Source organism: Tachypleus tridentatus, chromosome 9 (genome assembly GCF_004210375.1).
Source record: "Tachypleus tridentatus isolate NWPU-2018 chromosome 9, ASM421037v1, whole genome shotgun sequence".
NCBI classification, from domain to species: Eukaryota; Metazoa; Arthropoda; class Merostomata; order Xiphosura; family Limulidae; genus Tachypleus; species Tachypleus tridentatus.
Window position 1 is genome coordinate 15465371 of NC_134833.1, and position 126178 is coordinate 15591548.

Sequence of the window (126178 nt, forward strand, 5' to 3'; positions counted from 1 at the left end):
ACGTATCACACCACCAGTTTTTAATACTGTTTTAACACGTAGCACACGACAACTTCCTTGACTCTACTTAAACACGTAACACACCACCAGGTTTTAATGGTGTTTTAACACGTAGCACACGACAACTTCCTTGTTACTACTTAAACACGTATCACACCACCAGTTTTAATAGTGTTTTAACATGTAGCACACGACAACTTCCTTGTTACTACTTAAACACGTATCACACCACCAGTTTTAATGCTGTTTTAACACGTAGCACACGACAACTTCCTTGACTCTACTTAAACACGTATCACACCACCAGTTTTAATGGTGTTTTAACACGTAGCACACGACAACTTCCTTGTTACTACTTAAACACGTATCACACCACCAGTTTTAATGGTGTTTTAACACGTAGCACACGACAACTTCCTTGTTACTACTTAAACACGTATCACACCACCAGTTTTAATGGTGTTTTAACACGTAGCACACGACAACTTCCTTGTTACTACTTAAACACGTATCACACCACCAGTTTTAATGCTGTTTTAACACGTAGCACACGACAACTTCCTTGTCACTACTTAAACACGTATCACACCACCAGTTTTAATGGTGTTTTAACACGTAACACACGACAACTTCCTTGTTACTACTTAAACACGTATCACACCACCAGTTTTAATAGTGTTTTAACACGTAGCACACGACAACTTCCTTGTTACTACTTAAACACGTATCACACCACCAGTTTTAATGCTGTTTTAACACGTAGCACACGACAACTTCCTTGTCACTACTTAAACACGTATCACACCACCAGTTTTTAATAGTGTTTTAACACGTAACACACGACAACTTCCTTGTTACTACTTAAACACGTATCACACCACCAGTTTTTAATACTGTTTTAACACGTAGCACACGACAACTTCCTTGTCACTACTTAAACACGTATCACACCACCAGTTTTAATACTGTTTTAACACGTAGCACACGATCAACTTCCTTGTTACTACTTAAACACGTATCACACCACCAGTTTTAATGCTGTTTTAACACGTAGCACACGACAACTTTCTTATTACTACTTAAACGCGTATCACACCACCAGTTTTAATGGTGTTCTAACACGTAGCACACGACAACTTCCTTGTTACTACTTAAACACGTATCACACTGCCAGTTTTAATGCTGTTTTAACACGTAGCACACGACAACTTCCTTGTTACTACTTAAACACGTATCACACTGCCGGTTTTAATGCTGTTTTAACACGTAGCACACGACAACTTCCTTGTCACTACTTAAACACGTATCACACCACCAGTTTTAATGCTGTTTTAACACGTAGCACACGTCAACTTCCTTGTTACTACTTAAACACGTATCACACCACCAGTTTTAATGCTGTTTTAACACGTAGCACACGACAACTTTCTTGTTACTACTTAAACACGTATCACACCACCAGTTTTAATGGTGTTCTAACACGTAGCACACGACAACTTCCTTGTTACTACTTAAACACGTATCACACCTGCCAGTTTTAATACTGTTTTAACACGTAGCACACGACAACTTCCTTGTTACTACTTAAACACGTATCACACCACCAGTTTTAATACTGTTTTAACACGTAGCACACGACAACTTCCTTGTCACTACTTAAACACGCATCACACCACCAGTTTTAACTGTTTTAACAAGTAAACAACTTTCGTTACTACTTAAACACGTATCACACCACCAGTTTTAATGGTGTTTTAACACGTAGCACACGACAACTTTCTTGTTACTACTTAAACACGTATCACACCACCAGTTTTAATGGTGTTCTAACACGTAGCACACGACAACTTTCTTGTTACTACTTAAACACGTATCACACCACCAGTTTTTAATAGTGTTTTAACACGTAGCACACGACAACTTCCTTGTTACTACTTAAACACGTATCACACTGCCAGTTTTTAATACTGTTTTAACACGTAGCACACGACAACTTCCTTGTCACTACTTAAACACGTATCACACCACCAGTTTTTAATACTGTTTTAACACGTAGCACACGTCAACTTCCTTGTTACTACTTAAACACGTATCACACCACCAGTTTTTATTACTGTTTTAACACGTAACACACGACAACTTCCTTGTCACTACTTAAACCGTATCACACCATCAGTTTTAATACTGTTTTAACACGTAGCACACGACAACTTCCTTGTCACTACTTAAACACGTATCACACCACCAGTTTTTAATACTGTTTTAACACGTAGCACACGACAACTTCCTTGTCACTACTTAAACACGTATCACACCACCAGTTTTTAATACTGTTTTAACACGTAGCACACGACAACTTCCTTGTTACTACTTAAACACGTATCACACCACCAGTTTTTAATACTGTTTTAACACGTAGCACACGACAACTTCCTTGTTACTACTTAAACACGTATCACACCACCAGTTTTTAATACTGTTTTAACACGTAGCACACGACAACTTCCTTGTTACTACTTAAACACGTATCACACCACCAGTTTTTAATACTGTTTTAACACGTAGCACACGACAACTTCCTTGTCACTACTTAAACACGTATCACACCACCAGTTTTTAATAGTGTTTTAACACGTAGCACACGACAACTTCCTTGTTACTACTTAAACACGTATCACACCACCAGTTTTTAATAGTGTTTTAACACGTAGCACACGACAACTTCCTTGTTACTACTTAAACACGTATCACACCACCAGTTTTTAATACTGTTTTAACACGTAGCACACGACAACTTCCTTGACTCTACTTAAACACGTATCACACCACCAGTTTTTAATAGTGTTTTAACACGTAGCACACGACAACTTCCTTGTTACTACTTAAACACGTATCACACCACCAGTTTTTAATAGTGTTTTAACACGTAGCACACGACAACTTCCTTGTTACTACTTAAACACGTATCACACCACCAGTTTTAATGCTGTTTTAACACGTAGCACACGACAACTTCCTTGTCACTACTTAAACACGTATCACACCACCAGTTTTAATGGTGTTTTAACACGTAACACACGACAACTTCCTTGTTACTACATAAACACGTATCACACCACCAGTTTTAATGGTGTTTTAACACGTAACACACGACAACTTCCTTGTTACTACTTAAACACGTATCACACCACCAGTTTTAATACTGTTTTAACACGTAGCACACGACAACTTCCTTGTTACTACTTAAACACGTATCACACCACCAGTTTTAATGGTGTTTTAACACGTAGCACACGACAACTTTCTTGTTACTACTTAAACACGTATCACACCATCAGTTTTAATGCTGTTTTAACACGTAGCACACGACAACTTCCTTGTTACTACTTAAACACGTATCACACCACCAGTTTTAATGCTGTTTTAACACGTAGCACACGACAACTTTCTTATTACTACTTAAACACGTATCACACCATCAGTTTTAATAGTGTTTTAACACGTAGCACACGACAACTTCCTTGTTACTACTTAAACACGTATCACACTGCCAGTTTTAATACTGTTTTAACACGTAGCACACGACAACTTCCTTGTTACTACTTAAACACGTATCACACTGCCAGTTTTAATACTGTTTTAACACGTAGCACACGACAACTTCCTTGTCACTACTTAAACACGCATCACACCACCAGTTTTAATGCTGTTTTAACAAGTAGCACACGACAACTTCCTTGTTACTACTTAAACACGTATCACACCACCAGTTTTAATACTGTTTTAACACGTAACACACGACAACTTCCTTGTTACTACTTAAACACGTATCACACCACCGGTTTTATTACTGTTTTAACACGTAACACACGACAACTTCCTTGTCACTACTTAAACACGTATCACACCACCAGTTTTAATACTGTTTTAACACGTAGCACACGACAACTTTCTTGTTACTACTTAAACACGTATCACACCATCAGTTTTAATGGTGTTTTAACACGTAGCACACGACAACTTCCTTGTCACTACTTAAACACGTATCACACCACCAGTTTTTAATACTGTTTTAACACGTAGCACACGACAACTTTCTTATTACTACTTAAACACGTATCACACCATCAGTTTTTAATAGTGTTTTAACACGTAGCACACGACAACTTCCTTGTTACTACTTAAACACGTATCACACCACCAGTTTTTAATACTGTTTTAACACGTAGCACACGACAACTTCCTTGTCACTACTTAAACACGTATCACACCACCAGTTTTTAATAGTGTTTTAACACGTAACACACGACAACTTCCTTGTTACTACATAAACACGTATCACACCACCAGTTTTAATGGTGTTTTAACACGTAACACACGACAACTTCCTTGTTACTACTTAAACACGTATCACACCACCAGTTTTAATACTGTTTTAACACGTAGCACACGACAACTTCCTTGTTACTACTTAAACACGTATCACACCACCAGTTTTAATGGTGTTTTAACACGTAGCACACGACAACTTTCTTATTACTACTTAAACACGTATCACACCATCAGTTTTTAATACTGTTTTAACACGTAGCACACGACAACTTCCTTGTTACTACTTAAACACGTATCACACCACCAGTTTTAATGCTGTTTTAACACGTAGCACACGACAACTTTCTTATTACTACTTAAACACGTATCACACCATCAGTTTTAATGGTGTTTTAACACGTAGCACACGACAACTTCCTTGTTACTACTTAAACACGTATCACACTGCCAGTTTTTAATACTGTTTTAACACGTAGCACACGACAACTTCCTTGTTACTACTTAAACACGTATCACACTGCCAGTTTTTAATACTGTTTTAACACGTAGCACACGACAACTTCCTTGTCACTACTTAAACACGCATCACACCACCAGTTTTAATACTGTTTTAACAAGTAGCACGTCAACTTCCTTGTTACTACTTAAACACGTATCACACCACCAGTTTTAATACTGTTTTAACACGTAACACACGACAACTTCCTTGTTACTACTTAAACACGTATCACACCACCAGTTTTTATTACTGTTTTAACACGTAACACACGACAACTTCCTTGTCACTACTTAAACACGTATCACACCACCAGTTTTTAATACTGTTTTAACACGTAGCACACGACAACTTTCTTATTACTACTTAAACACGTATCACACCATCAGTTTTAATGGTGTTTTAACACGTAGCACACGACAACTTCCTTGTTACTACTTAAACACGTATCACACCACCAGTTTTAATACTGTTTTAACACGTAGCACACGACAACTTTCTTATTACTACTTAAACACGTATCACACCATCAGTTTTAATGGTGTTTTAACACGTAGCACACGACAATTTTCTTATTACTACTTAAACACGTATCACACCACCAGTTTTTAATAGTGTTTTAACAAGTAGCACACGACAACTTTCTTGTTACTACTTAAACACGTATCACACCATCAGTTTTTAATGGTGTTTTAACACGTAGCACACGACAATTTTCTTATTACTACTCAAACACGTATCACACCACCAGTTTTAATGGTGTTCTAACACGTAGCACACGACAACTTCCTTGTTACTACTTAAACACGTATCACACTGCCAGTTTTAATACTGTTTTAACACGTAGCACACGACAACTTCCTTGTTACTACTTAAACACGTATCACACTGCCAGTTTTTAATACTGTTTTAACACGTAGCACACGACAACTTCCTTGTCACTACTTAAACACGCATCACACCACCAGTTTTTAATACTGTTTTAACAAGTAGCACACGACAACTTTCTTATTACTACTTAAACACGTATCACACCACCAGTTTTTAATAGTGTTCTAACACGTAGCACACGACAACTTCCTTGACTCTACTTAAACACGTATCACACCACCAGTTTTTAATAGTGTTCTAACACGTAGCACACGACAACTTTCTTGTTACTACTTAAACACGTATCACACCACCAGTTTTAATGGTGTTCTAACACGTAGCACACGACAACTTCCTTGTTACTACTTAAACACCTATCACACTGCCAGTTTTAATAGTGTTTTAACACGTAGCACACGACAACTTCCTTGTCACTACTTAAACACGTATCACACTGCCAGTTTTTAATACTGTTTTAACACGTAGCACACGACAACTTCCTTGTCACTACTTAAACACGTATCACACCACCAGTTTTTAATACTGTTTTAACACGTAACACACGACAACTTCCTTGTCACTACTTAAACACGTATCACACCACCAGTTTTTAATACTGTTTTAACACGTAGCACACGACAACTTCCTTGTCACTACTTAAACACGTATCACACCACCAGTTTTTAATAGTGTTTTAACACGTAACACACGACAACTTCCTTGTTACTACATAAACACGTATCACACCACCAGTTTTTAATAGTGTTTTAACACGTAACACACGACAACTTCCTTGTTACTACTTAAACACGTATCACACTGCCAGTTTTTAATACTGTTTTAACACGTAGCACACGACAACTTCCTTGTCACTACTTAAACACGTATCACACCACCAGTTTTTAATACTGTTTTAACACGTAGCACACTGCCTGTTCCACCAGTTTTTAATACTGTTTTAACACGTAGCACACGACCAGTTCCACCAGTTTTTAATACTGTTTTAACACGTAGCACACGACCAGTTCTTCCTGTTTCTCTACAACTTGTCTCAACAGACTAGCTGACAACCATAAGGAAAGTGTAAACTTTAACAGTGCACCTTTAGCCATTCACTCTAATTAACCGTTATTTGCATTACAAAAGAAATGGTTATGTTTTAACAGTTAAGATAGGATGCCTTATCAATGAAACCAAAACATTTCATATGTATCGTAAGCTCTAAAACATTTTAAATTAAATCGTTATCAGTATTCACTCAATATCTCAATTGTAGGTTCTGGAAATCGAAGAAAAACCTGTAGTTACTTCTGACGCACTTCAATTTTTTTTTTATGTTTTAGAGTCAAAAGTAAAACAAACGCAAAAATCTGTAAAGTGCGAAAAATGAATCGAAATATTACTAAACATTGAAAAGCTTAAATAACACTAAACATTAAAAACGAGTAAATGGCACTAAATTTTGAAACAATTTATATGATGTTTGTTTTATTTGGAATTTCGCACAAAGCTACTCGAGGGTTATCTGCATTAGTCGTCCCTAATTTAGCAGTGTAAGACTAAAGAGAAGGTAGATAATCATCACCACCAACGCTTGGGCAACTCTTTTACCAAAGAATGGTGGGATTGATCGTGACATTATAACGCCCACCTCACGGCTGAAAGGGCGAAATTGTTTGGTGCAACTGGGATTCGAACCCGCTACCATCACAGTACGAGTCGAACGCCTTAACCATCCGGCCATGCCAAGCGCCAAAGTCTAAGAAATTTAAATGGAACTAAACATTACAAAATGTAAAATAGACTGATCATTCAAAAGTATCTAACTGGCACTAAACTTAAAAAAATATAAATTTCACTGAGCATAAAACAACAATCTGGATCCGCATATCATACACCTCACTGAACTTTAAACGATTTTCTGTCGAAATGGCACAACTTTTATTTAAAAAACAGATTGGGATCGCGTGATATTGAAATGTATGGCTGAGCTCATTACAAACACAGGCATAGTACTACTAATTGAAAGTAGTCCATTTACATTGTGTTCCATAAAATATACTTGCAGACAGAGCATATTGAATCATGGGAGTTTTATTAGAGAATCTAGGAAAGCAAAGACATTGTACATTTCACAAATATTTTACCTTTTTCGATCGCGGTTTCACCAGTAAAGGCACCATCATTGTTATTAAACGATGCTACAGTATGGATACTGATTTACCGATATTTGTTTGTGATCTACGAATATATTTTTGTTAAATTATCGCAAAAATCCTGCTTTTAATTGTTCATAAACCGTTTTTTTAAATAATAACATTTTCTATCTTCATGTGAAATTTCCATTAAGGTACAGTTTCTTTTTGCTCTACCGTTTCTGTTCCTTATTATCATCTGTTAAGAACTTTCTCTCAAATATATTTATATCAGTCACGTAGCACGGATGTCGGTCCTTAAATACGTCATTTAAAGTTTTGTATCTAATGAACGTTTCGAAAGTTTTGTCCAGGAATGTTTTTGTTTGTTAGCGCGTGGCCGAAACTATTAAGCGTATTATTATTTTACTGTTAGCGGTCGCTCACAATTAGGAAGTTTAGTTGTTCGTTTAGTTTTAAAAGGTCACATTATTTACATATATTATAAACTATAATGAATAAGAGAAACTTCGCTAGATGTTCGAGTTTGTTTTTTGAATTCCCCACAAAGTTAATCGAGGGTTCTCTGCGCTAAATAGACCGGTAACCAGCTAACAACAGCTAACTCTTGAGCTATTCTTATAAAACACCCTGGGTCCCCAAGTGCAAATCGCGTTGTTTTTTGTTTGTTTGTCTTTACTTTAATTGAGGTAATGAAGCTTGGTTTATTTTTGAATTTTGCGCAAAGCTACACGAGGGCTATTTGTGTTAGCCGTTCCTAGTTTAGCAGTGTAAGGCTAGAGGGAAGGCAGCTAGTCATCACCACCCACCGCCAACTCTTGGGCTACTCTTTTACCAAGGAATAGTGGAATTGACCGTCACTTTATAACGCCCCCATGGCTGATAGGGCGAACATATTTGGTGTGACGGGAATTCAAACCCTCGACCCTCAGATTATGAGTCGAGTGCCTTAACCACCTGGCCATAACGATCCTAGCTTTGAGCCAGTGAGGCGTGAAAAATATAATTTCAAATCCTCAATCTGGCATGGTAACCAATGTGATTTTTCTGTATGTGTGTGACGAAACGTAAACCACGGAGTCTCAAGTCCATAGTCCTGCACTTTTAAAAGCAGATGTTACGATTCAACCAATAGCTTAAAGCTTTATCACAGAAATAAAACAAACTATTTAATGGGGACAAATAAAATGGACAAGTACTATGTTTGTTTGTAACCGATATAATGGTTGATAAGAAGTAACCATCTTATTTAAGTAACCAGCATATTTAAGTAACCATCTTATTTAAGTAACCATCTTATTTAAGTAACCATCTTATTTAAGTAACCATCTTATTTAAGTAACCAGCATATTTAAGTAACCATCTTATTTAAGTAACCAGCATATTTAAGTAACCATCTTATTTAAGTAACCAGCATATTTAAGTAACCATCTTATTTAAGTAACCATCTTATTTAAGTCCGTTGTCATATTTATTTATCATACAGTTTATTAATTATATATATTAAAACGGCTCGTTTGGGTTGAGAAATTTTTTTACGTAAAGGAGCGAACAGCGTTTCGACCTTCTTCGGTCATCGTCAGGTTTACAAAGAAAGAAAGAGGTAACTGACCGGAAGCTGACCACATGTTTGAAAGGGGTTGTGTAACTGAGTGTCGGAATGTAGAGGGCGTGATTAGATGTTTGAATATATAATTTTATATTATTTATTTTATTATTATTATTTATCATATTATTTTTAATATAGGTATAAAGATGTTCCTTTGTACTGGTTTATTTTAGGCTTGAGTTGTTGTATAAGTAAGGCTACTTTAATATTGTTCGCTCCTTTACGTAAAATATTTTCTCAACCCAAACGATCCGTTTCTTTTTTTTTCTTTTTTTTGCATATCCTTAACGTAACATATCAGAATACATATATAGAGAGCCAATGAGCAACAAGACGTAAAAGTTACAAATCGCTGATTTGTGCGAAGAAAATGCCAACCAAATAGAACAGCAGCTATTAGAAAAAATAAAATAAAAAACTCGGGAAAATCCCAAAGTTATTCAAGCTTAAAGCGATAACCTTCAAACCTTTTAACACAAATGTCGATAAAAGATTACATGAGAAAAACAAAAGCGGAAGCACTTCTTTCTTTTCACACGTAATCAGCCACCAGAGCTGATGTCTGTCTGTGAATGTATCGGACAACACCGAGAAATACGTTACTTCATGAGTCAATTGGTTCTGTGTATTACAGAGAAAGTTCTAGCCTTTTATTCAAGTTTCGCTAGTGAATTTGCCTTTAGTTAGGGAAATGTCAGATACTGAGTTTAATTTTACATTCATGGTCATTATTTTTATCGTCTTGTTACCGCAGCGGAGATGTCAGGGTAAGGTTTTGTTGGTCAGCGTCTGTTGTTTTTTTAAGAATATAACTTGCGGTTTACACTTGTAACACAATACTTAATGTTAAAATTTACCTATGTTTTAACACTGAGTTTAAATGACTGACACTAGAAGTTAGTTTCTTATTTTATTTCAAGCTAAGAGCCTGTATAGTTGGACTAATATCCTCTATTGTGAGGCCAAGAAATTCTGTTATGAGGTTAAAAACCTTAATTGTGAGGCTATGAATCTCTATTGTAAAGCTAAGAACCTGTGGGGCTGAAACTCTATCGAGGGCTGAAGAAACTCTATCGAGAGATTATGAATCCCTATTGTGAAGCTAAGAATTTCTATTGTGAGGTTAAGAACCTCTATTGTGAAGCTAAGAACTTCTATTGTGAGGTTAAGAACCTCTATTGTGAGGCTAAGAACTTTTATTATAACGCTGACAATGAATATTTATTATGACATTTATGCTTGTATAAAATCGAACTTCTGTTTACACTTTCTGTAGAACTTTTTACATGAATTACTTGCAATACGAACAATAAGATATGTTCATGTCGTCTAACTAGCTTGTTTAACATGGTGATCTGTAGTGTCTCTCTTTGAAATGTGTTTTGACTGAAATATTTAATTACCAGGAAATTTGTTATCTGTAAAGATGTTCACATGTTTTATATATATATAATCACTTTATTATTTCGTTTACTTAAACATTTTTTTTATAAACTTAGAAAACATCATTCCAAGGATTCGTATCAATCAAGATGGTACACGAGTTACTTTAGAACTTCCTGTTCATAACAGACTGATTCGGTTAAACCTAATATTGACGACTGGATTATTCCAAGACAACTTTGAAGTTGCGTCTAGTGACCACTCATCGAACTACAAGGTATCACTGATGTCTTTAGCGATCAAACATTATTTTTTCAAGCCAATTTTCATGTTTGTTGTGTATATAAAATAATAATATGTTTATTAGCTAGTTCATAAGTTTGTTCAATTGGTTTGTTATCAGACACAAAACTAAACAATGGATTGTATGTTCTTTGCCTACCACGGGTATCTAAACCCCATTTTTTAAGCGTCATAAGTCCGCAGACTTATTGCTGTGCCACTAGAGGCGCTAACAATTACTGTTTGTTTGCGTGTTTTCTTATAGCAAAGCCACATCGGGCTATCTGCTGAGCCCACCGAGAGGAATCGAACCCCTGATTTTAGCGTTCTATTTGTTTGCAGTTTTTCTGTAATTAAGCGCAATGCTACACAACTGTCTATCTGTGGTGTGCTCACCGTTAGTATCGAATCCCGGTTTTTAGACTTACTGCTGTGCCATTTGCTCCCAAAACACTACTGAATATAAATCATTTGTAATCATTTTAATCTTATGAACTCTTTTTATTTAAAGCAAAAAGTAAAGAATGTCAAAAACGTATTTTCTAGAACTATTGGTGTCTTATTGGACTTTACGGACTTTCAATACTGAAACCCAGGGCTCGATTTCCTGTGGTTGACAAAGCGAAGCTTATTGTGTAGCGTTTCGTTAAAAGGAAAACTGCTGTGCAGACATGGTTTTACAGTTGTTTATTTGCTGTTGAAAAATATTTATCCGCTTATAAAAAGACATATTATATTCGAACAACAAATATTTCCCATAAAAAGCTTGAAAACCTCACTACTTTATTCTTTATCGCATTAGACCAAATACGAGACGGAAACTATAGAGAGGTCCGGCAAGAACACGACACGTAATGTAAGGGTAGCAGGTTCGAATCTCTCTACTACCGAAAATTCTCGCCCTTTCAATCGTGGGGGTGTTATAATTGCACGGTAAATTCCACTATTCTTTAGTAAAAGAGTAGCCCAAGAGTTGACGGTGAGTGGTGATGACTAGCTAGCTGCCTTCCCTCTAGTCTTACATTACTAAATTAAGAACGGCTAGTGTAAATAGCCCTCGTGTAGCTTTGCGCAAAATTCAAAAAACAAACAAACTACAAAGCTTGTAGAGTTTACCGAAACCAAAAGGTTATCAACTTGTCTTGTTTATGTCCAGGTAATCCTTGGGAGGATGGGGATATACCTTCATTAAAAGTAGCAACATTTTTATTAGGTTTATGCGAGGATACATACAAGTTTTCTGTTTCGCACCTTGTGGGTTTTTTAATGGGCGTTTTTAAGCCTTTTATAATTGCATCACCATAGAGAAATTTTAACCAAATTACACATGGACCTTCCTTGGGCCACAAAGCTCTTTTTGTTTTGTTTTTTGTTTTTTTATAATTCTAAGGCATTCTAGTGTGTTTATGAATCGGCGTGAAGTTTATTTTGTTTGTGTGATTGAATTTCGCCTAAAGATACACGAGGACTATCCGCGCTAGCCGTCCCTAATTTAGCAATGTAAGACTAGAAGGAAGGCAGCTAGTCAGCACCACCCACCGCCAACTCTTGAGCTACTTTTTATTAATGGATAGTGGGATTGAGCGTCACATTATAACGCCCCCACGGCAAAAAGGGCGAGCATGTGTGGTGTGACGGGGGTTCGAACCCGGGACCCTCAGATAACGAGTTGAGTGCCTTTACCACCTGGTCATGCCGGCCTCCAGGTGTAAGGAAAATAACGTTTCAGGTTCCAAGTTAACAATTCATTAATTATGAATTTACATAACTTCCTCCAGAGGAAGGGGTACTCCGAGTAATGTTGATTGTTATCTTATAACAACACTCAATGTAAAGAACTGAGTAAAACAATTTGTTAAATCACTTATTTTATATGTAAAATGCACATAGAGGGCAGCAGCAGCAATTAGTGAAATGCCTCCTAGTGACAAAGCGGAAAAATACGGACTTATAGCGGTAAAAACAGAGTTTAGATACACGCCTGAGGCACAATACAGGTTTGTTCTTAACTAGAAACAAACAAACAAAATTGAGGAAATGATTATTCATATATTTATTTCGGACGAAGGGGTACCCAAAAACCTTGGACTTACAATAGATCTGTTGAATAAATAGTTTTGGTAACTTCATCAAAAGAATGTCTAATTATTGTCGCGTGAAAATAAAAACGAAGGTAAAAATATTAAAATCTGTTTTGGTTTTCAAGATACAAAAGAGATAATTCCTATTCCTCTCTGCCCGACATGGCCTGGTGTTCGACTCGTAATCTGAGAGTCGCCGGTTCGAATCCCCATCACACCAAACATGCTCGCTCTTTCAGCCGTGTGGGCGTTATAATGTGACGGTCAGTCCCACTATTCGTTGGTAAAAGAGTAGTCCAAGAATTGGCAGTGAGCAGTGATGACTAGCTGCCTTCCTTCTAGTCCTACACTGCTAAATTAGGGACGGCTGATGTAGACAGCCCTTGTGTAGCTTTGTGCGGAATTAAAAACGAAACAAAACAAACAAACTCCTCGTGACTTGATGCCGTATACGAACCAAAGTCGACCCTTTGTACTGCTGTGCTTTCACTCATTGGTTCTTGGAATTGTTAAAGTAATCATGTGACTTGTTCAGAAGACAAGAAAAGTAGCTATCTGGTTCATCAGCTCTTGTGAATGATAGTGAGGTTAAGTCAAATAATCAAAATGATAATAATACTATGTTATTAATTTTTACGTTAATGTATGACATAAATAAATATAATTAAAATTACAATTTTCTTGTGTAATCTGATTTACGCTATAGCAGTTATTTTTCATAGAAACTGATGATATATGTATGTAGCGGCCAGAACACTACCAGTCTGTTGTATTCAAGTTGGTCTGATGAGCTCTGGTGTTGAACGAAAGACCTTAACGGCAATATTTGAGTCATATCGTTGGGTGGTTTTAAATCACGAAGCAGTGTATACGGATTGGTCCAAATGCTAGCTGTCCAAGACCAGCACACTAATTATTTAGAACAGTCAACTTTGGAGATGTATGTACATTATATAAAACATTGTACACAGATTAATAAAACTACAACGAATGGATCGTGATGCCGCTAAACACGCACCATACATTCTACTGTTTATTATGATGCCGCTAAACATGTGCCATACTTTCTACTGTTTATTATGATGCCGCTAAACATGTGCCATACGTTTTACTGTTTATTATGATGCCGCTGAACGTGCGCCATACTTTCTACTGTTTATTATGATGCCGCTGAACATGCGCCATACTTTCTACTGTTTATTATGATGCCGCTGAACATGCGTCATACTTTCTACTGTTTATTGTGATGCCGCTAAACATGCGTCGTTCTACTGTTTATTGTGTGCCGCTGAACATGTGTCATACTTTCTACTGTTTATTATGATGCGGGCCTGGCATGGCCAAGCGCGTAAGGCGTGCGACTCGTAATCCGAGGATCGCGGATTCGCGCCCGCGTCGCGCTAAACATGCTCGCCCTCCCAGCCGTGGGGGCGTATAATGTTACGGTCAATCCCAATATTCGTCAATATTCGTTGGTAAAAGAGTAGCCCAAGAGTTGGCGGTGGGTGGTGATGACTAGCTGCCTTCCCTCTAGTCTTACACTGCAAAATTAGGGACGGCTAGCACAGATAGCCCTCGAGTAGCTTTGTGCGAAATTCCAAAAAAACAAATTATTATGATGCCGCTGAACATGCGCCATACTTTCTACTGTTTATTATGATGCCGCTGAACATGCGTCATACTTTCTACTGTTTATTATGATGCCGCTAAACATGTGCCATACGTTTTACTGTTTATTATGATGCCGCTGAACATGTGCCATACGTTTTACTGTTTATTATGATGCCGCTAAACATGTGCAATACGTTTTACTGTTTATTGTAATGCCGCTAAACATGCGCCATACTTTCTCTTGTGGACGCGTTATAAAAGAGACAGTAACTCTTATTAGTCGAATCACTAAGTAATGACAGAACTCTTGTTGTGACAGATCTATTGATTGGCTGTTCTCCCACTATGTCTGCGGAGTTGTTCTGTTAGAAATTGGGTTTCGATTCTCGTAGTGAGCAGAACATATAAAGCTTTGTTTAGCTTTGTACTTCATAACAAAACAAACAAACTACCTTCTTAAAATTAGAGACAGTCATATCTAAACCATAATGGTTTCCTACTTCGCTTTTTAACAGATGTACAAGGTGAGGATTATTCCATCGTCTTATAAAGCTATTTAAACATTCATAAGGAAACACACGTGTATATAGTATGGATCAATGAATGTTGACTGTTCTTAATTAATCTATTCCAGCGTCGAATGGTGAGCAATATTGGTTTGTTTTCGGGACTTAACGGCGAACGAAAAAGACGAAAACGAACCAAATCATTTATCTCCACATTAAAGTGTTTTTCGAAAATAAAACAGACATAATTCTTAGGTTAAATGCGTGAGCCCTCGAATTTAAGGTATAAAATATCACACATTGATCATTAAGAGACTGTGAAACGGCTAGTAAGAAATAGTCATACCCTATGAAAATATTGTGCAGTCCTTCAAAGGCAAATATAATATTTGTATACATGCAACCAAATAGGTGAGTAAATAAGCTGTAAGTGAATGTATAGGTTGGTGAGATAAAGTGTAAACATTTCATTATATTAATGTTTCTTTTCGTCTGTAGGTGTTTAGAAAAGCTTCTAGCATAGAAGTAAGTCGATCTTTGAATAGATACAAAATAGATGAAGTAAATGGTTAACAAGATGAATGTTTAATTTCTCGGGCGCGTTACTAAATTATATATCTATATTAGTCAAGTACTCGTGGCGTCAGTGCATTAGATCCGCGTATTACGTATTCGGGATGTCATATCTGAGCACTGAAAGAAGAATAAAAATAAAGTTAACCATGACGGGAAACGGAAATGAAACAGGAAAATCATGACCACTATTGCACATCTACATGCACACAGGATAAAAATTTCGTGAAGTTGGGGGTTGCATATCATGTAATAAAAATTTTTTTTCAGTATCATATAAGCAAGAGCTCCATTATAGTAGTCCCTCCCCCCGCTAGTACAGTGGTAAGACTACGGATTTACAACACAAAAATTAGGGGTTTGATTACCCTCGGTAAGTTCAGCAGATAACCCAATGTGTCTTTGCTAGAAGAAAAACATACTCACACAAACACCATTATAGTATGATGGTATATATCGAAACATGGAAAAACAATATTTTCAAAAAACAACAAATATTTTAACGTTTATTTTAATTGTTTGGAAATTATTAACTCAAATAAAGAGACTATGTATGAGGTTTATCTCAAACTAATGTCGATTGCAACTATTTTGCTGGTTGAACTGTGGAAATTCCGGATACGAAGTGGGGAGTTTCCAGACATTAAAAATACTTAATTCATAGTTTGTCGTGTTCTCAAAATAAAAAAAAAAATCAAAACATGGAAAGAAATGTTAAAAGATTCGTCACTCACCTTAATCAAAGCCAAAAAAAATGAATGAAGTTTTAGTAGGTATTTTTCGAAGAATGAGGGTGGACCACAAAGACTTAACGTTACATCGGTAAGGTAAGACAAATAAAAGGATATGTTCACTGATTGGAAGGATTGAGAATGGGCCACAAAGACGTAAGGTTATATTAGCAAGTAAAGACAAATGAAATGATATAATCGCTGATTGGAAGGATTTAGAATGGACCACGAAGACTTAACGCTATGTCAGTAGGGTAAGACAAATAAAAGCCTGTATTCACTCATGGAAAAGAATGAATATGGACCACAAAGTCTTAACGTTACATTGGCAAGGTAAGACAAATAAAATGATATATTCGCTGATGGGAAGGAATGAATGTGGACCACAAAGCCTTAACGTTACATCGGTAAGGTAAGACAAATAAAATTATATATTTGCTGATGGGAAGGAATGAATATGAGCCACAAAGTCTTAACGTTACATCGGTAAGGTAAAACAAATAAAATTATATATTTGCTGATGGGAAGGAATGAATATGGACCACAAAGTCTTAACGTTACATCGGTAAGGTAAAACAAATAAAATTATATATTTGCTGATGGGAAGGAATGAATATGAGCCACAAAGTCTTAACGTTACATCGGTAAGGTAAAACAAATAAAATTATATATTTGCTGATGGGAAGGAATGAATATGAGCCACAAAGTCTTAACGTTACATCGGTAAGGTAAAACAAATAAAATTATATATTTGCTGATGGGAAGGAATGAATATGAGCCACAAAGTCTTAACGTTACATCGGTAAGGTAAGACAAATAAAATTATATATTTGCTGATGGGAAGGAATGAATATGAGCCACAAAGTCTTAACGTTACATCGGTAAGGTAAGACAAATAAAATTATATATTTGCTGATGGGAAGGAATGAATATGAGCCACAAAGTCTTAACGTTACAGTGGTAAAGGAAGACAAATAAAATGATATATTTGCTGATGGGAAGGATTGAGAATGAACCACAAAGACTTAACATTACGTTGGTAAAATAAGACAAATAAAATGATATGTTCACTGATGGGAAGGTGAGAGGAAATGTTTTGAGTTATTAAATTATTTATTAATATAATGAAAAGGTTAATTATGTTATAAATAGGTTTATAAAACCGTGGAGATCCATGTGTTTGGACGACAGTTTTTGCTCTTTTTTTCTTTTTTTTTGCAAGGCTCAATACTTACATCAGACTGTTCGTGAGTTCAGTATGAATAATTCATGCCTCCTATTTTCTCTGAAGTTTTTCAATAAATTATTCGTGTTGTCTCATCTCTTGTAAGTTTATCAACTACTGATTGATCTCCATCTTCATGGTTTTGTCTGCTTTCAAACTTATACGAACACATTTACGAAATTGTAAAGGCATGAAAATAATAAAGCACAGTATTTTGTTGTAAGTACGTACGCTGTTAAGAAATGTCAAATAATTCATAATATGTAAGACGATCTCAGAACTGTTCAACATCACAGTGATTGTAAACAGAGTTGTAATAGTTAGAGTTTTCGAAGAGTAGGCTTCACGCTTGTTCGTCGCCAATTGATGTTATTTGCTTCAGGAAATATCATATCTAGGCTTAACTGATATATGTTATACGTATAACATTTCGATCAGCAACTTCATATGGCTTGTACTGTTTCAACTTTATTTCAAGTTTCTTTGTTTTTGGTAGTGTTTGTTTTTTATTTCGGTGATACGTCAATAAACGTGTGGTACTCACACAGCACATTGTTTTGAATCTTTTAAAATGTACGTCTGTGTTTCTTACATCTTAAAGTTTGTGTCGACAGTTGAATTCACGGATATGTGCGCGAAATTTAATTAGGCGTTTTTGTTATTCCCTGTTTTGCTTTTTGTGAACATAGTGAAAGAACGTGGTTATACGTAAAACCTGGAACCACGTTTAGACTGTACACGAGCGATCCCAGCTTCCTGAGAAAGAACAGAAAGTCTAAAGCAAGTTTCAACATTATAAAATGTTTATATCGAATGGCATGGGTGTGTTAACACAAGCCTTAACTGGTGATTTATTGTCTTTCAATTGATTCAATAGATTTATTCTTATTGCAAGTTATTAAAAAAAAATTATCTGTTTGTTTTCTTTGGAATTTCGCACAAAGCTACTCGAGGGCTATCTGTGCTAGCCGTTCCTAATTTAGCAGTGTAAGACCAGGGAAAAGCAGCTAGTCATCACCACCCACTGAAAGGGAGAGTATGTTTAGTGCAACGGTGATTATAACCCGCAACCATCGGATTAGGAGTGCAGTGCCATAACCACCAGGCCGTGCCGGGTCAGGAGGCGTTATAATGTAACGGTCACTCCCACTAGTCGTTAGTAAGAGAGTAGCCCAAGAGCTGACGGTGGGTGGTGATGACTAGTTGACTTCCCTCTAGTCTTATACTGCTAAATTAGAGACGGCCATTGCAGATAACCTTCGACTAGCTTTACGCAAAATTCAAACATAACGCCCCCACGTCTGAAAGGGCAAACATGTTTGGTGAAATGAGGATTCGAACCTGCGACCGTCGGATTACGAGTCAAGCGCCTTAACTACCTTGCCATGCCGGGCGTATACATGATTCAACTAATGCTTGTTATATAAAAAACACAAAAAGACCTATAATAATCACCACTTTATGCTAACTTCTTGTAATTTTTCATTCGAAGCTTATTTGTGTATGTTCCACAGTAATATAATGAACCGATACACCTTGTAATATTGTTTTTATTTCATTGATACTTATACAGCTGATGCACATTGTATACTTGTCCGTATTCCACTGTGACGTGTACAGTTGATACACCTTGTATATTTGTCTCTATTCCATAGCGACGTATTACAACTGATACACATTGTATACTTGTCCGTATTCTACTGTGACGTGTACAATTGATAAAACTTGTATATTTGTATGTTTTCCATAACAAAATACACAACTAGTGCACTTTTGTCATACATTGATTTTAATATTTACCTACACAGTAATTTCAAACAATTTCTTAGGGTTAAAATAATCCAGAATCGGGACTTTTAAAGTGAACTAAAAAAGAATAATGAACATTCGGTAAGTAATGATTTAGACTCTTACAAACACAAACGAAATAGTTATGCGATATGATTTTGGATTTACAAAACCTGGTTAATAAAGACCTTTTATTAAGGTTGTCCAAACATCCGCATGATGACGTTATGAATGCAGTCTTGTTCAGGTTTTTGTGAGAACATTAAGCTATGACGTCTTTGTTTCAGTACAGCTTCGATTAACTCTTCTCAGGCTTACTAGATCACTCAGCTGTAAACATTTTTATACAAGTCTACAATAAACTCTTCTCAGCTATAATCATGTTTATAGAAGACTTTGAAAAACTCATCTAAGCTGTGATCATTTTTATACAAGGCTCTGAGAAACTCTTCTCAGACTTATCAGATCACTCAGCTGTGATGGTTTTTATACATGGCTCCGGAAAACTCTTCTGAGCTGTAATCATTTTAATACACGGCTCTGAGAAACTGTTCTGAGCTGTAAGCATTTTAATACAGGGCTCTGAGAAACTGTTCTGAGGTATAAGCATTTTAATACATGGCTCTGAGAAACTGTTCTGAGGTGTAAGCATTTTAATACATGGCTCTGAGAAACTGTTCTGAGGTTAAGCATTTTAATACATGGCTCTGAGAAACTCTTGTCAGACTTACTAAGACCACTCAGATCTAAAATTCCTGCTTGTTGAGGTGTAACAATATTTAATACACTTCTCTGACGGCTTTCACTGCTTTTTGTTTTTCTTGTTTGTTTTGTTTTCAAGTGGAAAGACCATCCGTTTTCAATATTGAACTACCTCGTCAGATATGGGGTGAGACCCTGAATCACGCATCATATGGTATTCAGCTGTTTGAAGTAAGATATTCAAAACTTTGTATCGTATTTTTGTTTTGTTTTTATCCGTAACTGTCCACCAATTAAATAATTATAATTTAAAGTCAATAACACTGAAAATTAAAAGTACCGAAATTGAAAATGGTACCTGACTTCATTCGCGTTTATTGTTTTATACTTTACAAAGGGGGCGATCAGGGAGCTTTTATGTTTTATATTTTGCTGCCTGGCATGGCCAAGCGCGTAAGGCGTGCGACTCGTAATCTGAGGGTCGCGTGTTCGCGCCCGCGTCGCGCTAAACATGCTCGCCCTCTCAGCCGTGGGGGTGTATAATGTGACGGTCAATCCCACTATTCGTTGGTAAAAGAGTAGCCCAAGAGTTGGCGGTGGGTGGTGATGACTAGCTGCCTTCCCTCTAGTCTTACACTGCTAAATTAGGGACGGCTAGCACAGATAGCCCTTGAGTAGTTTTGTGCGAAATTCCAAAAAAACAAAAAACAAACAAATATATTTTGCTAGGCTTAGGAAACAAAGATAAAATACTGTGTGGTACAAAACTAATACAGAGTGGTTCTACCTTAGAGCTACCTTGTCTATGGTCCTGTGCAGCATTCAGACTCGTGTTATTAAATAACCATTTAAAAATGGTCTTTTTTAAAATTTCAAGTTTAAAGTTTTATTCTGCAACAAGCTCGAGTTGAACCTGTTTCAAATAGTTAGTTTTGTTATTAACTTTAGAGGTAGTTAGTTCTGTTAGTTTTGTTATTAACTTTAGAGGTAGTTAGTTCTGGCAAACTTATCTGATTCATTCAGAGCTAGACGCGTCTCTGTTGATCAGGAGTTTTATAATTCTTATATTCCAGGACTACAATCTTTGGCCCGGCATGGCCAAGCGTGTTAAGCGTTCGAATCCCGGTCTCACCAAACATGCTCGCCCTCCCAGCCGTGGGGGCGTTATAATGTTACGGTTAATCCCACTATTCGTTGGTAAAAGAGTAGCCCAACAGTTGGCGGTGGGTGGTGATGACTAGCTGCCTTCCCTCTAGTTTTACACTGCTAAATTAGGAGAGGCTAGCGCAGATAGCCCTCGAGTAGCTTTGTGCGAAATTCAAAAAACAAACAACAACCTTTACAGTTTCATCAGGATTTCTTTCTACAAAACCACGAGACGCAAACTTGAATGAATCTACTAAATTAGCGCTATGTTCGACATTGTCACTAAAGAAATCACGTAATAATTGATATTTGTAGTTGGGAATTTCCTAGTAGATTTCGAGAAACGTTTATTTGCCATAGGGGAACACCGAACAGACGTAAATTATTTATGGGAACAATTGATTAATATTTTAACTGAAAGAAATGATAAAATCTGAAAGTTTTGTGTCTTATAAATTCCCTTAAGGATTTCTTATTTTTTAATAGTAATTTGGCAACATAACACATTTAGGGTTACACAGCGATTTCTCTCCTCTATGGTAGCCATTACTGTTATGTGCCAACATCACTACTTTCTTTGACCAATCCTGAAGCAAGCGAGGCGGTAATATCAGTGACGTAGAATATTCAAATTGATTAAAATTTACAGTATCGAACGCACTGAATATACGCATACAATTCGTGTACAATAAATAACGATTTAATAGAACAAAATGTAAATAAACAACATTCGCGTGATATATGCGATATTTATTGTTATATTATGTATTTTGTGTACACTTTAGACGGTTAAAATTATCGCCTTTATTTATCTTTCGTTTGGTTTAGCCTGACCTTAAAATGTTGAACAAAGTTTTCTTCACCGACTCAGACAAAGGTTCATCGCTTCATATCAAGAAAGATTCCAATGGGCTTTTGAAAATTGTGAGTTGAACTCGTTTAATAAATAATGTTAGCGAACATTATAATTATATATTATTAATATAATACCTGAATTGTAAGGCTATTCTTGTTAAAAATTTCTAAGGTACTTAACTAAACGATTTTTTCTTTCTTCTATAGGCCTTTAATGATATTGTAAACAACCTAGGTGTTCTGCAGTGTATATCGTGTTGTATGTTTCTTGAATAAGTACTTCTAAATACATTCTACCCAGTGTAAGTGTGAATGGTATATTAAATTAGCTATATTAATTAATGGGCTAGTTTTCAGTCCTCATCTACATATGTAACTCGCTTTGATTAGAAGTTAGAGATAATAAACGACTTTTCTTTCAGGAAGGCGTACTTGGTGACGGTTTGCGAGTAGCTCCTAGCAACGATACTGTTTCCCTTAGCAACGAAGGAGTTGCTGTTCATAAGGTCATGACAGTCAAAGAAAATTCTGTCACAATGCCTGACACGTGTAAGTTAACGCACGAGTAAAAGTAATTGATTATTATAACCTCCTTCTATTTAAATAAAATAAACAGAAACATAACTCGATTCTACTGTTATGCAACGAAACAAATAAAGGACATTGAATTATGTTACTCTCGTCGAAAGTGGTATTTGCTCTAATTCAACTTGTTTAATTTTGGCTTTTTAAGTTTGATTTTTTTTTCTTAATATCTGAATTGTTGTCAGTGTGATAAAATAGATCATGGAAGACATGTGATCTGTTATTACATTTATTTCACGGCGGTTATTTTGGTAAAAACATATTTTCCAAACAATTACATTTACAAACTATAATATCTGTCAAGGGCTTTGTTATGTGACAGGAAATTCATTTCTACTTCAGGACAACTTTTAACCTCATTTATCGACAAAACAATTTTTTGTAAAGATGAATGTAATTTTGTCTTCTCTAACTCAAATATCAAATAGCGTAGTTTAAACGTTTAAATATGTAACTACCGCTTTATATTAAAACCTTAAAAGAGGACTACATTACAAATCATAAGCTCACAACAAACTGAGCACATAAGTTAGTAGCTTTGCACCATGAAACACCACACCCCCGCTAGTATGTCTTCGGATTTACAACGCAAAATCAGGGGTTCGATTTCCTTCGGTGGGCTCAGCAGATAGCCCCATGTGGCTTTGTTATAAGAAAACACAAACCAACACAACAAGCTTCTAATATAATCATCATCTTTTATACAGGCTTATAGTAAAAATATTTAACAGTTATACAGACTTATAACAGAAATATTTAACAGTTATACAGGCTTATAGTACAAATATTTACCAGTTATACAGACTTATAACAGAAATATTTAACAGTTACACAGGCTTATAGTACAAATATTTAACAGTTATACAGGCTTATAGTACAAATATTTACCAGTTATACAGACTTATAACAGAAATATTTAACAGTTACACAGGCTTATAGTACAAATATTTAACAGTTACACAGGCTTATAGTATAAATATTTACCAGTTATACAGACTTATAACAGAAATATTTAACAGTTACACAGGCTTATAGTACAAATATTTAACAGTTACACAGGCTTATAGTACAAATATTTAACAGTTATACAGGCTTATAGTACAAATATTTACCAGTTATACAGACTTATAACAGAAATATTTAACAGTTACACAGGCTTATAGTACAAATATTTAACAGTTATACAGGCTTATAGTATAAATATTTACCAGTTATACAGACTTATAGTACAAATATTTACCAGTTATACAGACTTATAACAGAAATATTTAACAGTTATACAGGCTTATAGTACAAACATTTACCAGTTATACAGACTTATAACAGAAATATTTAACAGTTATACGGGCTTATAATACAAATATTTAACAGTTATACAGGCTTATAGTATAAATATTTACCAGTTATACAGACTTATAACAGAAATATTTAACAGTTACACAGGCTTATAGTACAAATATTTAACAGTTATACAGGCTTATAGTACAAATATTTACCAGTTATACAGACTTATAACAGAAATATTTAACAGTTACACAGGCTTATAGTACAAATATTTAACAGTTATACAGGCTTATAGTACAAATATTTACCAGTTATACAGACTTATAACAGAAATATTTAACAGTTATACAGGCTTATAGTATAAATATTTACCAGTTATACAGACTTATAACAGAAATATTTACCAGTTATACAGACTTATAGTATAAATATTTACCAGTTATACAGACTTATAGTATAAATATTTACCAGTTATACAGACTTATAACAGAAATATTTAACAGTTATACAGGCTTATAGTATAAATATTTACCAGTTATACAGACTTATAGTATAAATATTTACCAGTTATACAGACTTATAACAGAAATATTTACCAGTTATACAGACTTATAGTATAAATATTTACCAGTTATACAGACTTATAACAGAAATATTTAACAGTTATACAGGCTTATAGTATAAATATTTACCAGTTATACAGACTTATAACAGAAATATTTAACAGTTATACAGGCTTATAGTATAAATATTTACCAGTTATACAGACTTATAACAGAAATATTTAACAGTTATACAGGCTTATAGTATAAATATTTACCAGTTATACAGACTTATAACAGAAATATTTAACAGTTATACAGGCTTATAGTATAAATATTTACCAGTTATACAGACTTATAACAGAAATATTTAACAGTTACACAGACTTATAGTATAAATATTTACCAGTTATACAGACTTATAGTATAAATATTTACCAGTTATACAGACTTATAACAGAAATATTTAACAGTTACACAGGCTTATAGTACAAATATTTAACAGTTATACAGGCTTATAGTACAAATATTTACCAGTTATACAGACTTATAACAGAAATATTTAACAGTTATACAGGCTTATAGTATAAATATTTACCAGTTATACAGACTTATAACAGAAATATTTAACAGTTACACAGACTTATAGTATAAATATTTACCAGTTATACAGACTTATAGTATAAATATTTACCAGTTATACAGACTTATAACAGAAATATTTAACAGTTACACAGGCTTATAGTACAAATATTTAACAGTTATACAGGCTTATAGTACAAATATTTACCAGTTATACAGACTTATAACAGAAATATTTAACAGTTATACAGACTTATAGTATAAATATTTAACAGTTATACAGGCTTATAGTACAAATATTTACCAGTTATACAGACTTATAACAGAAATATTTAACAGTTATACAGGCTTATAGTATAAATATTTACCAGTTATACAGACTTATAGTACAAATATTTAACAGTTATACAGACTTATAACAGAAATATTTAACAGTTATACAGGCTTATAGTATAAATATTTACCAGTTATACAGACTTATAACAGAAATATTTAACAGTTACACAGGCTTATAGTACAAACATTTACCAGTTATACAGACTTATAACAGAAATATTTAACAGTTACACAGGCTTATAGTACAAATATTTAACAGTTATACAGGCTTATAGTATAAATATTTACCAGTTATACAGACTTATAACAGAAATATTTAACAGTTACACAGGCTTATAGTACAAATATTTACCAGTTATACAGACTTATAACAGAAATATTTAACAGTTACACAGGCTTATAGTACAAATATTTACCAGTTATACAGACTTATAACAGAAATATTTAACAGTTATACAGGCTTATAGTACAAATATTTAACAGTTATACAGACTTATAACAGAAATATTTAACAGTTACACAGGCTTATAGTACAAATATTTACCAGTTATACAGACTTATAACAGAAATATTTAACAGTTATACAGGCTTATAGTACAAATATTTAACAGTTATACAGACTTATAACAGAAATATTTAACAGTTACACAGGCTTATAGTACAAATATTTACCAGTTATACAGACTTATAACAGAAATATTTAACAGTTACACAGGCTTATAGTACAAATATTTACCAGTTATACAGACTTATAACAGAAATATTTAACAGTTATACAGGCTTATAGTACAAATATTTAACAGTTATACAGACTTATAACAGAAATATTTAACAGTTACACAGACTTATAACAGAAATATTTAACAGTTATACAGGCTTATAGTACAAATATTTAACAGTTATACAGACTTATAACAGAAATATTTAACAGTTACACAGGCTTATAGTACAAATATTTACCAGTTATACAGACTTATAACAGAAATATTTAACAGTTATACAGGCTTATAGTACAAATATTTAACAGTTATACAGACTTATAACAGAAATATTTAACAGTTACACAGGCTTATAGTACAAATATTTACCAGTTATACAGACTTATAACAGAAATATTTAACAGTTATACAGGCTTATAGTATAAATATTTACCAGTTATACAGACTTATAACAGAAATATTTAACAGTTATACAGACTTATAACAGAAATATTTAACAGTTACACAGGCTTATAGTACAAACATTTACCAGTTATACAGACTTATAACAGAAATATTTAACAGTTATACAGGCTTATAGTACAAATATTTAACAGTTATACAGACTTATAACAGAAATATTTAACAGTTATACAGGCTTATAGTATAAATATTTACCAGTTATACAGACTTATAACAGAAATATTTAACAGTTACACAGACTTATAGTACAAATATTTAACAGTTATACAGGCTTATAGTACAAATATTTAACAGTTACACAGGCTTATAGTACAAATATTTAACAGTTATACAGGCTTATAGTACAAATATTTACCAGTTATACAGACTTATAACAGAAATATTCAGTTACACAGGCTTATAGTACAAATATTTAACAGTTATACAGGCTTATAGTACAAATGTTTAACAGTTATACAGGCTTATAGTACAAATATTTAACTGCTATACAGACTTATAACAGAAATATTTAAGTTACACAGGCTTATAGTACAAATATTTAACTGTTATACAGACCTATAACAGAAATATTTAACAGTTATACAGGCTTATAACAGAAATATATAATAGTTATAAAGGTTATAACACAAATATTTAACATTTATACGGGCTTGTAATACAAATATTTAACAGTTATACAGACTTATAACAGAAATATTTAACAATTTTACACGCTAATAACACAAATATTTAACAGTCATACAGGCTTATATAACAAATATTTTACAGTTATACAGGCTTATAACACAAATATTTAACAATTATACAGGCTAATAGCACAAATATTTAACAGTTGTACACGCTTATAAAAGAAATATTTAACAGTTACACAGGCTTATAACACAAATGTTTTACAGTTTTAGAGACTTATAACACAAATATTTAACAGTTATATAGGTTATAACACAAATATTTAACATTTATACAGGCTTATAACAGAAATATTTAACAGTTATGCAGGCTTATAATTCAAATATTGAAGTTATACGGGCTTATAACACAAATATTTAACTGTTATAAAAGCTTACAATAAAAATCTTTCGCAATTATACAGGCTTTTAATACAATTATTGAAATGTTATATGGACTTGTATATTTTTAAAACTGTACAGATTTGTGATATGAATATTTTCGCACAGTAACGGGCTCTGATAAAAATATTTGAACATGATGCGAGATTATAATCAATATTTTCGACTCATACGTGTAGACAAAAGTCTGAATTCACGTCACAAATGTCTTCCCATTTTAATCATATGCCGCGAAATAGGTCTGATAAAGGATGTGTTTATCTTTTAACATCAGTTCGATAACTTGTGACGTTCACAGACCCGAATATAGGCCTACGCTGAAACGTAGCGTACAAGCAATTATTATTTTTTTTTCTAAAATCGTTTGTCGACTGTAGATAATCAGTGAAAATATTCTTTAATAAGTAGGCCTAAACCTATACAAGGAAATAAAAGATGGTTTAATACACCCTTATATCCACACTATTTAGCTTCATAATTTTAACTTAATCCGTGAAAAAAATATGTCATTTAAATGTATAACTTAACTAGTAAAATCCGGTCTTTCCTAATATTTGAGAAATATCCTCTTGAGATGTATTAACATTCTTGAATAACGTGATTATATCACGTGCGTATAAAACTCGTTTGGAAACAATTAACATACAAATTAGGACAACTTTTTCGATGGTGTTTTTTTCTTCACTCAGTAAAATGAATTTAATTTTTTCAACAGTTGTACCTGGTATTTCTTTGCGTCGCATACAACCACAACGGCCTGATAATTCTGAATCTGTGAAAGTGGAACTTCTCGCCGTTATGGATTCGGTGCACAGAAAGTTTTTTGCCTCAGAACAAGATATAATCAAATATTTCGGTGTATTTTACAATGCCGTGAGTAATTCCATCTAATAGATAATTTTCACAGAATATTTAGACAACTAGTTACACTCAAGAAATACCTTCGTGATTTTTATTTATATTTTTAAATGTGTATTACTTGGTTCTGAAAAGGCAGAAACAGATGTTTTATGAAATATTATTTAAAACATGCTTTAGTTAAGACATAAACAAAGATTTAACCAAATAGAGTAATTAATGTAAAATGTAAGTATATTTATAGTTACGATTCCTACCAATAGGGTTAACTTTTATAATATTTGTGTGTAGTAAAGCTAAACATATAGCGTATAATGAATTCTACTTAGTGTTACATTTATTTTCCCATTACAAATTTATCCCTATTATAATTGAAATTCTTTCGCAAAATAAATACAGCTAAACACAAAATGAAAACTCTAAGCAGCAGTTCATTCAAGCTATTATAATCTAACTTAATTTCTATATTAATATGTTGTTTCTTAGTACATTTTTAATAGCGGATGAGTATTGTGAGCCCTATGTTACTTTTAACATTATTGTGTATTGGTAGTAGGCAGAGTACAGATATCCCATTGTATAGCTCCATGACTAATTCCAAACAAACAAAGAAACCAATTTTTTTTCTGGTATTTCTTGTTAGTTTTCACATATTTATTTCATTCATATTACTTAGAGCACCAATCATAACTTCAAATACAAAGAGGATGGCCAGTTGAATAAGGTGTTCGACTCGTCTTCTGAGAGTCATGGGTTCAAATCCCCGTCACACCAAACATGCCTGCCCTATCAGCCAAGGGGAGTTATAATGCCTAATATTCGTTAGTCAAGAGTAGCCCAAAAGTTGAAGACGGGTGATGATAACTATCTGCTCTCCTCTAGTCTTTCACTGCTGAATTAGAGACGACTAGCGCAGATAGCCCTTATATTGCTTTGTGCAAAATTCAGACCAAATGAAACGTTTTTTTCAGCCTCGTGTCCTGGTGCATTGTGTCACCAAGGCCAGAAGGTTGCACGTTCATGTGACTCTTTGAATCGCACCGTGTATTTCAATGTTTGATAAACAGGAAAAATTGAGGCATTTTGGCAAGTGATGAATAATAAATCGTACAATAAAGTCTCTACTCCAAGGAATTCGTCCCAAATTTGTTATGCACGTGGAATTGTTCCAACAAATGTTTTAAGAAAATGCAGATGAAAAGAAAAAATTCAACAAGGAAATCATAATATAAATAGTAAAACTCACCAATCAAATAAGCAAAGCGATTACTGATCGTCTAAATCTATTTACGACAGAACAATAGGACCATAAAACCAGTCCACGTTTTTCTCATGAAAATAATTCTCATCTACTCATAAATAAACTTACAATAATAAAGTGTTAAACTTCGCGCCTTTCTTCGTAAGTTGAATATTTATTTTTTATTGTTATTTGAGAATTTAAATTTGCGATTTTACCCTATTTCAATTGCTATGAGATATTTTTATTATTATTTCACACATATAGTCTGTTTTCCTTTCAGTTATCTTGATAATTTATTAACGAAAGATATCATGTTACAAACGAAGAGGGCCCGGCATGGCCAAGCGCGTTATGGCGTGCGACTCGTAATCTGAGGGTCGCGGGTTCGCATCACCGTCGCGCCAAACATGCTTGCCCTTTCAGCCGTGGGGGCGTTATAATGTGACGGTCATGCACATTTCGTGTAACATGTCAAACATCAATCCTCTCGGTGTTGTAAATATTGAAAACTGTGACTCGTATTTTTGTATTACGTAGAACCCTCGGTAAACGTTTCTTAAAATTATTAGTTGACTTTGCATATAAACAAACATTTTATTTTTCTTGTCTTTTAATTTCAAATATTCACTCGGCTCGGCATGGCCAGGTGGGTAGGGTGCTCGACTCCTAATCTGAGGGTCGCGGGTTCGAATCCCCATCACCCGAAACAGGTTCGCCCTTTCAACCCTGGGGGCGTTATAAGTGATAATAAATCCTGCTATTCGTTAATAAAAAGTAATCCAAGAGTTGGCGGCGGCTGGTCAGGACTAATTGCCTTCCATCTGGTCTTACCCTGCTAAATTACAAACGGCTAACGCAGATAGCCCTCGTGTAACTTTAAGCGAAGTTCTAAAAACAAACAATCAAATATTTTCGGGAGGCTAAAATAATGGCAAAACTTTTAAAGCATTACTTTCATATGATGCTGTTCCGGTCACGTGAGAATCTTTAAACCTGTTTTTCAATTTCAAACTCATAAATGTTTAAACATTTTAAGGTAATATACTTTGAGCATCCATCATACCCAATTTCATAGACAAATACTCGTTTTGGTTTAGAAAAGCAACCGCTTCTATGTAATATAAAATAAATACGTATTTCTTATTTTTAGGTAAATCTCCGTTACTTGTCTCTGAAGAATCCTTCGATAAAAATTGTACTTGCTGGAATATCTTATACTTCGGTAAGAATGTCTAATATATCTGGTCTCTGTTAAAATCATGAAAAAATTATTCTGTTTCAATACGTTTAACCAGTTTGAGGTTTATAATTTCTGTATTTAGATATTTGGTGTCAATCATTAATAATCAACAACTGCATATGATTTTTGTTTTCAGCTCATGTTTTTTATTGATAAATTACACAAATAGTGAAAAGTGTGTCAAATTTCTTACAAAATGTGACCTATACTTTTATGTTTTAGATTTTTTTAACCATAAAGTTTAGAAGGATAATTCTATTCTATTCTAATCTATATAAGTCATACTTGTTAAATTGAATAAAGAAGAGAATTATTAATTTAAACAACATAGCAACAATGGAATGACTTAAATTTTATCGGTTGAGATTAGGCTTGGTCAATTACCAAAGTTTTCTTCGCTCCTGTTCGTTTCTAGGCCTACTTAGGGTTTTAAAGTGTCAAAGTTTTAACAAAGTTGCAAATTTATTCTCTGAATCAAACCAGATCCATAATTCTGTTTGTGACAGTTTATTCAATGATCGTTTTAGTTCACTAAAACATCAATACTTCTGTAAATAGACTGATAAGTTTTATCCGTTAAAACATCATTCAAGCTTTTTAATATTTTGAAATATCAGAGCGGTAGATGTACATTAAATCGCTACAACGACAAGAACGTTTATTCAGTTTCTCTGTAAAACTGCATCGTAAATCTATCAGTTTCTCAATAAAACATTGTTTTTTTTTGTACATTAACAGATTACAGAAATGAATTCTCAAATACACAAAACATCTGATTAAATCTCTTTTATTTACTGTATTCGTTAGTAAAGAATGAGACTTTTAGGCCTATGCAAGTTTCTTTTGAAGATAATTATTATCTACACGATGAATGACTTCACTTTTGATTTTTATTGTACTCTATGCTTTGAAATGAAAGACTTTTATCTTTTGAGAAGTGTGAGTGTTTAATATAATCGTTTGAGTCGTATAAAGTATGTATATGTCTGAAATTCGAGTAACAAAAACGAAATATTACACTCTTGTGATTGGACCGTTCCAGTGTCCGCAATACCATTTCAGTGGCGTAAAATAATGTGTAAAGCCTTTTAACAGAGAATTTATCACGGGTACTGTCGTCTTGCGCAAAGTAAATACTCTGATGGCTTCATATGAAATATTAAAACATAAACTTATCAATAACAAAACCAAACATTTATTCTATAAAATTATCCGACGTAGGACTACAAAATACTCTTAGATAGACCTATAAATTATTCTGAAATGATCCTACAAAATAGTTTGAGATAAACTTATACATTGAGATAACCCTATTAAATGCTGGAGACCGGAGCTGTATCCAGGACAGTGAATATTTTGGAATTCAAACCAGTGGCAATAAAGTATATGCAACTGCGATAGTATAATTAATTAGGTTTTTCCCGAACCAAGTGTCAGTTCATTAATCACAAAAACAACCGTGATATAATGGTTTTATTTTCTAATCCAAGATTACTATAAACTACATATCTTTTGTTCGGGCATCTTAATTAAATATAACGCGTGATAAGCGCTTTCATTTCGTAACAAGTTTCTCTGGAAAATTTAGGATAATTGTTCCGCTAAATATAATGTTGGAAAATATAGAACAATTGTCATACGTCGCCTTTGTTTCCCTACGATATAAGTTATTACATAAACGTATTTTATTTATGTGTTGTTTATTTTTTTGTCTCGTTTTGTCTTCAATTAGTCTAAAACCATATAAATGGCAAAACAACTTGATAATGTTTAACATGCAAATGAAATACACTCTATAAATCTGAATATTTAACCTTTATACATACTATAGAGTAAACATTGAATAAAACCAAAGTTAAATAATGAAACCCTTATTTCTTTTAACTAGGACTTCATTAAACGCTACTTGCATGCCCTGTTTTGAGTAAGGTAATGGTTGATACTTTAAACTAATTATATACTATTTGTGTCTTTAAATTCGAAGCATAACGAAAAATTGTAAATGTTTCTCATTTCACATGTTTGTTTTAACTCCCTTTTCTGCCAAATCCCTCTGGTGGAACAGTAGTTAGACTAACCACTTACAACACTAAAATCCGGGGTTCGATTAACGGCGGTGGACAAAGCAGATAGCCCTATATGGCTGTGGCTTTGCTCTAGAGACAAAAAAAAATCCCTTCTCGAACAAAAATTTTAAAACAAAGTATCCCCTGTATACTGTAGTATAGATTCCAGTTACTATCAAATATAGGCCCGGCATGGCCAGGTGGTTAAGACACTCGACTCGTAATTTAAGGGTCGTAGGTTCGAATTCCTGTGACGCCAAACATGCTCGCCCTTTCAGCCATGGGGGCGTTATAATATACGGCTAATCCCATTATTCGTTGGTAAAAGAGTAGCCCAAGAGTTGGCGGTGGGTGGTGATGACTAGCTGCTTTTCTTCTAATATTACACTGCTAACTTAGGAACAGTTACACAGATAGCCCTCGCGTAGCTTTGCGCGAAATTCAAAAACAAACTAACAAACCGTCAAATAAAAATACATGGAAGTACAGCCAATCAACTCTCGAGGCAAAATTGCATTAAAACATAAATGTACCTTTTTCAGGGTGTTTGTTCTCCTTTCTCCCTCCCTCCTCTCTTGGACAAAAATACTGAAACAAAAACTAGAATTGGACAGTTTTCAAGTACCATACACAAATTATTGTAATCCAGCCAGCCTACTTGGAGAAGGGTTGTAACAAACATACACATGTTATAAGATAATATAATAAAATATATTTATAAATATTTCAATAAATTTAGTGAGCTTTTAGTCGGTTTTCATGAAATATGTTAAAGATTGGTATATCAGCATGATTTAAAGATAGATGGCGTTGCTAAAATTCTTGATTTTTAAATTGATAATTTGTATTTAATTTGTCAACTTTCTTAGTTAAAACACGGATATTCAAAGTGTATAATTTCAATGCAATAACAAGCTGTACAACTTTAGCGTTATAAAAGTTCTCAAACTTATAGCTGAGCCACAAATGATTTAATCTAAGAAGTATTTTAATAAATAATAAAGCTACGGTAACTACTGTAAATATTGTAATGAATATTTCAGAAATTGTTGTTTTTTTCTATTGTTTAAAAATATTACAGAAAGTTAAAAAATGATTTTGGAAGAAACAAGGATTACAACTTACTTATCGGTTTATTATAGACAACTCTTGTCAGAATGACATTTTGATTCTTTGAAAGGAGACCTAGGCCGCCTAGAGAAGTCACCCACACTGCTGGCCAAACTCTTAAGGCCAATGAACATAAAGAAAAAATATTCATTTTCCGTTGTTAGACTCAATCACTTATTTGAGTAGAGCTTCGAATGATGAAAATAAGAAAAGGGAAAGTAAAAATAGAAAACTTGTTTAGCATTTAATAGCGAAAATGTGAACATTATGAAATTAGCCTAAGTACTAGCTGGTCAAAAGTTTAAGACCATACCAAAAAGAAGTTCTCAACAGGGTAGGAAATGCCCAACAAGTGGTCTCAGTAGTGAGTTGTACGGCCGTCATTGCGAATAACTTCAAACATTCGCTTTGGCATGGAATGGCTGGCTGGAATGTTATTCCAAGTGGTGAAGATGGCTTCACGAAGATCATCCACTGTTTGGAATTGACGTCCATTTTTATAGACTTCCTTTGCCATCCACCCCCAGACATTTTCAATGAGGTTGGATTCCGGCGAACACGCTGGATGGTCCAAAAGAATCACGTTATTCGCCATGAAAAAGTCCTTTGTCCTATGGACATTGTGTATTGCAGCCTTGTCATTTCTACACAAGCGAGGGCCTTCAGTTAATAAGAATGCTCTCTCCAACATGCCAATGTAGCTACATGCTATTTGACGCCCCTGTACAACCTGAAGCTCCATTGTTCCATGGAAGAAGAAAGCACCCCAGATCATGACGGAACCTCCTCCACTGTGTCGTGTAGAAAATGTCTCCGGTGGGATATCCTTATCGTGCCAATAACGTTGATGGCTACCTGGACCATTCAAATTATTTTTTTTCTTACCAGAGAACAAAACACAAAAAATTCTTCCACTTTGCTACGTCCCTTGTTTGGTGCTTCTCAGCAAAGTTTAACCGAGCTGTTTCATGGTTGTGGAAGGAAGCATGGCCTTTGAAAACGTTTACGGTTTTCAAAGCCTTTCTCTCGCCTTATTGTTCTTGAGCTGCATTCTGCGTCCGTAAGGGCCTTAATCTGGTTCGACAATCGGCTGGTGTCTTGCCAGTTAACCAGTCGAATCCTCCTGCTCAACGCCGGCGAAATATTCTTGGGTCGACCACTTGAAATACTCGTTCCGTACCCTCAGGGTCTTTTAAGAAATTTGCAACAGTAGTTTTACTACACTCAATCTCACCAGCGATGGCCCGTTGAGAGAGACTTTGCTTTTGCAGCTCGACAATTCTGCCACGTTCAAACTCTGTCAACTTTTTAGCCTTTGCCATGTTTTTACCCAATGTAACACAGGAGATGTCAGTGGGAGATGTTGACAACGCTAATGCTTGAACACAAATGACTAAATTTCTTTACGTGTTTACCGATTAACGCTTCGTTTCAGTATGATCTTAAACTTTTGACCAGCTTATATTTAGGCTAATTTCTTTGTGTTCACATTTTCCATATTAAATACTAAAAGTTTTTTTTTATTTTCCCTTTTCTTATTTTCAACTTTTGAAGCTCAACTCAAATAAACAGTTGAGTCTAACAACGCAAAATGCATATTTGTTCTTTATGTTTATTGTCCTAAATATTTTGGCCAGCAGTGTATTTTAACAGCTCCCACCGCTATACGGTAGTGTGTTGTCTGTCTGTCAGTCAGTATACATTACAATGACGTCACATAAGGTACGCTTAACATTGCAATTTGTACTGTCGTGTGACGTCAGTAAACCGTGCGCATGTCATGACTCGCGAGAAGAATTATGCACTCTGTAGGCTACAACACAACATGATATATGAACTTGAAAAACAACAACTAAAAGCATTTATTATTCTTAACTTTTGTTTTATTTCTTCTTTAAAGAGAAGTATTTCAGAGACCTGCAGAAGTATATCTTGTATATTTATATATTGCTATTTCCTATATTATATATATATATTTCTGCAACTATATTTTTTCACATAGCCGTTGTTTTTTTCCTGATTTTATTATTATAGGATACACACATAGTATTAAGATATCCATTATTATTATAGGACATGTATATTACAATTAAAATTTTTATTATAGGCTATATATATATTTACATAATTATGATATCCATTTATATTACTACAGGATATGTATACATCATGTGAAAAGTTAGAACACCCTATGAAAGCCTGTGTATTTTTGTAACATTTTTGGATATATAGATATTTAATCTCAATTTTAACAATACTGATGGATTATAGAAATATAACTAAACAATTGAAACTGAAGAAAAGACTTTTCAAGATCTTCTCTAAATGTAATTCTACAAAAATGCATATTCTAACTGAGGAAAAATTTAGAACACTCCCACATTTATTCCCACTTAAAATGGCTCGACTCACACACAGGTGTATCACACCAGGTGCACATGATTAGAAGATCGTTACTCAGCATTTTGAATGAGGCTTGCCCTATTTAAACCTCAAACATTTAGTTTGGTGTGTTCCTGATTGTTGAAGTGAGAGTGAGCATCATGGTGAGAGCAAAACAGCTGTCTGAGACCTTCAAAAAGAATTATAGCAGCTTATGAGTCTGGTAAGGGATGTAAAAAGATCCCAAAGGAATTTGAAATCAGCCATTCCACTGTCCGGAAAATAGTCAACAAGTGGAGGGCTTTCAAAACAACTGCCAACATGCCCAGGTCTTGTTGTCCAAGCAAGTTCACCCCAAGAGCAGACCGCAAGATGCTAAGAGAGGTCTCCAAACACCCTAACATGTCATCACGGCACCTACAGCAGGCTCTGGCTACTGTTGATGTGAAAGTGCATGCCTCTACAATCAGAAAGAGATTACACAAGTTTAACTTCCATGGGAGGTGTACAAGGAGGAAACCTTTGCTCTCTAAGAGAAACATCAAGGCCAGACTGAAGTTTGCCAGAGAGAATGTAGACAAAGACCAGAACTTCTGGAATAATGTTCTTTGGACAGATGAGTCCAAAATTGAATTATTTGGACACCAGAACAGAAGACATGTTTGGCGTAAACCAAATACAGCATTCCAGGAAAAGAACCTCATGCCAACTGTAAAGCATGGAAGTGTCATGGTTTGGGGCTGCTTTGCTGCAACAGGACCTGGACAGCTCACAATCATAGAATCCACCATGAATTCTACTGTGTATCAGAAGGTGCTTGAGGATCATGTGAGACCATCTGTAAGAAAATTAAAGCTGAAGCGGAACTGGACACTGCAACACGACAATGACCCAAAACATACCAGTAAATCCACCAAGGACTGACTGAAAACTAAGAAATGGAGAGTCCTGGAATGGCCGAGTCAAAGTCCAGATCTTAATCCCATTGAGATGTTGTGGGGTGAATTGAAACGGACTGTACATGCAAGAAACCCCTCACACATCTCACAGCTGAAAGAATTCTGCATTGAGGAGTGGGACACACTTTCTTCAGACCTATGTCAGTGACTGGTAGATGGCTACAAGAAGCGTCTCACTGCAGTTATTTCAGCCATAGGGGTAATACTAGCATTAGGGGGTACGGTGTCCTAACTTTTTCCTCAGTTAGAATATGCATTTTTGTAGAATTACATTTACAGAAGATCTTGAAAAGTCTTTTCTTCAGTTTTAATTGTTCAGTTATATTCCTATAATCGCTCAGTATTGTTGAAATTGAGATTAAATATTTATACATCCAAAAATGTTACAAAAATACAAAGGCTTTCATAGGGTGTCCTAACTTTTTCACATGACTGTATATATATATAATTGTAATATCCATTATTATTATTATGTGATATACGTATACAATTAAGATATCCATTGATATATTTTTTGTTTATAAATTCCGATTTAAAATTATTTAACGTTTATATTTTTATAGAATTCCACCCAGGAACTTCATGTTTACAACAACGACACTGGTGATGGAGTTCTTGCTTCTAAGGCTTTGCGTGTTTTCAGCAATTACAAATCTAAAGGGAAGGAACAGATTTACGATATTTCAATTTTGACAACGGGGTAAGAAGAAAGAGAAAGACCCCACCAAAAGTTTAATATTTATTTGAAAAGTCCCCCAATGGCATAATTGTATATCTGCGGATTTAAAACCCTAAAAGAAGGGTTTTGGTGCCCGTGGTGGGCAGAGCACAGAGAGCCTATTGTGTAACTTTGTAGCAAAAAAAACAAACCATTCAAAAATTTTACCCCCCTCCCTCCAGTGGCACAGTGGAATGTCTGCAGACTCTCACTGCTGGAAACTGGATTTCAATACTCATGGTGGGTAGAGCACAGACACGTGTACTTAACTGTATAGCTTTGTGCTTAATTCCAAAAACAAACAAATAATATTTATTTCTGATGTCTTCCTGTCTGGAAAGTTTTAAGGTTTAATTTTATCATAGAATATACAAAATTTCTACATGCAACTGCGGAGAACGATCAGTCCAAGATTTTAATTTACTCTTTTAAGCCTCGCTAAATTCTAATGTAAGATAATTACTAAACTAGTTTGTTTTATTTATTATGTGGCACTTACTAAACTAGTTTGTTTTATTTATTATGTGGTACTTACTAAACTAGTTTGTTTTATTTTTTATTATGTACTTATTAAATAAACTAGTTTGTTTTATTTATTATGTGGTACTTACTAAACTACTTTGTTTTATTTATTATGTGGTACTTACTAAACTAGTTTGTTTCATTTATTGTGTGGTACTTACTAAACTAGTTTGTTTTATTTATTATGTGGTACTTACTAAACTAGTTTGTTTTATTTATTATGTGGTACTTACTAAACTAGTTTGTTTTATTTATTATGTGGTACTTACTAAACTAGTTTGTTTTATTTATTGTGTGGTACTTACTAAACTAGTTTGTTTCATTTATTGTGTGGTACTTACTAAACTAGTTTGTTTTATTTATTATGTGGTACTTACTAAACTAGTTTGTTTTATTTATTATGTGGTACTTACTAAACTAGTTTGTTTTATTTATTATGTGGTACTTACTAAACTACTTTGTTTTATTTATTATGTGGTACTTACTAAACTACTTTGTTTTATTTATTATGTGGTACTTACTAAACTACTTTGTTTTATTTATTATGTGGTACTTACTAAACTACTTTGTTTTATTTATTATGTGGTACTTACTAAACTACTTTGTTTTATTTATTATGTAGTACTTACTAAACTAGTTTGTTTTATTTATTATGTGGTACTTACTAAACTACTTTGTTTTATTTATTATGTGGTACTTACTAAACTACTTTGTTTCATTTATTATGTGGTACTTACTAAACTAGTTTGTTTTATTTATTATGTGGTACTTACTAAACTACTTTGTTTTATTTATTATGTGGTACTTACTAAACTACTTTGTTTTATTTATTATGTGGTACTTACTAAACTAGTTTGTTTTATTTATTATGTGGTACTTACTAAACTACTTTGTTTTATTTATTATGTGGTACTTACTAAACTAGTTTGTTTTATTTATTATGTGGTACTTACTAAACTACTTTGTTTTATTTATTATGTGGTACTTACTAAACTACTTTGTTTTATTTATTGTGTGGTACTTACTAAACTACTTTGTTTTATTTATTATGTGGTACTTACTAAACTAGTTTGTTTTATTTATTATGTGGTACTTACTAAACTACTTTGTTTTATTTATTGTGTGGTACTTACTAAACTAGTTTGTTTCATTTATTGTGTGGTACTTACTAAACTAGTTTGTTTTATTTATTATGTGGTACTTACTAAACTACTTTGTTTTATTTATTATGTGATACTTACTAAACTATTTTGTTTTATTTATTATGTGGTACTTACTAAACTACTTTGTTTTATTTATTATGTGGTACTTACTAAACTAGTTTGTTTTATTTATTATGTGGTACTTACTAAACTAGTTTGTTTCATTTATTGTGTGGTACTTACTAAACTAGTTTGTTTCATTTATTATGTGGTATTTACTAAACTAGTTTGTTTTATTTATTATGTGGTACTTACTAAACTAGCTTGTTTTATTTAATATGTGGTACTTACTAAACTAGTTTGTTTTATTTATTATGTGGTACTTACTAAACTACTTTGTTTTATTTATTATGTGGTACTTACTAAACTAGTTTGTTTCATTTATGTGGTACTTACTAAACTACTTTGTTTTATTTATTATGTGGTACTTACTAAACTAGTTTGTTTCATTTATTGTGTGGTATTTACTAAACTAGTTTGTTTTATTTATTATGTGGTACTTACTAAACTAGCTTGTTTTATTTAATATGTGGTACTTACTAAACTAGTTTGTTTTATTTATTATGTGGTACTTACTAAACTACTTTGTTTTATTTATTATGTGGTACTTACTAAACTAGTTTGTTTCATTTATGTGGTACTTACTAAACTACTTTGTTTTATTTATTATGTGGTACTTACTAAACTAGTTTGTTTCATTTATTGTGTGGTACTTACTAAACTAGTTTGTTTTATTTATTATGTGGTACTTACTAAACTACTTTGTTTTATTTATTATGTGATACTTACTAAACTATTTTGTTTTATTTATTATGTGGTACTTACTAAACTACTTTGTTTTATTTATTATGTGGTACTTACTAAACTAGTTTGTTTCATTTATTGTGTGGTACTTACTAAACTAGTTTGTTTCATTTATTATGTGGTATTTACTAAACTAGTTTGTTTTATTTATTATGTGGTACTTACTAAACTAGCTTGTTTTATTTAATATGTGGTACTTACTAAACTACTTTGTTTTATTTATTATGTGGTACTTACTAAACTAGTTTGTTTCATTTATGTGGTACTTACTAAACTAGTTTGTTTCATTTATTGTGTGGTACTTACTAAACTAGTTTGTTTCATTTATTATGTGGTATTTACTAAACTAGTTTGTTTTATTTATTATGTGGTACTTACTAAACTAGCTTGTTTTATTTAATATGTGGTACTTACTAAACTAGTTTGTTTTATTTATTATGTGGTACTTACTAAACTACTTTGTTTTATTTATTATGTGGGCCTCTACTAAACTAGTTTGTTTCATTTATGTGGTACTTACTAAACTACTTTGTTTTATTTATTATGTGGTACTTACTAAACTAGTTTGTTTCATTTATTGTGTGGTACTTACTAAACTAGTTTGTTTTATTTATTATGTGGTACTTACTAAACTACTTTGTTTTATTTATTATGTGATACTTACTAAACTATTTTGTTTTATTTATTATGTGGTACTTACTAAACTACTTTGTTTTATTTATTATGTGGTACTTACTAAACTAGTTTGTTTCATTTATTGTATTGGTACTTACTAAACTAGTTTGTTTCATTTATTATGTGGTATTTACTAAACTAGTTTGTTTTATTTATTATGTGGTAACTTACTAAACTAGCTTGTTTTATTTAATATGTGGTACTTACTAAACTAGTTTGTTTTATTTATTATGTGGTACTTACTAAACTACTTTGTTTTATTTATTATGTGGTACTTACTAAACTAGTTTGTTTCATTTATGTGGTACTTACTAAACTACTTTGTTTTATTTATTGTGTGGTACTTACTAAACTAGTTTGTTTCATTTATTGTGTGGTACTTACTAAACTAGTTTGTTTTATTTATTATGTGGTACTTACTAAACTACTTTGTTTTATTTATTATGTGATACTTACTAAACTATTTTGTTTTATTTATTATGTGGTACTTACTAAACTACTTTGTTTTATTTATTATGTGGTACTTACTAAACTAGTTTGTTTTATTTATTATGTGGTACTTACTAAACTAGTTTGTTTCATTTATTGTGTGGTACTTACTAAACTAGTTTGTTTCATTTATTATGTGGTATTTACTAAACTAGTTTGTTTTATTTATTATGTGGTACTTACTAAACTAGCTTGTTTTATTTAATATGTGGTACTTACTAAACTAGTTTGTTTTATTTATTATGTGGTACTTACTAAACTACTTTGTTTTATTTATTATGTGGTACTTACTAAACTAGTTTGTTTCATTTATGTGGTACTTACTAAACTACTTTGTTTTATTTATTATGTGGTACTTACTAAACTACTTTGTTTTATTTATTATGTGGTACTTACTAAACTACTTTGTTTTATTTATTATGTGGTACTCACTAAACTACTTTGTTTTATTTATTATGTGGTACTTACTAAACTAGTTTGTTTCATTTATTGTGTGGTACTAAACATGGATATAGCATTTAAAAAAAATCCATTTCAGCTATCTACTTTATGTTTATTACTGCTAAACGAACCCTCCAGATTTTAACGTTTTAAGTGCGTAAACTTAACGCACAGTGGGTGACAAGAACTGGTTTTGTGCAGATGTTACCCGATAGGCTCTCTGCTCAACATGGATAACCGAGCCCAAGGTTTTAACGTTCCAAGTCCGTAATCTTGTTCAGTCTTTTTTTAAGAACACAAGTTTCAAGAAGCTATTTCTGGCATTTCATATAACATGAGCAAATTTAATGAAATCCCTTACAGGTTAGAGTCAAAGTTTTACAAATATAAAACTGATAATAGTAAAAAAACTTAACCTTGTCCCCTAGTGGCACAGCGGAATGTCTGTGGACTTATGACACAAGAATCAGTGTTTGTCATCGTGATGGGTAGGGAATAAATAGCCCATTGTGCTTAACTTGAAATAAACCCTCCAAATTATATTTGGCTTACTTTATTATTTGTTTATTTATTTTAGTTCAAAGCCATACAATAGGCCATCTGGAATTTGTCCACTGCGAGAAATCTAGCCTCACATTTCAAGACCTGAATTCTGTAAACTTACCCCTCATCCACCAGGAGAAGTGATTTATCTTGAAGTTTAATATTTACACTTTCTTTTCCGATCATCGTTGTTGTTGTTGCTTTGAATTAAGCACAAAGCTACACAATGGGCTATCTGTGCTCTGCCCATCACGGGTATCGAAACCCGGTTTTTAGCGTTCTAAGTCTGCAAACATACCGCTGAACCACTATGGGGCGTCCGATCATCGATTAACTTCTATTTGTGAACAACTTAGCTCAAGGTCAGAGGTCAAGGTCACTGAACTAAAAAACAACCCCTATTTGTTAACACGGAGAATGATTTTCCACTATTTTTGCTCTATATCTCAGTCAAAAATATCGGAATATAGTTAATCTATGTGTTTGTATGTAGAATATTATTTATCATTGTTCTGCCGTTCATAATGACGGACATACAGACACATTTTCATATTTTTTGAGATTAGAGTATGATTAACTCTGTGTGACGGAAGTATTCGCTCTACTAAGTGGCCCTCTAGTTTTTAAATATAGATTCGAATACGTAAAACCGAACGAGCTATATCTATTCTCAGATAGTTGCACTCTAGCTAGGCCTTTTTTAACAGTATTGTTTGTTTGTTTGTTTTTTTTCAATTTTGCACAAAGCTACACGAGGGTTATCTGCGCTAGCCGTACCTAATTTAGCAGTATAACACTAGAGGGAAAGCAATTAGTCATAACCGCCTACCGCCAACTCTTGGGCTACTCTTTTACCAGCGAATAGTGATATTGACTATGACTTATAACTGGCCTGGCATGGCCAAGCGTGTTAAGGTGTGCGACTCGTAATTCGAGGGTCGCGGGTTCGCATCCCAGTCGCGCCAAACATGCTCGCCCTTTCAGCCGTGGGGGCGTTATAATGTGACGATCAATCCCACCATTCGTTGGTAAAAGAGTAGCCCAAGAGTTGGCGGTGGGTGGTGATGACTAGCTGCCTTCCCTCTAGTCTTACGCTGTTAAATTAGGGACGGCTAGCACAGATAGCCCTCGAGTAGCTTTGTGCGAAATTCAAAAATAATAATAATAATAATTGTGCGAAACGAAATTCAAAAACAAAATAAAAACAAACAAAACACTTATAACGCCTTTACTTCTGAAAGGGCGAGCATGTTTGGTGTGGCGGGTATTCGAACCCGCGACCTTCGGGTGCCTTAACCACCTGGCTATGCCGGGCAAATAAAAAGGGAAAAAAAGGTATCGTATATTAATTTAGCTCCAATCCGCAGCTACTGAGGATTCCCTTTTATAATCCCTGTAAAAAGTAAGACTTCCGAAAGCGCTCAGATTACTGAGTTTTTTATTCTTGTTGTTTCATTTTTATTTATTGTTAATTTTGTGATCAAACCAAAATTTTTCCATTAATCATAATTACCTATTATTCTTGTTTTTGTTTGTTTTTTCAGAAGGGATCTGGTGGACACTGTTTACGAAAAAAGAACAGCCAGTATAACTGGTAAGACAATAACTTGAGGAAAAATTGACATTAGCTAGGGATAAGGTCAGCTAGTAACCACTAACCAGTCATTACCTTGGTCAGCTAGTAACCACAAATCAGTCATTACCTTCTTGCAAATAAATGATCTTTTGAATAAAAATATCTTTCACGTCTTGCAACTTGAATCTTATAATAACATATGATTCTTAAGTTTAAAATTCTAAGCCTTAAATATCTTAATGAGACACATGTTCTTTCGTCAACTAATTCCATTAGTTTTACCCAACGCTTGGATGGAGTTTCAAGTTGGTTTGTAAGAAGCCTAGTTTATTGTTTTAGATACGATTCGTTTTTTTTTATGAAAGAAATTTGTGTATTGACCCGAAAAAAAAATTAAAGTTAATGTATTGAAAGGGTGAGGCTGAAAGACGATATTATTATTTAGGGATAACATGGATTGGAGGTGCCTGCAACGAATTGTACAGATACGCAATAGCAGAAGACACCCCTGGATTATTTGATGGAATCGATACACATGTTCACGAAATAGCTCATTTGTAAGTTCACATGAAGGCTTCGGACAACCTGTTTTCTGTTAAATACTTAAACATTTATATCTTAATTTAAAGATATTTCAATTTCGAGACATGTGCGGCCATTTTCTTTCGTTTCTCACATTGCAATTAATATCTCAGTCTTCTTCCCCTCAATCTTTGTTTGTTTTGCAGCTACAAGAGAGCTATCTGCGCTAGCTGTCCCTAATTTAGCAGTGTAAGACTAGAGGGAAGGCAGCTAGTCATCACCATCCACTGCCAACTATCGGGCTACTCTTTTACCAAAGAATAGTGGGATTGACCGTCACATTATAACGCCCCTAAGGCTGAAAGGGCGAGCATGTTTGGATTCGAACCCGTGACCTTCGGATTACGAGTTGAGTGCCTTAACCACCTGGCAATGCTGGCGCCCTCAATATTTTTTGTCTCAATTTCTCAGTCTCTTTAGTCTAGATACACTGGAGTGATAAGAGAGACTTAATCTTCAGTTTTTTTCAGCTAATTCCTAAATTTAATAAATTGTTTTTTAATACACAAGAGTGCAGCACCTTTATTATGACGACATTTGTGAATTTGAAAATATGAGTTGATGTTTCTTAAAATTCATCTATCTCTGAATGCATATCAAGAAATCTTAGTACATTTACAGGGTAGAAAAGAACGGATTTAGTAGGAACTTAAATATGAAGACATGAATTGAAAATTTAAATACTGTTTCGGCCTCTGGTGGACAATTGTGTTTATTCTAAAAATGTCATAAAATCCCTTTTTGTTATTATAATTTATTCATGTATCGCTATTCGGTAAAAATCAATGAACTATATTCTAACTCGCACATAATATTGTGGCCAATGAGTAAATTGGATCTCTATTAAATCACTTCTTGCTGAATTATAACATTCTTCAGTAATCCGAAAATAATATCAATTTTTCTCCAATACGTATATATTTTCACAAAAGTTCATAACGCAACACATAAAAGAAACCACAATACGTAGCTCTGAGTGCAAAATACGTTGGTGTTAGAAAAGGCTTCATGATGAATCATATCCGTTTGGCGCAAATGTTCTTCCATTTTCCTCAGTTTGTTTGTATTTTGTTAAGAAAAATAACAATTAAAGTTTTCATTGTGGTAAAAGAAATAATAATTTGATCGAAGTAGAGTTTTTTCTTCCTAATTTGTAAAAAAAAAAAAAAATCCCAATGTGATAGGCAAAAATGAATATAATTTTCTGAGCCTTCATAACTGAATTATGGAAAATTCAAAACAACTCTTAAGGACTTCAATTTCGCAGACCTGTGTTATGGACACCTGATTAACATAATTAACTGAAATAGAAGTTAGGTATTAGTTAGGTTGCAATACTTAAAACGTGGCCATCCGTACACATCCAAAGTCAATATGCATTTTGTGTTAGTATTGTAAATTACAATATTTCGTGAAACAACCAAACGGAACTTCGAATGATAAAGTGTAATTCAGTTCCGAGTAGCTCGACTCGTAATCTGAGAGTCGTGGCTTCGAATCCCCGTCACATCAAACATGTTCGTCCTTTCAGCCGTAAGGGTGTTATAATGTGACTATTCGTTGGTTGCAGAATAGTTCAAGAGTCAGCAGTGGGTGGTGATGACTAGCTGCCTTCCTTCTAGTCTTACACTGCTAAATTAGGGGCGGTTAGCGCAGACAGCCCTCGAGTAGCTTTGCGCGAAATTCAAAAACAAACAAACAAACAGTTCTGAGTAAAATAATTGGTTGAAAACTTAATCAAAACTCACATAGTTACATTTAACTCCTTGTATTTACTGTGATTCTCGCAAGACTTATCATTTCTATTTCATCAGCACTCTCCGTTAGATATTTTAAGCCTAATATTTATCTTGTAAGACATTCATAAATATATGTTTTGTTTTGTTTTTGCTTCACTAGGCTCGGAGCCATCCACGACGGAGACGGGCCTCCAGTTCATATGCCAGATAGCCCAGGCGCCAAAATGTGTCCACAGAGTGAAGGATATGTTATGAGCTATGTAGACGGCGGGCTTAACAAGTTTAGGTTTTCATCCTGCTCGAAAGATCAATTCCAGTATTTCTTAGGGTAAGGCAGTTTGTTTTTTATATCTCAGTCACGAATAAACGTTGTATTATTTTTAAAAAAACGTATACAGTTAAATTACTTTTTGTTGTGGTGGATGAGAAATGTGTAGCTAAAAATTATATATTGATGTTTTCAGATTAATTTATTATTTGATTTGATACATATTGTGGAGAAGTGGACACATGTCACAAATATTTCATTAATTACTATTTTCCACCACAACATAATTCATTGTCCCTTTGCTTGTACGGCCCGACATCGCCAAGCGCGTTAAGGCGTTCGACTCGTAATCTGAGGGTCGCCGGTTCGAATCCCGGTCAAACCAAGCATGCTCGCCCTTTCAGCCGTGGGGGCGTTATAATGTTTCGGTCAATCCTACTATTTGTTGGTAAAAGAGTAGCCCGAGAGTTGGCAGTGGATGGTGATGACTAGCTGCCTTCCCTCTAGTCTTACACTGCTAAATTAGGGACGGCTAGCGCAGATAGCCCTCGAGTAGCTTTGCGCGAAATTCAAAACAAACAAACAAATTCTTTACGTGTCTCTTTGTTTTAAAGTCATGTTTTTGTTTGTTGTTGGGTTTTTTGTTGTTTTCGTTTTTAGAAGAAGAAACTTTGGTTCGAAATTATTTCCTCGGTTTGACCAAACGTTCAAAAACAAAACACGAGAACGAAAATGTTCCTGATAATTCAGTGTAATTATCATATTTGTACAGAATGTGGATAACACGTAGTAAAGTTGTTTCATTTCATACGAACTTTGAGTCCACACTGACTCTGAAGATATTTACTGTGTCCAGATTAGAAGAAAGCACCTGTCTGAAAAGCGAAACCAAACCAACGCAGATTCATCTGTCCCAAGACCTTCCAGGTCAGGTCATTCCAAATGAACGGAGATGTCAGCTTTTACATCCAGACATCAGAAACATTTCTGTGTATAACGTAAGTGTGAATTTTAACAAATAAATAATAAAATAATACAATAGGTTTATAATAGCAAAAAACAAAACAACAAAAGAAACTTCGGCATGCGCATGCGCCAAGTCTTTTTCGTCGAACTTTTATAACTGGAAAAAAAAAAAAAAAATTTGTCTATATATCGAGTGCGTGTGTTTCTTATAGCAAAGCCACATCTGGCTATCTACTAAGCCCAGAGAGGGGGATCGAACCCCTGATTTTAGCGTTGTAATTCCATAGACTTACCAGTGTACTAGCGGGGGACTGTATATCAGTTATTTTCTGTGTTGAAGGAGTGTACACATTTGCTTCTGGTTAAATTATTTCCATTTTTAAAACTTACGCAATGTTTCGTTTTCCAAAAGTATCAATATCTTTGGTAATTACGCTCATTCAACAAATTGGGGGAAGGGAGGATATCGTTTTCACCGTTTTGTAACAATGCTTGTTAACAATAAAGCTCGAACAGTTTTCGTCTAATATTTATCAAACTTGGTAAAAAAAAAGGTAATGTCTCCCCCCCAAAAAAAAAAACCTCTATTTGTTCATTAAACAGCTGAAAATTTAACAGTCCTATTATAATGATAGCAATTTTTAAAACAGTCAAGACTTCATCATAGATTGAGATGAACTATTTGTTGTTCTTTTTAGTTTAGCGCAAAGCTACACAGTGGGCTATCTGCAAGTTTCTCAACCGTGAGAATCGAACCCCAGATTTTATCGTTATAAGCCTAGAAACTTTCCACAGATCTACAATGGAATAAACTTAGATAGAAAGATCTTGGCACCTGGACCAACATTTTTTAGGGTTAAAAACTGTTTCTTGTACGTTTTAGGTTAGTTACTGGAAAAGTCACTTACATTGAAAGCCATGCGTTGAACTCTCTGAATACCTTTCTAATTTATATTGTTTCATTTTGTAGAGTGACAGAACTAGTAACTCCCTATTTCTCTATCCTTCTTTCCTAGGCCGGCACGGCCATTTGGTTAAGGCACTCCACTTGTAATGCTAGGTTAGCGGGTTCGAATCCCGCTCACAACAAACATGCTCGCCTTTTCAGTCGTAAGAGCGTTACAATGTGGTTAACCGCACATTGTGGTTAATCCCACTATTCGTTGGTAAAAGAGTAGCCCAAGAGTTGGCGGTGGGTGGTGATGACTCATTGCCTTCCCTCTAGTCTTACACTGCTAAATTAGGGACGGTTAGCACAGATAGCCCTTGTGCAGCTTTGCGCGAAATTCAAAACAAACCAATTCTTCCTTCCAGTTCCCATTCAGAAATGTATATGATTTAATAAAATTTGCAAATAACGTATTTCAAAAATGTTCGAACTTGATAAGAAACTCAATAATTTTAAGATGTTATGAAAAACCGTCTGCGAGATTACACAGATCAAACTTGGAAAATAAAATATGTAATCAATTATTAATATTTTATGTGTGTGTGTGTGTGTGTGTGTTTTTCGTATAGCAAAGCCACAAAGGGCTATCTGCTCAGCCCACCGAGGGGAATCGAACCCCTAATTTTAGCGTTGTAAATCCCGAGACATACCGCTGTACTAGCGGAGGGTAATATTTTATGAAAGTTAAAACTAATGAAATAAATACATGATTCACTTTGCCAAATTCTATATATTTGTCACAACGCTAAAGTTATGAGTTCAATCCCTGCGGTGAAATCAGCACAGATAGTCCATTGTGCAACATTGTACTTAAGAAATAAACAAATATAACCAGTTTTTACTGTACGTGCTTGCTATAGTTTGAAGTAGCTGTGAATTATAAACTACAAAAAAGACAAAGGGTTCGTTAAAATTGCAATATAATTTTATTTAGAATTTTTATGAAATAGAACCCTTACGGTCAAGAATGTAAGCTCTACTGCCGACAACCAGAAGAGTCGGACGGTTTCAAGTACCACGTGCATGCTGGTTTGGATGGTACACCTTGTGGAAACAATATGGTACATGGCTCGCTCTTCTACTTATTATAACAAGTAGTGAAGTGTAATAAATTATTATTAAAACTTAGAGATACATTAAGTATGTCAGTTCAAGATGCAACACAAGCACGAATGAATAATATAAACTTTAGGAAAAAAGACAAAAACCACATGTGTGCACCAATTTTTTTTTCATTTACACTATTTTAGTCAGTGATATCAGTACCCTGTTTTTATAATTATAATTGTTAGAATATAATAAATACATACGAGTAATTATGAAAATGATTGTTTTTTCTTTGAATCATATACGAGCAAACAGTTTTTAATAAATCTCTATAATTTTGTCGTATAATAACATAATACAATGTTTAAGGACAACAAAAGGCCTGTTGGTCAATCTCGGCTGTCCCATTCTCTAAGCCTAATGTATTAAATACATTAATTTTAAAACAAGTAAAGGCAGCCCTTATCATTCATATGTATCTACATATCTTAAACTCACTCAAATTCACTGTATCCACAACATTCGAAGGCAAACCATTCCAGAGGCTTTCTCTTGGATTTTATTTGAAAAATAAAATTATCTTAGCTGAAGATGGTTTCTACCTTGTCTAAATCTATAAATTATCTTAGCTGAAGATGGTTTCTACCTTGTCTAAATCTATAAATTATCTTAGCTGAAGATGGTTTCTACCTTGTCTAAATCTATAAATTATCTTAGCTGAAGATGGTTTCTACCTTGTCTAAATCTATAAATTATTTTAGCTAAAGATGGTTTCTACCTTGTCTAAATCTATAAATTATCTTAGCTGAAGTTGGTTTCTGCCTTGTCTAAATCTATAAATTATTTTAGCTAAAGATGGTTTCTACCTTGTCTAAATCTATAAATTATCTTAGCTGAAGATGGTTTCTACCTTGTCTAAATCTATAAATTATTTTAGCTAAAGATGGTTTCTACCTTGTCTAAATCTATAAATTATCTTAGCTGAAGTTGGTTTCTGCCTTGTCTAAATCTATAAATTATCTTAGCTGAAGATGGTTTCTGCCCTGTCTAAATCTATAAATTATCTTAGCCGAAGATGGTTTCTGCCTTGTCTAAATCTATAAATTATCTTAGCCGAAGATGGTTTCTGCCTTGTCTAAATCTATAAATTATCTTAGCCGAAGATGGTTTCTACCTTGTCTAAATCTATAAATTATCTTAGCTGAAGATGGTTTCTACCTTGTCTAAATCTATAAATTATCTTAGCTGAAGATGGTTTCTGCCCTGTCTAAATCTATACATTATCTTAGCTGAAGATGGTTTCTGCCTTGTCTAAATCTATAAATTATCTTAGCTGAAGATGGTTTCTACCTTGTCTAAATCTATAAATTATTTTAGCTAAAGATGGTTTCTACCTTGTCTAAATCTATAAATTATCTTAGCTGAAGATGGTTTCTACCTTGTCTAAATCTATAAATTATCTTAGCTGAAGATGGTTTCTACCTTGTCTAAATCTATAAATTATCTTAGCTGAAGATGGTTTCTACCTTGTATAAATCTATAAATTATCTTAGCTGAAGATGGTTTCTACCTTGTCTAAATCTATAAATTACCTTAGCTGTAGATGGTTTCTGCCTTGTCTAAATCTATAAATTATCTTAGCTGAAGATGGTTTCTGCCTTGTCTAAATCTATAAATTATCTTAGCTGAAGATGGTTTCTACCTTGTCTAAATCTATAAATTATTTTAGCTGAAGATGGTTTCTACCTTGTCTAAATCTATAACTTATTTCAGCTGACAACGGCTTCTTCCTTGTCTAAATATATATTTCCTGATTTACCAACACTATCAATTCCTTTTACGATGTTTAACACTTCAATCTGATCCACTGGAACACTTTTATGGATCTTAACCTCTCCTCATATGACAACCCTTACATCCCAGGTACCATTTTAGTAACCCACTTTTAAACTTTTTTCAATAAATCAATGTCTTTCTTAAGGTAAGGAGCCCAGGACTGAACACAGTACTCTAAATATAGCTTAACCAGCGACATCTGGAAATAATTTTCTCTGACTAAATCTCACTAGAAAGCCTTTCATATGTTAGAAAATGGTAAAGAAAAGTTAATGACATCAAAAAGATCTATTTATGGACTTCGACTGAGTGAAGATTATTGTAAATACCATTTCCTTGTTTTCTGTCCTCAGAAATAATTCATTTCTTGTCTAAACAAATTCACAAATAGCGAAAACTACAAACACTTCCATACACTATACATTTTACAGGGATTTGACCTTTTAATTAAAGTTAGTATACTTGGACACTAATTCAACGTTTCGATCGCATCTTTTTCTGTCATTTTAAATCACATACAATATATGAATTCGATAATAATAAATTCCACTAAAATAAGAATTAAAAAACAAACTTTGTTGAAAAAATAAAAACTCACGAAACCAATTTATTACGTAAGTTCATAAGTCTAAAGGTCAAATTCAGTCACGACAACAGTAGTTTAATTTTAGTTCATTAAAGGCACAAGTGTATCGATATTCTTAGAATTCTAATTAACAAAAGTCCATTTAACTTATGAATTATGTATACAGAAAATCTGTCTCCTGGGAGAATGCGTCCAACCTGGAACTCCACCAACGCAAGAAGAGAAACCAAGTGCTCCACCTAGCGAGAAGAACAATCGTAAAATGTATAGGGTTAGATTCGGACAAGGTTATAATATTGGCAACCCAAGTTTACATAGTGGAAGGGTTAATAAATTATATCGTCGACTGCGATTTTTGTTTCTTCGAGATAATGCATTTTGTCGTAAAATTAATCCTATGTTTTCACTAGTGCAATCGCACGAGGTGAGTTTTCAACTATAGTAAATGAATTATGAACGATATGAAATATTCATTTATTTAAAATAAAAGTGTAATTTTGTTAAATGGTTGCATTTAATTACGACATAGATGTTCTAGTTGACTGTTCGTTTTACTATGTAATCTAGATAATTTAGAAATTACTTACATACTTTTATGTTTCTCATATGGTAACCCAAATAATTTTTAAAATGGAGATTTTTGTGTTATGCTTAAATCTAAAAAAATTTATTTTGCTATTTTTATTTTATATAAAATATATTACACTACGATAAAGATTTTTAACACTCCTACGAAAAGTGGGGCCTAATAGGCCCCAGAGCAACTTGAAAGGTTATTAATATTAGGCTAATAATTTTGTATTTAAATGAAATTACCATTTAAATCCATTAATGAATGGATTAACGAGATTCCCACTGTCCCTATCTACTATCTAGCGAAACCACAGCCAGGGGAACGGGCTTGGAGAAATCAGGACTAGAAACGTCTTTTCGTAGGAGTGTTAAAATATACTGAGGTCTTTTAAACGTTACCAAAAACATTTGCCCCTGAATTAATTTACGAATTTCTAGGTACCGTTTAATCCCTGTGTGATTAATTGTGGATCGCCCTCTATTGGCAATTGGTTTCTTACAAAGCCCGATGGAACTCATTGTGGATTTTACGGGTAAGAGAAAATTGGCTATTTCAAAAGTTACTTTTAAAAGAAATTGACTTAAATAAATTTATGTATCCCTCTTTTATTATGTTAGAAATATATATAACAATATTTTACCATTTTTTGTGCCTTATGAGAAGCAAAGCTATAATAACTAGCTAGAGTACCCGTCCTCTGGACGGACGTTATGTAAGTTCGTGATTAATGAAAGGATATCTTAGGACATGAAAAGTTGTTTCTTTTATATATAATTTTAAAACAAACGCTCTTACAAACAGCAAAACACAAAATGTGAAACTGCAAATTTGCGTGTATCTCCTCATGGATTCAACAAACCTACATGCCAAATTTGATGAAGATCTATTAACAGATGCCAAATAGCGGTAAAAAACAACAACTAAAAAACACTCATTAAAATGGCAAAATGCAAATTTTTTTTAATGGACCTAATGAACCTCCATACCAATTTTGGTAAAAATCTATCCATACTCCACAAAGTATATACATGAACATACAACAGACAGTACTATTATATTTATATAAATGCCGCCAGTGCAATAAATTCGTTTATGACGTATTCGTGACGTTATATTCGCACCATGATATTGGAGAAAATTAAAGTTCTTCGTGATGGGAAACGGAGGCGAAACGGGAAAATCGTGACCCTATTACAAATTCACATTCACACAAGATAAAAATTTCGCAAAGTTGGGGATTGCACATTGTGTAATAAAAAGGTTTTTCCAGTATCATATAAGCAAATGTTCCATTATATTGTAATAACTATCTTCAAAGTTTCAAATATTACTAGGCCCAGTATAGCCGCGTAGTTAGGACATTTGACTCGTAATCTGAGGGGCGCATATTAAAAATTCACGTTCCACCAAACATTCCTGCCTTTTCAGCCGTGGTGGCGTTACTATGTGTGGTCAATCTCACTATTCCTTGATTAAAGAGCAGCATAAAAATTGGCGGTGGGTGGTGATGACTAGATATCTTACTTCTAGTCTTTCACTGCTAAATTAGGGAGGGCTATCGCAGTTAGCCATTTTATAGCTTTGGACGAAGTTAAAGTAAACCAAATATTATTTAAAAATCTAGCTCATCTTAAGCCTTATAAGTAAGTGTGAATTCATGTAATCGTTGTACCACAATGCTGCAATCATTGCAAGTAAAATAGTAATTCCTGTCAGTATGTTTCTAATAAACTTATTTTTAGATAATACACATTAGCCATTATAACTTGTATAATTAAATATCCAGTAACTAAGTCGTTAGACAAATTGTTTATAATTTCGTCATTATTTCAAGCGTTCCTTTAATATCACAAACATCAGTGACACAGTTGCTTTTATTTCAATAGCTGTTGTTTCTTCATTCAATTACTCAATCAGAAGATATAATTTGGTTATTCTTTAATATTTAAACCCTCTATGCAGTTGATTTTTGTGAGACAAGCGGGACTTTTATACGGCACTGGTAATATTTAATAATTTGAAAAGTCTATCTTTGTAACAAACTTACTTTCATATAAACGCCAGCTAGTGGTACAGCGATATATCTGCGGACTCACACCGCTAGAAACCGAGTTTTGATACCCGAGTTGTGGGCAGAGCACAGATAGCCCATTGTGTAACTCTACGCTTAATTACAAACAAACAACTTGCACATAAACTGTCTGGTTTAATGTGTTTTTATTAACCAACAAAAATGTTTCAAAAACCAAGTATCCTCTAGAAACCCCCGAGACAAAGTTCAGTTTTTTAAGTATATACACCGAAACGCTAATGACTCGAATTAAAAATGAAATCAAGTTATAGTAACTTACTTTTAAATGAATGTTTTCACGTTGTTTTACGTAAAATAAGATTGTTTACCACTATATCGACAATTCTCTAGCGATTGCTTGTCTTGAGTAATTACTAATTTTCGTATGTTTTCTGATTCATCATTTCCAAAACTTTGTGATATATTAATTATCTATTAGCAGGGTTGCCTCGGCGGCGAGTGTGTTCCAGGTTTAAGAAGAAGACGTGGAAAAAAACGTTTCTTTTTGCATCTTAACGTGTGATGTAATGACACATTTATGTGCACGTGGTTGTGACGTTAACCAGATTTTTGTTTTAAATATTACTAAAGAAACTTCAATGAATATTTTGGGATGCGATCCAAATTTTTTTATATATTTTCACTGTTTATAATTTTAGTTTCAAAACCAGTTTATCGTGTTACCAAGACTCACGATTAATATAAAACTAAATCATGATTAAAATATAACCCATTGTTTCTCTAAATTCTTAAATGTTCTTTATCTGTTGCTGTCTAGTATGTAATATAGTGACAGTTTGGTTGATAAAAATCTTAATTTGTATACTGAATTATTAGTGTACTTGGTTGTTACAACTTTGCCTTCAGTGATGTATTTTATCTTATACTATTACATCAATCAGTGCTATTTTGGCAATGCATTTAAAAATTGTACTGTTATAGTATTTGATGTTAAATACTGTTAATTAATAGAAATATATAACATTATACACAACCAAGTGTCATCACGTGTAATGAGTTTCTTTTAATCGGTTTTGTTGTTGTTGTAATAACAGAAATTGAATAAAGAAATAAATAAAGAAATGATCATACTTACTCTTCATGTTGTGAAAGAGAAAATGTTTCGGGCTCGGCATTGGCCTCATGGTTAGGGCTCTCGACTCCAAATCTGAGGGTCGCGAGTTCGAAACCCTGTTCCACCAAACGTGCTTGCCCTTTCAGCCGTGGGGACGTTATAACTTCCTATAAATCCCACCATTAGTTTGTAAAAGAGTAACCGTCATTACAAGTTGTATAATTAAATATCCAATAACTAAGTCGTTAGACAAATTGTTTATAACTTTATCGCTCATTTCAAACGTTCCTTTAATATCATAAACATCAGTGACACGGTTGCTTTTGTTTATAGGCGGAATACTTAAATAATTAAATAAAAAGTTGCTCGTCAGGTTAATGGTAACCTATTATAAACAGCAAAACCTATAATGAAGAAGCTAGCAACTTGAAATAGTGAAGTGTGTTACAGGTTCTATGGTACGTTAATATCGCGAGTCTGACTCCATTGTCAGTTAAGCTCACAACTTGGAATAGTGAAATGTACTACATGCTCCACCTCATCCTAAGTTATATTTCTTTCAGGCATTATAATCAGAGAACTAAACTAAGTAAATTAAAAATATATTCATAATAGAAAGAGAGATTGTTTAAAGTTTCTGTACATAGATGAATATAATTTGAATATAATGGTCAGGACAGTATGTAAGAGACATCCGAGATTTATTATCTGTTTGTATTGATTTTAGAATTATAGGGAAAAGTTTATATATTCTCATGATATATTTACCTGTTTTTTTCAAGACAAAAGTTTCTTTGAATACCCAAACACTGGTAACGATTTCATTCAGTTTGCTTCAGCAAATACCAGGACAAATAAAAGTTGTTATTAATTAGTTCCAATAGAGTTTCCAATAAATAGGAGAGCAAAAATATATAATTATCAATATCATTCAGTCAAACGAAAGAAACAACTGAGATTAAACAATGTCACTAATGGATGAGTTATGCAAAAATATTGGTGAAAAATGAACACCGTGCGTTACTCGCATACTGCTGCCATCTGATGACAAACAGAAGCTTCACAAATAAATATTAATCATTGGCAGATGATTCGTTTTGATAGGATCATAATTATTATCGTGCTCATGTTCGTTGAGGAAAAATTGTAATATACCTAAAATTGATGTGTGCGTGTGTGTGTATAATATCGACTAACATGTTAGCGTGTTATAATTTTTTTTTCCATAATCCTTGAGAAAATAGACCGGGTATGAAAAAACATAAAGAACAGATTGTCACAGGTAGCTATTGTTACAGGTTGTTCTTGTTACAGGTAATTATTGTTACGGCTAGCTATTATTACAGGTAGTTATTGTTACAGCTAGCTATTGTTACAGATGACTATTGCTACAGGTAGCTATTGTTATAGATGACTATTGTTACAGGTAGCTATTGTTACAAGTAGCTGTTGTTACACGTAGCTATAGTTACAGGTAATTATTGTTACAGGTAGTTATTGTTACAAGTGGTTATTGTTACAGTTAGCTATTGTTACAGGTAGTTATTTGGTTCATCAAAGACAATCAAGTGAAAAATAAGTTATCTAAAATATAACCCTTCACACCCATTAACACATTAAGGGAAGTTAAACTACCATCTCACATCGCTTGACAAAACATTCTTCTAATAACAGGTCATAGAAATGGAATTAATAACACTGCACAACAATTTTTTTTAAAGTTTTGCTTCCTCAAAAATGTTTGCTGATTGTGACAGGTACCTGGTGGGTATGCACAAATATAGTTTTAATTTTGCTTCATCCCTTAGGAACTCTGAGGAATAGACAGTTAACTGTTTACCGGCAATAATGTATTTAATTGCGTTTATGTTTCTAATACGCTATTAAGCTCAACATAATTAAAAGTGTTTTGCTTCTGATTTTCGTTTGTATTCAATGTCCGGTGCATCACGTTGCAGAGTCCAACAGTAGTCAGCAAGCACCGACGGATTCCAGTTGCCCTGATATCGTTTTTCCATTGAAGCAATGTCCTGGTGAAACTGAAGATTTCGATGAAATGGTGCATGATGGGCAAATTTGGATGTGATTTTCGTGATCAGCAGTCAAAAGTCTATAAGGAACACCCAACAGTGTTCAAGAAGCAAAACCTTTGTTGTGCAGTGTAATCACACTGAAATTGGTGATTCGTTGTTTGTATTTATTTCCTAGAAAATTCAGAATATATTTCTCACACTTTATCTTTCCTTCAAAAACATAAAAAAATCCATTAGCAGTTTATTTATGCTCTCAATATTTTAAAACTCTCAAATCAAGTCACCTTTATTTCTTCTAGACTTCAATGAAAACAGCTTTAATCCACGTATCACTCTTCGTAGTTTGAAAATTTCAACATCACCTTCTACATGCTTTCTCTGATATTTTTCTTGGAAATCAGTATCTTTTGTTTAATAAGAGTAACAAAGTTTTGAAAACTTTGATAAAGAAGAGATAAAATTAAATTATTTTAAACAAAGTATTTTTTAATCTGAAGGAAAAGGCCCGGCATGGCCAAGTGTGTTAAGGCGTGCAACTCGTAATCTGAGGGTCGCGGGATCGCATCCCCGTCGCGCCAAACATGCTGGCCCTCCCAGCCGCGGGGGCGTTATAATGTGACGGTTAATCCCACTATTCGTTGGTAAAACAGTAGCCCAAGAGTTGGCGATGGGTGGTGTTGATCAGCTGCCTTACCTCTAGTCTTACACTGCTAAATTAGGGACGGCTAGCACAGATAGCCTTCGAGTAGCTTTGTGCGAAATTCAAAAACAAACAAACAAACTGAAGAAAAAAAGTGGATTTCCGATTATCCTAAATTTCCTTTTACCCTCACGTTTTGCAAGTAAAACACTTTCACGTATCTTTTAATTAACTTTACAATTACAAGAATTTTCAGATTTTGACCCTTATCAGAGTTTGATTACCCATTAATTTTATATTTCCATACCAATTTACTGTGTACGTGTAGTAAGAAATATTCAAGTAAGTTTTCATGTAGATGTTTCTCACATAGTTAACGAAATCGTAGTAAGCAGGATGTTAAAAAAGCCTAAAAATTTACTGATCTTTTGCTTAGATAAAACTTACGTAGTATGACAACTGTCTTGAAAAAATGATTATACCAGTTTATACCTGGGATAGAATAAGAACCTTTAGGTTTGTGTACAAGATAGTATAAGCTGGATATCTCACTTGTAATAGTCTGTGAAGTAAACAATCTATGGATTACGAGATACCACATTACGACCACTTTTGTTTAGCTTGGAAGTGTGGCCTAGCATTATTATTCTTGTTCTTGTCCTGCAGAATGATTGAAAAATCTCATGAATTTCACACTTCCGTAATTAATGTAGAATATATAATTATTCATGTATGTACCTGAGATAGTATTCTAAATTTCCATGCGAATTCTAAATGGAGCAATAACATTTATATTGACTGTATATCTCAAAATCAGTATCTCAAAGTGCTGTGTGAAATCTCCAAGGTCCGAGATAAACCGTGCAACCTTGATGAAGCTCAGTGCAGTTTGTCACAACATTTCCTGGTGGAACAGATGGCTATTTGTTTTACGATTCAGCCGGATTTAGAGTTTGCAAGAAGCCATTAAGACCAGTAAACACAGTGATGATGTTACAAAACCACAGGTACGTAATGACACTGTGTAGTATGCAGTATGGCATCTTTCTGATGGTGAGTCCATCGTTCGAACAGCGATAAGTCTGCGGATTTACAACGCTAAACTCAGGGTATCCGATCCTCCTCGGTGGACACAGCAGATAGCCCGATGTGGCTTTGCTATAAGAAACACAAACACACACTCTCTGACAGTGAATTTAATCTTTGTTACCATGCACTAAATCATCCATTCGGGACTTAAGCTTGAGAATGTAATATTTGTCAAAGAGAAACTGAAGTTCTCCATTGAACATCTCGGACGAATTTTGGTAAAGAAAATGTCTATTTAATCTGTGGAAGGATTTCGGCCATTTTATCAAACATTTTCAATCAAGTTGTTGCTTAGAATGGAGAGATTCGAGGACAGGCAGTGCAGTACCTATTGTTGAGTTTAATAGTTTCACTATTCGATCCCCTAGAGTATTAGGACAAGGCATGTCTCAATGAATTTCACTGCAGATTCATCGATATGAAGAAACCGCAAAGCAACAAATATGTATCAACCTGCTGTTTCACTAGATAAATCGTAATAGATGCAAAAGGCAAGGAAGTAGAGCAGCCATGGTTCCCAAAGAGTGAACAAGGTTTCTCAAGTTCAGGTTCCATGACTACACAGTCATAGTCATAAACAGTCATACTCCCAAAAGTGTCATGACATAAGTGAAGGAGCACCAATATTAATTTTGAAATACCTGTTTGCAAGAATGTTTTGTCTTATTGTCAAATAGGGCGATTGGATGAGTGTACCTTTCAAGCCAACAAAATTATTCGAAGGTCAACAGTGAGCAGTGTTTGTCAGCACCTACTAGTTGAAACAAGGTGAGCCTGAGTTGGTCAACTAAATCATGGATTTCATGCCACATCTTATATGCTAATAGCAGTAGTTGTGGCATTGGGGCAGCAAGAACCTTACTCAACATTGTTGTATATCAAGTTTTCTATGTCAAGTTATCAATGCTGACAGGTAGCATAAATTTTGTCCTGGTTACAAGCTATATGAGAGTTGAGAGGCATATTTACAACTCTGTCTTGGTGGTGTTGTGTGTCGAGGAGATGTAGATGTCTTTGAAATGGTTTTAAATTAGTATCTTAAGATTAGACCTTCTGTATATATTGTCAGTTAGTTATTCTCGTCCAACAGACAAACTGCATTTCTGCAACAAACCAATCTAAAGCTGCTTTGACTTGGTCTAAGAACAGTTTATAGTATACGAATAGTTCAAGGCACCAATGAATATTAAAATAGTAGGAAAACTCTTCTGGCGAACAAACTCTACTCCGTGGATGCAGTTTAGTGTGTCATCACTTCTATTGTGGTGATAGAACCAACACATGAATCACACTTTCTTCTTTCTGGAAAGTATGATGCACTATCTCAAACAGTTGTCTGTCAGAAAACAAACGTTGTACCAACACTGTAACTACGATAAATAATCTACTCAGCTTTCGCTGGAATTGTAATTGACATGATAACAAGGCAAGGGTAACGAAAACTAGCTTTATAGCTGGCGTCATGGTTACAATGCTGTGTCCAAGAATGATTACACAACATCCAAAGCCTCTGAAGCCTCTAACTGAAGGATGTGCAAATATTCTAAGCTCAATATAGAATTTTTACAATTGGCTGCTCGAGTTTATGTGTTAACCCTTTAAGAACATCTGATGTCGTTATCACCTAGTTATTAAATGTAAGAATCTTGTTTCCTCGTATCATAATATTTGCATTAAACTACACAGTGGTAAACTAGAGGGACGGCAGTTAAACGTAATCACTGCTAATTTTGTGTCACTCTTAGCTGATCAAATAATCAGGTTTTACGTATAGCGTGTCCATCTGCTCAACGTTTTTGCAGCAATGTGAATTATGAATCCTCGGATTTAAATTATAGCAAGCTGACCACTCTCCAGACACTTTGTTTTTGTTTGCTTTTGAATTTCGCGCAAAGCTACATGAGGGCTATCTACACTAGTTATCCCTAATTTAGCAGTGTATGACTAGAGGGAAGGCAGCTAGTCATCACCACCCATCGCCGACTCTTGGGGTACTCTTTTACCAACGAATAATGAGACTGACCGTCACTTTATAATGCTCACATGGCTGAAAGGACGAGCATGTTTAGTGCGACGGATATTGGAACCCGCGACCCTTGGATTACGAGTCGAACGCCTTAGCCCACCTGGCCATGCCGGGCCTATGCAGGCGCAACTAAGACGAAAACAAAATAAAAATTATAATTTTAGAAATTTGCTAAATCTTACAAAACTGTTGATTGTATTGGGTTTATGATTAATAAGTATTTTTTTTTCTTAGAAAATAAAATATAAAGCTAAAAGTAGCATAGATCAATAATATTATCTATTACATGTTTATATTTCCTCTTTTCTTTTGCACAAATCCACACCATACTTTATCTCCATTTTGTCCATCAAGGAAAATAAATGATTCCTTGATTTTTGCATTGTAAATTCGTAAGCTTTCTGCCGACTTACCAAGAAAATTATGTTTAGAAATCGAAAAATTAAAATTCGCATTAATGCCTGTATATGTTTTAGTTCATCATGATCTGTTGTCGTCATTATAAAAATAAATTTAATTCATTTTTATAATTATAAAAGAAATAAATTTTGATAATTAATACATTTAAACCTCACATTGATATACATATTTTTCTATTTTAAAGTTTAATGTGAGAAGGCTGTAATTTATCAAAATAGAAGTGCAGCAAAAACAACAGGAAATAGAACTTTAAAAAAGGTATTTGAAATGTAAATTTGTTTCTTTTCAACTAAAATTAAAAATACGAAATAGAATTAAATTTAGATTGGTACAATCATTTTGTCTAATTTACGAATGGAAAATATTTTTTTTACCATTATTTCTCTTACATTTCGAAATTGGCGGGAGAACCGGATTCTTCCAATAGTTTCACTCACTAGCGGTTACTTATAAGTAACATTTCCATATTGTTTTGCTATCCCGTAAGAGTTAGAAATGATTTTAACAAAAGGAGACTGTGAAATTGGAGTACTTCTTGATAGTTCTCGAAATGGTCATGATTTTGAAACCTCTTTTGAACGTGCTGATTGTTCTTACAAAAATAATTCAGAAAAATTTTATCTAAAAGAACGAAGCTTTAGTCGACAATATGCACCATTGTATGCGCACCGTCTAAAATCGATGACCAAAAACATCACACAAAGAGCAAGAAAAAAATGGGGTGAGTTGACTCATTTTGTACAATAACAGTGTGAACAGTTTATGTAAATCATAGTTATTCATTCGTGATCTTTGTTGGCCTTGTTTTCCTCGACTTGTTTTCAAAATCCAGTTCCCATTTATTTATGGGAAAAGTGACTAAACAGTACACGAATTATAAATGTGTTGTGTTTGCTAGTGTTGAACTTTAGTTATTCAAATGAATCGTCAACAACACATCATAGATTTTTAAGGCAGAAAGCAGTGGCACATTTTCAGGAGTTGCCTGTATTTGTAATTCATAAATGTATGATTTATGATGTATCATATAGATTCAGTACAGTACGGACTGTGAAAATAAATTAGATATTAAAATACTAAATACTATCATTACAAACGTTGCTTAGCAACGGAAAGAGTGCAGATTTAAAACAAAAACGGTGACCAACACAATTTTAGAAATTACCTTTATCTATAATTGTTATCACACACCAGAATAATCAACCTAAGAGAAGGATGAGTTGATAACTATATATGGTATAGGGTCATGGGTAAATAGTAAAATGTTTATCTGAAGTGGCTAAGTTATGTGAAATTATGGATTAAGTGAAATAATTCATATACGTATACTGAATTTGAATTATGTTTCTCGTTTTCTGGTTGGTGAGGGCAGGTTATATAAATTTTAAATTTTGAAGTATTAATGGAGTTAACAATTGTTCTAATATATACATGTACAGTAGTGATGGCTAAATCCTGCCACTTAACCAGAGTAACCCATAAACTGGTACCAGATGCTAAAACTGCCTTCTTTATAGTCTGTTAGTTCAACATAAGGGACAGCTAGTGTATTTGCATTCCCATTGTGTAGCCTTACATGAACGTGTGAAACAAACAAAACTTATTGGTGTCATTGTAGTTTAATTGTTATAAAGATACCTTTATTGTATAACTGTAGTTTCAAGTACTATCATTGCAGTATACAGTTTGGCAAGTTTCCTCTTGACGTACGACCATTTTCCATATGAGCTTTAGATTATGGTAACTTTGTGATATTTAGCATTTGTGGTTATGTTTATGTATAACAGACAGTATTTTCTGAAATAATACTCGTGTAAAAACATCTACCTACTTTAGACATAGTATGAAAAAAAATCTGTTTCTTAAATTTAAAAATATTTACTAGTAAACTACAGATATTGATAAAGTGTACAACATTGAGGTCATTTGGACTTTTGAGATGTTTTTAATTAAAATATTTTAAAAGTCTTAAGCTGAATAAAGTTAGTAAATACTTTAAAACTAATAAGATTTAAGTTTTGCTATTTTTAAAATAATCACTAGTTTCTATTCATTTGTTTTCTAATTTATTCTAATATCTGTGATTGTAGGTTCTGATATCCCAATACAGAAGCTGTGTGATTTAACAGGAAACGGAAAAGTTTGCGTCATTGGAACACTTTTCAAGCACATGGAACTACAACCCAGTATTTTAAAAGAAATAAGTGAAGAAGTGATTAGTTCTTTAAGATTTTGAAGAGCAAAACTAGCTAGTGATGTCGAGAAACCCACTTGTTGAGAAATTTATATGCAAAAACGGCTCGTTTGGGCTGAGAAAATATTTTACATAGAAGAGAGAACAACGTTTCGACCTTCTATGTAAAATATTTTCTCAACCCAAAAATATAAACATAGTGTTGTACATAGATTGTAAAGATATATTTAAAAACTAGCTAGTGTGTACGTGGATTGTATAGACATATTTAGCAACACTAGCTAGTGTGTAATGTGAGATTGTAAAGACATATTTAGCAACATTAGCTAGTGTGTAGCAACATGCTAGTGTGTGTACTGGACTGTATATACATATTTAGCAACACCAGCTAGTGTGTGTACGTGGACTGTATATACATATTTAGCAACACTAGCTAGTGTGTGTACGTGGACTGTATATACATATTTAGCAACACTAGCTGGTGTGTGTACGTGGACTGATAGACATACGAGGGCTGTTCAAAAAATACGCGGACTGACGTCATAAAACAAAATGTACTTTATTTAGAAGTTACAGGTCTGGGACCCCTTCAAAGTACTTTCCTCCCCAACGCACATACTTATCCCAACGGTGTTTCCACTTGTTGAAACAGTCCTGTAATGCGCTTCTTTTGTAATGTCCTCTAGCTCCTTCGTCGCATTTGCCTTAATCTTGGGAATTGTCTCAAATCTTCTTCCTTTCAAGGGTCTTTTGAGTTTGGGGAACAAGAAAAAATCGCAAGGAGCAAGGTCAGGTGAGTAGGAGAGGTGGTGAAGAACAGTGATCAAGTGTTTGGCCAAAAACTCACGAGTTCTGAGGGCTGAATGGGCACAAATTTTGCAGCAACGCGGTGCATCTTCAATTTTCTGTCAAAATCTCGTAACAAGATCCAACTGATATCCCACACTCTTCAGCAAGCTCCTGACAGTCAGACGCCGATTTGCCCGCACCAGGGTGTTGATTTTGTCGACGTGTGGGTCGCCAGTTGACGTGGAAGGACGCCCAGGACGCCATCATCTTCAATGGACTGTCGGCCATCCTTAAAACGTTCATGCCACTTGAAACATGCCGTACGCTTCATAGCAACATCACCGTAAGCCGTGTTAAGTATAGCAAAAGTTTCAGTCACAGATTTTCCAAGTTTAACACAAAATTTCACAGCAAGTCGTTGCTCCTTCAGGTCATTCATTCTGAAATCCGCCAAACGAAAAAATCGCACTTCACTTAAAACCGCGTAGCTAATACACAAATGAAGATATTTGCAATCGGGAAATGGCGTCGTAATCAGCTGATCTGTGCAAACCTAGCGACACCAAGCGGATTCCCCTGGAACCAACTGGAGCCGCCCATTTTTTTAACAGACCTCGTATTTAGCAACACTAGCTGGTGTGTGTACATGGACTGTATAGACATATTTAGCAACATTAGTAAAGATCAGAATATTTGTAGGAATCTTGATGGGTTTTTTTATTTTGTAAATTTGGGTTTGGTGTTTGTATTACAAGACTGCTGGAGAGGTCTGCAGCTCTGGAATAGCTGAGACAGTGTTAGTTACTTCTCTGTAAGACCCTAGGTGTAAAAGAAGAGACTTCAATAAATAAGACTGTTGAGCTTTTAGGTCCATAAAGAGTTTTTAATGTAATAAACTTTGTGGATGATGACTTAGTATACATTCATTGTTTATGAAACCATCTATTTATTCACTTCAACACAACTATTATCATAATTATGGTGCTTTTGTTGTAACGACCCCTCACATGTGTGTGTGTTTTTCTTAGAGCAAAGTCACATCAGGCTGTCTGCTGAGCCCACCAAGGGGAATCAAATCCCTGATTTTAGCATTGTAAATCCGAAGACTTACAGCTGTACTAGCAGGGGGGGAAGGTCCCCTCACATTGTTATGTGAATACATAAGCCAATACCCACTTTCTTTTCCAGTGTTTGGTGTGTGTTTAAATTAGATAAGAAAACTATATATTTAAGTTTAAAATATTTTGTAACAGTCAAAGGCTCTATTTGCACAAATTTTTGGAAGTTATTAAAAGGTTTATTGAAGTTTAATATCTTAAATATGAGATATTGTCAAACATTTCAGTTTTTATTGTTGGTTCCTGTTTCTCATTCTAGTTACTTTTGTTCTGTAAATACGTTACTTACGACCGTATATTTTTTATGTAACTAAATGTTTGAATAACTTGTAGCACTAAAAACATCTATACAATTTTAGTATGTTATGGATTATGTTTCTCACTTTTTTATGTTGTGTTGTGTCTTAAAAAAATGGTCTCGCATATTAATAAGTCAAAACCATGCAATACTAACCTATAAAATGAAAGGATTGGTGTGTTAACAGTTAACCAAATTTCCACTTGAGGAATATAACAATCTGATATTGACTTGGTCATTATCTCTAAGGAATGGTGTGTTAACAGTTGACCAAACATCCACTTGAGGAATATAACAATCTGATATTGACTTGGTCATTATCTCTAAGGAATGGTGTGTTAACAGTTGACCAAACTTCCACTTGAGGAATATAACAATCTGATATTGACTTGGTCATTATCTCTAAGGAATGGTGTGTTAACAGTTGACCAAACATCCACTTGAGGAATATAACAATCTGATATTGATTTGGCCATTATATCTAATTTTGTTTTTTGTTTTGATGTTCTTTGACCTTTCTTCCTGTATATTGCATACTTCCATGGAGAGATTTTATTTACATTTGCCCGAGCTCTCTGGTTACTGTCAATATTGGAGGAGTTTGTTTTTTACATTGATTGCATCTTTGTGGTTACTATAGAGCATTTTTCACATACATTGACCAAACTTTTCTCTGTGTACTCAAAGTTTTGAAAATGGACTAAGTGATATATAACAGGAGTGAGTGATATATTATTTACCTGCTTGTATATATTGTTTATGTGAATGGTTGATTTTTGTTATCAATAATATGTAGAAATAGTTTATTAGGACTAAAAAAATAGTGGATTATTAAAATTTGTTGAACTTTCCTTGATGCCAAATTAGTACTTTTAACATGAAAAAGGTTTCCCTTTTTGTTTGTGCATTTGTCATTTCTAACTTTTGATATTAATCTTTTGGAAAATCCTTTTAAGTTTGTGTGATTTAGTATTTTAGGTTTATATAAAATTATGTTCCTGTGTACTTAATATGTTCCTTTTATTTTTCTAATTAGCATAACATGATGCCTCAACCACTGAGGACAAGATATACAAGTGATAGTGATGAAATTATCTTAGAAGATGATTTACAACGGATAATGCTTCATGGGAATGTTAATGTTCACTCTCTTGTGACAGGTTTGTAAATATCTTTCTGCCAGTTTAGAATTTTTGAAATTCAATTCTGTTTTCAGTATACCAAAGTTTATTCTACAGAAAATAATGTATTAAGAATGAAATAGGGAATTTGAAGGAGAACTTTTCAAAATACCTGAAGATTGTGAATTATGTAATGCAAAATAGTCTTAACAAATCCACTATAACTTCCACAATGCTTAAAATGCTGGGCCAAGACTTTTACGATCATACAACTGAACATCTAATTCAACAAAGTAACTTTGACATAAGAAATCAGGGAAAGAATTATTTAGAAAAACTTAACTTTCTAATATATCATAAAATAATTGACTGATTTTAACTGATGACACTTGTAAAGTTTAGCAGAGTTTCAAACAATCTTGAACATGGACTCTTTGTTAATTGTCTCCAGTTATGTTTTATTAGCTACTATGTAAAGATAATGCCAATTAATGTTAGATGAATATTCCAAATAAAAAAAAAATATATATATATATAACTTTGAATGTTATTATATAATCTACTTAATAATACAACGTTTATAAATCCTGGCTGAGACTCGAGCAATATCCAGTTAAAAACTTTGTTCAAGAGCATCTGGCTTATCTGTCTTCAGTTCTCTTTTTATTTGTTACCAGAAAATGAGGTTATAATTTACCCTAGGTTGGTTAATGGCTATACTGACAAAGCAACCCATTAATTTATGTACAAAAAAGTGATAAGTTGATTTACATACAATGACTGTTGTTTATTATTGTCAGTTTAATTTCTCCCATACATGGTCGTGTTTTTCTTCTACAGTTGATCATTTGTTAACGTACACTTGTTTTTGTAAATAGTGTTTGTTGTCTACTATTGGCAACCGACAATGGTAGTTTTCTGATATTTAGATTCATTTTGAGGAGGAACTAAAATCTGGAACATAAACTATTAACATTTTTAGTAACAGAGAACTTTCTAGTGGCCTGATTAACATATCCTTAAACTGTTAATTTGTTTAGAAATAGAGAAACCTCTAGTGTCCTAATTAACTTTTAAAATGTTTATACATGCACTTCTCCACAATCCTTCATATCTGAAAAATACAAAAAAGCTATTAACAGCTCCTGTCAAAACAATCCACATGAACTGTTAATGGGCTTATGCTATACCTGAATTCTTTGTTTACAAAATTGGACAATAAAAGTTAATTTATATTAACTCAGTTGTACTGTTTTTGTACCAAGTTAATCTGTGGTTGAATTTCAACAGAAAAGTAAGGGCAAATTAACAAATACTGACAATCTTCTTAAAGTTTGGTGCATAAATAGAGTTAAATAGTATTTAATTTTTTTATTGGGAAATAAAATATAAACAATATATTTCATTATTTGTTTAAAAAATTAAAAATTACTAAGTTGCATCAAGAAACAAATTTATACTGATCTTGTTTCATGGCCTTGTGTTGCAGAAGGTACCTCATTAAATGCAATTTAGGTTGAATTTGCTAAAACTGTTCTTGTCAGGTTGAGTATTTCTAAGTAATACCGAGTTTTATAATTTTAAACTTTAAAACATTGAAATATTTCTCAGTTACAAATATTTGATACCTATTTACAGTAATTTGTTTTGAAAATGTCTCGTTACCACTTAAGATCGCAATCCTAGGCTAATTAAAATGTCAGAGACTCGGATGTCAGTTGGGTAACACAATGTTATTTGTGAGCTTGTCTGAGTATACGAAAACATCTGATTGAACAGTCAACAACACGACAAATAATAACAGAATCTAAATTAAAAATTGTTTTTTTATTGGTAACAAAACATGATCAGTAGCAAGCCCAAAATAGCAGGCCTAACCATTTGTGGATGCTTTTGATTGTCTGTGTGATAGACCTTGTGAAGCAAGATGGGCTGATTTCCATGGAAACTTTAAGTAGACAATATTCTAACAGATGAACTTCAGTGTTGCTCATTAAATACTAATTATCATACTTTTATGGAGCTTATGTTAACAGATTTTGAGCTGACACTTTTACATTAAGAAGAATCTGTAAGAATCTCAAACCTCGTTGCAATTTCTTTTCTTTAGCAGATGTGAATGTTTTATCCAATCTTTTACTGTCAAAAATGCCTACTTTTACTTAGCATTTTGACTGTTAATATGTATTTTTGAGTCGCCTCCTGTATCGAGGACTATTTTATATATATATATAACTGATTTATTCATTATAGTTTAATAATCTGGGATTGTCAGAAGGTTTTGAAATCTCCCATATACTATTTTGGCTGTTCCCAGTAAAAGAAACCAACCTAATTCCAGTTTTTCATATCATTAATCAAATCAACTCTCATAAAGATGGATGTGTCTGAGAAGTACATTAGGCATATAATACCTTATGAATTGAAAAAAGACAATAGTGCAGCAGAAACTACATGAAACATTCAAGGTGTTTATGGTGCAGAGTCTCTCAATGAAAGAAAGTGTTGAAGGTGGTTTCAGAAGTTCAGATCAGGTGACTACAGGTTAAGTGATGCACCACATTCAGGTCGTCCTGTTGAGTTTAATGATAATTTGCTGCTGGCTACACTTGATGAATATTGTGCTGTAACAGTTGAAGAACTATCACAGAAGCTTAATTCAACCCATTCAACAGCTTACCATCATCTGCAACAGCTTGGAAAATGGGTCCCCCCATAATTTTACAAAAGCCAACCTTAAAGTAAAAGTGGACATTTGCACTCTCATCAACATAACTCTCCTTTTTTGAACAGTTTAGTTACTGGAGATAAAAAATGGATATTTTATAAAAATATTAAATGTTGCAGACAATGGCTCAGTGCAGGTAAACTGATTAAAGCACAGCCCAAAATGGATCTCTAGGAAAGACTTGTTAAGTGTTTGATGGTATATTGTTAATGTGATCCACTTTGAGTTACTGCCACCCAATGTAACGATTACATCAGACTTCTATTGTCAACAGTTAGAGTGCTTAAATGCTGCACCGAAAGAAAAGAAGCCTGCTTTGATCAATCTACAAGCTGTTGTGTTACACCAAGATAATGTACTGCCCCATACAGCAAGGATCACATCTGCAAAGATTGAAGAGCTAGACTGGGAATAACTTCCACATCCTTTTTATTCTCCAGACCATCTGATTATTATGTATACCAAAGTTTGTAGAACTATCTTGATGGGAAAAGAGCTTGGAACATATGAAGATGTCAAAACTACCCTCTCCACATTATTTTCCTCCAAACTCCAAAAATTTTATATAAGTGGTATTCAGAAGCTTGTGAATCATTGGCAGAAAGTAATTAATAATGGAACATATATTATTGATTAAATAACATTTAAAACCATTTGAAATCCTTTCTCTTTTTCTGAACCTAAAATCAGGCATTACTTAAGGGATGACCTAATATATGTTCCAAGTTGGAAACCCTCCATATGACATATTTTACTTTAATTTGCCCTTTTATTAAATATCTGATGGCTCTGTTTTTTCTTTAAGGTGTTTGCTTCTTTGTGTACTGTTGATAAAAATATCTTGAACTTGCTACCACTTGTTTTTTTATGTTTCTCGCAGTTTTTACATCATTTAAATATTGTTTAATTGTCAGGTTATCACGCAGAAAATAACACTACCAATGTCAGTATAGTTGAGAATGCTCATTGAAATAGTATTTTAAATATGTCCTTTGTAAATCAACAGAACTTTACAATACTGTATAGTGTTTTCTTTTATAACAGTATCTATATAAAGACTGAGTCCTAAATTCTGGGAATGTCCGTAAATATCATAGCAAAACTTTTATTACAATTTACTGCCTTTACAGTAAGTTTAGTTTTTATAACAGGTACAACGTTTCAATCTCTGGTGGTAAAAAAACAAACAAACAAACTTTTTCTTGGAAATAATCACACCAGTGATCAAAACGTACCTGCCCTGAAAATTAAACTTTTTGTGAAAGCTGTAAATTGTAATAAAATAAACTTTTTATCAGGAGGTAAACGTGAAATAATCACAGCAAAAAGTTTGAATTTCATGTTTTTCTTTCTTCTATTCCTTTGTTATTACACAGTAACAAGCAAAGCATGAAATGACATAATTTCAAATGGAGTGCTTGCTTATACAAGTATTATTAATGACTATTAGTAATTAAAAAACAACTGTAGTGTAAAAAGTATTATCAATACATACTGAAGTTAACTTTCTCACAAAAATTGGGTTTCTGTAAAAGGCTTAGGTACAAGGTGAAACAGTAATTCCCAGCCAATAATAAACAACAAATGTTACAGTTTGAACCTCACTGTATTTAGAACTCAATTATAAATAAACTATTCCTATGTCTATTGAAAGACTGCATTAAAAAAGTAAACAAGTAAAGAAAACTTTCAATAAAGGAAGTAAATGTATTACGTATCATGATGCAAGGTTGTTTTGTCCAGATTACTCAGGGTTCATAATTAGGCTTTGCTTTAGGTATTATTTTGTAGCATATAAATATATTTTTAAATAGGAAATGATCATCCATTGTCTGAGAAATTTGATTCTCTGCTATCATCCATCTTCCTATTGCTTTGATATGTGCAGTTGTTAGCCTTGTTTTTTTTTATTCTGTTTTGTACTGTTTATGTCTGCCTGTGTTACTGATAATGGTGACGTTGCCTGTGTTTTCAACTTTTTTTTATATAAATGTATCTTAATTGTTATTTTATATTTTTTTTATATAGATTTTATTGTCATTGCATTTGGTTTTATTCTTTTCATAAATTATAACATTTCATCTATTTTATTTAAGTCTAGTTGGATGCATATGGACTGAGGTGCTATGTGCTGTAAAACCATGAATTAAACAGTAATAAGCTAATGGAAGATGTATTCTGTGTGTGTACGTAGGCTGCTTAAGGGGTTTAATTTTTCAGTAGTAGAAGCTTGCTTTCATTATTTATTGAATAAATTGTTAGGTTAATAAAAGTAACATAAATTTGAAACAAAAACCTTAAAGACAAATAGCTGGATACACAAGAGACTTGAATTTTATAGAACTGCGAGATACTGTTACCTGCACATAATCTGTGAAACACCACGTGACAAGCTGTCTTGTTCAGTGTTATTTTTTTTAGTATTAGTACATAAATATTTTAAACTTGTTCATTTATTTTCTATTTGGCCCTATTTCAACTTCACTAGTTTATGTTAACAAGATAAACATCAACATATTAAGTCTTAGGCTTAAAAGCAAATTGCATAATTTGTATTGATTCAATGAATTTTAAATGTTAGAAGTAATTTGACATCTTAAGATTTTAATAAGTTGATATGAATAATCCCTCGTACACACACAAATACAAAATAACATAAGAAGTTATTTTTGATTTATGTTAAATATCAAGTTACGTTGCAACTGCTGTAAAGTATACTCATTTTCTTAGGCCATTAGTTAGCTATAAAATTCCCCACTCTGAACAAAGTAGGTCATTTTATTGAATGCAAGTTAGTTCATAATTTTTATTCATCCAATCTCTTAATATTTTCATAAGCTTATGGTTTTACTGTATCTGGATAAACAGTCGTTATACTTGAAGGATCTAACAGTTCTAGTTGAGTTCAATGTTATTATTTCCTAAGTAGTGAAGTAAGTGTTATTTATTTCATTGTTTGTTGATTGTTTCTGTAACCTATAGGATACTTTTAAAACCACAAGGATATGATAACAGTTTTATTTTTGCAGTGTGTTATTGTTTTAGTCTTGATGTTGCTAGAAAACTTGCATTGTTTTTAAGGGGAAGGAAGCTTCACTTAATTTGATAAGTGTTTCTGGAACCTTTCATCCAAAGTTTAGAAATAATTGTAATCCTATGTATATAAAGTAATCTAGGCTAATAAATATAATAATCTAAGCTAGAAAATACATTATTATTGTTATTATTGAGTGTGTTTATTGGTAAATTAGCAATCTGTACATGATTTACTCTGTCTGTTACTGTCAGCCAGTTACTTGGCTGTGAATATTGAGTTTTTGTTTCAGTGAAGAAATTACCAAGTGAATTTTCTGTTAGAAGTTTGACTTATCAATGAAAGTTATTTATACTAAATGTAGAACCTGAAGGTGAAGAAATAAAGAATTTTTGTTTAGTGGACTGAACTTTGTGTTATTGTTTCTACAATATATAACTACACGTTTTGAATATTTTGGAATTTTCATAGGTGTTGTTGCTGCTGTTATTGGAGAAGAAAAAGAAGGTGGAAAGTTCATAGTAGAAGATTTGTGTTTTTCATCTGTACCAAAACAGATCGAGCATCCTTTATTAGAAGAAAACCAGTTAGTATAATCCATAATATTCATTTTTAGATTTATGTAAATTAAGTTGCATGTAATATTACTTTATGGTGTGACAATACAACAATACAATACGAGTATCGTATCATCAAGCTGTGATACGACTGTATCAATACATCATCTGGTATGATACGATTTATATATCTTTACAATATTTGGCAAACTTTCAGTAAACATTGTAAGTCTTGCACATAAAAAAAATCAGAATTTCTAGTAGTCTTTTTGCTAAAAATTAATGATTCATCAAAGGAAGATGAGTGTTTAGTAAAACACGTTTTCAGTTATTTTATCAAAAACATTACTTCTAAAGTAGTATAACAAATTAACAAAATATTAACTTTTGTATTCTACTTCTTGCCAGCTGCCATTTGGTTGATCAAATCTAAGAATTTGAAAAAGCATTGTAAAGTATGTAGTGCTTAAATAAAACAGTGTTAGTAATATAGATATCAAATTACAGACAAGACTGTCAAACTTTGTATCCCTTGTATTTTCTGTAAAACAAAACAAACAAACCTATATCTAGATATGTGTTATACTGCAATATTAACATCCAGCTATGTATTGTATCAACTAAGATGTGCACCCTTAAAAATTTCCTAGGAGCTGAGAAATGTAATTTAGCAAGTCTTATTTTTAATTAAAAATGTTCTTAGACATTAATTACTTGTATGTAGCTAAGATAGTTCCATAACCACTGATAAATAGTTTGATATTTTCACTCTTTATGCTTAGCATAGAGAAACATTTTGATATCCATTCGTATATAGACTATTATAATAGTTTGATATTTTCACTCTTTATGCTTAGCATAGAGAAACATTTTGATATCCATTCGTATATAGACTATTATAATAGTTTGATATTTTCACTCTTTATGCTTAGCATAGAGAAACATTTTGATATCCATTCGTATATAGACTATTATAATAGTTTGATATTTTCACTCTTTATGCTTAGCATAGAGAAACATTTTGATATCCATTCGTATATAGACTATTATAATAGTTTGATATTTTCACTCTTTATGCTTAGCATAGAGAAACATTTTGATATCCATTCGTATATAGACTATTATAATAGTTTGATATTTTCACTCTTTATGCTTAGCATAGAGAAACATTTTGATATCCATTCGTATATAGACTATTATAATAGTTTGATATTTTCACTCTTTATGCTTAGCATAGAGAAACATTTTGATATCCATTCGTATATAGACTATTATAATAGTTTGATATTTTCACTCTTTATGCTTAGCATAGAGAAACATTTTGATATCCATTCGTGTATAGACTATTATAATATTTTCCTGTTAAAAACTCACTATTAAATTAAAAAACTATCAACTGTGATGCAAATCATTCAACTGCTTAATATCTGTTTCGTTGTGTTTAGGACTATTCTATATGTTCACTTAATATCAGCTAAACAACAAATAATCATAATATTTGGCAAAACAAAAATTAATAATTGAATCCAATGTTTTCATTAGAATTAATAGGATTCCATTAGAAGGGACAAAGCCTTTTGCTCTCTCTCTCTACACGAGATTTTCAGTTTACTAATATACGTAGATTCCATCAAAAGAAACATCCATCATAAATTTATGAAGGTATTCCAAGTCTGTTTGAGTAACTTAGAAACAGGGTTAACTGAATATATTGGAAGAGTAATTTTGACAACAATTCTGAATTTACAGTGATGTCAAGAAAACCCACTTGTAGAGAAATATATATGCAAAAACGGCTTGTTTGGGTTGAGAAAATATTTTACACAGAAGAGCGAACAACGTTTTGACCTTCTATGTAAAATATGTTCTCAGGTCAAACGAAATTTTTGCATATATAATTCTGAATTTTCAAAGTGTGTCTTTACAAAATGTAGCAAGCTTTGTCAACAGCAGGCATCTCTCGTATCCAGAAAAGTCTGTAAATATGTATTTTTGTACTAAAGGTATTTCTGTAAAATATCGAAGTAATTTTCACTCAAAACCTTTCAAGTTGGAGTGTAAAATTGTGTTCATATGAAGAATAAATACACTTGTCGGTTGTACAGTTTATAAATTGTATTTGAATAACCTTTACAACTTAAAAAATACATATCTGAAGTTGTTGTTTTTTTGGCAACCCTGTATATTGTTCTATAACCTACTATAGATTGTTATGAAATCAGTTGTGTAGGGTCACATGAAATATTGTTAACTTTGACATCAAATTCTTTATACCTTGTTGAATAGCACTTGGCACAAGATTGGGGCACAATGTTTTGAACCAAATGTATAGTTAATAGAATTTTCTTGATGAAGATGTGAGCTTCTCGCTGTTTTGCATCTTTTCTTTCTGTCAATTAGAAGCAGCTATTTATGGTTGGATTGAAGTTTCTAAGTTTCAGCAAGAAGAGTTGATGTTTATAGTTCATGCAGAAACCCAAGTGAAAATTGAATACATTACAATATCATTAGAAATTATTCCTACTTAAGTAAATTGCAATGCTTGTTTGTTTGCTATCTTCATAATTATATTTTTGATTAAACGTTTAAGGTTTGAAATACATTGAATGATTTTGCTCCTCGGATATTAAACCAACGAAAAGTAATATTCTCAACTACTGAATTATTACTCCAGTTTTACTCCAGTAATTGTACTTTTGAATAGCAACTAACAAAAATTTACTTGTGCCATTAGAACAAATAACATTTTTTTGTTCTAACTTCAGAAGATTCAAGATGTTATTGAAACCTATCAGAAACTTTCAGACAATTTCATTATGGTATCAACATGTTCCCTAAAGCTGCATTATATTTCAATGCTTTTAATTTACATGGTATTAAATATATTTTCAATGGTTTCAGATTTGTTCTCCTGGTTTCTGGCCTTGGACTGACCCAAAATGCAGAGGTTCCTTTTCCACTTCAGTTAATGGTTGATTTCATCATTGGATCTTTGGGTGAGGAGTCTGAACAGATGTTGGCAGCTAAAGTTAGTCGCATCATTATAGCAGGAAATTCTTTAAGTGAAAGTACAAAAACTAAAGGGTTTTATTCAAAGGTACAGTCATATCTTCCTAAAAGTAATGTTTATACAGTAATGTACATACCTAGAAGTGGTTCTTACCAAGCATTCGTGTTATACAATGTTTTAGTGATTTCATGGTACTAGAAGTAATAATGATTTTGTAATGTAAATTGCATGCAAATAACTCCTAAGATTAAGTTTAACTTTTCAAAGTGTTGAAGTTGATTGCTGTTTCTGAGTGTCTTTTTTGTCATCAAGTTAACTAAAGAATTTCAAAATGTCAGTGACTTTTCTCCAAACTGATCAGTGTCTATTTATTTGTATTAAGTAAACCAAAGGTAGTGAAGATAATGCTCGTACATTTTTCAAAATAAGAATATGTTCGTTTTTGTTCGAATTTGTACTATTTAAAAAAAATACCTTGAGGGCATCTCTTACATAATCAACTATTAAGTTCAATTTGAATAGCACACACCAGCCACTTGAAAGGTCCTGCGTTCTGTTCCGCTTCTTGAGAACGCAAATGAGACTACCACACACACACACACACACAGAAATCACGTCCTCATTAGCTGTTTACAGTACAAGTTTTCTAACAAAGTTCAGTAAATTTTTATTCATAGTTTTATATCTTTACCTTGTACAGCAAGAAGTAAAATTAAAAAAAAAAAAATCATAATTTTCATAGCTGAATGTAATTTAAGTATTTTTTTAGAACAAAATAATTGAAGTTTTAACTGTGGCTCTGAGAGATTGAAGTAAAAGTAACTGAATTGTATTGACATGTTTTTAAAGTTTTAAGAGAAGTGCCTGTAAACAAGTCACCATTTGGTCTCAAAAGTTCAAAATAATTACAACCTGATTAGTAAGTGATTAGTCAATGTCAAGAAAATTAGGCTTTATAAAGGGAAAAACATGTTTTTAAAGTTTTAAGAGAAGTGCCTGTAAACAAGTCACCATTTGGTCTCAAAAGTTCAAAATAATTACAACCTGATTAGTAAGTGATTAGTCAATGTCAAGAAAATTAGGCTTTATAAAGGGAAAAACTGTCTCGCTAATGATGATTGTACATGTTAATTTGTATTTATTTTTAATCAAACAATTTAAGACTGTTGTTACCAAATGATTCCAGTTCAAAAAAAAATTTCTAAAAAGAATAAAACTTGTATATGTTTAAGAAGAATATGATTCTGAGATGTATTTCTTATTAATTAATTAATTAATCTGTGTGTGTTTATTTGTAATAGGTAAGCAATGAATAATAGAATACTTATTCTAATAACAGTCAACAAATACAGTAGTATTATTTTCATAATATATCATTAGTAATCTCTCATATCTATATGCTCAGTGAAGGGTACAGTCTATCAAGTCTCACGAAGTAAAGGCTACACGAAAAGTTTAATTGAAAATATTTATAATTTATTAACTGTTTTATTTTCAGGCAAAGTATTTAACAAGAAATACAAAAGCTGCTTCCATAGAGGCAGTGAAAATGCTTGACAATATACTGTTGGAATTAGCTGTGAGTTTTTATTTAATAAAATTTATTTATGGTATTAGATGGTAAACGTCGTTTAGTCAGATGTCCTAATTAATTTATATATATATAAAAACCTAAAAACAATTGTTTGGTATAATCTGTAAAAAATTTCAAAAGCTTCACAACCTATGTCTAGTAGCAACTGAGTTCAAAGGTCGTAGCTAGAAGAGATAATTGTTTGCTTTAGTTCTTGATTTGTTGCTCAATATTTAAAGAAAAGTAAGTAATAATTTATTTCTAAATATTAATAAATGTGACTATATATTAATGATCTATATACATATATAATGTATAATAATTCAAATGTGACGATATATTAATGATCTATATACATATATAATGTATAATAATTCAAATGTGACTATATTAATGATCTATATGCATATATAATGTATAATAATTCAAATGTGACTATATTAATGATCTATATGCATATATAATGTATAATAATTCAAATGTGACTATATTAATGATCTATATACATATATAATGTATAATAATTCAAATGTGACTATATTAATGATCTATATGCATATATAATGTATAATAATTCAAATGTGACTATATTAATGATCTATATACATATATAATGTATAATAATTCAAATGTGACTATATTAATGATCTATATACATATATAATGTATAATAATTCAAATGTGACTATATTAATGATCTATATACATATATAATGTATAATAATTCAAATGTGACTATATTAATGATCTATATACATATATAATGTATAATAATTCAAATGTGACTATATTAATGATCTATATACATGTATGGCGTAGAATAATTTAAATGCGACTGCATATTACAAAACACTGGTGCACGAAAACACATCTAAGACAGGGTAGATTTAAAGAGCAGCTTTGTATTACTAGCTACACAACATGAGTGCTGGTGCACCGCATCAATGCAAGTTGTGTGATGTTAGCTTGGCATGACTGGAAGGTCAGTATAATAAAAAGATTACAAATGTATATTTGTAACTATATAGCATTATGAGACTTAAACTACTTGGAATGAACATTTGTATTTTCACATTCTAATGTGGAGTCGTTCTAGCACAAAAGAGCAACTTGTAACCATCTTAAAAAAAAAAGAAATAAATATAAGGTTGGTTAAGTTACAAACACCACATACTTACAGTGTAGAAAATAACAAAATATAAAGTGTTGCTGAAAACAAATATTTTAAATGTACTTTGGAGGTTTTAGAGATTATGTAAATAATATTTTAGAATTTCTAAGTTTTTTAATCATAACATGAAATCACTCGACAAGTAACAAAACACTGTTACTTTCACAACAAAAGGTCCACCTTTCAAAAGTGCTCGGGTTACAGGGTTTCTATTTCATTTTTATCAAGAATGGGATTTTCATGGTGATTTATTAAAGTTTCTGTTTTGAGGTAACAGAATATCTCGTGCTGTATATTTTTGGTATTCAGAAAGTTCTTTGTTAGAAAAGTGTTTTCATTTCAGGTAATAATAATAATAATAAGAGCATGTATTACCAAATATATATAACTTTTTAATATTTTTCTCTACATATTTTCAAATTTATTTAAATGTCATTTTGTCATAGGTATGTTTGATAATCAATGGGGAAACTTAAGTTATTTGACACTTGAAAACCTTTTATCCCAAACAATTTGAGTAATTTATCTGTAAGCCAGAAAGTTCAGTTTCAAGTTTTTGTCAGGTTATTTCTGTTTGAAAGTATGTAAGTTAATGCTATACCATGTTATTCTACAAGATAAATAATAAATTAATAACTTATCTTATTCTATTCTGAAGGAAATAATAAATTAATGTCTTATTTAACCATTTCATTCCTTCAAGGTAGATAACAAAGTATACTTAACTGTACAGTGTTCTCATCTGAGGCGGATAAGAAGTTAGTGAAAAATGATGATATGTCTTCTCTGTGAAAAATAAAGTTGTACATAGTCATATATCTTGAAGAATACATACAATCAGTACCTAATTGTGTTATTTATCCTCTGAGGTAGACAACAAACTAATGACTGACAGGGTTATTCCTCTACTGAGGTATAATCTTGTGTGTAACTAAAGTTGGAATCAGACAAACCTTTTAGTAGTACTGTAGTTAAAGTCGACTCTTTCTAGTGGTACTAAAGTTTATGACAGATACTGTTTTTACATATTAATGCCACTTAAAGAATACGTTTTTCTAATATTTTTTTCACAGTTTTAGTCATTCTATTACTGTAATGTGTAGTTTTACTCCTTTCCAAGAGGTACCCCAGTGCTATGTGTGACAGTTTTGTTTTTCTTAATAAACCATTATTTATTAAATGTTATCACAAATATTAAAGAGAACCTAATAAAAGAAACTTTTTATTTTCACAAACCTTTAATCTTTTAAATTTGAAATACTTAATATTATTTGTTGTTTATATTTAACATCATTCTTACTGGTGTTAAAAGCTGTATAAAGTTATCTTTTTTGTAGGGTTCAGTAAATGTGGATATTATGCCAGGGGAAATGGATCCATCCAATAATCTTTTACCCCAGCAACCACTACATCATTGTCTCTTTCCTAAATCTGGAAGGTTGTCAACAGTACACAGTGTTACAAATCCTTATTATGCCATTATTCAAGGCGTACGGTGAGGAAAACCACTTTTATTCATTGATAATTGGTTGTAAAGCTTGAATTGTGCTATAGTTTTATGTAAAACTATTTCTTGTTTCTCCTATCATTAAGTATATTTTCTTAGTTTTTATGTTTTCAACAGTTTTACTTGAATTTCTAAAAGAACAAAATATTTCTTCCCTGTAAATTATGTGTAAGTTTGTGAGAGAAGAATCACATTTATGTTGTAGTTAATAATACATCTAAAATGATACAGACAATATACCTAATGTGCTTGAATTTTTCTCCAAGTATTAAACATACATCAGGTTTCAAAACACAGTACACAGTGCATGTACTTCCCACCTCCAGGCCAAACATTTCCCAAGTCCATTAGCATCATATTAATTATTCACAAAGCCTGAATAATAATGTATTAGCCTTCAAACCTTATTCCAGTTGGGTTTTTCATAACTAGGAAAGGAATTTCAACCTTGTTTAATGTTTTGTCATTGGTATCTTTAATATTTCACTTTCACTCACTGTTGTGGGGTATTTACTCAGTGTTAACTTGTATAATAGGACAAACCAGTACACAATTTCTGAATTGGTGTGTAATACAAACTATTTTCCATAGCTGTGGGTGCATCATAAGAATGACAGTTATTTCCTCAGTGTGGATGGTGTCATAGGGGGGTTTTGTTGACATACGGTTTTTTAACTTTGATTCCTTTTCTATATCTTTGGCAACTTACCTTCTTAAATTACATTAACATAGACTCTTTTCTGAGCTTTGTGATGTAGATATGCAAGCATTGTTTCATTTAAATGTATTATTATTATTTTAAAATATTTAACCCTCTCCACACAGGTCAAAGACCATGTCATCTCATTTGTTTACTTGCATTTACAAATTCATAGAACTACTATTTTATGAATTTACATCAATATATCTGTTATCAAATTGTACATTCTAATTAATATTTAAATATTATACATTATTTAATGTTTCACTTTAAAAGTAAATATTTAGAAAAACACCTAAACATTGATTTTTGTGTGTCACGTGGTATGTTGAATGCAGCTCTATTTCAGATCAGAAGTTTCTTATATCAAAATACAAAGACTAGTTTTATACAAGTTAGGAATTCAAATTACCAATAATAACAAACTAGAATATAAGTTAAGAATGTCTTATCTTTTCTGTTTCCGAGATATTGTTCATGTACTGAATCAAACACAGTGGCCCCACTCACCTCTTTCCATTTTTTGAAACATTTCCTTGTATAGAATTAAATTTGTTTATATTACATTTGAATAACTAATTGAAAGCACTGAATGTCCCCTGGTGGCTTTCTCAGCAATTTTTAAGTACTTTGACATCAGAAAGTTCTTTTGATATAAGACTGGGAATTGGTAAGTAGTCCTAAGTCTACTCCAAATTTAATATTTTTTAGACTCAAACAGAGCTTAGTCACTATGTTTGATAAATTATAGTGGTATTGATATAGTAATTTATGATTTTTTTTATTATTTAAAATGTATAAATAAAATCTAAAACAAATCATTTCATTTCACATTCTCCATGTGTAAAAATTTATAAGGCTTAGCAACTTATGGCAAACAAATACAAAGGTCATAACTAGAAAATCTAATTGTTCACTTTACTTACTTATTTACTGTTCTTTGTTTCACAATGTATTAGTTTAAGAACTTGTTTGTAAATATTGATAATGGGTGATAATTGAAGTGTAACCATACTTTACAAAATACTAGTCCACTAAAACAGCCATGGTGGGTCACTTTGTAAAGCCTGAAGGCCAGTTTTATAGTATCAGATATGTTAACATGAGAGCACATGCACTACATCACTGCAACTGCTGTAATTCTAGCTAGGCATAGCTGACAGGTCAGCATAATAAAAATAATAAATATTTATAATATTATGAGATTTAAGCTGTTTAGAGTAAACATTTTTGTTTTCAAGCTATAATTTGTAATCTTTCTAGAACAAAACAAGCATAACTTTATATATTTTCTAATGTTTGTTTGGTGACTTGTGAAATTGGTCAAATAGACCAAATCCATACAAAGACTCGTTAGTGAAAATAACAGAAAAACATAAAGATTTTGTCTTGAGAAAATTTGATAATTATCTGGACATTATAAAGATTTTGTATGTGACACTTAAATTATTTTACATATAAAAGTATATTTACTCTTAAAATTACTTTGCATGTTGAATGGTCAGCATGTGAAAAGAAAAAGGCTTGAGAAGAATATTACTTAAAACATTCTTTAAAAAAAAACAAACTTGTATTGTGTATGAAAACTCCCATGACAAATATAAGAAATGTATAAAATACAAAAATTTGTTGCATTGAAAGGTCATGCCATACTGATGGAATTTGTGTGTTTGTATGTGTATTTAATAAAATGCTATTATTAGATGTGGCTATTTCTTAGTTAATTGGAGGACAGTATAATAGTATCAGCAACTTGTAAAAATACAGGATAAAATATTCTTCATAGGTAGCTCAACGGTTTACTAATAATTAGTGTGTTATCTAATTGTAATTTTTCGATATTAAAAGCTAGTATGAAAATATGCATTCATATGAATTCCGATTTGAAATATAAATACAAATCATGGTACTAACGTTAGTTAAGCATCATCTAACTTTCAGTTACATATCTAAAAATTAAAAAAATATTAAAATTACAATTATTGATGAACATTTTACGTTGGCTGCAAAACGAAATGTATTATCTATTGTACTACTGCTTATTTCAGTTAAGAGCTGATAAATGGGTAAAAATTAACATGCCAATTATTAATATATATTTTATATTAATTACAGAATTTTTGGGACATCTGGTCAGAACATCCATGATATTCAAAAATATAGTCGTTTAGATGATCCAATGGAAGTGCTTGAAAAAACACTAGATTGGGGACATGCTGCACCTACGTGTCCTGATACTCTGAGTAAGTTGGTTTCTTGTTTATTACTAACTGATAAGCTGTGAAAGGTTTGGGAATAGAAGTTTGTATATCCATTCTTCTGTGACGTAATATATTGGATATTTGTTAAAGACATTTTGTAGTAAAAAAAACTAAGATTTGTGGTTATAAATACTAAAGGAATTGCAGATTAATATTTGTTGGAAAAGTGTTATAAAATTTGTGATGCTTAGGCATTTAAATAGCTAGTCAAAATCATTATAATATTGTAGTTATTAACCCTGGTAATACAGACTGGGTGGAATCCATTCAGGTCATAACCATGAAAGTATCTGAGAGTAATTGTACTGTACTGTTTGATAATTTATGAGAATCTTTACTAATAATCTCTAAAATTTTATTTTGTAAACATTTAAAAGGTGTTATTACACAAAATATCAGGTTTTTAAATTAATTATTTTTTGTTGAAGACTTGCCTGTGAAATTTTTCTTTTCAAAATGTTGACTATCTAACGTGCAAAGTAGTTTTGATTTTACGATTAAAAATTCTTTTCTTCATCTCAGATTTGTCAAGTTTTATTTTCAAAATCTTTATATTCTTTTACATAATTATCAAATAAGTTTCAGATAAAACTTTTTATATTTAAGCTCTTATAGTATGGTTATAGAATCTATATGGTGATGGTCAATTTGATCAACATTGTAACAACCATAAAAATGAGAAAAAAAATTTCAATTGCCTTTATTTTGTTTTAGAATAATTTCAAATTGTGACAGAATACTATAGATGCTTATTCTAAATGGTTTAAATCTTGTAACAACATACATATTTGTATTTATTAATTTATGTTCCATTAAGCTTTGAACCATGTCTGATTAAAAACCTTGACACAAGTTGAAAATTGTGGTGCATGTCACATTACATATATGGAAAAGCATAACACACAAGCTGCTCGCATGTATACTCTATGAAGATTTTATCTTCTTTCATTATCTTACCTAATATGTTTCTATTTTTATGATTTTTAGCTACTTTTATAATAATTAATGGCGGAAACAAATGAAAAATAAACCTTGTAATTAAATATCAAACCTCTTTATTTTCAGGAAAGTTTGGTGCTTTATTATTTTCTTTAATATTAGATTTGATTCTGCAGGTTGTACGTAAATAATCAAAATGTAACAAATATAAAGATTGCACATGCAAAATAAAATTTATTGATTACAAAATTCCAATGTGCTGCTTACACTTCTCACATTTTCACACTTATTTCTGTAATTATTTTATTGCCAGCAGATGGCTTAGAAACTAGAAGAAACCTAACAATACTGTCTGTAAAGTTTGAAGTAAGTTTATTGAGAGTTTCTTCTAATATTTTAAAAACTATATCCTTTGTTTATTCTACTGTTGTAGCTGAAATAGAAACCTGCCAACTGTTGAAATGAACTGCCTTTCCTGTTTAGGTGTTACAATACTTTGTGTATTTTAATATCGACTGCAAAGTTTCAAATAGATTGCACTTATCACGTTTATTTTCTGTAGTAACTTTATTGTTAGGAGCTGAGATGGAAATGAATAGTATTGTCTGTCCTTTATCAATCATGAAATTCCAAATTAAATCACCTGAAAGTTTCTAATAATCTGTTCACACCTGTTTCATATGTTTATTCTACTGTTAGCAGCTGAAGTAGGAACCTGCCACACATAAAGCCAAGTAATCACTGCTTCTTAATTAGTTCAACACCATCAATGTAAGATAAGCTTCAATGGCACAATTCCCAGAACTTTCCCTTCTTTTAAACCACAGTGGGTTAGGATTTATCAACTTGTTGACAGTATAATGGTTTCTATGACAATTGTGTAAAGTATTATAGAATATTTACATCACGACTTTATAGAAAGTCGGGCCAATCCGTAAGTTGAAAAGCAGAAGTAACAAACAGAAACTATTCAACTCACTGCTCCAAGAACACAGTGAAATAGAGTTGTCTTTCTTCTTTACAATATAGGGGTTACAACAAAAATTGTACAGAATACTATATGAAATTAATAGAACATATTTATGGTATGACTCTGTGCAACATTGTATCTGATCCAATAAACTGGGTGGTTGGAATTTAGTGGTTATACAGGTGGGAAAATGTTTGTAATCATACTGTTTACTATTTTACCATGCTTACACAGTAACCAATGAACTTGCAGTTTCCAGTATTTTTTAAGGTGTAGTAAGGTTTTGATTAATGTACATTATCTGTATCTTATTACTACTTACAAATAAATATTTAACTTTTACATTTTCTTGAAACATAGAGAAGTAAGTTTAAAGTATTTGAAGAACAATTATCCCCACAACTTATAATGTTTCAAGTTTTTTTTTTGCTCTCGTGAGTCATGCTTGCTAACCCTCCAAATTCACATGTCAATGTAGAAAAAAATTTTTTAGACTTTGTATGTGCATTTTTGCATAGCAAAATGTTAGAAATTAGGGTGCCAATTACCAAGCTTCGTAACTATGCTGTATTTGGGTTATATAAAATCTAATTTCTCCTTGAAAAATAGGATTGATCATAATACTTTCAACTCATCAACAGTATAAAAGGTTTTCTCAGATAAATAACTTAGAAAGGCCAACACAATTACAAATAAATAAATATAAATGTAAGAGTTCTTGGTTGGTTATAAACTTAAAGCAGATACAGATAAATCTTTTCAAATTATGAAGTTACCAGAGCCAACATTGTAAACCCTGTAAGTGTTATGATATGTCAGCAAATAAAAAAAGGTAGAATATTTTATATTCTAGCATACCAGAATAGAAAATTTGAGTTTATAATTTGAACTATAGACACCATAAAATGTAATATGATGAAACCCAGAAGATGATGTACTGTTGTTACACACACAAAATCAATATTTATCATTTTTTTATATTTATTTTCAAACAGAGAAATCAATTAGAGTATAATGCATATTAAAATTTTGAATTAAAATCTGAAATTTGATACCAAGTTTGTTGATGTACATTCATAAACAGTAGTTTGATAAACTTTTGAATGCAAGTATACAGGCGTGATGAAATACCCTCCTACCCCTAGCTACTTGTAACAGTAGGGTTAAATAACAACCAAACTATTGTCTAGTCAGAAAGGTATGTATATGTTATGGGTGTATTATAATAAGACTGGTAGTAATGCCATTTGTTCTACTAGTTCAGTATGAATTATTACTGGGAGTGCGTATCTTGTAATATTAGTCAGTATCCCACATATCTAAATACAGAAGTTTTACCAACGGTTTGTTACAAAGTGTTACAATCCTGTCTGTAATTTATTATCTATGTTACTAATATTGTCTGTTTTTTTAAGTACTTCACACTTTACAGTAATTTTTCAATTTCTCAGGTTTGATCAAATAAATGGTAGTTTCAAAAAGAAGTGAAATGAAAATGGTTAATATCTTATCATTCAGCTAACTTACAATCTACAAAATCTTAGCAGATTTCTTTTTGCAGTTGGTCATTACTGATCAAGTTCTGTCGATTAATGTTTTATACACCCTCGAATGAAAATCTGTGAGTTAGTTATGGGTGACTTGTCTGTTATTAGAGGAAATGCAGGAACTAATATGCTGTGTTTCCTACACAAATATTTTGTTATTTCTCAATTTGTGTCTGTGACATGGGTGTTTGCTGTTAAGATTTGTATTTTTGAAGGAGTTTTGCACCAGTTTCTCAAAAATAAAATCTCCCATTGGCTCAGAAGTAAGCTAGAGAGATTATTATAAACATGAGAAAAAACATTTATATGAACCACATGCATGCACAGAGTACGTGTATATCTTCCATTAGCTTACTAGTGTTTTGTGGTTTAATGGCTCATTGCAACAGAAGCATCTAACTTGACTGATGTAAAGTGGAAAAAGTGTAATCACTTATAAAAAGAGTAAAACCAAACCCAATGACAGTAAACTGGCAACAAAATAACAATGAAGATATAGTCACATGTAAAAACAAAATGTTGAAAACACAGGCACTGTAACAATTATCTGTAGCATAGGCCAGCATGAATGGTACAGAACAAAACACAGCTAAAAATTCCCAATGCATAAATCAAGGTAATTGTAAAGTGGGTGACAGTAGAGAGTCAAATTTCTCGGACAATGTCCAATTATTTCCTATTTAAAATATCTATATGCTAGAAAATAGTACCTAATGTAGAGCCTAATTATGAGCCACGTAGCCAAAACTACCTTAAAACAGGATACAAGTGAAGAAAAAACTTTAAAAATCCTCGACCTAAGTGAAGAGACAGCTAATATCAGTCCTTCAACAACAACGTAAACAAGACAGTAGGGATGGCATTTTCATCATTCAAACATAATAAAGAATTGACAGACATCACAATATTTTTTCCTTTTCTATTTCTAATAAACAAAAATCGGAAATACTGCACAAATCTCCAGGGTACAGGTTGTAATATGCGATATAAAATGTACCTTAGGTTTGGAGTATTAATATTCTAATACATATATTTTAGTGTAAATGAATACATTTTAATGAAACTGTGTTAAAAACAGTAAATCCAAACCTCTGACTAATTATATTAGTTTGTTATAACTTAAAAACAAGCTGAAACAAAAATAAATTAAACTAGAAATGCTGCACTAATTGAAAATAAATAAATAAAAATCAGAGAAATTTTGTTAAAATTCTTAATAACAATTTTTAGTTATAAAGAAGGTTGTTTGACAACTTGGCACTACTTTATGCAGATTACACTTTGCTGCATATATAGGCTTGTTTAGAACATGATAGTCACACGAGAATTGGTGAATGGATGGTAGGTGGAAGCTATACTTGTTTGTTTGGATAGTTCATGGGATACTTCATCCTGGTATAGTCTGTTTGCTGTGCTGTGAATTAGTGACTTTCTACCATATTGGGGCTGGAATGCTGACTTCAACAGATAAGTTTTTAACTTATTTACCCCCAAATAGTAGAAGTATCCTTCTCCTGAAAAGAGCAGTCACCTTCCTACTGCTGTCTGCAGGCAGTGATATAGATATGGGACATTATGAGGTTGAGCACCCACATCTCACTCCTAATTTCTGTTGCTACCCTGTTATTTCTCAGATGAGATTAATGAATGGACGTTAAGATTGATAGATGATGTATCCTAACCACAATGTGGGTCCTAAGTTTTCAGTCATCTCGAAAACTGAAGGTATATTTTATAATCTCGTATTATAGTTTGCACCTTGAAATATTTTCAGTTAGTGCAACATTTTTTTGTTTAATTTATTTTTGCTTTGGAATATACAGACACACACACACAAATTGTCCTGTGTTTATCAGTTAACATTTTACTACACTTTGTGCTTACGCACTTATGTAGAGATGGTGCAGATGCCAGCCTTGCTATGTTATTAACAGTGGTCTTGAACAACTGCTATAAAGCATCCCTGCATGTATGTCCTTTGTAGGAAGGTTGCATTTATAACCAAGTTTGAAAGACAGTACCAATTGTTGGCTGGTAATTCCTGTTGTAACCTGTAATTGAGCTTTTTATAGGAACACAAAATTTCTGTAAGAAAGCTAGCTACAAGGGGTAATAACATCATTTACACTATATTTGACTTAATTTGTAAATTTCTACTGTTTGAAACTGTCACCTCAATGAACATGGTCAACACCATTGTTTTCTTTTTATCCTTAATTGGTCATTACATAGTTATTGTTATAAAAGGAAACACTGTATAGTATTGTAAAGTTCTGATGACCTATTGAGGAAATACTTAAAATACCATTTCAACGAACAGTCTAAGCCAACTCTACATAGACAGTCCTGCCATCTGCATCAGTTTCTGTCAGTGGATATAGTGCTACCTAATATATTCACTAAAACAATATCCTATTGTTTACCTTTGTGCTTAAAAACAAATAAACTCAAAGAATTCTTCACACAATTATATTGTTATTCCATACATAATTTTTTGTCTTTCTTTTTTACTTTAAATAATTTTAGCTTACATAAAGAAGAATGTCCAATAGGGTAAAAAAAACTAAGTAATTGAAATTTTAATGTTTGTTTTTCTTTAGAAAAAAAAGGAAATCATCACTAAACAAGAAAAAAATATTTTTTTAGTGGATTCTTGTTGTATTGTTATTTGTAGTAACCCAACTGTCCTGATGAAGTCTTATTGGGGAACATAGTCTTAACAACAATGGTAACCAATTTTCTCTAGAACGTTGGGTGGAGTCTTGTATTGTTATTTGTATGTAACCCACCTGTTCTTATTGGAGAACATAGTCTTAACAACAATGGTAACCAATTTTCTCTAGAACGTTGGGTGGAGTCTTGTATTGTTATTTGTAGGTTATATAACCCTTGGCTTGATGAATTGTTATTGAGAAAACGGTGTCATCAGTAGATGAAGTGTAGCCAAACTGCTGTTAAACGTTGTTTGTTTGTTTTTGAATTTTGCGCAAAGATATTCAAGGGCTATCTGCCCTAGCCATCCCTAATTTAGCAGTGCAAGACTAGAGGGAAGGCAGCTTGTCGTCACCACCCACCGCCAACTCTTGGGCTACTCTTTTCCAACGAATAGTGAGATTGACCGCCACATTATAACGCTACCACGGCTGAAATGGCGAGCATGTTTGGTGCGACGGGGATTCGAACCCGCGACCCTCAGATTACGAGTCGAACGTCTTAACCCACCTGGCCATGTCGGGGCCCTCACACATTGTTCTACTGGAAACTAGTATTGGTCCACTGAAAAAAGAGCGGCTTTATCAAAGTTACTATTAATCTTACTGTCATCCAAAAGTCAACGTACGGTTTAAACTGACTTTTATAGATAAATTATAGTTTTATTTTTTACTTAAGTCCAGCTTTCATTTATCTCTTTGTTAAAGATAATTAATAGTTTTAATTTTATCATACGTTATTACATTGGTAACGTGCAGGTTTATTTGAGTTGTTTTCTTTTATCGATACATTATTACGTAGATAATGTGTAGTTTTGTTTTACGTTATTACGTTGGAGACAACGTACAGTTTCAGTTGATTGTTGGTTTTCGTTTCATACGTTATTACACAGATTGGGTGTCGTGTTAGTTTACCCTACTTAGACAATATACAGTTTCAGATGATCATTTGTGCATCTAAGTCTTATTATAAAGCAAACAAAATATAATCGAAGTTTACATATATAGATCACAGGCATATAAAAACGAAATACACTTCTCTGATGAAATACTGAAGGTCAGAGAATAGGCTTAACAACAAACGTCTTTTCTGTACTTGTAAGACATTATCAACACTGAACGAATTAATGAAACTCAAGCCAGTAATAGTAAAGAATGAATTGAAATTACAATAAGATATAAGGATACTTAAAGCAGTATGATTGTTTCAAACCCTCGATCCGCAAATATCATATCATAACTTGTAATAACAAACAGTCAAAGTGTAAACATTGAGTGTGAAAATTGTGTTCAAACAATAAATGAAAATGTACAAGTTAATGTGGGTAACTTCTAAAGAACTTTTACGTTGTAGCGTTTAATTGGTACAAGTTGAACCAGTCACTAACCAACTGCTATTTTCAGCGTATAAAGTTGTTATAACATCACTGATTTTTATTTTACGGTATAAGTGAGTTTTCTTAATTTTACATTGAATAACTATGCACGCTGGGGGCTGAAGTGTATTTTTATTTAGGGTTACCAGAGAATATTCAAACATATAACTGAATTTGCCTGTTCGCCTGAGTAATTTTGAAATATGATTATTTCTCCGACAGATGGAGGACAGTACTACAGTGGTGAAAAACAAAAGAAAAACCGCAAGACGGTTCAAATGCTTTTTTATCACTCACCCTTCTGTCAGGCCCGGCATGGCCAGGTGGATTAAGGCGTTCGATTCGTAATCCGAGGATCGCGGGTTCGAATCCCGATCGCACCGAACATGCTCGCCCTCCCAGTCGTTGGGGCGTTATAATGTGACGGTCAATCCCACTATTCGTTGGTAAAAGAGTAGCCCAAGAGTCGGCGGTGGGTGGTGATGACTAGCTGCCTTCCCTCTAATCTTACACTGCTAAATTACAGACGGCTAGCGCAGATAGTCCTCGTGTAGCTTTGCGCGAAATTCAAAATAAATAACTGTCAATCTTCAAGGTTAACGATCGTGTGTTTTATTAACTTAAATCGTCGTTGAATTGTAACTTCATTGCAATGGTTCAAAAATAGTAAGGACACGGAAAAATCTATTTTGTGTTGTTCTAAATAAAATAAAACATTAATTAGAGAATCAATTAAGTTGAGCTGCTTTGTCGCAGTTCAAATATTAATCAATTTAAGTGCGAATTAGCAACTCCCTACGGTTGTTACCATTAGGAAAAGACAATATTTCTTACATGTTTGAATCTTTTTTTATATATAATAAATTTAATTTCTGCAGAAGAAGGGAAAAAAATCGTCAGATCAATTGTGTGTTGGAATGAATAATTCAAAGAAAAATTAAAGCTGAGCCGAGAAATTCCACCGTGAAGAGAAACGTGTGATTTAGGTTTCTGTCTTATCCAAGTTTACCAAGTTTCTACTGTTTCATGACTTACTTGGTGATGTTGGTTACTCATTAAAATACTGGTGTTTTTTTTTTCAATGCGAGAAATCGATACAGTTAAAAATATCCCCCGCTTTACATCCGTTTGTTGCATCTCGATAGAATTTCGTAAGTTTTGATGTCGTGGTTTATTTTCTGGAAGCTTTCGGTCTCCATGATTTTTGTGTAATTCTGGTAGTAAAATGTTTGTTAGCTTTGCGCCAAATTCAGAACAACAACAGGGCAATCGACGCTAGCCGTCCCTAATTTAGCAGTGTAAGACTAGAGGGACGGCAGCTAGTCATCACCACCCACCGCCAACTCCTGAGCTACTCACTTACCAACGAATATCAGGATTGACCGTAGGTTTATAACACCCATACAGCTAAAGGGGAGCATCTTTGGTGCGACCGGGATTAGAACCCGCGACCCTCAGATTACGAGTCGAACGCCTTAACCCACCTGGCCATGCCGGGCAAAAATAAAAGTAGTTTGTTACTTGCATTTTACTACCCCAGTATGATCAGATAGTTAATGCGCTCGAATCGTAATCTGAGGGTCGCGGGTTTGAGTACCCGACATACCAAACACGCCCACCCTTTCAGCCTTGGGGGTGTTTATAATGTTACGGTCAATACTACTATTCGTTGGTAAAAAAGTAGCTCTGCTCGAATTTCAAACCAAACCATATTCGCACATAATAGCTATAAATAGTATTTTCATACGAAACAATTAGATTTTTAGTGTGAATGCTGTAGCAACTTGAGAGTTTGGAAGTTTTATCTGGCTATAATATCTGTAGAATATATTCTAGACACTGTAAATAACTGTCATGTTTTTTGTTTCTGCTTTTTTTTATTTTTGTCCTAGAGATTAGAAAACGTATTACACTTGTTTTGTTTTGTTGTTTCCAGTTTATGTTTCCTAGGATACTGAAATGGTCGGCCAGTTTATTTAACTTTCCAGACAACTTCAAACGTAATGACGCTACAGGCGATAGTAATGGCGGCTTCCAATGTTTCATCAAATGGAGTTGATTTATAATCAAATGGAAGAGCTAGACTTAAAGCCAGGTTCAGTTCGTTACCCTAAATATAGTTAATCCACCCTGAGAAACTGCACGAAATTCTTGGATTTTCAAGTGTACGCAGAAAACGTGGCTCAGACAGAAACGGATTTATTGTTTGTGCGATACTTACTTTAATAGCTATTCACCAGCTTAACTGGTGGCTCAGACAGAAACGGATTTATTGTTTGTGCATATACTTTAATAGCTATTCACCAGCTTAACTGTGGGAAAACAAATGTCGGGAAGTGCCACCTCTCCAATCTCGAATAGAATGGTTCACTTGGCTCGCATTATTTTCCATTCATTCACACTTAAGAGAAACGCGAAATTGAGTATTGAAATAAGTGTTTACGATTAATTTGATGAAATTCCAGCCCGTCCCACCAAACATGCTCGCTCTTTCGGCCGTGGGGCGTTATAAGTGACGGTCAATCCCACTATTCGTTGGTAGAAGAGTAGCCCAAAAGTTGGCGATGGGTGGTAATGATTAGATGCCTTCCCTTTAGTCTTACACTGCTAAATTAGGGACGGCTAGTGCACGCAGATAGCACTCGTGTAGCTTTGCACAAATTCAAAAACAAACAAGTGAGCGAAAAATTGCGTACTTTTCAAGTCTTTAGGCTGTTAACTAACTGCGTTGCTACGGAAAAAAACCAAAACAAGTTCTATTGATTCGTGAAACTTGTAGCTATAGAGACTTGCTAATGACTGTAGAGGTATGTAGTGGTAATAAATAGAAAATCAAACTTTTTAAACAAAAAAAAAATTGCTTATTCACTTTCATCGGACCTTTTTAGTTTTTCGCAAGTAATTGGTGAAATGCCGTTATTTAATTTAATGCTTTCGTTTATTAGAGGGCGCTTGTGGATCAAGTTCTCAGGCATTATAAAATCTTTTGACATCTATGACTTTCAGTCTACACAGCTAGATTAAGGGCGGATAGCGTAAATAATCCTCGTGTAGCTTTGCGCGAAATGAAATAGATTTATTTATGTTGTGGATAAACATCTTTGAAGCTGCACAAGTGGTCCATTTATCTGTTATCCAATTTAGGCTTAAAGTGAAGTGTGAAGTATACACAAGTATGTCATCTCTGCTGGAAAACCGTATTAAGGCTCTTGTATAACAGTTTTTCAGGTTATTTTAGTGAGATGGTATAGCAAGTTCTATTGTCTTCTCATTTTAGTAAACAGCTTTTATTAGAACAAGTAGTCGTATTTGTCGTCATGTGAATGAAATTTCCTTCGCTGTGAATTTATATAGAGATTGAAATTCGTGAGTGAACATTTGCCCAACAAAGTTCATTATATCTGTGGGGCACAAGTTGGCTCTGTGATAGATTTTTTTCGATGCTGGTGAGTTGGGTTTGAATTCTTGCGATACCCAAAAATATTTTGTGGATCTTTAAGGTGTGAGTATGTTATAAACATGAACGTCAATCACATAACGTGGATGCTAAAGTACTGCATACTGGTTGCCTTCGCCCCCCGCCAGTACAGCGGTATGTCTCCGGATTTACAACGCTAAAATCAGGGGTTCGATTCCCCTCGGTGGGCTGAGCAGATAGCCTTTGTGGCTTTGCTAAATGAAAACACACACTGGTTGCCTTCCATCTTGGCAACAGACAGACATACCTGTTGTACCATAAACACAAAATGCAAGATACTTCGAATTCGCTATTTTTTGGGAAAATAAAATAGAAATGGTCAAATAAACATACCTAAAAAAAGAAATCGGAAGGTCCTAGGTTAGAGCATGAGAAAATGAAAATGTTTTTTATTTTATATATTTACAATTGAATATATTTTTACTAGTTTGTAAAGTATTTCTACGGGTTGTATTATTTAAAAATAAAGAACATTATTGCCTGATTTTTATTTATTTGTTAGTAATCCTCCAAAACGTTTTAGTGAAGCACTGAGTTTACATACCTACTACAAACCTAATTTAGCGTGTTTTTCCGACTTTGTGTTCTTTCTTGTTTGAGACCCTCGACAAGATAAGAGCACTGTCGTTGTTGCACTAAGTCTGAAAAGCCTCTCCAATAAAGTTGAATGTAGTAAGTGTTGCGACTCACTAATGGCTGCTTTGTAACTCGCATGCACGAGGAAGTCCAGTGTCTCGATGAAGATGCTATTGTGTAGATAAGAAAATCGCAGCTCTCGAAAGTCAGTCTCAGTTAGTTGTTCATGTGTATACTGAAGATCACTGGAACTTACGGTTATATGTGGATTGTCTTATTTATAAAAAAAAAAATCCTATATCCTATTATTAATTAAGTAACACGATCTTCCAAACCACATATTCGTATTATTTTCCTGTTTACATTTTTTTCTCCTCTGTAATAAAATATTGAGGTTTTTACTTTCCGGTTTCGTTATAACACCGAGCGTTTCAATTACCATTTTCAGTGAATCTTCATGCAATTGAGAACAAAAACAAATTTAGTTCACTTTGTGGCGTTTTAATTCGTCTCTGAAGATTTAATAACACACACGAGTTAAAAATCAAAGAAACGTACTAAAACTAAAAACGCAATGGCCCCTAGTGGCACAGTGACATCTCTGCGAACTTACAATGCTAGAATCCGGGTTTCGATACTCGTGGTGCGCAGAGCACAGACAGTACAGTTTTCTGCAAACAAAGGTAATAGATAACTACAGGGTGTTCGGAAAGCCACTGTGCAGTTTTGTCTGTTAATAAATATGTAAGTGCACAGTGACTTACCGAACACCATGTAGACACATGTTGCCTTAACACGCAATCGTTAGCCTCCTATTCATACAATTCTCGGATCTATTTGCCGCAAGATGGAAGGCAAATGGTTAAAAGCATCAATGAGCGGTTATATACGTGTACTGTCGGGTTTCGTCGAGATATTTGTTACTGATTAGTTTAAAACTAAATCTCGGAAAACCTGTTCTCGAAGATTATTAAACTATGTCTGTAAGGAATGGTTCGACCACATGATACTTGGGCCCGGCATGGCCAGGTGGTTAAGGCATTCGACTCGTAATCCTAGGATTGTGGGTTCGAATCCCCGTCGCACCAAACATGCTCTTTCAGCCGTGAGGGCGTTATAATGTTGCGGTCAGTTCCACTATTAATTGTTAAAAGAATAGTCCAAGAGATGGCGATGGGTGGTGATGACTAGCTGTCTCTCTCCTCTAGTGTTACACTGCCAAATTAGGGACGGCTAGCGCAGATAACCCTTGTGTAACTTTGCGCGAAATTAGAAAAATATTACCAAACACATGATACTTTAAGTATTAAAGATACAGTAAATTGAGAAGGGTGTATGTGTGTGTTTGTTACAACTTAAGAAAACAAGTCGAAACTATAATGTGGAATTATGAAATGCACTTTATGTTTTGGAGATGACTGCGGAAGTAGAACCCACAATGCGGTGGGGATACACTGTCTATCAGTCTTAACCTCCCTTTAACAGTCTGACACAAGAAATAAAAGAGTAGCAATAGATTTAGAAATTACGAGCGCGAGATGTAGGTGCTCAAGCCCACAATGTCCCACATCTATATTACCCTTCACTGCCTGCAGACAGTTGTGGAAAGGTGACCGCTCTCCAGAGTAAGAAAAAATGAAATAATAATAAGAAAATAAGGTACTACCATTTGGAAGTAAGTAAGTTGAATTCTTACCTCCTTGAAGTTAGCATTCCAAACCCCAATATGGTAGAATGTCACTAATTAATAGCACTGTAGATGAATTATACTAGTATGAAGCGTCTCCTCCAGTTATCTAAATAAATTAATATAGCTCCCAACCACCACCCATTTATTAAGTCTGTTGTGACTGTCATGCTCTAAACAAGCCAAATTTCGAATAGAGGTAAAGACTGATAGACGGTGTCTCCCCACCGCAGTATGGGTCCTACTTTTTCAGTCACCTCCAAAACCAGGGTACATTTTATAATCCCACACTATAGCTTATACCCTAGGATCTTCTCAATTAGTGCGGCATTTTTTGTTATTTGTGTTAAGTTATAACAAACTTATTTCTACGCAGACAGTAGAAAAGAATGTTAAAAAGTTCGAGATAGTTTAAACAAATGCCGTAAAGGTGCAGGTCCATTTGAACTATTTTAAAGAACAAACACGTTAAAAGGGACCGTAACGTGTACACGTGTATATTCTTTGTCACACATGAACATACGATATTATTGGTCTCGGTTGAATTAAAAACACCATTTTTCACAATAGTGGTACGCCCCCGCTAGTACAGCGGTATGTCTCCGGATTTTCAACGCTAAAATCAGGGGTTCGATTCCCCTCGGTGGGCTCATCAGATAGCCCAATGTGGCTTTGCTATAAGAAAACAAACAAACAATATATGTGTGATATAGAGACTGTTGCCAACCAACAAATATGTCATTATATAGTTGTTGTCAATCACCAAGAGACTTGGCTAACAAAACTATTTTGGATCAAGTGAAAGTGGCATCACATGTCGCATTTGCCAGTATTGCAGTCAACATGTCTACCGTGTCATGTCCATCACGCACACACACACAGCGTGCATAGTTTGTGACGTTAGGGTTACAGAATACATTAACGAACGTGTGCTTTGAGTAAATTCAGCATGTGGTTAATTGGTGTGTACAGGCAAATGTAGAAAAAGTCGTGTGATATATTATAGATACTGGTATAATTAATTAATTAATTAATTTCACAGTGCACCAGTTGGTGCATATGGGTTTCTAAACAAGTATCGTGTAAGTAACCAGGATACATACATATATTAATACTGCTGCAAGACATTTTTTGAACAAAGTAATAATATTAGGGTTAAACAGAGCGATTTGTAACTACAAAATATCTCTTGGAACTGTAACGTTTTAGACCAGGTAGGGTGTGTGACCTAATGAACTTTGTAATCTTATTTTTCGATAATAGTGATTAAGCCCATCGCATATTTAATTTGTTCCTGTTATTGATTATAGTGTCACGTGTAATTATAAAATATTAATCCATCATTATGTTTAGCGGTTGTTATCTTGCAGTGCATTTCTGGGAACGTCACTGTTTATGTCGTTTATACGTCATAAACTAGCATGTTAATTCCATGTTTGGGTTTGGTTTGTTTTGTTTTGAATTTCGCACATAGCTACACGAGGGCTATCTGTGCTAGCCGCCCTTAATTTAGCAGTGTAAGACAAGAAGGAAGACAGCTAGTCATCACCACCCACCTCCAACTTTTGGGCTACTCTTTTACCAACGAATAATGGGATTGACTGTACATTATAACGCACCCATGGCTGAAAGGACGAGTATGTTTGGTGTGATGGAGATTTGAACCCACGACTCTCAGATTACGAGTCGAGTTCCTTAACGGTCTGGCCATGTCGGGGCCCCATATTTGGGGGAAGGCATGGCCAGGTGGTAGGGCGCTCAAATCGCAATCTGAGGATCATGGGTTCGAATCCGTGTTTTACTAAACATGCTCGCTCTTTCAGCCGTGAGGGCGTTATAATAGGACAATCAATCCCACTATTCGTTGGTAAAAGAGTAGCCCAAGAGTTGGAGGTGGGTGGTAATGACTAGCTGTCTTTGCTCTTGTCTTACACTGCTAAATTAGGGACGGTTAGCGCAGATAGCCCTCGTGTAGCTTTGCGCGGCATTCAAAACTAAACCATGTTTATAGATTTTTTTATTTTTCAGTTATACTCATAATTTTAACTTTATGCAGTTCACATTATTACTAGAATATCGTGGCCTGTGAAATTCTGTGTTTTTATGGTGTGTTGGATGTTCTGGTATACGTATTATAAGTCTAATTAATGAGTATGTGGCTCTGTCTGTGTGTTAGTTACTTTCCAAGCTTAATGTTTGTGATTATGGTCTATTCACAGTTACCCAAGAGATTGTTTTTTTATTTTTAATTTCCGAAGTTTGGTCGGTAGAGAACGCTTTCGTTTTTCATGAGCTTCTTAGGACTATAGATTAAACCCGTGAGCATGAAAAACATTTCCGTCAATGTAACTATACATTTCCTTTAAAAAAAAAAAAAAAAAAGCAGCTTTTGGGATAGGGATTTATAGAGCATCTTTCAGGGTTAAAGGCATGATATGAAACTAAAGGAAGTCGGGCTTGTATCCTTAAAGCCATTGTTTTCCGACATAAATTAACTCTCGAGGAATAGTTTAACTATGTCAGAAAATGAACAGTTAAGCAAATTGTGGCTATTATATATTTATTCATTTTAGCTATTCTGTGTATTGATAGGAATATAATTAGAAATTATTTCGTGTATGAAATGAGGCATGCTAACTTATTAGTTATTCATTCTATGTACATAAACATTTGGTAAAATAGGAGAATTTACTACACATGTTTCATAACATTCCATATCAGTGTGAATGTTCGTCACCAGGAATATTAATAACAGGCTGTATACGCGGTACACGTTTGTAATCGTATCTGTAGAGATATGTAATGCGCAAATATCTATGGTCGTCTGTTTATTCGTTATCTAACTATTCCGAGATCATTGGGCCAATCTCAACCAAACTTTATGGGATCATAGTTGAGAACAAAAGGCATGTTAGTGGGATTTCACAGCCCCTACTTCACCCAGTGTTGCTGTTATTAAGCATTTGACGTAAGTTAACTACATTCAGAGATGGGTCAACGTCCTTACACGGAAAAATCTATTATATTTTCTATAACACAACACACAGTAAGGGGAAGAACATAAAAAGGTCATGTATATCTCGAAGAGTGCGCTGGCATGCAGTAAAAAAAAAATAGTTCCCACTATTTCATTAATACATGAACTCAGCTCAAAATGTTACTCCAATAAAGCTATTACGAATACCCGTTTTTTAGTGTGTTTTTTTTTCAGGTACACTAACTTCCTAATTTGACTCGTGACCTTTCAACTTTGGCTCGTTAGGCGTTTACTTCTGTGGCTAATAACCGTCTGTTAATTAATCACGTGAAACACTGCTGAAGACCTGATTGTTAAAATCGGATACCAAGAGAGAGTGCAATACTGCCACAGAATATTGTATATCATGTTTAAAGTATATTCATACCGAGTTCTTATAAATTGTACAAAACTGTATATATGAATGCTGTTATAATAGGTTATGCTTTAAAGTCAAAATTTTGAGTTATTTATCCAAGCACCAACCCGTTCATATTTGAATTTCATACGGACAAGAGAGACAGCTTCCTAAAGTATCCTTGACCACCGTATTTAAAGAGTTGTCCACAGTTGCATCTTTAGTGTCAGGAGTCATTCCATTCTGGATTGAAAGGGATGTGCCAACCGGTTTACTTTGAGGAGAAAGACGGATGTTATTCTGCATTTAGATGAAGCCAAGGACGATTGCATTAGCATAGTTCTCACAGAAAGGTTTGAGGTTTTCAGAATGTGGTGTTCATAACCTCACTCTGCATGGTAAAGATTGGTACGCTCACCGGTACTTCTGTCCAATGCCCTCTTTCCAAATGACTCTCTGGTTATTTATTGGTAACTCGCGGCCCTGTTAGCTTATTTGCGCAGCTTTGTGTTGATAACAAACAAACGAAAGCTGGTGCAATAAAGGCAAAACGGTTTGTGTTTTTCTGGAAGCGAAAATCTCAAATTAGGTGTGTGGCATACAGAGCCTGTTTTTAATCATTTGTGAACCGATATGGTGTCCGGTTGCGGCTGCGGACGTTAATCCCTTCTCGGAGCAGGCACTCTATAATTGTCGAGAATAATAATTAACAGGTAGTAGCTTCTGTCTTGTGTTGTAGATGATAGTCTGTCGTGTTCACATGCCCAAACAATTCTATTATTAATTTCAAATAGTTTTACGATCTCGTTATGATGCTTGGAAACGACTTCGATTCAGTTAGCAACAGCTTTCTGTGATTGGCTACCTTTTCTATTGTTTCAGTATGATAAATTGCTAAGATGTGTTATTTGAGCTCCCATGTATGTATTTCATACAATAAATCGGAGCGTTCTATAATTAAACCCGGTGATTCACTATACCTATATAACAATAAGTATTGTACAGGTTGAATGAATAGTTTGTTTGTAGTTAAGCATCAAGCTACGTAATAAACTATCTGTGCTCTGCCCACTACAGGTATCAAAACCCGGTTTCTAGCGTTGTGAGTCCTCAGACATACCGCTGTACTATACATGGTTAAGCATTTGTATTACAGATGTGACTAATACATGATTTCCCTAACAATATACTGATGAAGAGAGGGCTACAAATGATAATATTTAATACTAATGTTTTGTTTCTTTGTCACATTTGTATTCCTCTTTTATCGTGTAATTCAGTGAATATGTTTAGAGCTAATTTATTATCAGTTTTCGTTCAATACTGACAAGTGACAGTGTGTAAGGAGCTAGATTCCTCACGGTGGACAGACCGCAGATAGCCTGTTGTGTGGCTTTGAGTTGGTACAAAGTGTGTTTACATTAGTAGTTATGTTGATTGGGAGAGGCTTAGGCTAAAATATGTTCTGGAGTTGGGAAAACACCACGCTTAAAACAAACGTTTTGTATGAGGTGTACTTGCCCACCTTATGGTTGAATTATCTTTTTGTATTAATATCGTACCGATCTGTTTTCAATTGTAGTTTAAACTTGATTTAACGGCCTACTGATTCGTATGGCTATGCTGCTTCTGACCATTTTTTGTAAGGACACTTGTGTATAACGAAATACACGAATAGAGTTACCGTTTTTATTGACTTTAAAATAACCATTAAACAATACGTGAGTGTTCACGAACTATTAAAGTGTATTTAAATTTATTTTTTTACAGATTGTTATCCTTTTTACGATGCCGATCCGTTTATCTTTGAAGATTGTCCACATGTCGTATTTGCTGGTAATCAGAAAGAGTTCGGGACAAAGATATTTCAAGGTAAGAAACTGTTGTAATCATTCTGTCTCCCTTTGTGTTGATAATTGATACTAAAACTTGTCCATCAGCTCTGTTTTCATCGCTGTTTCTGAAGACTGACACATTGGTTAACGTTTGAAAGCTTTGGTTCAGCGTTTCGAAAAAACATATTAAGATGGTCTCAAAACTGTTGCAAAAAATTAATATCTGGTCCCTTTGTGGACCTTTCAAATTGGGCATGAATTGAACGTGACAAAAGAAATTCCTGTTGAAACTACATTAATTTGCTGGCCAAAAATTCGACACTGTTCCGTGTTCATGCAAGATTTGTAAGGTGAATATCTTACAGGTCAGTATCTTTCACTGACATACTCGCACACCCTCTTCAATACTTCATCCTTAACAGAACGCAGACACGGTAGAATATTCCACCTACATGCTTTCACACCCACATTCAACCATCACTTCGAAACTAGGTGAAGCGTTTCTCGCTGTTCCACGCGATTTCAACCGTAATGAGTTTTACAAGAAGCCTGATGGTGCCATACGTTATTGGGTAATAACGCGCAGTCTGTGTACTGTAGAATTTCCGTTTAGGAAGGCATACAGACTGTACAGATAACGTACATCAACAGACCCAGTGACTGAATGTATCGAAAATATCGTTTTGACAATTTGTCTTAATTTTGACAAACATAAGTTGTTTACACACTTACAACAAACATTCAGCTTGAAGGATTGTTTTTATATTAATTTCTCAACTATGATAAATAATTCAATACGTAAGCAGTGAATCATTCCATATGTACTATTTACCAATTATATTAAATACTTAAATACATAGTAAGTTACATTACATCAAATGTTGTCAATAGGATATTCGTTTCGCTACAACATGCGATCCTTGTTATTTCAAAATCACGCGAATTCGCAACGTTTCCCGCCTTTCGAATACACTTCAACGCTTTTAATCTACCTATCTGGTGTATTTGTACTTGTAGCGTTTCCTCGCAAAGCACATTGGTCGAGTCTTGTCACATGGTCAGTGGGTATTCGAACTGTTCTTGCAAGGGTCGTCTAATAATTAAAACACGGTAAATTCAGTTTTCTCTTGAATGAAAAAATTTAAAAGATTATTCTATTAACTTCTACTTTAATAAAAATCGAGTTTGTTACATCGGTTTACGTTGTAAGATTGTACGCGTGTAAGTATTAAATGTTTAGTATTAATTGCTAATTTTTCAGGAGAGTAAACGTAATATATAATCGGAGATGTTTTGATAAAACAGTGGACTTTTTCGAAAGTCCCGCGTGCAAGGATTTTATCACTGTATCTACGAAAAGTGTAACTTAATCATCATGCACTTACAGAATTCTAATAACCAAAGATGATTTCTTAGATTGTTTAACCTTCAGATTTTTATACTGTTATTTTATTATGTTGAAACCTATATTTTTCTCCTTTTATGACGCTCGGTGCTTTCCAGTAACACAGCGGCAAGTCGGCGGGTTTATAATTCTAGAAACCGTCGTGGGCACATCACAGATAGCCCACTGTGTAGCTTTGTGCTAAACTACAAACATTAATACCAACGGTCTTAAGAATAGACAGAAAAACACATGAAATTAGACGCACCCTAATTTTGAAAAGACAACTTTAAGAAAAAACATTTTGACTCAGCAATCAACACCTTGACGTAGCTTTGACTTTTTATCAACTTCCTTAGTAAATACAGTCAAATACATCACATTCTACACAATATATTAACAATATTAGTTAGACTGAATTTTTTATGCTATTGAAAATACTTGTAATTAGTAAGTAATGAGATTACTATTTGTATGAGAGGCCATTTTGAGTTGACCCAAAGCTAATCTCTAGCCTTAACCCATCACTTTTGTCTTGGTAGACGCATGGGGATTTTTTAAGAAAAAAAAAAAGGGGTACATATATTATTGGGGGCCCGAAACTAATATTGTGAGGTTCATAGTTTGAAAGAAAAAAGTAATTAGAAAGCTGGGTAGCATGGACTTGATATATATGTCACGTGAATTAATCTGCACTGACGTAAGCAGACGTCACAATTACAATTTTTACTGACGCGAGTACACGTCACAACAATTAAACTTCGCATAACGTGCGGAGTGCAAGATCACAGTTTCGTTGTTATCCTGAATTATTTTAAGATGTGAATTAAATAATCTATTATGGAGTAATTTTTTTTTTTTTTTTATGGATGAGTTTTACGCCCTTTGAAGTTGGGATAGAACAGTGACTATAATAAATAAACCGCTTATTTTTAACAGTAATAAGTTCTTAAGGGTGTTCATATTTTAAGAGAAGGGCGATTACTGAACACCTCATTTTCTTATTTTATGTAAATCCGAGAGTTCGCGGTTCGCGACCTGTTGCCCGATAAACGCGCTTCACAATTTGGGCCGGTAGATGCGTTATAAGAGTGACAGTCAACTGTCTCTGGTTAGTCAAAAATGTGCTTCATACTTTTTGAGGTCGCTCATGCGCTATAAGAGTAGCAGTCAAATGCCATGGCCAGGTGGTTACGGTGTTCGACTGGCAATCTGGGGGTTGCAAATTCGGACCCCGAAAATCGTGTTGATTTTCATAAATTACCAATATTTTAAACTGTCTATTTTGAGCAAACTGTTAAAACAAAGTAAGTGTTAATTTTGTTTCACTCAGATAACAATGTGTGTGTATATAATTCTTTTTTCACCAAACGAAGTTACCTTTGTTATTGCGTAGTTTTCCCGCCATGAAATGACGGACTGACCTGTTGTATACAATTGGCTTGTGTCTTGTTCCCCGAGACATTGATTGATTTGCACGCAATAAGATCGGTATTTAGGGAAAAAAACAACATTTACTGTTCGCTTACTGGTATTCATGTAAAATTATTTAGCTACGAAATAAGAATAATGTCTTTAGTTTAAGGGTACAAACACGTCTATTTCATACAAAAGTAAAAGGGATTTTGTTTTGTACTCGTATGTATACAAATCACACACGATGTTGTATTTGTGCTTGCTAGCTGTGCGGAATGATATATAATAAACAAAAAATTATAAATCGTTGATCGATTATACGTTATGAAGAATTTAATCTTTTTGTTTGTTTATTTTCGAAATGAACGCAAAGCTATACGAGGGCTCTCTGCGCTAGCCGTCCCTAATTTGGCAGTGGAAGACTACAGAAAAGGCAGCAAGTCATCACAACCCACCGCCAACTCTTGGACTACTATTTTTTTTAATTGACGAATAGTGGGATTGACCGTCACATTATAACGCCCCCACGGCTGAAAGGGCGAGCATGTTTGGTTTGATGGTGATTCGAACCCACGACCCTCAGATTCCGAGTTGAGGCCCTAACCATCTGGCCTTGTCGGGACTTTATTAGATTTTAAAACAGTTCAGCAAGTGTGAGACGATACGTCTATTAAAAAAAACGTAAATATTTCATTCGTAAAAAATATGATAGAAGAAGCCGCCATTTTGGCAAACAAAAGTTATTCTGTAATTTTTATAAACCATTCTCTTAGATTCTTGTTCTTTATATAAATTAATTTTTACGTAAATTCGACCCGACATTTTGTAAAGGCTGTTTCATTACACATTATTGGTCATATCCAGAACTGTACGCTTATTGTCCTTAAAACCGACCATAACTTGCATAATAGGACCGTGTAGTGACCAGTACGCAGGAAACGATGTTGATGTGTCGTTATGAAGGAAAGTGTATTAAGGAAGTACAGAACTTGTGTATCACTTTCAAAGTTTGTTTTAATTACAACAGGTGGCGCTTCTGCTTGCTCAAAGCAACAAGGCACTTGGAGGCTGGTATTTTATTTTTATCTGACTGTTATAATCCTAATAAGATGTAACGTGTTTCACTGACTTATTTTGAAATATATAAATAATAGTTGTTAAAGGTGAAAAGAAGGCTTGAGTTACTATTCATGTTGTAGACATTTAAATATTTTTTAGTCGGGCCCCCCAGTGGCTCAGCGGTATGTCTGCGGCCTTATAACGCCAAAAACCGGGTTTCAATACCCGTGTTGGGCAGAGCACAGATAGCCCATTTGTGTAGCTTTGTGCTTAATTCAAAACAACAACAATAAACCTTTTTAGTCGGTTTATATTATTAAGAATTTCGGTAGAAAACATTTTTACATAGCAAGATTATTGTTTATAAATCGAAATAAGGAGCATTGGGAAGGACACTGGACTGGCGTTATAATGTGACGATCAATTCCACTATTCGTTAGTAAAAGTGAAGCCCAAGAGTTGGCGGTGGGTGGTGATGACTAGCTGTCTTTCCTCTATTCTTACACTACTAAACTAAGGACGGCTAACGCAGCTAGCTCTCGTGTAGCCTTGTACGAAATTCAAAAGAAGTCCGCTGCTCATATTTTCTGTTACGCATTTTTTTTTACACAATATTTTTTCAACCAAGTTAAATGTTTGCGTTTGAAACACGCAAATCAAGAAACGTATACTGTCCAAAAGTTATTCTTTTTGTTATAAAACGCCCCTCGCTAGTACAGCGGTATGTCTCCGGATTTATAACGCTAAAATCAGGGGTTCGATTCCCCTCGGTGGGCTGAGCAGATAGCCCGATGTGGCTTTGCTATAAGAAAAACACACACAAACACATTGTTATAAAATATGACAGAAAGAAAGAGTGATCTTTTAAAAAATTGAAAAATGTGGAAATTGACATGTCATCCCATGGAAAGGTTTGGGTTATTTAATCTTTAACTTGTAGGAGAGAGAACTAAGTTTCACGTTTGATTATCTGCGCTACACGAGTGTCAAATTTAAGGTTCAACATTACAAGCCCTGAAGTGTGAGTGGCTGACGAAAATGAAATATACTACCATTTATAGAGACGAGTTTCATTATATTCGACGAAGGGAAGGATGGATGCTTGTCAAAAAATCGTTTTCACTTTTGACCTGTGATGAATGTAAATCGCATATAATTTGTATATATTTACAAGTCTTAATTTTCTGTCTTCGGTATTATCAAGTTGCGAGAGTGCATGCAAGTTTAAAGAAGAGGGAATTTTCAATAGCTGCGGCTGTGAAATATTTTTGGCAGGATTAGAGTAGATTAATTTATGGGATTTTTTTAAAACTTTTTATCAGCTGTATTTCTGTGCGCCATCAGTATCAGGCGTGACGCGCTCGTGTAACCAATTCAGTTTTTTTTTTATTCATTAGGATATCTATCAGACTACCCTCAAATTTAAACTATTTTTAAGCAGGAATTGAGTAAATTAATCTGTGATAGCTTGGGTGTGGTTAAATACATGAATCCATAACTATAATTGGATCTAAATTCGTCAAAAGATGACGGATCTATAAGCTAAAATTTTGTTCTTGAAAGCAAAAAGAAAACAAACAAACTGGGAGGCATTCTATTAGCCACTACGCAGCTGCTGAGAATATGGTTTCAGAAGTATGAATTTATCAAACGAATCTCAATAACTTAATGCTAAAAAGTGGATTTCCATACCAGCGATGGACGGGCTACATATAACCCATTGTACAGCTTGATGTTGAACAACCAAGAAACAGAGCGCGTTCTTTATTTAGCGTGACTTTCATTAAAAGTATTGGTTTGAATATTTAATACATTCTCTCTTATTATGTTTGATTTTTTCTTATTGTATTTATAATAAGGTGATTATCTTTCATTGCTCGTATATGGCTTTAGGACTAGCCTAAATCTTCCAAGCTGTCCGGAGCCGTTTTGTGTTTGTTTGTTTTTTGCCCAAAGTTTACACAGTGGGCTACCTGTGCTTTTTTCCAGCGGGAGGGATTGAACTCCGAACTGTAACGATGTGACTCAGTCAACTTGCCTCTGACCCAACAAAGATGTCCCCGTGAGACAGAAATAAGTCTACTGACTTAACAGCGCTGAAATCCAAGATTCGACTCTCCGTGATGGACACAGTAGATAGCTCAAAGTAGCTTTGCCCTAAAACAAACACTCTCAATGCGGAGATATTACGATCTAAACCGTAACCAATTGCGAAAGTATTCCTAATTGATGCAACAACGTATTGTAATAGTTATACGTAAGAACTTACGAACAGCACACCTAGTAAGTATTACTTGTTACCAGGTTTGTTAGTAATTATGATCTAAATGGGTAGCTTGCTCTGTTTGGTAGTTAATTGTCCTGATTACTTTTTTTTTTTTAAACTAGAGCTCGTGGACGAATTTCCAGGCAATTGTTTAAAATTTGTTGCGAAGAAGATATAATTTATTTTTCTGGTTTTGCTTTAATCTTTCTGCAAATCCAGTGCCATTTTTATTTCCTATCATTATATCCCTTTTAATATTCGTTATTTTGCATTGTAGATTTAATATAAATATCCTAAGCCGGCCGAATGTTGTGAGACATTATTGGGTTTACGGTCGAAAACCTCGCTAAATGCGAGTGTACCTAACTGATGAAATAATGCATTCTTGTATTTACTAGTAGAAACATTACGAGTGTATATTTAATTAGCTGTACTGATGGTGGGGTTAATTTTTGCTTTCGATCTAAATATGTAGATTGCTCTGATCTGAAATTAATCTTCTATTATAATAATGCACAATTTTTGTCTGTCCTGAAAATGCTTACTCGTCTCAACATGCTTGTGCACTTCATTTCAACGGGTGTAAATGTACTTTTGTACAACAGTGTATTGAAAGCTTATCAAAATTTTTAAAAGTATTAAGCATGATATAGTCTAACCCTAACTAAAGCTTTAAAGTGTAGGTAGATTACTGTGAGTTTATTTCATTTTATTGAAAATAGGTCGTAATTAATAAAGGCTTAACTAATGTTAGGCCTAACAAAGACAAGTGGACTTAAAGATTTCAGTCTCTACGATTATAATTCTTTAGTATTCTAGAAATATTGTATTTAAAAAGTAACTTTATTGAACAGTAGCTAAGTTTAACGCAAATGTTTTACGGATCTCTACCAGAATTTAGTAATAGTTATAAAACAGTGCCTTAAAACACTTAGGTACAAAAGTGAAGTTTATTTGTGTATAATGCAAATCGTAGTGTTTGTCCAAGCGTTCGTCTGCCTCTAGTTTGAAAAGCTGTGCACGCAGACAAAACTCAACATTCGCTTCTGAAATGACGGTAGAACAGGCATTATTAATGTTGGTGTTAAATCGCATTTTACAGGAAGGAAATTCTACATTAAATTATTATGAATTAATCACACGATCATTAATATTTCAAAATGTGACTTTACTAATAAAAAATGTAGTTTATCTTACGTTATTGTTGAGTGGTCCTCAGCATGACTGGAATGCTTGAAAGCTGCTTTTCACGGTGGGAGATGTAGAGTAAAACACAATTACCTTTTTAAAGGTCCATGAGATGATTTGAATTAAAAGATTTATTGAAACTTATTCCCGTCACTGGGGACGGGTACTTTTGCTCTTTTTTTTTTTCAGATACAATACAAGACCATTTTCACAACGATGAGAACACATCCAAATAATAAGATACTGGCTAATTAAAATTAAAACAATTATTTTTTTAATCTCTTATATTGAACCTAGATGGCGCTGCTATATTTTCCTGGAGTTTTTTTTCGTTTGTTTGTTTCTTTGTTTTGAATTTCGCACAAAGCTACTCGAGGAGAGGACTATCTGCGCTAGCTGTCCCTAATTTAACAGTATAAGACTAGAAGGAAGGCAGCTAGTCATCACCACCCACCGCCAACTCTTGGGCTACACTTTTACCAACGAATAGTGGGATTGACCGTAACATTATAACGTTCCCACGGCTGAAAGGGCGAGCATATTTGGTGCGACGGGGATTCGAACCCGCGACCCTCAAATTACGAGTTCAACGCCTTAACACGCTTGGCCATCCTGAAGTTAATACGAAGAATCGTTAGTATGTAGTTGAGGGAGGCGCTTCCCCAATGATATAATTTATATGCATTGATCTACTAAATTACGTTGGCGAAAGTTTGTAAAAAATTTTTACCGAAGTGTATCGAGGCGTGAAGTTAATAGAAATGTGTTCTGTCATTTCTTTCGAATAAGTTAATCTGCATAAAATTGCTTCTCTTATACGTCATAAACCCTATCACAGAGCGCCGCTATAAATACATTAAATTAAAACAACTTAAATTTAGGTTGTGATAATCATAATGCGTTGGGTGCCTAAACTTAGAAGCGTGTTTAGTAATAGCTCGTGTTTGGGTAAAAAATATGCTTCGTTAAACGTAGAATAAATAAAATAGAGATGGTTGAATCAAAACGCCTCATCTTTAGCCGTTTAAAAATAATAAATTTGTGGCCACTTAGCTTATGTTTTGTTTTGACCCAAACTAGGATGGGATCCTTTATATGTAAGCATGATGGCGATGTTGTGTATATTTTTTAATTAGCACGCTTTCAGTGAAAGATCTTAGAAGTAAGAGTTGCATTATATCACTCTAAGAAGGAATCGGGTCCGTTATAACGGTGACAGTCAATCTCTTAGCGTGGATGGTGGACAGTAGGGTGCTACTTGCTGGATACTTCCCTCTGATCTGTTTTTCAAAATTAGAAACGATGGTGGATGTTCTTAGTATTTGTTATTTCATTTAATCTGGGGTGGTTGGAGTGCCCGACTCTTAATCTAAGGGTCCCAAGTTCGAATCCCCGTCCCACCAGACATGTTCGTCCTTTCAGCCGTGAGGGCGTTATAATGTTAAGATCAGTCCATACTATTCGTTCGTAAAAGAGAAGCCCAAGAGTTGACGGTGGGTGGTGATGACCAGCTGCCTTCCCTCTAGTCTTATACTGCAAAGTTAGGGACGACTAACACATAAACATCCTCGTGCAGATTTGCGCGAAAATTCGAAACAAACAAACAATTCAAATCGATTCTGTCGTGTGTTCACTGAAATATGTTGCCAGCATCTATAGATTTCACAGTTATGTATGTAAACCATTCTGCAAAAATATTTCAATGAAATAACCGAAAGACTCGTAATCAAGTTACGTTATGATGTATATCCCTTTAACACCCAGTGTGAGAGTTGATGAGACACAATTCGGAGGATTGTTAGGGTGTGTTTTCTTATAGCAAAGCCACCTTGGGCTATCTGCCGAGCCCACCTAGTGGAATCGAACCCCTGATTTTAGCGTTGTAAATCCGTAGACATACCGCTGTACTAGCGAGGGGGGGGCATAAATACATATTAGTTGTGAAATATAGATGGTGCTGTGAAACTTTCTATTGTAGCACGACAGCTTTATGAAGTAGTGTGGGTGTGTGTGTGTTCTTATAGCAAAGCCGCAATGGCCGACCGAGGGGAATCGAACCCCTGATTTTAGCGTTGTAAATCTGAAGACATACCGTTGTACTAGCAGGGGGCGATTGTTAGGGTTTCAGTACAGTGTTGCCGTTTGCGATAAATACCATAGAATCTCCATCCATCCAAAAAGTTACTCCATTGAAGGGATTGGTGTGTCTCAAACACCACACAATTTAATCCCGAAAAGAACTCTCCATATTATTTAGCCATTAAAATGCATAGTTTAGGGAGTCAGGCGGAACTGTTTTCTTTTTATACCAAATAGTAGAAGTGAGAAAGTGCTTGCAACAGAAAGTTAGCATTCTTGAGTTTTCCTTTATCGTCTCGCGAAAACCGCGAAGAAAACGGCTTTATAGAGCTGAGAAGCCAGATCTTGTATTGCGTTACACGTGCGACCAATGCTGTGTTTTATTCCCTCTTAGTCTAGAAACCAGGGCGAGTTCGGCCGTATTGGGGTGTGTATCAGATTCCGGAATTTGTAAAAAAATTTCAAATATACTCAGAAGTTAAAATAAAATAAAAAAATATAAACCTTTGTTTGGAAATTAATCCACAAAACGTATCTCCCTTATTCGCAGACCAGATGTTAAGTAACTTGGAAACAAGAGAAGGTGTGGTAATATTAATATATAACTTCTGTTTAGCCATTTCAAACTGTTTTTGTAATGAGTATCATACGATATATTACCCTTCCATTTTCACTTTTGTTGTTCAACGTGCGTCGTTTTACTTTTACTGCCGTTTCTGTATCGCATGTTGTTTTGTTTCTGTATATATAATATTATTGTATATAAATTCAGAAATGTTTCAAAATCCACAGAAAAGATAATTTTCCTTCAGTAATATCACCGGTTTATTTATCATAAACGAATTTTTCATGTCTACATTTTTTTATGTGTGTGTGTCTCATTTAAAATAGAAATAAAAGGTGTTTACTGCGTCATTTTTCTCGTCAATACCTCTAGCGTTTAAAGCTATCGACTCTTATCATTATTTCAGGGCCTGGAGGCCAGACAATCCGTTTGATAACCCTGCCATGTTTCCATGTCTCCTTCACGTGTGTTCTCCTCAACCTACGCAACCTGGAGTGTAAGCCTCTTGTATTTGATACTCTCTTTGGCGAAGCTGGAAGATGATTCGTAGTTGCTCCATTAGGATAGCCTGGATAAAAGTGTAGAGTCGAGAAGCGAATCACGTGGAACGTGGAGTCTCTCACCACAGATTGATGAGACAAAGAAACTAATATTAAATGGCCGTTCGTTTTGAAATACTTTTTAAGTAATGAAATCTCGCGCATATAAAAGCTTTTGGTTTGTTTATTGTTACTAATTCCTGTGTTTAGTACCAATACCGTTAGGTTTGCCAACGTGTCCTTACACCTTTACGTGTTTAATATTCTGGAACTTTTGTGAGAACTACTTTAATAACTTAATGTTGACTTTCTCAGTTTTCTCTAAAATATACCATTTTTTGAGACTTCGATTAAGTAGGCCATGTATATTTCTAGAGTTGGACTTTAGGTCGTTATCTCTAGCAATCCGTGTGATAGCTTGTCATAAACACAGATGGATATCAAGCGTACACACAGTTTAATGATTCGTTTTATATTATAAAATATTAAATGCAGATTATTTGTAGCTGAAATTGTTTCTTTAATAAAGTTGAATAACCTTTTAATCAGCGTAAACGCCTAGATTACACGTAAACACCTTGATTTGAACGTGTAACAAATTACTAAATGTTAGACATACATATGGATAGATAGTGGTCGAACAAACCAAATGTTTGACTCTATAACCTGATTCACTGCTCAAATGTTCAATCAAGCCAGACACTTGTCTTAACCGACCAACATTTGGCTTAACTAAACTTTATGACCTGACCACTTCCTGTAGCATTTCAAAGAGGTTCCATCAGTGCTTAAATCGTGTCGTCTTGAGAACAGGCAATGGAAAGATGTCCTAAGCATTGATGTTACCTCATTTAAATGCTTCAGAAAGTGGTTTACATCTTTCTTCGCCAAACCGTAGAGAACAAGAAGAGAAAGTTGTTTCGTCCTGCTCAGAGATGTCTCTAGTGTCGTCTTATTTTACAGCTAATGAATCCTGTGAGGACATGAATGGAATCAGGAGTCACAAGGTGACTCAGGGACGACTGTTTCTTGAACAAGTGTTTGGTCTCTGCTTTTGGACAGTAAAGAGTTGCTGTACGAAGGTCGTCTTCTAGCTTTACAATGACCCACCTTGGGCGCAACATTCAGTTTCTAGTCGTGAGGAGGCTCTTGTCTGCTTCACTGGTCACTTCATTTCTTGATGTCGCTTTTCTTCTGACAGTGAGTCATGTTCACCTTTGTGTTTCATGCATCGTGAGACACGTGGGGTGGATGGTCCAGTCAGATTCCCATAGGATTTACGTATAACCTTACTTAATTTTGAATTACCAAATAGAAGGAAGGCAGACATTCTAGACATTCTGCTCTCTTTAGGACATGACCTGGCTGTTTGAGTGAAATAATAGAATTGGCTGATTCTTTTATATAATATGCTTGCTTAAAACTAAAAGTACATGACGTGTTCAGTGATATTGTGTCCCAACTTCAGAACCATCGTAACAACTTAACCACTGGACCATCCCCAGAATGGCATATATAAAAGGTTACAGTAAATATTTTTTTTATTTTAAATTGAACTTAACACGCTGTCATTTGCTGAAATATTCGTGACATATTTTACATCTTTTGGGTTATCAGACCGGACTCTAACATTTATCTTTAGGAATAATATGGGGAATGAATTATGGCTTTTATCTGAATGATAGCCATATTTCATACTGACAAACAATGCATCACTGAGTATTTCGTGTTTTAGAACTTTAATAATGTTTACCCAAATCCTACTAGGTGTATCCTTGTACAGCTTAGTGGACAATCAGCTGAGCTGCTAATTGGAAGATCCGAGATTCGTACCGAAACTTGTACTGAACACAGCACTTTCAGCTATGAATACGTTACAACTGTGACTTTCGCAGGTACAAGTCCCACCACTAAACGTGCCTTTTCAGTCGTGTGGTAACATAACGTTGCGATCTTTCCCACTATTCGTTGCTAGAGAATACCCCAAAATTTGGCGTTGGGAAGTGTTCACTAGCTGTTTCTATTGTTATCGTATCTAGATTAGGGAATGGCTGGCGGAGATAGCCTTCGAAATTCACCACACAAACAATCCTGCAGTTTGGTTAAGAGTAGCCACAGTGGTTACCTTTCATTTGGCCGACAGACTAACTTAGAGTTATTTACACCTGAACATTCGGGATTTCCGATCTGGTTGTGTCAACAGTGTGTCATTTTTGCAGTTGTACCAAATGAAGATTCCGGATACATGTGATGCCTACAGGTCTTGTGGAAACAGTAATGTTCTTGTGTACATAGTTCATTATGTAAAATAGTTAGTTTATATATGCAAAGCAAAGAAATGATTTTGAATTTTATTATTGTATTCTGGTTTGGAAATGGAAGACGAATGATGGTTATTATAGTTTTGTTCAACAACTTCCCCGTTTCTCCAGTTGGAGTTAAACTGACATGACAAAATTCTAAATTGTATGTTTTTATTATGATTATTTATTTACCGCCTCGTGGGTTCTCTTGTTCTTAGTACCTTTTGATATATACATTATGGAAATAAGATTTCTCATCCAAAGAAAATGTTAAATTAATTAACTGGAAGTGCTTGGAAAATAATTCGAATGTGAGAGCCAACGATAAACGTTTTGTAGATGACATGGTATATTATGAAACTTTCAACTTTTCTCGAACCTTAATAATATAAACTATTTAATCATACAAGATGGCGTAATAGTAGCTTTATGTGAATTCAGTCAAAAAATCATAAAAACAAACAATAGTTGTTGAAAAATTAAACTTTAAATCAACAAATCATATTTTTTCTGTATAAAGAGAGAAATAAAATCATTAATTATACATATCGCATGAAAACGGGTGTACACAGGATGATTCTAAAGTTTATCTGTATTTAAGAATCCTTCTCCTACCAAATATGTTCGCCCTTTCAGCCGTGGGGGTCTTTATATTCTTCGGTCAATCCCACTATTTGTTGGTAAAAGAGATATCAGTGGATGGTGATGACAAGCTGCCTTCCTTTCAGTCTTACATTGCTAAATTAGGGGCGGCTGACGCAGATAGCCCTCGTGTAGCTTTGCGCGAAATTCAAACCAAACCTATAATAGTAGCTTCACGAGTTGGCTCTAAAACTTATCAGTCTAGAGAAAAAAGAACCACGTGCTTCTTAAATGCTTATTAAAACAGCCGAAATTAATTTTCTGCTATTCCATTGTAAAGTCTATCGACACGAGTTTGGTAAACTTTTGGATAACATGAGGTAATATACAAAATCAAAAGACGTAAATATTTGTGTTTAACGCGACATACGAAGCACCAACGGCTATTATAAACGTTCAACACTAATTCGCGATGAAATAATTACGACCATTTTAAGCCTAAAAATCGAATTACTCTAACGTTACCTCTCGCCATGTATAGCGTAATAACTTTCTTGAAGTCGAGCTCTAGTAGACGCTTAGTGAGTGCTTAGAATAGTAATTGGAGAAACACATTCATTTTTAATTTTTCGTTGACTGAATGAATTGCTCAATGAAGGACAGAAGCGAGTACAGAATGTGTTAGATACTAGGCAAAGTTTTTAATTACATAAATATCTCAAGGGAGGAACATTAAGAATTAATATTAAGTTATATAATAACAGGAAGTTAGATCATCTAAGTCTAGTTTCAAATTTTATTGTTATCTCAAGGAGACCGAAATGATCAAAATTGATACGTAGATCTGACTCGTAGCCCTTAAGTATTATCTCCACTTCGTGGTAATATTTCTACATAAATACTTAAGATAAAAACGTGTTGTTGACCACGTGAATTATGAAAGTGCTTACTTACCATTAGCACATAAATAGTTGAAATACTTAGTTTTATCAGCCGTCTGTTTGTTTTTATACCCTTGTAAAATACTTAGTTTTATCAGCCGTCTGTTTGTTTTTATACCCTTGTAAAATACTTAGTTTTATCAGCCGTCTGTTTGTTTTTATACCCTTGTAAAATACTTAGTTTTATCAGCCGCCTGTTTGTTTTTATACCCTTGTAAAATACTTAGTTTTATCAGCCGTCTGTCTGTTTTTATACCCTTGTAAAATACTTAGTTTTATCAGCCGTCTGTTTGTTTTTATACCCTTGTAAAATACTTAGTTTTATCAGCCGTCTGTTTGTTTTTATACCCTTGTAAAATACTTAGTTTTATCATACGTTTGTTTGTTTTGTACCCTTGTAAAATACTAAGTTTTATCAGTCGTCTGTTTGTTTTTATACCCTTGTAAAATTCATAGTTTTATCAGCCGTCTGTTTGTTTTTATACCCTTGTAAAATACTTAGTTTTATCAGCCGTCTGTTTGTTTTTATACCCTTGTAAAATACTTAGTTTTATCAGCCGTCTGTTTGTTTTTATACCCTTGTAAAATACTTAGTTTTATCAGCCGTCTGTTTGTTTTTATACCCTTGTAAAATACTTAGTTTTATCATACGTTTGTTTGTTTTTATACCCTTGTAAAATACTTAGTTTTATCAGCCGTCTGTTTGTTTTGTACCCTTGTAAAATACTTAGTTTTATCAGCCGTCTGTTTGTTTTTATACCCTTGTAAAATACTTAGTTTTATCAGCCGTCTGTTTGTTTTTATACCCTTGTAAAATACTTAGTTTTATCATACGTTTGTTTGTTTTTATACCCTTGTAAAATACTTAGTTTTATCAGCCATCTGTTTGTTTTGTACCCTTGTAAGATACTTAGTTTTATCAGCCGTCTGTTTGTTTTATACCCTTGTAAAATACTTAGTTTTATCAGCCGTCTGTTTGTTTTTATACCCTTGTAAAATACTTAGTTTTATCAGCCGTCTGTTTGTTTTATACCCTTGTAAAATACTTAGTTTTATCAGCCGTCTGTTTGTTTTATACCCTTGTAAAATACTTAGTTTTATCAGCCGTCTGTTTGTTTTATACCCTTGTAAAATACTTAGTTTTATCAGCCGTCTGTTTGTTTTATACCCTTGTAAAATACTTAGTTTTATCAGCCGTCTGTTTGTTTTATACCCTTGTAAAATACTTAGTTTTATCAGCCGTCTGTTTGTTTTATACCCTTGTAAAATACTTAGTTTTATCAGCCGTCTGTTTGTTTTATACCCTTGTAAAATACTTAGTTTTATCATACGTTTGTTTGTTTTTATACCCTTGTAAAATACTTAGTTTTATCAGCCGTCTGTTTGTTTTGTACCCTTGTAAAATACTTAGTTTTATCAGCCGTCTGTTTGTTTTTATACCCTTGTAAAATACTTAGTTTTATCAGCCGTCTGTTTGTTTTTATACCCTTGTAAAATACTTAGTTTTATCATACGTTTGTTTGTTTTTATACCCTTGTAAAATACTTAGTTTTATCAGCCATCTGTTTGTTTTGTACCCTTGTAAAATACTTAGTTTTATCAGCCGTCTGTTTGTTTTGTACCCTTGTAAAATACTTAGTTTTATCAGCCGTCTGTTTGATTTTATACCCTTGTAAAATACTTAGTTTTATCAGCCGTCTGTTTGTTTTATACCCTTGTAAAATACTTAGTTTTATCAGCCGTCTGTTTGTTTTATACCCTTGTAAAATACTTAGTTTTATCATACGTTTGTTTGTTTTTATACCCTTGTAAAATACTTAGTTTTATCAGCCGTCTGTTTGTTTTTATACCCTTGTAAAATACTTAGTTTTATCAGCCGTCTGTTTGTTTTTATACCCTTGTAAAATACTTAGTTTTATCATACGTTTGTTTGTTTTTATACCCTTGTAAAATACTTAGTTTTATCAGCCGTCTGTTTGTTTTGTACCCTTGTAAAATACTTAGTTTTATCAGCCGTCTGTTTGTTTTTATACCCTTGTAAAATACTTAGTTTTATCAGCCGTCTGTTTGTTTTTATACCCTTGTAAAATACTTAGTTTTATCATACGTTTGTTTGTTTTTATACCCTTGTAAAATACTTAGTTTTATCAGCCGTCTGTTTGTTTTGTACCCTTGTAAAATACTTAGTTTTATCAGCCGTCTGTTTGTTTTGTACCCTTGTAAAATACTTAGTTTTATCAGCCGTCTGTTTGTTTTTATACCCTTGTAAAATACTTAGTTTTATCAGCCGTCTGTTTGTTTTTATACCCTTGTAAAATACTTAGTTTTATCAGCCGTCTGTTTGTTTTTATACCCTTGTAAAATACTTAGTTTTATCATACGTTTGTTTGTTTTTATACCCTTGTAAAATACTTAGTTTTATCAGCCGTCTGTTTGTTTTGTACCCTTGTAAAATACTTAGTTTTATCAGCCGTCTGTTTGTTTTATACCCTTGTAAAATACTTAGTTTTATCAGCCGTCTGTTTGTTTTATACCCTTGTAAAATACTTAGTTTTATCAGCCGTCTGTTTGTTTTATACCCTTGTAAAATACTTAGTTTTATCAGCCGTTTGTTTGTTTTTATACCCTTGTAAAATACTTAGTTTTATCAGCCATCTGTTTGTTTTGTACCCTTGTAAAATACTTAGTTTTATCAGCCGTCTGTTTGTTTTGTACCCTTGTAAAATACTTAGTTTTATCAGCCGTCTGTTTGTTTTTATACCCTTGTAAAATTCATAGTTTTATCAGCCGTCTGTTTGTTTTTATACCCTTGTAAAATACATAATTTTATCAGCCATCCAGTTGTTTTTGTGCTCGTGTAAAATACACACAGCTTTATCAGCCATCCAGTTGTTTTTGTGCTCGTGTAAAATACACACAGCTTTATCAGCCATCCATTTGTTTTTATGCTCGTGTGAAATACACACAGCTTTATCAGCCATTCATTTGTTTTTATGCTCGTGTGAAATACACACAGCTTTATCAGCCATCCATTTGTTTTTAAGGTCGTGTTTCCGCAATTTTTATTAAAATCAATTGAAAATACACAGAAATTTTCCAAATAAAATGTTCAATAAATCTACTAATGTATTTTATTCTGGATTAAAATAGATTGCATTAGATCCGAGTTCTATCTGTGTGTGTTTAAGGTGAATCTGTATCGAATGAGCTTAGAGTGTGACTGCTCGTGGGCGGGATAATTCCGTTAAGAGCGAGGAAGGCATTAATTACTGTATTTCTTTTCCGAAAGCTGTGTCTTGGGGGTCACCCATTTTAATCTCTTGCACCACTCTACAGTAGTGTGTTATCTATTATTCAATCAGTTAGTAGGCACAAAAGTGACGTCACATAAGGAATATTTGACGTTGCAGTTTGTACTGTCGTGACCTCGGTAAAACGTGCGCATGTTATGAATGACGAGAATAATTATGCACTTTTTAAACTACAATATAGCACGACATACGACCTTCAAACCCAAGAAATAAAGGTATTCATTATACTTAATTTTGATTTTACTTTTGGAACAGAACACTTTTAGCGACCCTGCGGAACTATATATATATATTGGCTGTTCATTTTGATAATTCCTACAGGTCTTAAATGTAACTATTATAAGTGCATTCCTAGGAATATTTTATCTAGATTTCAAGTAATTTTTTAGAACTTTTAAAATAAACCATACATATATATCACTACGCGTATCAAGAATTCCTCATTAATTTGATACTTTAACATGTTTTGTCGTTTTTTCGCTCTTATTTACCTATTGCACATGGAACGCTTAACTTTGTTAACAACTGTAATGACCTCTCTTTCTTTCATTAAGACTTTTATTGTCGGGTGGGTATTCAGGGAATACGCTCCAGCCATCACACATTTTCTTACACGCCCAAGGGTAACTCCTACTACGAACTGGATCAAAACGAAATACGTTTTTTTCTGTGCTGAAACGTCTGTGGGGGATAGTTATTTTGAAACGCCAACTAGGGGAAGAATTGAAAGTTTTGTCTTGTTTTTAACGCGGCATTGTGACGGTGTTTTTGTTTTTAGTACAAAGTTATTTCCTTGTTACATTGAATTTTGCCCAAAGCTTCACGAGGGCTATCTGCGCTAGCTATCCCAAGTCTGGAAGTGATAGACTAATGTGAAGGTAGCTAGTCAGCACTGCCCCCCACACCAAATCTAATGTCCCCATAGCTGAAAGAACAATCATGTTCGGTGTGACAATGATTCAAACCCACGACCCTCAAATGGTGAGTCCAACGTCCTAACCATTAGGCCATAGTACAAAACCACACGCACCGGGCTATCCGTGTTCTGTATACACATTTCTTTCTCTTTCAGATTCAAAATTTTATGAGAAATATTCAAAGATTGATTCAGTTTCCTTAAGAAAAAAGTTGCTAACAATAATAAATAAGTAAACTACATTGAATGGTTTGCCGGATAAACGACTGCTCCTAATTATGTAAGAAAAAATACATGTACATACGCACATTTGTTTAGCTCTACACGTATATCCAGATTATAACTTGTTCTTTACTTCTGTTGGCCCGGCGTGGCCAAGTGTGTTAAGGCGTTCGTAATCCGAGGGTCACGGGTTCGAATTCCCGTCGCACCAAACATGCTCGCCCTTTTAGCCGTGGGGGGCATTATAATGGGATAGTCAATCCCACTATTCGTTGGTAAAAGAGTAGCCCAATAGTTGGCGGTGGATGGTGATTACTAGCTGCCTTTCCTCTAGTCTTACACTGCTAAATTATGAACGGCTAGCGCCGATAGCCCTCGAGTAGCTTCGTGCGAAATTCAAAACAAACAAACTTCTCCTGTTACGTCATTACACGTGTGTTTCGAGATACAGTTACAATAAAAACTGTTGTTTTTGATTCAGTGCTGCACATAAAAACAAGTATTACTAACGGAGAACAAAATAAAAGGTAATTAACCTTAAAGCTACCTCACTAGATTGAATTTCATTCAAGATCGACTTTAAATGAAACAGACGATTCTTAGATCTTTTAATGAAAACTGATTCTATACGCTTATTATGTTAAACGCTACGAGTGTAAAACATTAATAACACCGTAAGTACATTAAGAAAAAGACAGGCGGGGATTTTTTTTCTTGTAGTTTCTTGATTAATCAACTTAATTAAGGTTTCTGTGCCTGGATTAAATATAAAAAGGCAAAACATGGTAGTAGCCTGAAATACTGAAAGCCACTAACTGGTAGCTGTTATTTGAGATAAATTAACGTTATTAAATAAATCATTATCAAATTTCATAAAGAAATTTCCCTTGTAATTCCTAATTAAGTCCGCCACCTGAGGTGACGGAGGTAGTGGTGTTTTCACCTCTGTATGTGTGTGTTTGTCGACGCGGTCTCTTGACAACGGCTGAGTGAACTTAGAAGAAAGTTTGCTTGCATTTGGACTGTGGTTCAATTTAGAGGTTAAAGGTCACGGAAGTCTAAAACAATTTCCATCTGTTAACGTTGGGAGCGATTTTTCATAGGTTTCTTTTCTGTAAAAAATAATCGGATTTTGATGGACGTATGCTGAAAGAGCGGACATGTTTGGTGTGAGGGGGATTCAAACCCGCAACCATCAGAGTACGAGTCGCGCGCCCTAACCACCTGACAGTGAACGTTTCCGAGAAAGGCGTTTAAAATTGCGAACTTATTTTCTAAGAGGTTTTTATTTGTATAACCTGTTTATTATGGTCTTTTTTTGTCCTAAATGTAACCTTTGTTTTCTTTTGCAAATATTTTCTCACCAGGTGGCACAACTGTAGGGTAGTTATTTATAATTTAATAAACTAAATGCATATAAATTTGTGTTAGGTATGTATGTGTTTGTGTGTGGAGAATTCGTGTTGCCCACTGGGGTTTTTATCACAAATAAAATACTGTTTGTAGTTAATTACAAATTTACACAATGAGCTATCTGTGTTATGTCCGCCACGGGTATTGAAACCCAATTTTTAGCAATATAATCCTTCATACTTACCGCTGAGATACTAGGTGGCAAAAACGAAATTTGTTTTGAAATGAAACTGAATTTTGTAGTTGTGAAAATCATGAGCTAATTGGACATCTATTTATGACTTGGAATTAAACCTTTTGTATTCCCATGAAGTGAGTTTTGTGCTTTATATCAAAAGATAAAATTTCTATTTTGCTTCTGTGTGTGTTTGTGTTTTCCTTGTAGCAAAGCCACCTCGGGCTATCTATTGTGCCAACCGAGGGGAATCGAGTCCCTGATTTTAGCGTTGTAAATCCGTAGACCAGGAGTTCCCAACCTTTTGGCATTCGCGACCCCTTACCTAAAAGTTTGAAACCCATGTAACCCCCTACTTAGGGCTTACTATCAGCAGCTTAATTTTTCTTTTATTTTTTGTGAAGGAGAGGGAAAGAAACATCTAAAAAATATTTAAAAATTCTGTAATTATTTATTAGCAAATTAAATCACATTGGTCCAACCTGAATTCACAAAAAGAACATATATTTCTTAAAATAATATTAACATAGGTTTGAACAGCTATCCAACCCAGCTAGTGAGATGCCTGATGTTGCATTTCAGCAGCAAGCTTTGAAATTCGTGGCCGAGCGTTTGTTAGAGCCAGTCTCATGTCATCTCCAACATCCAATCTGTTCCTATTCTTTGTTTTTATATTGACAAGAGTGGAAAATCCTGCCTCACACAAGTATGTAGAAGCAAATGTAACAAGGACACGTAAAGCTATCATGCTGACTTTGGAGTATGACTGATACATAGCGCACCAGAACTGAGTCACGGATTTCACCTTGAAGAGATCACGAGCTGAAGAGTCGTTCCTTAGATCCAGAAATTCATCTTGGATATCATCTGGGATGCTGGATACATCAAGTTCAGTACAAAATGGGTTCCTTACCAGGGCCTCCTGTTTCTGTGATAGCTCAGGGAAGTAACGCTCGACTTCCTTTTCTAGAGACTGAAGATATTCGGTAATCTCATCCTTGAGGAACTGATCCAGTTGGATCTGAGACTCATCCGTCACTCCACAAAGTTTTTCAAACATAGCGATGTTTCCAAGATTGGTTTTCTGACACCAGTTCTGCAGTTTGGAAACAAAGGCCCGAAGACTATCTTGAAAAAGGAGAACATGTGTTTCCCTTCCTTGAAGCTTCAAATTGAGCTTGTTCAGCTGGTCAAAAATGTCGGCTAGGTACGCAACCCTTTTATTCCATGCTTCATCTTCGAAGTGAGCTACAAGATCTTTCCTTTCTTGAGTCTCCAGGAATAGCTTTATTTCATCTTTCATTTCAAAGACACGATTAATAACGTTTCCTTTCGACAACCAACGTACTGCTGTGTAGAAGAGAAGGACTTCGTGGTCAGCATTCATGTCTTTGCATAGTTCTTTGAATAGGCGAGTGTTGAGTGCTTGAGTCTTCACATAATTTACAATTTTGATTACAGATTCAAGCACTTCCTGCAGAGAGGCAGGGAGAGTCTTACTGGCGAGAGCATATCGGTGAATCATGCAGTGGATGCCCTTTGCTTGAGGTGCAAGCTTCTTCACTCTCGACTGAAATCCTGATTTCGATCCCAGCATAGCCGGTGCCCCATCCGTACAAACCCCACACGTTTTTCCATTGAAGATCTTCGTCTTAAAAAAAGTTGAAACTTTTTCCATGACATCATCAGCTTTTGTTGTGGTTTCAAGTGCACTGCAAAATAAGAATTCGTCTTTGATGTCACCTGAATTAATGTATCTCACGAAGACAAGCAACTGAGAACATGAACTTACATCTGTTGACTCGTCGAGCTGAAAGGGGAACCCTTGATTTCAGTCAAAACCTGTTCCTTCACATCCATAGACATTTTGGAAATGCGCCTCTGTATAGTATTATTTGACAGGGATACTTGCTGCATCTTCTTTGCACTGGCTTCTCCAAGAATAAGATTTACTGCTTTCATCATGCAGGGTTTAAGAAGTGTTTCTCCAATCGTTTGAGGCTTTTTTTATTTAGCAATTTTGAATGCAATCTCACATGAAGCTTCCACTACGGCTGCACTCTGCTGCTGAAACGACCCACTTCTATCGATTCTTTGGCTTTTAAGACACCGTTCATGTCGTTTGAAGAAATCCAAACCCTTCTTTGCGTGTTCTGGATGTTTCGTCTCGAGATGACGCTTGAGTTTTGATGGTTTCATTGACTCTGCACTCAGGACAGCATGGCACAAAACACACTGTGGTTTCTCGATGCCATCATTGGCGAGCACAGTGATGAAGCCAATGTTGAGGTAGCATTCTGAGTATCTGCGCCGTTTAGCCATGGACACAACTCACCTCTACTGCTTACTTATCTCCTTGTTAAAATAAAATAAAAATGTTGAATAATGAACGCTTTGGCAACTGTAGATCTTACACTGACTACTTGTGGGGGGTGCAGGTAGAGTAATGATGGGGTAAGTATTGGGAGGGAAGGGAGCGTGGCCAGTCGCGTCATCCACCAATCAGCAGCGGACATGTGACTCACGTGTCGACAGCGAGCACACACACACTTAATCACAGCTAAACAGACACACAAGCATACGTACATGCGCGTGCACTCACATACTCGC

The 126178-nt window shown here is 33.8% G+C and overlaps 2 protein-coding genes across 2 annotated transcripts; both read left to right on the forward strand.

Moving 5' to 3' along the window:
• The first annotated feature begins 9982 nt into the window (after positions 1-9982).
• Positions 9983-53837, forward strand: LOC143227005 (venom metalloproteinase antarease TserMP_A-like). The gene is made up of 14 exons (XM_076458552.1): positions 9983-10230; positions 10963-11123; positions 22320-22415; positions 22769-22895; positions 28642-28799; positions 31178-31249; positions 38348-38484; positions 44723-44772; positions 45200-45311; positions 47236-47403; positions 48200-48341; positions 50209-50319; positions 52894-53151; positions 53739-53837. Exons 1-14 carry the CDS (start codon positions 10155-10157, stop codon positions 53835-53837), a joined length of 1767 nt encoding a protein of 588 aa, XP_076314667.1. The 5' UTR covers positions 9983-10154.
• Positions 53838-62990: 9153 nt separating this feature from the next.
• On the forward strand, positions 62991-114250 carry LOC143224776 (DNA polymerase delta subunit 2-like). The gene is made up of 10 exons (XM_076453062.1): positions 62991-63376; positions 64746-64867; positions 68091-68214; positions 74409-74523; positions 77396-77591; positions 79003-79083; positions 81586-81743; positions 84571-84698; positions 103145-103246; positions 113573-114250. The coding sequence occupies exons 1-10, from the start codon at positions 63151-63153 to the stop codon at positions 113707-113709; spliced, it is 1389 nt and encodes a 462-aa protein (XP_076309177.1). The 5' UTR covers positions 62991-63150; the 3' UTR covers positions 113710-114250.
• The last annotated feature ends 11928 nt before the right edge of the window (positions 114251-126178 follow it).

Coding starts and splice junctions, on each gene's coding strand:
- LOC143227005 (XM_076458552.1), top strand. CDS start 10,155: ATGTCAGATACTGAGTTTAATTTTACATTCATGGTCATTATTTTTATC. Junction 22,896..28,641: donor TGTCACAATGCCTGACACGT/GTAAGTTAACGC, acceptor TTTTTTCAACAG/TTGTACCTGGTATTTCTTTG. Junction 45,312..47,235: donor GTTCACGAAATAGCTCATTT/GTAAGTTCACAT, acceptor TTGCTTCACTAG/GCTCGGAGCCATCCACGACG.
- LOC143224776 (XM_076453062.1), top strand. CDS start 63,151: ATGATTTTAACAAAAGGAGACTGTGAAATTGGAGTACTTCTTGATAGT. Junction 63,377..64,745: donor AAGAGCAAGAAAAAAATGGG/GTGAGTTGACTC, acceptor CTGTGATTGTAG/GTTCTGATATCCCAATACAG. Junction 103,247..113,572: donor CGGGACAAAGATATTTCAAG/GTAAGAAACTGT, acceptor TCATTATTTCAG/GGCCTGGAGGCCAGACAATC.